The sequence below is a fragment of the Mustela putorius genome, unplaced genomic scaffold, assembly GCF_011764305.1.
Source record: "Mustela putorius furo isolate JIRA1106 unplaced genomic scaffold, ASM1176430v1.1 tig00003863_pilon_pilon_pilon, whole genome shotgun sequence".
NCBI lineage: Eukaryota > Metazoa > Chordata > Mammalia > Carnivora > Mustelidae > Mustela > Mustela putorius.
In genome coordinates this window covers 1,982,040-2,126,218 of record NW_025422015.1, presented here as the reverse complement: position 1 = coordinate 2,126,218, position 144,179 = coordinate 1,982,040, and the positions used below count along the sequence as shown (strand labels likewise).

The 144,179-nt window shown below is 39.9% G+C and overlaps 1 protein-coding gene across 2 annotated transcripts; it reads left to right on the top strand.

Moving 5' to 3' along the window:
* Positions 1–57,677: 57,677 nt before the first annotated feature.
* Positions 57,678–131,976, top strand: SH3BGRL2 (SH3 domain binding glutamate rich protein like 2). Of its 2 annotated transcripts, none has more exons than XM_045066229.1 (4): positions 57,678–57,999; positions 94,868–95,053; positions 126,930–127,002; positions 131,476–131,976. In XM_045066229.1, the coding sequence occupies exons 1-3, from the start codon at positions 57,955–57,957 to the stop codon at positions 126,975–126,977; spliced, it is 279 nt and encodes a 92-aa protein (XP_044922164.1). In that variant the 5' UTR covers positions 57,678–57,954; the 3' UTR covers positions 126,978–127,002; positions 131,476–131,976. The 2 variants fall into 2 exon arrangements, with proteins under 2 accessions (XP_044922164.1, XP_004752860.1); XM_004752803.2 differs by lacking the exons at positions 126,930–127,002; positions 131,476–131,976 and adding exons at positions 109,371–109,451; positions 112,246–115,284 and having other exon boundaries at positions 57,691–57,999.
* Positions 131,977–144,179: the final 12,203 nt, after the last annotated feature.

Here is a 144,179-nt window from a genome sequence, read left to right as displayed (position 1 = left end):
CTGGGATCATGACCTGAGCGGAAGGTAGAGGCTTAAACCCACTGAGCCACCCAGGCGCCCCTTCCTTTCCTATTTTTAAAAAATCCTACTTATTTAGTATGAAATTTATCCCGATTCCCTCAATCCACACTGTTCACTCTTTTCTCTGAACTTACTCCGTTACAGCTCATAGTCAGAACCAAAGTTTGGAATTTTATTTTTTATCTATTGTTTCCACAATAAATTTTAAGTCCTTAGAAGACCTAAATCACATTTTACTCTATTTATATGTTTTCTATAGTATCTAGAACAGGGCTGGGTACATTATAATTGCTTATGAATAAATACTTGTTCACTGATTTTATTAAAAGCTTAGATTCTCCCAAGATAGACCTGATTCAAAAATGAATTAGTTGAAATAGAGTATATATCTCTATTCATTGATCTTGGCTGGTTTCCTATAGGCTATGATGTTCCATGTCTTTTAAACAAAATGAAATCTCGCTAATTAAATGTTTCGGGATTGATGGTACTGAGTTAACGCATTCCTTAGTCTCTCAGCGTTCCTTTGAAATGGTATAACACTAATTTGTGCAGACTCAGCCCATGTTATAGAGACATTATAAGGAAAGAAAGTAAACCTGCAAAAAGTTTATTGAATTGTTTTTGTGAAATCTGATAAGCTAATGGCAAAATTTATACAAAAGAGCAAAACAGCAAGAATAACCAAGTAGGAAGAAGAATAATCAATACACTATTGGAGAAAAAATGTGCATATGGGGAGAGAGAGGATTTGCCCTACCAGATTTCCAGGATTATTTCAAGTTTCACTAATGTGTTACTGGTGCAGAAACAGACAAATATAGCAATAAAACAAAAATTGGAACCTCAGAAGCAGATCTTCACATACATGAAAGAAGTTAGAGCTACAATTTTAGAGTAGTGTTGGAGGAATGGACACCTTATTAATGCCTGGGCAATCTTTTCCTATATGGACTACATCTCACCCAAAGAATAAATACCTGATGGATATAAATATATTTAAATTTTTAACTTCTGAAGAAAATATAGGAGATTATCTTTGCAAACTTGTGTTACAAAAAGGATTTAAGATCATAAAAGGGGCAGAATCTATAACAAGTCTATTAAATGAGAACGACCATTTATTGAAAAAGACAACTTTAAAAATGTGAAAAGACAATACCCAAGTCAGGAGAATATATTTCCAGCACAAATTAGTTAGAACAAAGTATTAGTATTCTCTTTCTCTATATATAAAAACACTCTCCAAAAAAACACATTCAAACTAATAGAAAAATGGGCAAAAAAAGTAGATGCCTATTTTACAGAAGAGGAAAAAACCAATGATTAGTAAACATATAAAGATGCCCGATTCCACTCATCATCAAGAAAAGTCTGAAATACCTTTCTGTACCCAAAATGTTGGCAAAAATGTTAAAGGCCTGAGCAATCAACATGTTTGTGAAGATGAGGGGCAACAGGAACTGCTAATGAGAGAGTGAATTTGTTAAACACCCTTTGAGAACAATTTGGCATTATCCAGTAAAGTTGAAGCTGCTTCTGCCTCACACCCAACAAATTAACCCTAGATATCTACCCTAATCCAAAGAAACCTTCATGTTTGTACAAGAGGGTGCAGGTATTAAAATATTCATCACAGCACTGTTTTTACCAGTAAAAAACTGGAACCAACCCAAAGGACCAATGACAAGAGACTGGATAAGTAAGTCATAGTAGATACACATAATGGAATACTTAATATACAGCCTTGAAGACAAATGGGCTACAGTTTCATGTACCTGATGAAAGAAACATAATGGGGATGAAAAAGAAAGTGACAGGAATACATAGATTGCAGTTCCATTCATATAAAATTCAACCACATGCAAAACTGAACAAACATGCTATTTAGGGATACATATTTTTCAAACTATGAAGAAAAATAAGGAAATAATAACCCACAATTCAAGATATTGGTTACCTAGAAAGCAAAGAATAGAGTAAGTTGAGAAGAATGGTGATGCTAGGCGGGGTTACAGTTTTCATTGTTACACTGAGTGGTGGGCATATTTATTAAATTTCTCTTTGTCATACCCTATGTATGTATATCATATATTCTTTGCATATATGAAAATAATTCAGAATGAATCTTTGGTTACCATGTAACAGGTGTTCAGGTAAATAACTGGACTTCCGGTTGTGTTATGATTCTAATGTGGATTTGTTTAAGTAGTCTGGATGTATACCTACAATGGTCATTTTCAGCATGCTTCCTATGCATGGTTCTAATGACTGTATATAGATAGAACTTCTTCTTTATAGCTCTATATTCCTTCATAGGGAATTTACACCCGAACTCTACAGAGTGATACTATCAGTGGAAACATGCAGAAAATAGGGGTAATTTGGCTGAAATTGAGGGCGGTATTTATATTAGCTCTGCATATGAATAAATTGGGAGATTTCTACTTTGCCCTGTCTTGGGTGGTAATAGTCTATATGTCTACAATTTTAAAATAACATTTTCAAAAATAATTCCCTGTCCCCCTCCATTTTTACAACTCAGGAACATATGGTAGTTCCCAGAAAAAGCCAAATGAATATCTGAAACATTAATGCGCTATGCTGCTATCATCACAAGAATAAAGAAAACTGGGAATCCAGCGATCTCTTAACACAACCACTGTTGCCTGCCAGTTCTTCTATCAAATAGAAATCATCACTTGGGGGAGGGATGGTTGCACAGTGACTAAGCAGACAGATGGCAGGTGTGAGTCGAAACACTCTGGGGTGTTAGCTCAAATCACTCTCTATTACTCACTGCTGGAGAGAGACGGAATCAAAAACCAAATCGCCCATTGGACTAGGAGGAAAATGCTGAAAACCCAACTAATGAAAATGTAAAAGATGGGGGAGACGGGTTTAGGTGTTGTTTTGTAACTTCAAAAACCAGATTCATTGATCTTTCTCTGCCTTCTCTGACTTAAGCCTTTCCCACCTTTCCTAGCTGGCCTGCCCTGTGATGCACAAGGAGTTTATTGTTTCTCGGCTTCAAGGTCCCCGCTTGGCCTGGGATCATCCATTACAAAGGTTAGCCGGCTGCATTCCTGGAGGGCAGCGGTCCAAGGCCAGAGAGGAGATGTTAACCACGTCCTGGCCTGGCCAGTAGCCGCGAAGGTTCGCTGCCTCAGTGAGCGGTTCCTAGGAGTGACCGAATATAATCTGTACATGTTAGACACATGCCCAGAATAAAACAAAGACTCAACCGCACTTTCTTATTTGCATAACTGTTTTCCATATTGCCGTCATAAGAGAGATTAGTTTTAATGACTGTGAATGTAATTATAGAAAAGGGCCCTAGGTGGAGCCTCAGTACTGGTGGCGGCAAATGGATGAGCAAATGGGAAATATAATAAACCAAAGCCCTCCAGAAATACCAGGGAGGATTATAGCATTTTATAATGTATGTTGCTATTGTTGTTCTTCTAGCGTAAGAAACAGCTGAATATAGAAACGTGTGTTCTGTTTAAGAATAACTCTCAAAAGAGCGTGTTCCCTAATAAAGACCGAAAGCACATCAGCCAGTGTTCTCTCTCTGTTGGGGTTGTGATCAGGGAGACATGCCCTTAACCTGTTAGCACACCCTCCTGACCATTTCTCATTGCCCTCCTTATAAAGACACTAACACTGACTTATTGATTTTTATAGTAGAAAATCTCACATTATAAGAAATAATCTTAAATGATTTGCCTTTATTAGATTAAAAACAGGAACCATAAGATGTCAAAATTACTTTTCCTGTTGTTTTTTTATTTTTAATCTTTGCCACCATTGCCAAAAAATCAAGAGAGACTTTTTTAGATTTTGAAACTTAATTTTATTATAAGGAATTTAAGCAGCACATAAACAGAAAAAACCAATTGGTATCTATTATCACATGTAAAGATTATTGATGCCAAAGTGAAATTTGGAAGATTTTGATAGATCTACCCAAACAATATCAAAAAGTGGTAGAAAAGTGGAAAAAGAGCGTAGGGATTTCTTGGGTAGAATCTTTTGGGTCTGTGGATACAATTCAGAGCATCTCTAACTGACCTCTCTTTATTTAACAAGCTTGGTATTTTTGTTCATCATGATTTTTTTGCCTTAATTTGAATTTTTAAAATATTGCTTTAAAATATCTTGATAGCTGGGATTTGGTGCTTGTTAAGTTCTCCACTAAATGTGATTGGTTCACTCACCTCATCATAGTCTTGACCTTGATCTGTAGACTAACATCTAACTGAAATTTAGCATTTCCTTTAACTGTGAACTTGGACAGCAAACCATAATAGTATAAACATTATTTGTGACTTTGATGCCACTTGCAAATTATGAGTTATTTTATCTGTGGTACATATATCTTATTATTCACTGCTTTAATAAAGACACAGGTACTAATATGCCACAAATTCATTTACTTTAATAATTTGTAACTATAGGGGCGCCTGGGGGGCTCAGTGGGTTAAAGCCTCTGCCTTCGGCTCAGGTCATGATCCCAGAGTCCTGGGATCGAGCCCCACATTGGGCTCTCTGCTCAGCGGGGAGACTGCTTCCTTCCTCTCTCTGCCTGCCTCTCTGTCTACTTGTAATCTCTGTCAAATAAATAAATAAAATCTTAAAAAAAAAATTTGTAACTACATTTCAATATAATGGGGTTTCTTTTATAATCTTTTTTTTTTAAGACTTTATTTATTTATTTGACAGGCAGAGATTACAAATAGGCAGAGAGGGAGGGAGGAAGCAGGTTCCCTGCTAAGCAGAGAGCCTGATGCGGGGCTCGATCCCAGGACCTGGGATCATGACCCGAGCCGAAGGCAGAGGCTTTAACCCACTGAGCCACCCAGGCACCTCTCTTATATAATCGTACACAATTTATTTTATTCATTCCAATGCACTATTCTGGAAGGGACCCACAACTTAAACAGACTGTCATAGCACAAAAATGGTTAAAAATGTTTATGGGTTATCTACCAAGCCAGCTAATCTCTTGGTCAAATTATCTCTGAGCTGAGACCATTCATTAATTTAGGCAACATATAAATCATATATACATATATTCATACTCACATAAAATACACACACACACACACACACACACAAACAGGAAATGTTTAAAATCAATGCATGGCTGAAATAAACTAAATCAGTTTACCCATACAGATGTACTTTAAATGGTGTAAAAAACAGAGTTTGATGAAATTTCAAGTTCCTAGTCCTACTTGAACTCAAATCTCTTGGGATCTTGGGCCTAGGAATTAAACTTTTATGCCAGCTACCTTGAGATTCTGATTCAGATGGCTGTTGTCTTAAATGTGCTTCAAACTCCAACCCTTGAAGATTACTACAAGAGGTTGCTAAAACCTGTTCACAGTGAGACTTTCAAATCATTTAGAAAGCAGTATTTTTAAAACCTTATATTTAATACAGCCTTCCCCTTTCATCTTTTTTTTTCCCTCCTGCCTTCCCTTCTTTCTACCTTCTTTCTTTCCCTTCCTTTCTTCCTTTTAGAAAAACACAGAAATTGGCTTCTTTTTCTTTTAATCAAATATTTTAGATAATTTAAAGGAGAATTTTATAACCAAATCTGCATATGTGCACATCACCCAACTTAAGAAACCAAACACTACAAATAAAATTTAAATCCGGTCAACCTTCCTGATCATTTGCCAGTCCTTCACCCCCAAGAAGTAATTAATATTCAGAATTGGTGTTTATCATTCACAGATGTATGTTGAAAATGATACTACATATATTTGTATCACTAAATAAAATAATATTATATTGAATGCTTCTAAATTTATATAGTTGGTTATATACTTCATGTGTCTTCTCCCACTTGCTATTTTCTCAACATTGTGCTTGAGAGATTTATTGGTAATGATACTAGTAGCTCTATTTTTTAAACAAACTTTTCATTTTAAAACAGTTTTAAACTTACAGAGAAGTTGCATAGTACAGAGAGGTCCTGCATACCATTCTCCCAACTTTTCCTGGTCTTAATATCCCACACAGCAATGGTACTTTTGTCCAAACTAAGAAATTAACATTGATACATTACAAACAACTAAATTCAGACTTTATTTGGGTATCACTGGTTTTTCCATGAATATCCTTTTTTTTTTCTATTCCAGAGCGTAATCTGAAATACCACATTGCATTTAGTATTTGTTCACTTTTTTCCTACTGTATGATTATACTAAAATTTATTTCTCTATCCTTATATTAACAGATGTTTAGGTTGTTTTCAGTTTTCATTAGTACACCTGATGATTGTACATACATATGATATCCTTGTGCACACATATGTAAATGTATGTTATACCCACATACAATTTCACAAATAAATGAAAGTTCCCATTGCTTCAAATTCTTTGCAGTTTTTTTTCTATTGTCAAACTATTTTTACCAATTTATTTACATTTAACTAATTTAATTTACATTCCTTTATTACTAACAAAATTGAGCATTTGTCATGTGTTTTTATTTTGTAAAGTGCTTGTTCATATCCATTGCTTTTCTTATTTTTTGTATTGATTTGTAGACATTTACATATAAATAGTACACATACTCTATTAAATCTTGGTGATGATATATATTGCAAATATCTCCTCTAGATAGAGGCTTATCTTCTCTCACTTTTTAAAACACTGTCTTCAGGTGCGTGGACATTTAAAATGTTAATGTAGTCTAATTGTTTCATAGTCTTTTCCCTAAAGGCTTGAATTTCTTTTTCTTGATAACACAATCTTCCCCAACCCCGAAAGCACAAAAGCATTCACCTATATATTCTTCTAGAAGTTTGAAAGTTTTGCTTTGTACATTTGGTCTTTCCTCTACTTGATGCAGATTCTTGGGTATGGTGTGAGGTAGGAGTCCAGTTTCATTTTCCGCAGATAGATATCCATTATCACTTCAGCCTTTACTGAATGGCTTAACTTTCCCCACTGAGCTGCAATGCCACCAATGTTAAATATCAGGTTACTATACGTGCATGGCTGTTTCTGGACTCAGTTCTTTCCATTGTTCTCTTTTTTCTCTGTTGTTTTGCTAAATGCCATCCCATCTAAATTATATCTTCTTAAATCTTTGTACACGGAAGGGGATCCATTCATAGGTTTTCTTCATAAATGACTTGGCTATTCTTTGCCTTTTACTCTTCCATTTCATTGGAAGCATTCTAATTAAACCTTCATTTTGGGATAATCTGGTTAAGGTCCATAAAACAAAACAACATAAAACTTGGTAGAATTGGGAATTGTGTTGAATTTGGAGAAAACTTTATCTTTATCTTTATGATCTCTTTGTATCCACACACATGGTGTATTACTATGTTTCTTTTAAAGTATATCAATATAGGTTAATAATTTTCCTTCAAGAATGAGAGTGAAATAAAGACATTAGTTATGCAATTGTGAACCTGAGAGCACCAATCGTTTCTCATTATAAGAAATGCTAAAAGATCAATCCAGACAGAAAGTGATCCTAAATGGATTGTATCAGAGATAAGAAGGAATGGTAAGTGAAGTGTGTAAACCTGGCAATTCACAGACCTGTACCCCTGGGGACAAAAATACATTATATGTTTATTTAAAAAAATAAATAAATTTAATAAAAAATTTAAAAATACATTATATGTTTATTAAAAATAAACAAATTTTAAAAAAAGAAGGAATGGTGAACAAAGACATTAGTGTAAATGTAGGTTAATAATAATAATATCTAATTTGTGAAAGGTAACCAGAATAAAGCCAAAATACTAAACATACAGCATATGATAAGTGGGTGAGGGCAGATCATTCTAATATCCTTAAATTATTAGGAAGAATAATAAACATACAGATTATTTTAGACTTTGAATATGCACATTAAATGGCAAGAGTAATAATTTAAAATATAGATATTTAGGAAGGAATTAGAATAAGAAAAAGGAAGAAAAAAGAAGAGAAAGAGGAAACAAAAGATAAAAACAAGAATAGTAAACATGAAATAAAATAGTAAAAAAATGAATAATCAAACAAAAGTATTTTTTAAAGATTTTATTTATTTATTTGTCAGAGAGAGAGAGAGAGAGACAGAGCACAAGTAGGGGGAGTAGCAGACCGGGAGGAACAGTTTCCCTGCTGAGCAAGAAGCCCATTGTGGGACTCAATCCCAGGACTTGGGATCACGACAACCTGAGCCAAAGGCAGAAACTTAAACCACTGAGTCACCCAGGTGTTCCAAACAAAAGTATTTTTAAAAGTTCTCACATCTCTAGTTAGAAGGCAAAGATTGTCAGACTGGATTTTAATTCAGCTAGGTTTTTGTTTATAAAATGCATATTTAGAACATCAGGATATAGAAAAGTTGAAAGTCAAATTGGAAAAGAATACAGCAGGAAAACAGTAACCAAATAAAAATGGTCTAACTATAGCAATAGCACACAAAATATGCTTTAAAGCAAAAATCACTGTTAGAGGAAGTAAGATTCATTACATGAAGATAAGTCTTACTTTACCAGGATGATATGATATTCTAAACTTATAACACAGAAAGCAAGCAAAAATGAATGAAAATATGGGAAATTTGAACAAAATTTGCACGCCTGAGCTAATAAACATGCAACTGTTTGTTGCAATGTTCTCCATATGTTCATTGGCCCAAGGCTGTACAGTCTTTTTAAACACATGAGGTATATTTATGAAAATAGACTATGTGTTAAGCCCTAAAACTAGCCTTAATGAGTTTCAAAGGCTTGATATCATAAAATAACAATCTCTGATGCAACTGAATTATATTTTAATAAAAAATATAAATACATATATAAAGAAGTACTGCTTAACTGAATATTTTAATAGAAATTAGAAAAATTTGGATTTAAATAATAAGAATATAATCAAAATTGTGAGGAGGAGCAAAGGTATTTCTTAAAGGGAAATCAAAAGCATTACAAGATTGCAAATGAGAAAGAATAAAATTTCTCAATAATGAGCTAAGACTCAAACTTAAGAGGTTTAAAATATAAATTGCAGAATAAACTCAAAAACCTCAACTAAAAAAAGAATCAAGAAAATAATTATAAGATATTAATAAAATAAATAATAAATAGCAGTGAGAAGGTCAAAATTTGGTTCTTTGAAAATGGTAATGAAATTGACAAGTTTTTTTCAAGTTTAATCAAGGAAAAAAGAGAAGATTCAAAGTAAGCACAATTAAGGGTGAAAAAGAAAACAATACCAAATTCTGTAGATACTGAAGAGAAAAATGAAACGAAGTTGTGAACTTTTTATCAATAAACTTGAAAAATACAGTTATTGAACCTGAAAAATACAACTTACCAAAAATGGCTCGAGTATAAGCATATTATAAATAATCTCTAACCATTAAAGAAATTGAAACAGTAATTGAGAAATTTTCCCAGAAAAAAATCCCAAGCCCCATAAAGTTTTCAGGCAAATTCTAGCAAACACCTGAAAAAAATGTCATTCCAACTTTACACAAACTCTTCTGCTCATGATGACCTGAATCCAGGTAAGTATTAAATTTACAAAATATTATGATCCCAAATCACCTGAAGACGAATAAGTTTTGAGGATATATGATAAACTATAATCATAATTTTTTAAAATGGTTGGCAAAGCTACACAAACAGATCAGTGGAACAAAATACACGATTTTGAAATAGACACATTAAGGGAAACTTCATTTATGCTATAATATATTCCAGATATATAACTGTAATATATTGCAGATATGTGAGTAAAGGAAAAACTAAGATAATTATCTTACTCTCTTTTTTTTTAAAAAACTAGAATCTGGAACAAAGCTTAAAGGCTATTTCTTTACGGGGAGATCTAATCGCAGGGCAGAAAAAATGAAGGACAGTGAGGCTGGGAAGAAAGGCAAAGCAAATACATTTCTGAGCTTCACAAAGAGACATAGCCGGTTGCTCAATGCTCAGTCATGCTGAACATGCTGAACATGCAGAAGCAACCCGCTTCACAACAGTCTCTCAGAAGAAGGATAAGAGGAGAATTGATATGCTTGTTTTCACTTCTATTCCTCACTGGTTGAAGTTTGTCTTAGAAAACATTAACCCTACCACAATTCCAGGCTGTATCACTTGGTCCCTTGGGGTTACCTCTAGGATACTCATGCCAAGATCTCACAAGACATTGGATTTTATCTAAAGGGGGGCAGTGTCAGGAGAAGCCAGAGACTCTATGAGTCCATTTGGGTTGGGCCTGGGTACCAGATCCCCTGGTACTCCCAGTACCAGATCACCTGGTACTCCCACAGCAACAGACATGATGGGGGCAGTGCTGCCACTGGCACTCTCTATGGAGAAAAATGTCAGTGTGGTAGACAGGGCAACAGCTCCAGCAGCTAGAGAGCCATCAGGAGCTCACCAAGAGTGAGCTGAGGACTCTGGGCAAGGGAATCAGAGTGAATTGAAGAGCTGCATTAATTGTGTCCAAAACAACTGGATATTCATATGGGGAAATAAGATATCTGATCCTACCTCACACCTTAAAAAAAGTCAATTCCATGTGGAATAGAGATCCAACTGTGAATAGCAAGACATTAAGAAGAATATACTTTCTATAAGAGAAAGATTTCTTCGGTCTCCAAAAGTACAATCTATAAAGATTTAAAATTTTTATAACATTGAGGTTAAGGATTAGTGTTCATGAAAAGACCTCATAATAAGAGATTTTTATGAAAAAATCCCACAAATATAGAGAAAACACTTGTTATGTATATAACTAATAAAGGTATGTAGGCTATATAAAAATTATTATAAATCAGTGAGAAAAAGATGAGCAATCCAGTAGAAAAGGCCAAATGATATGAACAGTGTTTAACAGAAGAATACAAATGGCCTGTAAACATATATTAAAATAATCAAACTTAACATCCACAATCAATTAATGTCATGTATCATAAGTAGGATAAAGAACAAAAAGCATATGATCATCTCAATAGATGAAGAAAAAGCATTTAACAAGATTCAACAACCTTCATGATAAAAGCACTCAGTAAACTAGAACTGGAAGGGCAATTCCTCAATCTGATTAAGGCTGTATATGAAAAACTCACAACTTCCAACATACTTAATGACAAAACACTGCATGCATTCCCCTTAAGATCAGGAATGAGATAAAGATGGCACTCCTGCCATTTCTACTCAATGTTGCACTGGCTGTTTCAGCCAGGGCATTTGGGCAAGAAAAATAAATAAATAAAAGGCATTGTGATTGGAAAAGAAGAAGTAGAATTATCTCTACTTGCAGATAACATTGTCTTTCTTATATATAGAAAATCCTGAGGATTCTATTAAAAAACTATTCAAACTAATAAATGAGTTCAGCTAAGTTGCAGGACACAATACCTATATATGAAAATCAATTGTGTTTCCATACAGTAGCAGTGAACAAATCATAAGTGAAATTAAGAAAACAATCTCATTTACAATAGCATCAAAAAGCATAAAATACTTAAGAATAACTTAACACAAGATGGTAGAGGAGTAGGAGACTGAAATTTCATTAGGTACCAGGAATTCAGCTAAATAGTTATCAAACCATTCTAAACACCTACAAACTCAATAGGAGATAGAAGAGTAGAAGAGTAACAATTCTAGGAACAGAAAATTGACCACTTTCTGGAAGGTAGGATGAGAGGAGAAGTAAATCCAAAGCCACGGGAAGATAGACCGTGGGGGTAGGGGCTGGTTCCCAGCAAGCTGTGGAGCAGCAGAGCACAAAATCAGAAATTTTAGAAGTCTGCTCCACTGAGGGACATTGCTCCAGAGGCTAAGCAGGGGTGGAGCCCTCATGGGTACTGTGAGGTCTCAGAACCCACGGGATCACAGAAAGACCAGGGGTGTCTGAGGGTGGTAAAGCTCCCAGGTATTAGAGCAGGGAAGCTAGCTACAGAGATGAAGCCAAACAGTGAGCTCTCAGCTTGAGCTTACCTTAACCCATGATCCAAGGCACTGTCAGACCACTGCTCTTCAAGCAGGGACCCCACAAGTGGCAAATCCAGAGAACCCCCCTTCCTCCTCTGGCAGGAGCAGCATGGGAGTGTGTGGCAAGAATCAGCTGGGTTTGGAGACTCCAAATGGGGCTGTGCACCAGAGATAGAAATGCTCAGTCACAGACTGGATGAGCACAGAGTGTGTCCAGAAACCAGGGAGATAGGAGGGATTGACTGCTTTTCTCTGAGAGCACACTGAGGAATAAGGCCCTGAGCTCTCTGCTCCTCTGGGCCTGAGATTGGGAGGCCACCATTTTCATTCCTGTTCTCCAAAGCTCTACAGAAAGCATTCAGGGAACAAAAGCTCCTGAAAACAAACCTGAACAGATTACTTAGCTTGACCCTTGGCAAGGGTGGTACAATTCTGCCTTGGACAAAGACATTTGAGAATCACTGCAACAGGCCCCTCCTCCAGAAGATCAAGGAGAACTTTCAGCCAAGACCAATTCACCAATCAGTGAGAACTATGGAACTCCAGAGCTAGGGGAAAGAAACACATAGAATTTGTGGCTTTTTTCCCATGATCCTTTAGTCTTGCAAAGTTAAATTTTTTTTTTAAAGATTTTATTTATTAATTTGACAGACAGAGATCACAAGTAGACAGAGAGGCAGGCAGAGCGAGAGGAAGGGCAGGCTCCCTGCTGAGCAGAGAGCCCAATGCGGGGCTCAATCCCAGGACCCTGGGACCATGACCTGAGCCGAAGGCAGAGGCTTTAACCCACTGAAGCCACCCAGGTGCCCCGCAAAGTTAAATTTTTTTAATTTATTTTTTCTTATTCTTTTTTTAAACTTTTCCTCTTTCCTCTTTTAATTTTTAACTATTTTATCTTATCAATACCTTTTTAAAAAAATCCTTTAAAACTTTCACTATTATACTCATATTTTATCCCTTTATTATATTTAACCTTATTTTTTATATACATATACTTTGGTTTCCTTTAAAATTTTGGGAAACGATTTCTGCTAATAGATCAAAATATACCCTAAATCTAGTGCATGGCTTTGTTATAGTCTCCAGCCTGATTACATTCTCTTCTCTTCTTTTTTATTTTCCCAACCAATTTATCTTATCAACTCTTGTTTTTTAAAATATTTTATTTATTTGTCAGAGAGAGCACAAGCAGGGAGAGCGGCAGGCAGAGGGAGAAGCAGGCTCCCTGGTGAGCAAGGAGTCTGATGCGGGACTCAATCCCAGGACCCTGAGATCATGACCTGAGCTGAATGTAGACACTTAACCAACTGAGCCACCTAGGCATCCTTTATCAACTCCTTTTTTAGAATCTTTTAAAATTTTCATCGTTAGAGTTGTATTCCATCCCTTCATTGTTTTCACCCATATATATATACACATATATATATGTTTTTCTTCCTTTAAATTTTTGGGAGGTAGTTTCTTCTAAGAGACCAGAATACACCCAAAACCAAGTGGGTGGCTCTGTTTTATTCACCAGTCTAATATATATATTTTTTCATTTTTTATTTTTTTATTCTTTTCCCCTTGGTTTTTGGGTCTTTTCTGATTTGGATAACATATATTCAGTACTGAGGGCTATGGACCTAATCAATATAGACATTGGTAATATGTCAGAACTAGAGTTCAGAATGATGATTATCAAGGTGCTAGCTGGGCTTGAAAAAGGCATGGAGATATTAGAAAAATAATTTCTGGAGAAATAAAATCCCTTTCTGGAGAAATAAAAGAACTAAAATCTAACCAAGCTGAAATCAAAAACATCTTAATAAGGTGCAATCAAGAGTGGAGGATCTTACTGCTAGGATAAATAAGGCAGAAGAGAGAATTAGTGACATAGAAGAGTAAATGACAGAGAATAAAGATGCTGAGCAAAAGAGAGACAAAGAACTACTCGACCATGAGGGGGAGAATTCAAGAGATAAGTGATACCAGAAGATGAAACAATATTAGAATAACTGGGATCCCAGAAGAAAAAGAAAAAGAGAAGGGGGCAGAAGGTATACTGGAGCAAATTGCAGTAGAGAATTTCCCTAATATGGCAAAGGGAACAAGCATCAAAATCTAGGAGGCACAGAGAGCCCCCCTCAAAATCAATACAAATAGGTCCACACCCCATCATCTAATAGTAAAACTTAGAAGTCTTAGTGACAAAGAGAAAATCCTGAAAGCAGCTCGGGAAAAGAAGTCTGTAACATACAATGATAGAAATATTAGATTTGCAGCAGACTTATCCACAGAGACCTGGAAGGCCAGAAAGGACTGGCATGATATGTTCAGAGCACTAAATGAGAAAAATATGCAGGCAAGAATACTATATCCAGCTAGGCTATCATTGAAAATAGAAGGAGAGATAAAAAGCTTCTAGGACAAACAAAAATTAAAAGAATTTGCAAACACCAAACCCGCCCTACAGGAAATATTGAAAGTGGTCCTCTAAGCAAAGAGAGAACCTAAAAGTAATAGACCAGAAAGGAACAGAGACAATATACAGTAACTGTCACCTCACAGGCAATACAATGGTACTAAATTCATATCTTTCCATAGTTACCCTGAATGTAAATGGGCTAAATTCCCAATCAAAGGACATGAGGTATCAAAATTGATAAAAAAAAATAAGACCCATTGATATGCTGTCTATAAAGACACCTCCAGATTTAAAGTGAAGGGGTGGAAAACAATTTACCATGCTAATGGACATCAAAAGAAAGCTGGGGTGGCAAATCCTTTTATCAGACAAATTAGATTTTAAGCCAAAGACTATAATAAGAGATGAGGAAGGACACTATATCATACTCAAAGGGTCTGTCCAACAAGAAGATCCAACAATCTTAAATATCTATGATTCTAACATGGGAGCAGCCAATTATATAAACCAATTAATAACAAAATCAAAGAAACACATTGACAATAGTACAATAATAGTAGGGGACTTTAAAACCCCCCTCACTGAAATGAACTGATCATCCAGGCAAAGGATCAACAAGGAAAGAAACGCTTTAAATGACACACTGTACCAGATGGACATCACAGATATATTCAGAACATCCCATCCCAAAGCAACAGAATACATATTCTTCTCCAGTGCACATGAAACATTCTCCAGAATAAATCACATCCTGGATCACAAATCAGGTCTCAGCCAGTACCAAAAAATTGTGATCATTCCCTGCATATTTTCAGACCAGAATTCTCTGAAGCTAGAACTCAATCACAAGAGGAATGTTGGAAGGAACTCAAATACATGGAGGGTAAAGAACATCCTACTAAAGAATGAATGGGTCAACCAGGAAATTAAAGAAGAATTGAAAAAATTAATGAAAACACAACTGTTCAAAATCTGTGGGGCACAGCAAAGGCAGTCCTGAGAGGAAAGTATACAGCAATACAGGATTTTCTCAAGGAACAAGAAAGGTCTCAAGTATACAACGTAGCCCTACACCTAAAGGAGCTGGAGAAAGAAAAGCAAAGAAAGCCTAAACCCAGCAGAAGAAGAGAAATTGTTAATAAAGATCAAAGAAGAGAAATTATTAATAAAGACCAGAGCAGAAATCAATGAAATAGAAACCAAAAGAACAGTAGAACAAATCAATGAAACTAGGAGCTGGTTCTTTGAAAGAATTTATAAGATTGATAAGTCCCTGACCAGACTTATCCAAAGAAAGGAGACAGAACCCAAATTAATAAAATTGTGACTGAAAGAGGAGAAATCACAACCAACACCAAAGAAATACAAATAATTATAAGAACATATTATGAGCAACTGTACACCAGCAAATTTGAAAATCTGGAAGAAATGGATGCATTCCTAGAGACATAGAAACTACCAAAGCTGAACTAGGAAGAAATAGAAAACCTGAACAGACCCATAACCAGTAAGGAAATTGATGCAGTCATCAAAAATCTCTCAAAACAGGAGCCCAAGGCCAGGTGGCTTCCCAGGGGAATTTTACCAAACATTTAAAGAAGAATTAATACCTACTCTCCTGAAACTGTTCCAAAAAATAGAAATGGAAGGAAAACTTCTAAACTCTTTTTTTTTTTAAGATTTTATTTATTTATTTGACAGACAGAGATCACAAGGAGGCAGAGGGGCAGGGCGGGGTAGGGGGAAGCAGGCTTCCTGCTGAGCAGAGAGCCTGATCCTGATGCGGGACTCAATCCCAGGACTCTGAGATCATGACCTGAGCTGAAGGCAGAGGCTTAACCCACTAAGCCACCCAGGTGCCCTTCCAAACTCATTTTAAGAGGCCAGCATCACTTTGATTCCAAAGCCAGAAAAACACCCTATCAAAAAGGAGAATTACAAACGAATATCCTTGATGAACATGGATGCAAAAATTCTCACCAAAATACTAGCAATAGTACATTAAAAGGATTATTCACCATGACTAAGTGGGAGTTATTCCTGGGCTGCAAGTTTAGCTCAACATCCACAAATCAATCAATGTGATACAATACATTAATAAAAGAAAGAACAAGTACTATATGAGTCTCTCAATAGATGCTGAAAAAGCATTTGACAAATACAGCATCCTTTCTTGATCAAAACTCTTCAAAGTATAGGGATCAAGGGTATATACCTCAATACCATCAAAGCCATCTATGAAAAACCCACAGCGAATATCATTCTCAAGGAGGAAAAACTGAGTGCTTTTCCCTTAAGGTCAGGAACATGGCAGGAATGTCCACTATCACCACTGCTATTCAACATAGTACTAAAAGTCCTAGCCTCGGCAATCAGACAACAAAAAGAAATAAAAAGCATCCAAAATGGCAAAGAAGAAGTCATACTATCACTCTTCGTAGATGATATGATACTTTATGTGGAAAACCCAAAAGACTCTACTCCAAAAACTGCTAGAACTAAAGTGTCAGGATATAAAATCAATGCACAGGAATCGGTTGCACTTCTATACACCAAGAGCAAGATAGAAGAAAGAGAAATTAAGGAGTTGATCCTATTTACAATTGCTCCCAAAACCATAAGATACCTAGAAATAAACCTAACCAAAGAGGCAAAGAATCTGTACTCAGAAAACTATAAAGTACTCTTTTCTTCATATATATATTTTTTATTTTTTATAAACATATAATATATTATTAGCTCCAGGGGCAGAGGTCTGTGAATTGCCAGGTTTACACACTTTACAGCACTCACCATAGCACATGCCCTCCCCAATGTCCAAATAAAGTACTCTTGAAAGAAATTGAGGAAGACACAAAGAAATGGAAAAATGTTCCATGCTCATGGATTGGAAGAACAAATATTGTGAAAATGTCTATGCTACCTAAAGCAATCTACACATTTAATGCAATCCCTATCAAAATTGCATCCATTTTTTTCAAAGAAATAGGAACAAATAAACCTAAAATTTATATGGTACTAGAAAAGACCTGAAAAGTCAGAGGAATGTTGAAAAAGAAAGCCAAAGTTGGTGATATCACAATTTCAGACTTCAAGCTCTATTACAAAGCTGTAATCATCAAGACAGTACAGTAATGGCACAAAAACAGACACATAGATCAATGGAACAGAATAGAGAGTCCAGAAATAGACCTTCAACTCTATGGTCAACTAATCTTCGGCAAAGCAGGAAAGAATGTCCAATGGAAAAAAGACAGTCTCTTCAACAAATGGTGTTGGGAAAATTGGATAGCCACATGCAGAAGAATGAAACTGGACCATTTCCTTACACCACACACAAAAATAGATTCAAAATGGATGAAAGACCTCAATGTGAGAAAAGAATGCATGCATCAAAATCCTTGAGGAAAACACAGGCAACAACCTCTTCAATCTCAGCCGCAGCAACTTCTTCCTAGAAACATCACCAAAGGCAAGGGAAGCAAGGGCAAAAATGAACTATTGGGACTTCATCAAGTCCCGAAGCTTCTGCACAGCAAAGGAAACAGTCAACAAAACCAGAAGAAAACTGACGGAATGGGAGAAGATATTCACAAATGACATATCAGATAAATGGCTAGTATCCAATATCAGATAAATGGCTAGTATCTATAAAGAACTTACCAAACTCAATACCCAAAGAACAAATAATTCAATCAAGAAAGGGGCAGAAGAGATGAACAGACATTTCTGCAAAGAAGACATCCAGATGGCCAACAGACACATGAAAAAGTGCTCCAACTGCACTATTAGGTATTTACCCAAAGGATATAAAAATAGTGATTCAGTGGGGCACATGGAACCCAATGTTTATAGCAACATTAAGTATGAAAGACTAACTATTGAAAGAGCCCCAACATCCATCAGGTAATGAATGTATAAGGAAGATGTGGTATACTAGTACAATGGGATATTATCCTGCCATCTAAAAGAATAAATGAAATCTTGCTGTTTGCAAGATAGAACTAGAAAGTACTATGCTAACTGAAATAAGTCAGTCAATGAAAAATACCATATGATTTCACTCATATGTGGAATTAAGAAACAAAACAGATGAACTAGGGGAAGGGAAAAAAAGAGGGAGGCAAACCATGAGGGACTCAACTGTAGAGAACACACCGAAGATTTCTGGAGAGGAGGTAGGCAGAGGATGGGCTAAATGGGTGATGAATATTACGGAGGGACTGTTGTGATGAGCATTGAGTGTTCTATGTAAGGGATGAATTATGTCCTGAAACCAATATTACACTACATGTCAACCACCTAGAAATTAAATAAAAACTTTTATTTAAAAAAAAAAAAGTGCTCCACATCACTTGGCATCAGGGAAATACAAATCAAAACCACAATGAGATACCACCTCACACCAGTCAGAATGGCTAAAATTAACAAATCAGGAAATGATAGATGTTGGAGAGGATGCGGAGAAAGGGGAACCCTCCTACACTGTTGGTGGGAATGCAAGCTGCACTCTGAAAAGCAGCATGGAGTTTCCTCAGAAAACTGAAAATAGAACTACCCTACGACCCAGCAATTGCACTACTGGGTATTTACCCTAAAGATACAAATGTAGTGATCCGAAGGGGCACATGCACCCAAATGTTTATAGCAGCAATGTCCCCAATAGCCAAACTATGGAAAGAACCTAGATGTCCATCAACAGATGAATGGATTATGAAGATGTTGTATATATATATACAATGGAATACTATGCAGCCATCAAAAGAAAAGAAATCTTGCTATTAGCAATAACGTGGATGGAACTAGAGGGTATTATGCTGAGCAAAATAAGTCAAGCAGAGAAAGACAATTATCACATGACCTCTCTGATATAAGGAATTTGAGAGGCAGGGTGGAGGATTGTGGGCAGTAGGGAAGGAAAAAATGAAACAAAATGGAATCAGGAGGGAGACAAACCTTAAGAGACTCAATCTCACAAAACAAACAGAGGATTGCTGAGGATATGGCGGGGTAGGGATAGGGTGGTTGGGTTTGGACACTGGGGAGGGTATGTGCTATGGTGAGTGCTATGAAATGTACAAACCTGATGATTCACAGACCTGTACCCCTGGGGCAAATAATACATTATATGTCAATAAAAATTTTTAAAAAAGAATAACTTAACAGAAGTACAAAACTTATACTCTGAAAATTATAAAATATTGTTGAAAGAAAATTAAAGAAGACCTAAAATAAATGGAAAGACATTCAGTGTTCACAGATCGAATGACTTAGTACTGTAAAGATGGCAATAGTTTCCAAACTGATCTACACAAATAATGCAATCCCTATTAAAATTAAAGCTAGCTTCCTTGCAAAAATCAACAAGATGAACCTAAAATTCACCTGGAAACCCCAGGAATCCAGAATAGCCAAAACAATCTTAAAAAAGAACAGACTTGAAAGGCTCATATTTCTCAAATACAGAATTTACTATGGTACTGCAGTAATCAAGAAAATGTGGTACTGGCATAAGAAAAGACATAGAGATCATTAGAATAGAATCGAATTTATTTCTAACCCTCACATTTAGGGTCATCTGATTTTCAACAAGACAATTAAGTGGGGGAAAGAAAAGTCTTTTCAAGAAATGGTGCCAGGACAAGTGGATAGTCAAATGCAAAAACAATGAAGTTAGACCCATACCTTCCACCATTTACAAAAATTTAACTCAAAGTGGATCAATCTAAATGTGAGATCTAAATTCTAAAAGTATACACAGAAATTGAAATCTTTATGACCTTGAACTAGTCAATCAAATGGTTTTAGATATGATACCAAAAGCAAAAGAAACAATTAGAAAAACATGATAAAATGGACATCATTAAAATTGAAAAGTTTTGTGTTTCAAGAGACACCATGAAGAAAGTGAAAAGACAAAGGTCGTTGTTGAAAAGACAGCAACTAAAATTGGTTGAAGATTTTTGCTATTTCTCTATCTGATAATGGACTTATTTATGAAACATGTAATGACCTCTTACTACTCGATAATAAAAAGACTGCTAAACCAATTTTTAAAATAGGCAAATGGTCTGAATAAACATTTCTCCAAAGAAGATGCATACACAAATGGTCTGAGAGCAAATAAATAGATGTTCAAGATCCCTAGTTGTCAGGGAAATGTCGATCAACACCAAACTGAGATACCACTTGGCATCCACTGGGATGACTATAATCAAAAGATAGATAATATATTGGTGAAGATATGGGGCAATTGGAACCCTCATACACTACTGGTGGGAATACAAAATGGTGCAGCTAGTATGGAACTGCAGCCACTAGCATTTATTCAAAGGGTTAGACATAAAGTTAACCATATGATCCATCAATTCCACTCCTGGGTGTATGTGCCAAGAGAAATGCAAATATATATCCACATAAAATGTGTAAACAATGTTCAAAAATGGAAACAACTCATATGTTGTATTTCTATACAACATTCAATGAGTGAATGGATAAATAAAATGTATATGGCTACAACAGACTGATAATATTTGGCAATAAAAAGGAATGAAATACTGATAATGGTACACACTACAATGTGGACGAAAGTAAAATCTTAACGCTAAGTGGAGGAAGTTACTCACAAAGAATCAGATGCTATATTATTTCACTTAATGGGAAATGTCCAAAGTAGGTAAATCAATAAAGGCAAAACACTGCCTCTATTGATGGGTTTGGGTGGGGGAAATAGGAAATGGCTGGTAGTGGACACAGAATTTCTTTAGGCCATGATGAAAATGTTCTAAAATTGCTTGCAGTGATGGTTGTACAACTCTGTATATGAACTGAAAAGTTTTGAATGTACACTTTAAGTGAGTGAATTGTAAGGTATGTGAATTACCTGTCAATGATGTTGTTAAGAAGATTAAAAAGTGCTCGATCTCATTCAGTATCAGATAGATCCAAATTAAAACCACAGTGATCCATTATTCTATTTAAAACAAGTGGGGAAATTTTAAAGTTTGGAACGTGTCAAGTGTTAGCATGGCCAGAGAACAGTGGGGACTGCCATTTGCTGCTTACAAGGGTGCGAACTAGAAGCACCACTTTGGAAAATGCTTTGGCAATGACATGTACACACCCTATGACTTAGCAAATCCATTCTTTTCACACAAACATTGGGAGACCTGAGCAATAATGTTCCTAGCAGCTTCTGTTGTGAGAACAAAAGACTGGAACAACCCAGACACACAACTCTGGGTTGGATTCAGTTGGCCAGGACCGAGCAGGCTCTTGATCAGTGGGCCCACAGAAATCACTAACAATGGGGAGAAGATACTCTGTAAATGTCATTTGGGTGCTATTACAAAGGGGGAATAGCCAAAAACAACAATCACCCTCACAAAATAAATACTCTTTACATACCAGGATTTGTTTGTTTGTTTGTTTTCCTTTTACAATTGGTTCCGAACCCACAGGGGATATGGGTGCGATTACCACACTCCCTGAAACTCCTGAAAAGCAATGCACCTTATTGTTAGCCCAGCGTGAGTGTGGAATCTTAGAAAGAAACAAAATGAGGGTCGAGAAAATGGGGGGTGGGCAACTAAATGTTTTCCAAGGTCCATGATGGGACTTTGGGGTGACAGACCCCGTCTCTAGTTCTGAATAGAGGAAAAGTAACAGGCAGAAGGCAAATTACTCTCCATGTGTCCTCTGGCCTAGAGAATCAGGAACAGGGACAAAGGAATCCAGTGACCCTCCATTCCTGAGCTGATTCAAAAGCTGCGTTACCCACATTAACCATTCCTCCACTCTCCACCCACTCACGGGGGGCCAGGGAGAAAATCAAACTGATGCTCCTTGTTTCCCTTCCCACCCCTCAGGCACAGAGGTAGATACTTATTGCTGGGCAGAAGTACTTCTTTCTTTCATCTGAAGTGGGTTCTCCGCTTCTCTTGCCACTAATCATTTCCTTTCTGAGTGTGACATTTTCCCATACTTGTCCTTTCTGTTAATAAATCCTCACTAATCATTTATTTTCTAAGCATGACATTTTCCCACATTGTCCTTTCTATTAATAAATCCTCACTTGTCGTACCATCTTCCCAGGTGACACTGATGTCATTGATTTGCTCCCTCACCACAGCTTCCTTTTCTGGCTACAGATTCTTCAAAGCATCTCAGGAGTCCCTCCTCAGGTTCCCTCTCCTCCCCCTCCACCATCGGTAAACTAATCTCAGTGTCAGCTGAAGGATTTCATGCCCTGAATCTGCAAACCAGGGTCATCTGTCAACACCATTTACTGAAGGTGATAAAACGTGTGCATTATGATTTTTAGACAGGTTTTGTTTCTGTAGAAAAAGGCAGCAGGGAATCTTACAGGCCCCAGAGGGAGAGTGTTAAGTGGATCTGCGAGGACATATACGTATCTGCACATTTTTTATGTCTATACATACAATATATATAAATATAACGTATATAAATAATGCAGCAATGTTTCAGCAATTCAAGTGGATTTTACCTTTTAAAAGTTCAGCTATTTGCTGATAAATATGACAAGATTCACATATAATGTTTGCTTGTTTTCACCTAATACCTAATAACATAACTAAAGAATAAAAAGGCCTTTTCAATTTTTTATTTAAAATTTCTTTAGTTAGGAGCACCTGGGTGGCTCAGTTGGTTAAGCCTTCGACTGTTGATTTTTTTTTTTAAGATTTTATTTATTTATTTGACAGATAGGATCACAAGTAGGCAGAGAGGCAGGCAAAGAGAGAGAGAAGGGGAAGTAGGCTCCCCGCTGAGCAGAGAGCCCAATGCGGGGCTGGATCCTAGGACTCTGGGATCATGACCTGAACTGAAGGCAAAGGCTTTAACCCACTGAGCCACCCAGGTGCCCCTCGACTGTTGATTTTGACTCACTGTCATTAGATTGAGCCCTACGTTGGGCTCTGTGCTCCACAGAGTCTGCTTGAAATTCTCTTTCTACCTATCCCTCTGCCTCTTCTCCCCTCTAAAATAAACAAATCTTTAAAAAAATATATAAAGTTTTGTTGGTTATTGTCCATGTCATTATTTAACAGAGTTAACCATTCATAGTACACATCATTCTCTCTAGGAGATTCTATGAAGTACTATGAAGTATATTACATTTACTGTATCTATTATTATTATATGATTCTTGCTTTCAAGAAGTATTTGAGGGGATGCCTGGGTGTCTCAGTTGGTTGAGTGTCTGCCTTCGGCTTGGCTCATGGTCCCAGGGCCCTGGGATTGAGCCCTGCATGGGGTTCCTTGCCGAGCAGGGAGTCTGCTTCTCCCTCCGCCTTTCCCCCCTGGTTTGTGCTCTCTCTCTCTCTCTCAAATAAATAAAATCTTTTTTTTTTCTTTTTTTGGAAGGAAGTATTTGAGGTGACTCATAATTTAAAAAAACTTTAAAATAATAAATCTATAATAGTAGAAAATAAATGCCATGCAAAAGAAACAAAATATGCTTAGCTCATTAGCAAATAAAACTATGATTGAACATTAATCTGAACTTTCTAGCAGCCAAAGTAAAGGGGAAAACAGAAAATATACCAGCTCTTCAAATTTGACAAACGGGTTTGGATTTGTTCTGCAACCAGATCTAAAAGGTGTATCCAAAAGGAAGCACTGATTCCTTCATTCATTTGGAAATGATTTACTTAATACTTCCAAGGAACCAAATCCTAAATAACATACTGGGAATACAAAGTTAAACATTTCAAAAGTGGTCTCTGATCTATAGAGTTTAGAGTCTATTGTGAAGGACAATAAACAACTAATCCAGAAAATAAATATAAATCAGAATTGAAGTGTACAGGGACTAGGAAAATAACCAAAGTTCAGGAAAGCCTTCCTGAGGGGGGGGGGGTGTTTAAAAAACAAAAAGAGAGGAGATGTAATTTCTGCCCAGAGATGTTTCAGGGAAGTTCAGAACCCTGAAATAATCCTACAGATTTAATTTTTGAGGTGTAGTATTTGCCTAAACTCCAAGGATTAAAAACACCCTTATTTTGCTAACTTGTGGCCATATCATTGCGTTCCCTTCCCTTTTTTTTAAAGCAGATTTTTAAAAAGATTTTATTTATTTATTTGACAGAGAGAGAGACAGTGAGAGAGGAAACACAAGGAGGGAGAGAGGAAGAGGGAGAAGCAGGCTTCTTACCAAGCAGGGAGCCACGTGGAGTGGGACCCGGCTCAGGACCTGAGCTGAAGAAGGCAGTCGCTTAAAGACTGAACCACCCAGGGGCCCCTGCATTCCCCTCCCTATCTCCTATTCAAGTAAAAGAGAGACAAATAAGAAATGTAGTTTATGATAGAAACATTTTAATTCAAACTCATATCTGAGGTTGAATAATTTAGTGATTGAATAAACAGGAGGAAGTTCTATGAAACTGTTTTGTTCTTTTTCAGTTTGCCAAGAGTGAGTGGTCAGAGGAGAGTGCAAGGAAAGAGGGGGAAAAGAGGAAGGAATGTGGAGAGGGGGAGGGAAGGAGAAAGCGTAGAGGAAGTGAGCGTAAATGTAAGAGAGAGCCTCTGCTTTAAAAGGAATATGATGTTGAAAAAGGCTGACAGGCAGAAAACAAGCCAAAGTGTTGTTGCTATGGTTACTGGACCATCTGTGTTCTTGCCTACCACACACCAAAGGGTTATATAACCTTGTAGCCAGCTAAATATTAAAATGGACCTGACAGTGACATGAGTTATTTTTGTCATTTTTTAAGAGGGTGATTCTAAATCAAATTGCAACATTACACAACTGCTCTTCATGTCTACTCCCATGTGAAGCGCTCTAGAATGCTAGTAAAATTCCCCTTGAGGGCATCAAGAAATATCTGAAGTATTGCAATGGCTCTGATTTTCAACCCTTCAGAGACCATTGTTCCTATTAATTTTTTCGTTTAAAGTAGGCTCCGCGTGCAGCCCAGTGCCCAGCTTGAACGCACAACCCTGCGGTCAAGACCTGAGCTGAGATCAGGAATCGGACAGAGCCACCCAGGTGCCCCTTATTATATAATTAGGCAATGGTCTCAGCAACTGATACATTCATATGTTGTCAATTGCAATTGATTTAAAATTAGACCGGAAGTAGACTAAAACACAAGAACTATCCTCTACAAGGAAACGAGACTCTCCATTGACCAAAGCTCGAATTTTCCTCAAATGTGGGCCATGCGAAGAATATATTCTCCCCAGGAGAGAGAGAAATGAATATTCTAAATCCATCTCTCACTAGAAATAGAGCTTTCTTGTGCAAGTTCAAAGGAACTGTGGTGAAAATTCTATCACAACTGGCAGAAAAACCAGCTGTGAGCCATCCCACCTACCCATGCCCCACAGCATGATTTGTAAGAAATGCCAGCCACACAGAAGCTACTTTTAGCCCTTACAAGCTTGCATTGAGCAGGTGTTGGATTTTACCACTGTCATCACCAGCTATATCCCCAAATTGCTTTCCCCTCCATACCTCTCATTTAAGTAAAGGAGAGACAAGTAAGAAATGCAGATTTATGCTGGAAACACCGTAACTCAGACTTGTATTGAAGGTTTTAATAAGTTTGAATAAGAGGTGGAGACATCTCTAAAGAAGGCCAGTCACTGCTAAGCGTGTATTTCCGGCCCTTAGTTCTTCCCCGCGGGTATCTTGCAGGCTCCTCAAAATCCACATGTCCAAAGATTAATTTAACTTTTCCACTTGCCTATCCCCGTTAATATCCAAGCTAGAACGTTCAAAGCTACCTTCAGTCTTCCCACCTCCAACCACATTAGCCACGGGGATTAGGTGACTTAGTTCACTAACCGTGTCCGAGCCCGGGTTTTCCTCAACTGCTAGATGGATTCCTTTCTTCTCAAATTAGTGATGAATGTTAAATGAGAAAGTGTGTGGAGAATGCTCAGAACAGTGTCTGGTATAGTAAATATTCAGGAAATGATGGTGACTCCATGATTCTCTCTCACCAGAGGACTGCGAGGGCTCCTCATCCATCTTTCCGAGGGCGGTCAGCAACTTCCCACTTTTTCCATGCTCACCTCTGCCTCCTTTAGGTTCCCCCTGGTGCACTACATATAATCATTTGTCTGGGGCAGTTTTCCTGTCCTTGTGTCATCATTGGGTGCTGGGTGTGTGGGGAGCAGAAACTTGCCTTTTGGTTCACAAGTTTTCAGTTGGAGAGAAGCACGTCTGACAGCTGCCCATGAGGGAGCTCACCCTTCTGCATTTGAACCTGATGGAGATGACTAAATCCCAAACTTGAAGCAGGAGCCATCATGGTTTGAGCCATGGGGGTGGTGGTGATTAGCGCATTGATTTAGTCAGGTGGGGTATAGTAAAGGGTTTTGCAGAAATGGCTTGCCTCCATATGTCCCATCCCACAAGCTTGTTGTAACGTGGCTTTTCCACTTGAATCGGGGCTGGTTTTATGACTGGTTTTGACCAATGAAATGTGGCAGAGTTGACACAAGTCTTATAGCTTCTATTTAAAAGATTTTCTAACTCTCTCCTCACACTCTGGAGATGCTCCCTCTGAGAACTCTGCCGTGACACCACTATGCTGTTAAGAAAGCTCAGGGTGGTTCTATGGGAAGCCTACATGATGTAAGACCAATGTGCCGTGGGCCAACAGCCCCTCTCTGAGTCCCCCCCACTGCCATCCCCGAGCCCAACTGCCACATGGGTTCAGCCCCAGAAAGGATGCCAGGAGAGATCAGCCGAACAGTCAGGCAAGTGACCCACAGAATTTTGAGAAAAAATAAGTTGTTGAACTATACTAATCATACAATGAATACCTTCATAATCTTGTTCCAATCTCCCATTACAGTTTAATTTCCCATTCTCTGCCCTTAAAGTAGCATGAGGAATTCTTCAGACAAGTATGACGATCCTAACTTTCTTCACAAACCACCTTGAATGTTCGATGTTGTGGTATAAAGCTACAATATTCAGTCAATTTTAAGATGCGGGAAATTAGTTCAATGAGTACCTCAGTTCAAATGTTAGTACGAATATGAAATGTGTGGCACAGGAATTCGAGCAGCTGAACAAGCATTGTTATTATCTAGCAACTGCCGGTGCAGCCAAAATGCAAGTTTTGTGAAGAAAACTTGGAAGATGTGTGGTTATTACAGTCAGTTTGTTTAAACACATTCAAAAGAGAAATCATTCCTGCTGAGCAAATCAGGAAATGAAAACAGTGTCTGAAAGCATTATAGTAGAGTTGGTCACTTGGAAGTAAATTTCATCTGGAAATAGAACCGTGGTGGAAAATTTTTGCTATGGTTGATTCTCCTGGATATTAGATTACCGCCTTAATCATATTAATCCCCAAAAGAACAAGCCAGAGGCTGCTTATTTAAAAGAAGCAGTAAGGTAATGAAACTTTAGAGTGCCATTGGATTAGTCTTCCAAACCTAACTTTGCAAATTGGGAAACTGAGGCTGAGGGCTAGAAAGGGCCTTTCCAGCGGTAAGAGATGGTTGGGTAGAGCAGCTGGCTGCGGGAAGCTCACAAACCCACCTGGCATCCTGTTGATCCCAGGTGGGGATTGCAAAGCGTCCTTTCTCCTGAAGGAAACGTCACGGGGTCAACTTGAAGTCTCAGGAGGATCTATACACAGAATGTTTCAGTGTTAGGTGGTGGGGCTTCTATTTTGTTTTTTCCAACTCCTTCTAGTCATATACACATCTACAGCTATATTTGTATTCATAGGTCTCTGAAAACTTTTGTTCATGCCCGGCATTAACTACCCTTGCTGGAAGAGTTCAGAAGTTTCCGCTCTCATGATTCTGGTTACACCGCATTATACATGCATACAACTACACAGCGTAGTTATAACAAACCGACACTGGCGGGTCACAGAAAAACCGTCTGACCCTAAGTACCTGGCTGGCTGGCAGACCCTTCAGAAGCCATTTGCTTTTTTTTTTAAGATTTTATTTATTTATTTGACAGAGAGAAATCACAAGTACACTGAGAGGCAGGCAGAGAGAGAGAGAAGGAAGCAGGCTCCCTGCTGAGCAGAGAGCCCAATGCGGGACTCGATCCCAGGACCCTGAGATCATGACCTGAGCTGAAGGCAGAGGCTTTAACCCACTGAGCCACCCAGGCGCCCAACCATTTGCTTTTTGTTTAAAATGTCACAGGTTACCTTGTCAAGGAAATTGGATAATTTGGCTTTTTAGAAATCAGAAAGCCACCTTCCTCCTTCTTTTTACTAAATACTGTAATTTTTTGGTTGTTGTTTAGAACTAGAATAATTTCCTTATTCAGATGAGTTTATATAAATTAACAATTTTTGTCATTTATTTGTGCAATTAAATCTGAAAGTTCTGCCAGTTGTACACATCGTATGAGTAACGCCGCTGTTACCTACAACCACATTTTTCTTTTTCTTTCTTTTTTTCTTTTAAAGAAAACTATTTTGGTTTTGGATGTTCATTATTTTCAGAACTCCACTTCGGGCTCCAGTTTTGAGATAGACAAGTATTTTTTTTTTCTAGTTGTTTAAAAGGAAAACACACTTGGCTTCTTTATCAGAGTAGAGGAGATACCCCTCTACGGTACATTTTTAGAATACTTGAGACATTTAAAAGGGACTTCATGGCTGGCTTTACTACCAGAACATCCATCTTTTCCCCTAGCACTCTTTTTTTTTAGAACGTAAATAACGTCATTTCACAACATACTCATACACACACAGGCCTTGATTGCTCCCAGTCTCAGTGTGATCTCTGTTGATGTTGTTTGGTTTAGCTGGTCTTAAAATTTTCCGCAGTGTGGAGCTTCCTACCCCAGCTGGTTCCCTGTAGCTTCCAAACCACAACAGGGGAACTCTAGCCTTGCAAGAGAGCATGCATAAGTGAGAAAGCCCGCAGTCTGGCAGACAAATCCAGAGATGGAGAGCAGAGCACTGGAATATGAGGCTCAGAATGCACAGCTGGGAAAAAAAAAAAAAAGCACCTGCTGGCCTCCCAGTGTACCTGGCAGAAGGAAGAATTCCTGGCTCTTCTTATCTCTTGTTATCTTCATTATCATCATTTCCCTCCCTTCTTTAAATCCACAGTCCCGTTGAGTACTTACCCCACAGATCTACAGCCTTCCTGGATATTCCAGCCTTTCCTGAGTTCTTCCCTTAGAGGCTGGGAGGTGCTTCTCTACTGCTTGGTCCTCCCCTACTCAGGGTAGGTCCAGTCGGATTCAGCCTAGATGCACAGCAACCGTGGGTGTTTCATCAATCACAAGAGAAGTAACGTGGGACTGGATGAGGGCTCCCATGGCCTCCTAGGAGGACAGTTACCAACATCACCCGGATCAAGGTGTATCAGACTCATCCCTTCAGTACTTCCTAATCTTTTAGTCTCCAGGTTCTCATCTGATTTTTCATGTATGACAGGCTTATTCTCCCTAGTCTAGACTCAGTGTTAGCTTCCAGTAGACAGGAAACATGTTTAACCTATTTTGTTGCCCGAAGGTCTTGGCACATAGTAACTGCTTGAGAGGCTCTGACTTAAGAGGATTCAGAACCTCCTCTAAAAAGATTACAATTCAAGCCGAGGACACTAATGTAGTAACACGGGGGCACTATGTAAAGATTCCAAGAGTGTCTCAGCATATCTGAGCATATACAGTGGGAAAATTCTGTCCATGACCTACAAAATCTCCCCCAAATTCAATCTCAGAATCTGGCTTCCTATCTCAGATCAGTGATCTGTAGATCAGAGCTCCCTGGAGTCCTTCCGGAAACCCACGCCCACTTGCCTTACCATCAATTTTGATTCGTTGGATATGAGGAACAATTGAAAAACATCTATTTATTTTAAGTTGCCTAGGTGATTGTCTGATGCCTAGCAAGGGTGGGGTACCCTGCCCCCGGGGAAGGTTGAAATGCAGAGTCCTGTGCTAAGAGACTAATCTTCCATACCCCGCAAAATTTCTGGGGAAACTGAGGGTGTAGCACTCCATGGACCTAACAATCTGCTTCTTATCAGGGTTAGAACAGGGAGCAGTGGAGAGTCAAGTTGATCATTTACACCAAAACATACATTCATGGTTGGTAGGAGAGGTGCCTCCTCATTGGCAAGCAATAGGATTTCCCCTTGTGTGATAAGCTCCTTTTCATTCATGACATTGGACTTCGGGATATGAATTTGAGGTCGGTGTGCTGATAGTAAGGAGGTAGCATTGTTTTATAAGGGGAAAATGTATATAGAGGGCAGAGAGCATGTACTGTTTGAAAAATCTATTTGCCTACCAAGGACATTGCTTAGACACATCCAGACGAGTTTGACTAGTTGAGAAGGAATGGCCATACCTGATACTGGCTTTGATTCAAGAATGTGCCCTGCCCCTCCAGGTTCAGGGTTCCACCCACACCGCCCCTGTTCTCCTCCCTCTGACAGCTTTCCCAAGGGGAGAATTCTCTTTCATCCTCATGTTTCTGTCCAGGCTTATCCATTCCCAGGCCTACCATGTGGTTAAGTCAACAGAGCCAAATGAGTTGGCACAATCCTTTTTTTCTATGGCAATTATTAAAAATTCATTCTTACACAGTTGATCTAATAGCCACATTGATCCAAGCAGTCAGTCACATAGCTATATTTCCATTAGTTTTCAGGATTCCAAAACACTGAATCAGCCATGTTTCAGCCTGGCTGCCTTTATTATAAAGACGGTCTTAATATCCACTAATGGAGTAAATATGCCTGTGGACACAAAATTAAGAGAGACTGGCTAGAATCTTCTCATCCATTTATCTGACCAACGAAGGCAAGTTATTCAAGTCTCATTTCTTGTGTAACCCAGCAAATGGAATTATTATTACATTTATGCACACAGAAGGCACATTTCCAGTGTCAAATTAGAGAATTTTAGAAATGTCATTATGCAGCTTGTTACAGGTTTTAGAGATATGCTGCCTGAGATAATGTCTGCCTTTCCATACATTAACTTTACACTTGCTTGTTCAAAGATTGCAAGACATTTTGCTGACATTCTTACTCTGGAGCAAAGGAAGGCACAATATTACCATTCTTCTTTTTTTTTTGATAGTGTTGAAAGATTCCAAAGAAGCAAATTGGAAGAGTGAAATACAAATTAGATGGAGGCTTCAAGTCCAAGATTGATGTTAATTAGTTACATAACCTTGGATTGTCACTTAACTCATGGAGCTCACTTTTTATTTATTTTAATTTAATTTTATTTATTTATTATTTATATAAGTTTTTATATATTACATATAATATATATTCACTTTATATTTATAAATAAATATTTATTTGTTTATTTTATTTTTCAGTCACACATTTTTATCATTCAACATACATTTCTTAAATTATATGTAAATATTTAGAGTAAAAAGAGTCTCATAAACAAAGTGCTTCAGGAGTTCATGTTTTCAGCTTAGAGAGACAGAGACAGAGTCATGCCCTTGAAGCCAATGGGGAAGCTGCGCCCTATGTTGCCTGTGCACAGTAGAGCCACTCTTATCTTCATAAATGCCCTCACAGTTCACAAGTTGTGAACTTGATGAATATGGCCTTTGTTACCAAAACAGATTTTTTTTTTGTTTTTTCGAAACAGATGTTTTCCGTAATTCTTATTAACTGTATTAAAAGAAATCATCCGATGAGGATCTAATCAAAAGCCTTGACTTTTATTTCATACTAGACAAGTTATTTCAAAAGTAACTCAGAGCAGTATTTTTTTGACATTCACATTTAGGATCACGTTGTGACTGATGCTCCAGCTCTGATCCTTCCCCTCTGCCTTTAGGGAAGGTTGAAAGTTTTTCTCACTAATTGTTGTCAATCCCATGACTAAGATCTCAGGTCCCAGACACATGACCTTCTACACAAGGTCTGACACATCCTGACTTCTACATGAGGTCCAACAGCGTCCAGGAATTTCATGCGTATCTGTCATATTTCACAGCGGTGCCTGGCACACAAGTAGACCCTTGCTAGAGGTGTATCATATGAATGGTCAGTAAGCAAAGGAACGGATACAGCTCCCTCATCAAGCCCTGTCACACCTGTTTTCTTTACTCTTCAGGCCCCAGTCTCATCCCCTACAGAACTAGGGGTGAGCTGCATGATCTCAGGCCTTATTCTGCCTTCTAAATGAAGTCTGAAGAAAAAAGTCTCTTGATCCTGGAGATAGGAGACCTGGTCATGTGAGGCACAGAGGAGGCACTCAAATAAAAATTAATTAATTAAATTGAATATCCTAGTCTTGGATTTACAACTAGATGATGTGGATTTTTTTTTTTTTGGTAAGTTTCTAAACTTAGCTTTTCTTACATGCAAAATAAAGGAATTAGACTAGGCCTCCTTGACTATCTCTCTCAGCTCCAAGTTTCTGTGATTTTATAATTTTATATCCTAGCTTTACTCACAACTTGGGTCTATAGCCTAATCCTCCTGCATGGAGCCTGAGAGACCCTGAACTGATCCTTAAAAGGTTGCTAGGTAACCAGGTAGCCTCTCTATCTTTATCTTCACCTACAAAGGTGGGTAACAATCCTAGGGCTATTTTGTGGCTTAAATAAAATAAGGGATATGAGCTACAGGGAAACATTCCTGACACACAGAAGGTACCAACATCGATTTTGCATTTATTTTTGTGTATGGTGTAAGTAGGTGGTCTGGTTTCATCCTTCTGGATGTGGCTGTCCAGTTTTCCCAGTACAGTTGTTAAAGACACTGTCTTTTTTCCATTGAATATTCTTTCTTTCTTTGTCAAAGATTAGCTGACCATAGGGTTTGAGGGTCCATTTCTGAGTTTTCTGTGATGAACAGATAAAGAAGATATGGAAGATAGATGTTTGATATATATATATAATAATAATCTATAAGCATTATAAAATATACAAATGGAATATGACTTAGCCTTCAAAAAGAATGAAATCTTTCCATTTACAATGACATGGACAGAAATAATAGAGGGTATTATGCTAAGCGAAGTAAGTCAGTCAGAGAAAGACAAATATCATATGATTTCACTCATATAAGGAATTTAAGAAACAAAGTAAATGAACATAGGGGAAGGGAAGGAAAAATAAAATAAGATGAAAATTGAGAGAGAGGCAAACCATAAGAGATGCTGAACTCTAGGAAACAAACTGAAGGTTGTGGAGGGGAGGCAGGTGGGGAGAAGGGATAACTGGGTGATGGGCATTAAGGAGAGCCTTCGATGTAATGAGCACTGGTAGTTGCATGCAACTGATGAAACACTAAATTCTACCTCTGAAACTAACAAAAAATAAATCGAATAAATAAATAAGAAGGTGTCCAACAAATGATAGTGGTAGCTGCTTTTATTATCAAATAACAGCTTTTTCTTTTTTTAGCTAATAGAGCTTTGCTAAATCAATTGGCCTTAATTAACTACAGTGTATAACTCAAGTCTCTAGTTTGAAAATATTCAGTCATGGACTCCAGTGTTGGGCAAATCCAGATTCTAATTATAGCTGAGCCAGTTAATAGCTGTGTAACCTCAGACAAGTGATTCAACCACTCACAGCTTCAATCTCTTCATCTATAAAATATGAATCATTATGCTTCTTTTGCTGATTTTCTGGGAGGATTCATTGCTTGTAAAGAATCTGGCATGGGGGGTGCACCTGGGTAGCTCAATGGGTTAAGCATCTGTCTTTGGCTCAGGTCATGAACCCAGGGTTCTGGGATCCAGCCTGAGAGGGTCTCCCTACTCAGTGGAGAGTCTGCTTATCCCTCTCCCTGTGCCCCTCCCCCTGCTCATGCTCGTTCACTTGCTCTCTTTCTCAAATAAATAAATAAAATCTTAAAAAAAAAAAAAAAAGAGAGAGAGAGAATCTGGCATGGGAATTGTTCCCAAAATATCAGCTATAAGCAAGTCCATGTTGTTAAGCAAGGTTGGGCTCTGGATTTTTTTTTTTTTAAGATTTTATTTATTTATTTGACACAGAGAGATCATAAGTAGGAAGAGAGGCAAGCAGAGAGAGAAGAGGAAGCAGGCTCCCTGCCGAGCAGAGAGCCTGATGCAGGGCTAGATCCCAGGACCCTGAGATCATGACCTGAGCTGAAGGCAGAGGCTTTAACCCACTGAGCCACCCAGGTGCCCCAAGCTCTGGGTTTTTTTTTTATAACTTCTCCATCCATGCAAGAGAACAGGTATATGCAGTGTGTTACAAATTCCACTGCCCAGTTGCAGCCTATAATAATTTCTGGCAGCATTCCCCATGATTGTTTTGTTCCCCTAACCCTATCTTGTCTAGGAATTTCCAGATGATTATCAAGGATTTTTTTTTTAAGATTTTATTTATTTATTTGACAGACAGAGATCACAAGTAGGTAGAGAGAGAGAAGGTGGGGACACAGGCTCCCTGCTGAGCAAAGAGCCCATACCGGGCTCCATCCCAGGGTCCTGGGATCATGACCTGAGCTGAAAGCAGAGGCTTTAACCCACTGAGCCACCCAGGCACTCCAATTATCAAGGATTTGCTATTAAGTGAGTGAAAAAAATTTAACTGATTTCACATTGCAACCTGCTGTCTGTTACAGTGCTGCTGAAATACATGCTTGGAATATCTAAGTAATCTGAACCACGGAATAATACAAAAATAATTTTGATTTGACTTTGAAATGAAGCTTGGGGTGTTGCAGAAACAAAATGTCCTCTCTCATTATGTTCTACCTAGGATAAAATCAATTCCCATTTCCTGAGCTCTCCTCAACTAAAAGCAGGAAGAGACATCTCAAAGCCTACCTGGTTTCAGAGAAGCCCAACTTGCTCAATGTTAAATATTTGCGACAGAAGTCCTCTAGCAATCCACAAAATCCATAGAACCAAATTTGTGTACTCATCAAGTTGGAAACGTCCATTGATTCTATGAATTCAGCTGGCACAGGCCAGTCCTTCTCTCATCCATCTGTGTCCTTCCTGGCCATGTAAGGACCTGGGACGGCCAGCAAGGACATTCCGCCACTGATCCTGCTGTCAGTGGCTATGTCCAGGGGACCTCAGGCTCTCCCTGAGGAGGGCCAGTCTTACTGGAACTATTATCACCTGAGTCCTACTGGAACTTTCATTACCCGAGGGTCAGGCGTGGAGATACCTCTGGGAGGCCCTGTTAACCTCAAAGGCAAACAGTACTCTATTTATACCATGGCTAATAAAGCAATCCACCAGCCTGTCCTTTTCAGAATCAGAAATGAAAACAATCTGTAACCTAGGGAAGGAAAGCGCAACATACACTCCAGTAAAATAGACTAATTTTTGAACATTTTATTTCAGTTTACAGTATACTGTACTATAATCTGTAGTTTCTGGGGTCTTTGGGGGAAAATAAAGTAGAGAAGGAGTTATAGTCTTCCTCGACACCTGAGAGCATTTGTACTTAGAGATAAGGCTCTGTGTAAATGTTACCAACAGTGAATGAACTTTGGAATTCCTACCTTCCGATAATTCACTGATCAGAAGTAATAATAGATGGGACTCTTCTCTATTTTTTGTATTTTATTAGAAAAAATAAAAAGCCACATTCATCTGGAGCCAGTGCCCTTGGAAGAAAGGGATTGCTTTCCTGCTTTCTGCTCTGCCTCTTGAGGTCAGGGAGTTTATTCGACCTCCTTCACCTGCAGTTTTCATCTGCAATATGGAGAAGGCACTCACGGAGTTGACAAGAGCTATGCACAAAACAAGGTACTGATAGTCTCTGACTGGTCCACTTTTGGTCTCCATGGTTGTGCTACCCACGAATTAGGGTTTTTACCCATGTCTAAGCAATGCTGGGTGAACTTGGCAAACTAATGATGATGAAGAAACTGCATGTGGATAATAATGTCCCTGGACATAGGTCAATTGTTGGTGGTTCACAAGGCAGGGCCAAATATTTAATATCATTTGTTACTTTTAGCAATTCCATCAATATGTATTGCAGATAAAGAAACCCAGAGAGGTCAAGGTGAAGGCATCCAGCTCATTATCTGTGATGGCAGGAGCTCCGTCAGAGTCTGGGCTGTTCCCAGGTTGACACAGACTCTAGCCCCTATCTTCACACTCTAAGTCCTGCCTCTTTCCTTAATGACAAAGCCACACTTTTAAATAAGAAATGGAAGATGTGTCATTTTCCTCATTTTGCTTCATAGTAGACACTACGTAATGTGTCTGATTTCTCCACTCTCTCACTAAGGCTAATGATGGAAAACACTAAAATACAGAATATTTGTATTCAGCATCTCCAGGCTTCCTCCTCAGTTCATTTCCTGCTCTCTGTCCAGTCTTCCCACTTCCCTCTTCTCTTGTGCTGCTTCAGTTTCTTTTATTGACCTGAGAGACTGGTTGGTGCACTTGTCCCAGGTGGGGAGAGTGGAACCATGTTGCCTCGTCTATGGCTCTGCCACTCACTAACTTCATAACCTGGTCAAGCTCCTCAACTCAGACATCTCCCTTTTAAGCATGGATAGCACTCGATTTGTAATGTAACTGACATTCAATGCGAGTTCACAGAAGGAAGCTCATACAGTGCTTGGCCGCTAGAAAGTGGGCTGTGAATATGAGGTGCTGCTGTGGTCATTCAGGAAAGTCATCTCATCAACTCATCCTGAATCAAGTGTGGGGAGTAGTGGGGGAGGTGGGGGAGTCCTAAGCTCTTTTACATCTTTGTTTATTGCTGTGGTCCTCAAGCTTTGGGACTCACCAGAATCATCTGAGAGGCTATCCACCTTACTGTGATTCAGTGATTCACTGCCCCCAAACAGGCGTGAGAGGACCAATGTTTAAAAACCTCTAGTATATAAAAGGCTTCAGAGGCAGAGACCATAGTTGGCTTCTAGTCACATGACCTGGGACCTGTCACTTAACCCTCCACACCACATCCAAAAACTGGGAATAAAAATAGCTGTCACAAGGTTATTGGGAGAAAAAAGTAAAAAGTTTATAAAGGCATCACAGTGAGATCCACTCACTTGAGTCCTGGATATGAAAGGAAACTCAGAAAAGTTCTAATTAATTGCCTTTGCATTAGAAAAGGGAAAAAAACGGGACTTAACAAGATTACATTTATAGGTGCTCAAAAAACATTCGTTGAAAGCTGACCTAGACCTTGAACTTCAGAGCTGGGACTTGAACTTGTGTTTCCTGTGACTCAAACTCAGGATCTCAACAGAATTCCAGGCTCTAACACTTCCCTGTAGAGCTCACTCTCATATGTTACCTTATTAGGGTGGAGTCCTCTCAGAATCTTTAGGAGGAATCGTGCTTACCACACAGCACTAGATGGGTAATGGTGGCATTTTATGCATCAGGGAGAGAAACACTACATCATTGTCCTGTGATTTGGGAGAAGGAAGTATTAACTTCTCCTCTTCCTCTTCCTCCTCCTTTTGGCTCTTCCTACTTCTCCCTCTCATCCTTTGGCAGATACACTGTGTTCATTCTGTAACTACCGCCAAAGAAAAAGCCTGATTCTGAAGGCCCCAGAGGATTTCCTCCCACTCCCCCCCCTCAGTGAGAAACTTTGAGCTAGATACTCTGTCACTGCAGAAATCTGGTCCCTGTCACTGCACTACCATGAATAATTTCTTGAATTAAAGAAACATAGGATAACTGCCTCATCAGCACAACCTGAAGTTGTTGGTTGTTGGCATGAGTAATTTTTCCTTAAAAACACATATTTCCCCCTGCTCATTTCCACCTTCAAAGTTGCAAAGAAAAGTTGGAACTATTCTATACATCTTGAATTTTAAAGCCAGAAGGATCTAAAGAGGAGTGTTTTCAATCTTTTTTTACCATCATTCATAGTAAGAAATGTATTTACATAGGGCCCAGCATATACATACACACATGCACACATTCTATCTAATACATATTCTATTTTATTTCATATTACTGTCTGTTTTTTGTTCTATTTCCTATTTTAATGTTTGGCTCATTAAATCAGTCTCTTGATCCATTAATGAGTTTTGACTTGAAGTTTTAAACATACTGCTGTAGAGATTACAGTTCTACTTTTCTATGTTATATCAGAAAATGCAAAAGCCCAGAAAATAAAGGTGACTTGTCCAAGGTCACATAGCAAATACTGATACAGATCAGCCTTCCAAAGCAAGGAGGATGGAAATATGATATAGTGGAGACGGGCAGAGATGAGGGAGTAGAAGGTAGTGAGATCAGTAGGGCCAAAACATGAAGCTCTCTGTGTGCTAACATACCCATACACTCATGTTCACACATACAAACTACAGGCTAGGAAAGCCAGGGAAGGATGTTGAATAAGCAATTAACCAACAAAGTTTATGCTTTCAACATAAAGACTATAATGGGAATGGAGAACAGGAGAGAGGCAATCTCTCCTCTTCTCAATGCCATGCTTCCTCTCCTCCATTGCAACAACATCTTCCAACTCTTGCAAGCATCACATCCCATCTGACGCAAGCATCACATCCCTGGATTTCCTGTTTTCCCAGGATATCCCTGTACTTCCTTTATCAGCCTTGTTGATCAAAAAACCCATCTGAATAATCCCTCTGACATCAGGATGCATCAGTCCATGCTTCCTCACCTCTGATGACCTCCATTCTACCTTCATCACATGACACCAGGTTATGCCTTAGACCATGCCAAGTGCTATTCTCTGGTCTTATCCTGTGGACCTGCCCACATTCATTTCACTTTTCTACCCACCCACCCCCAATTCCAGCAAGTATGTATTAAATGCTATTATCTGCTGGGAAATGTATGAAGCGTAGAAGATACCAAGTTGTATAACACACAGTCCTTGTGCTCAAGAAGATCTTGTCATAGTATCAAACAGACAAAGAATTGCAATCCAGAATGACATATGCTATGCCGCTGCTGGTGGCACTAATAGTAGTAGAATGTTTTTGGTGATTTCTATAACTGGACACTATTCTAAGTACTTTGTGGGGATGAATTCAGTCCTCTTAACAAGTAAAGGTAATTTAGCTGATAGATGTCAGAGCCACGATTCACAGTCAGACATTCTGGCTCTAGAAACCTTGCTAATAATCACCCCATACTACCAAGGACAGAGAGACACATGTTGCTATGAAAGTCCATTAGGGGTTCCCACATAGAAAGCATTCTGGAGAAGGTGACCCGTGCCATGAGTCTTGGGGGAGGTGATTTAGATTTAGCCAATTGGAGACCGTGGGTTAAAAGGAAGTGATTCAGGGAGAAAGAGCCAGGTTGAAGGTAAAAAGTGGTAGAGAACATTACAGATAGAACAAATTATTTAGCCTGGGTGGAATCTAGAATGCTTACGTAGGATGGCAAGAGCTAAGATGGGCAGGAGAGGAATTTTATTTGTCTTTTCCCCCTGACATATAACACTTAGGGCTCAAAAATGCTGTAAAATCCATGGCCTCCTTGAAATCTTTCTTTATCCCTGATGACCAGAGATTCTCCTTCTTTTTAAAATTTTATTATTTTTTAATTAATTTTTTAAAATTTAAATTCTAGTTAGCATACAGTGTAGTATTGGTTTCTGGAGTAGAATTCAGTGATTCATCACTTACATGCATTACCCAGTGCTCATCCTAACCAGTGCCCTCTCTAATACCTATCACCCATCCAGCCCACCCACCACCTTTTCCCCCTCCATCAACCCTCAATTTGTTCTCTATCCTTAATAGTCTTTTGTGGCTTGTTTCCCTCTCTCCTCTTCTTCTTCACCCTCTCCTCCTCCTCTTTATCCTTCTTCTTTTATTCTTTTTTTGTTCATTTTTAATTTTTTTTTTTGGTGGGCAACAAAACATTTATTGAGCCGTGGTAGTAAAGTGATAGTACAGTGCTCCCAAAGAGGACGGGGACCCAAGAAGGTTGCCCTATTCTTCTTCTTTTTAAAACCCAAATAACATTTTGGGTGTTTGCTCTTTCTTTCTTTCTTTCTTTCTTTCTTTCTTTTTTCTTTCTTTCTTTCTTTCTTTCTGCTATTGTTCTTATCATTTGCTTTGGACCTCATACCACAACCACCTCTGCCTTTGTCTTACCCTAGGCTGGAATTTAGGCATCCCTCTCTCAACCTAGAGCAAAGCTTTGCACATAGTAGACACACATTTATTTGCTTACCCAACTAGCTCCAGGAAGTATTCAAGGGAGCTTATGAGTACGGATTTGGCACATTGTAGAAACTGCTCTTATTCAGACTATTCCTGAAACAGGTCTTTTGGAGGAAACAAAGTATGCATTTTGTGGGTCATGGAGGTCAGTGGCCACAGGAGAGAAAAAGGGTAGTTTTTTGTTTGCTTGTTTTTTAAGATTTTATTTATTTACTTGAGAGAGAGAGAAAGCATGAGAGAGTGAGCGAGAGCACAGTCAGGGGGAGGGGCAGAGGGAGAAGCAGGCTCCCCACTGAGCAAGGAGCCTGATCCCTCCACGCTGGGGTCATGACCAGACCAGAAAGCAGATGTTTAACTGACTGAGCCACCCAGGTGACCCATGGAAAAGGGTAGTTTTATGAAGGACTGGGACAGTAACCCAGGACAGACAACAGCACAGAAGACGAAAAGGGCTGAAAACCACTTTCTGATTTGGTATACCGGTTTCTGGGAGCAGAAACAGAAAGAACCATAGATGTGAAAGAAGGTAGCTTGGTAGGAGATTCTTCTCCAAGTAAGCCACTTCTGGCTCCCCTCCAGGGCTCAACCCAGAGGCTACTTCCATTAAGGACTGATGTAGGTAGACACTGCCAGAGACAGCCCAGAGGACTCACTGTTAACCTCTGCAGTGGACAGTGGCCTAAAGCACCAGCACTCAGACCCTCTTGCACTGGTTAGGGACCATCCTTCTACTTGGGAGCCCATAAGATCCCCTGATTGTTTGAAGTTTGGAAACCCCACGGCAGGGACCACACGCTGTTGAAATAAAAGCCAGGGGTTCAAATAGAGCTTGGGTCTCAGTCAGTCAGCAGGCGATATCATGAGTTTACACCTTGACTCTAATTTCTGGTTGATGTCCAGCTGAATGGACATTCCCAAGTGACCTCTGTGAGGCCACGTCTGTGCAGGTAACTCTACAGCCTGGTATACCTTATAGGGTCATAAAAATTTGGAACGGGACCCAGTTGTAAACGTGGCTCTGCTGCTTCATAGACAAGTGGCTTTGTCTCCCTGAAGCTTGGCTCCCTCATCTGTAAGGGGAAGAATATCTCCTCCAAAGAGCTGCTCTGAGGACTGAGAGTGACGGCACCTGTTGAGTACCTAAGGCAACACCTGATCGTACTGAACACTCCATGGTCATACTTCTTTATCTTTCAGGTGCTGCTAGCCCCTTCTGTGTGTGACTTGTAGCACACAGTGAACTGTACCAATCTCAATGTCAAATGATTTCTGAATTTAAAACTCTATTAATATTTTGTATTTCTTCTTTAAAAAAAAAAAAAAGTCTTCTTTTTTTAAACCACCCCTGATTTCTTCCAGGTTTCATTCTGAAAGAACAGGGGCTGAAGCCACCTTCTTTTGTCATGCTGGGGAGGCAGAGGGCCCTGAACTGCTCTGAAGGACTTCCCTCAGCACGAAGACACAGCACAGCTCACATCAGATGGCTGGGCTGCAACACCCCGAAGGAGAAGCAGGAGCCCCTTCGAATTATGATCCTGCAGCCAGCCTTCCCCTGAAAGCCCAAGTGACATGGCCACTCAGTGGGGCAACTGTAGGAAAAGCTGGGGGCAGCAGAAAACTGGAGGGTGGGGAGGAGCTGTAGGCAGAAGTAATAAATACCAGCATTGACTGGGATTCCGAGCTATGTAGCACTTTTGTTCTAGGCTCTTCTTGCCTATTTTTCTGCTACATCCTCTTAGTGACTATCCTGTTAGGAGGATATAGGGAGAAGATACATTGCAGCTATGTTAAGTGACTTACCTGAGATCACACAGGTACTTTGAGTGCATGTCTTCCTGATTCCAGAGCACATTCTCTTACAGGGAAAAACCACAGAGCCTCAAGGAGGCTAGTCCTGAATCTGCACCAGCCACTGTGTTCAGAGACCAGACCTCCTCTTCCTAATGATTACATAAGGGGTGGGGGTGGTGTTGCACAGATGACCTCCAGGGTCCTGTCTACCTCTCTCATGCTGTTCCTGTCATGTTGGGAAGCTCTGCTCACTGCAAATGCACAGAGTACCTATTTACTAAGTGCCAGATATTATGTCTTACTCTATTTAATTCATATTTGAATTCTCAGCCAATTTTTTAAAAAGATGTTATTTTTAAGTAATCTCTATACCCAACGTATGGCTCAAACTTCTAATCCCAAGATCAAGAATCACACTCTCTACCAACTGTGCCAGCTGAGCACCCCTCAGCCAACTTTCAATTCTGAAAAACATCAAAAACCTTGATTCAACAACTGTTAAAGCTTCACCATATTTAATACTTCCATGTCATTCTCTGTATCTATCTGTTTTATGCCATCTATTTGAATTTTTGAGATTAAGTCATGGACATCTTGAGATTTCACCCCTAACTATTTAGTCCTGCATCTCCTAAGAATAAGGACATTTTCTTGCATAACCACAAATCATGTTCATACCTAAACAAATTAATAATAGTTGCCCATTTATATCCTAGAGTTTAACAGCCAATCCAGATAAAAATTTCCTTCCCTCCAAAAGCTGTTATAGTTTTTTTTTGTTTTTTTGCATTATGATCCTGCACTCAGCCTTTGTCCTGAAAGCCCAAGCGATATGGCTGCTCATTGGGGCAACCGGTGTTTTGGAACCAAGAGCCAATCAAGCTTTACTCATTATATTTGGTTAAGCAAGGTAAACAAAGAGTCCCTTGAGCTTTGGTATGTTTGTTTTGTTTCATGACATTGACTTTAAGAGGAGCCCAGACCAAAGTTTGGTAGAATAACCCATACTCTGATCTGTCTGTTTTCCTTGTGGTATTCATGTAAACACCCTCCCCCACTTTTCCTGTAAACTAGAAGATGGTCTAAAGGTTGGATTGGAATTAGGTTAAGCATTTTTGGCCCGAGTACTTCATAGGTGATTTGTACTTCATATTGATTCAATCAGGAGACAGAACACCAGGTTGTCCAACAACAGTGATACCATACACTATCGCTTGGCTAAAGTGACAATCCACATGTCGTTCTGGTGTGGGAAACAAAGGCAAAAGAAAAATTAAATTTCCTACTACTTACAGCTCATTCATAAGTCCTTAAAACAGCCAGAGTGACATTCCTCTAGGAACTCAGCTGCCTCGATGTTAATACTTTGCTGAGGGCAAAAGGCGATCTAAGCCTGAATCCCCAGGATGCTGTGAGTCTGCTATAACATATAATAATTCCTTTGGAAACTTTCTTATCTGTAACCCTCAGGATACATGCTGGCAATTCATCCCTTAAGCATATGACCCACTGATATACATCTGAAGGGTCTCATGACTGAGGCTTTATTAGACAGTAATAAATGACTTTTCCCAACAATAGTAGCTCCCTCAAGGTCCTGGAAACCTTGCTTCCAAAATTCCTTAGGGACCTATGCTATCTCTAATCTCCTCTCAGCTTGAAAGTATATAATCAGCCATTCCTCATGACCACAGGGCAGCTCTTTCTGTCCACCGACCCTGAACCCATGCTTTAATAAAACCACCTTTATGCACCAAAGACTTCTCAAGAATTCTCTCTTGGCCATGGGGTTCAAACCCTAACATCTTTGCTACATCACTACAATTGCAAAGGTGTGGGAATTCCTTGAAAATCTGTTTTACAAGGTATGGATAATCTGTTCCACAACATCCTTGTACTTAAGGCATGAACATCATTTATTTTTTTTATTTTATTCATTTATTTGAGAGAGAGGACAAACATGAGTGGGGGGTAGGGGCAGAGGGAGTATTACATATTTTTTGTTATTTTCCTTTTATTTTATACTTGTACCTCTTTTCTTTTACATAGAAAATCTCAGTTCCTAATACCCTAACTTATTTACTTACTTGCCATAGTCTACAATATATATAAAGTAGATTTAAAGTAGAAATACCAAAAAATTACGTGGCAAATTTTAGATTTTTCTTGGAGGGAGTTTCTTATTTGTCCTTAGAATACATTCAGTTAAAGACGGACAGCAAGTGTTGTGTTCCAAAGTCACTTGGATGAATTTTCTGTGTATGTCACCCATATGATATATAGTTACTTTGTTTCAGTTTGATTTCAAATTTGGTTTGCTTTTATTTTTCTTTGTTGTTAAATTTTATTTTTGAATTGGTAAAAACATGTTTGAGCATTTATGTGGCTCAAATTAAAAATGATATAAAAGCATAGAGAGATCAGCTATGTTCATCCAAATATCCCCTCTACCCTGACTCCTTTCCTCCCCACTTCTTGGCCTCTTTCAGTAACCAATTATTTTATTTTTGTTGGTTTGACATTTTATGTCCGTGTCTGTAATTTCCTCTACTTCTTTATTTTTTTAATCTTTTTTAAAAAAGATTATTTATTTATTTATTTATTTGATAGAGAGAGACTGAGAGAGGAACACAAGCAGGGGGATTGGGGATTAGCAGAGGGAGAAGCTGACTCCCCGAAGAGCAGGGAGCCAGATGAGGGGCTCGATCCCAGAGCCTGGGACCATGACTTGAGCCAAAGGCAGACGCCCAATGACTTTGGGCCACACGGGAGCCCCAAAGTAAATGATATTCCCTGCTCTGTACTTTGGTTTTTTTCCTTTCCTCACGATATTAACATACATCCTGGAGAATCCATATAAGTACATACATATCTTCCTCATTCTTTTTATACTACTGCATACCTTATTCAACAATCCTACACTATTGTTGTTGCTATGTAATCCAAAACAAGCAGTTCAGCTTATATTATCTTAAATGTGGCTCTTTTTGCCTTTGTTTATACCCTTCTGGTTCTCATTGGCATCTGAGGTTTTGACCTCTGCTATGGTTTTCCGGCTGGGTGGAGGCAGGGAACACCAGGTACAGCAGACTCCCGAAGATTCCTCCCCTCAGTCCACTTGCCTTTGCTGGAGAAGAAGGTAAATAGGAACTAAAACTAAAACTAAATCTTTTCCCACAGATCCTGCCACAGGCTTCTTCCTGTTTGGATGGAGAGCTAGGGAGCGATGAGTGAGGAAAGGGAGTGGCTTTAGAGCAGTTTGGTTTTAACTTCTGCATCTATTCCCTCTCCTTTCTCTAGAAGGCACAAACGGGAACCATCACCCTCTTGTGCTAATTTAAAGGCAATTTAAAAAATCAAGAAACACAGGATTTTACTAAGATTCAGAAGTCCTATTAATCAGTTGAAGAAAGATTGTATTGCACACTGAAGCTGGAACTTCCATTTTCAAAAATGGATGTTTTGGATTTCTCAGAATAGTTTAATTTTATTTTTTCAGTGTTCCAAGATTCATTGTTTATACCCCACACCCAGTGCTCCCTGCAATAAGTGTCCTCCTTTAATACCCACCACCAGGCTCACCTAACTCCCACCCTCCCCTCCAAAACCCTGTTTGCTTCTCAGAGTCCACAGTCTTTCATGGTTCTTCTCCCCCTCTGATTTTTCCCAATTCACTTTTCCTTTCTTTCTCTTAATGTCCTCCACGTTATTCCTTATGCTCCAGAAATAAGTGAAACCATATGATAATTGACTCTGCTTAACTTACTTCACTCAGCATAATCTCTTCCAGTCCCATCATGTTGATACAAAAGTTGGGTATTCATCCTTTTGAATAGAGGCATAATACTCCATAGTGTATATGGACCATATCTTTATCTTTGGGGTAAAGAGCCATGAAAAGGTGTTCAACATTATTAGCCATCAGGGAAATTCAAATCAAAACGATGCTGAGATACCACCTTACACCAGTTAGAATGGCCAAAGTCAACAAGACAGTAAGCAACAAGTGTTGGAGAGGATGTGGAGAAAGGGGAACCCTCTTACACCGTTGGTGGGAATGCAAGTTGGCGCAGCCGCTTTGGAAAACAGTGTGGAGATTCCTTAAAAAGTTAAATATAGAGCTACCCTGTGACCCAACAATTGCTTTCAGAGTAGTTTTAAATAGATAGATAGCTTCAAGCTGGCTTCCCCCATACCCCCGCTCGTCTCAAAAGCTCACAACACCCACGTTTATTTAGTTTTCTTTTATTCCTGCGGTATCACACTCATCAATCTCATAGAATCAGGTTCTGTTTTTTGTTTTTGTTTTGTTTTTGAAATGAGAAACATTTTATTTTTTCTTGTTGGGTAATTCTTTTTGCAAGTTCTTTCTTTCTCAAAGTTCACCTCTTAAGTTATTTGTCCTATTTCTGCCCTACTCTTTTAGAAAAAGGTGAGTAGACCAATTTGGTTAAATTAAAAAGGTCTTGCCTCTTCCTAAGGTGATTTTTCTTCTGGCCTTTAGGAGTGTGATACGGCAAAAAGAAACTCATGCAGCGAAGTGTGGTTTGCATGAGTCCCCCACACCAGATGCATGACTGTCACCCGGCCTGTGAGTTACTTATGCTTTACGTATGCAGAATAAATTAACCCAGCTCCAAATATATCACCTGTTCGAGGATAACAGTGTCAGGACTCAGAAGAGCCCTGCATGAGGGTCAGCATTTTTTTTTTTAGCCTTGAAGTCAGGAGCAGGGTGAAGCCCCGATCATTTCCTGGTCTGAAAGATGGCGGGGGGGGGGGGGGGTGGGGGGGGTCGTGAGAGAGAAAAGGAGCATGTGTGGGAAGAGGAGATGGAAGAGCAGATGTGAGAAAAAGAGCAGAAAGGGAGAGAAGGGAAGGAAAGAAAGAAGAATGAGGGACATTATAGGGAAAGCAGAGAAAGGGTCTAAACTATATGCCACAGACATAGGTGTTATGGGAAGAGCTCTCCCTGGAGGGTTGAAATGTTCATGTTCTCCAGATCTATATCTTCTGCACACGGTGCTCTGCAGGAAATTTGAGGAATTTGGTTGTAAATCAAGCACCTTGGAAAATACAGTGCCTCTTTTTGTTAGGAACCAATATTTACGAGTGCTTACCATGTTCTAGCACTTATTTAAGCATTTGGCATGGATTATGTCTTTTAACCCTCACCCCAAGGCTAGAAATTAGGTCTTACTATTATCTCCATCTTAGTGATGTGGAAACTGAGGCACGGATGCTCAATAATTTCCTCAAGGTCCCACTAAGCAAATATCTGTAGCAGGCACTGTTGCGCTCAGCCCCCACTGTCTTCCTTGCCAGCAGAATCTCAGTAGAGTGGCGTTTAGTATGCCCTGCATCTTACCCCGCTGGATGAATGATAACAGACATAAGCCCATCTTGGCTCTCGCATTCTCCTTACTCGCACACATTTTCCTAGCTTCCTTTGCATGTGACTCTGTGACCGGACTTCTGGGAAAGTTTTTCGTCTGTGAGAAGAGGAAAGCGTATTTTCTGCTTGCCTTCTTTCTTTTTTTTTTTTTATAAGAATTTTTTTTTTAAAGATTTTATTTATTTATCAGAGAGAGGGTGGGGAGAGAGCGAGCACAGGCAGAAAGAATGGCAGGCAGAGGCAGAGGGAGAGGGAGAAGCAGGCTCCCCGCTGAGCAAGGAGCCCGATGCGGGACTCGATCCCAGGACGCTGGGATCATGACCTGAGCCGAAGGCAGCTGCTTAACAACTGAGCCAGCCAGGCGTCCCATGCTTGCCTTCTTTCTTACTACTTGATGATGGTGTGAAGATTCTCTACTTGCGGCTGTGGCAGCCACCGGCAACGCGAAGCCCCAAGTCCAAGGAAGGATGTCATTGTGCTAAGGATGGCGAAATGAAAAGGGGAAAGGCTCCTGGATTTTGAGGACATTGTTACAAGAAATCTAGGTTCACCTCTCAGTACTCTTAAGTTTTGTTAAGTGAAATAATTAAATGTCACTCCGGTTCCCTAAAATTTGTCAGGTTTAGCCAAGCATACAGTTGCATGTATGTCAATTGAAATGGGAACAGAAGTAGATTTTGGACATGGGAAGCCCATCTCTGTTTTAGGCTCCTAGTCTTCTATTCAGGACAGCAGAGTTGTTTTCACCAGCATCTCCCCCCTTCAACCTTGATTCCCAGTATACAGTTGTTACTCTTCCCCCAGGAACAAAGATAAAATGTAGCAAATCACAGGAAAATAGACATGGATGAGATTTTAACTACCTAAGATGTCACTGTACTATCTAAAACAGGAACAATAGTGATACACATGGCAAATAAACTTCAGATCACCCTACAAAGATTCCATTCAAAGGACCCATATTCCATGTGTCTGCATTGTTTTCACACAACCACTCACTGACCTTTGTTTGTGCTTCTACCCAGGACTTCAGTTTGGGCAAAAACATTTCACCCTACCCCCAACACACACTCTCTGTTTTATGAATCTTCATATTCCCAGCATCCAGTAGTGCCTAATGCCCCGTGCCTAGTGCCTAGTGCCTAGTAGGACCTTGATAAATGGTCATGGTATGGATAGAATTAGAATTGCTTAGTTCCCCTCCTAGCTATAAGCTAGCTACCAGTTATAAGCTTCTCAGGAATTATGAGACATTTTAATAATTTTCTGGTTTTGAGAGATAATTTATCAATAATTACTAAATTTTAAAGAATAGCAAATTGCTGAAGAGATGAAGTTTAGTAAGTTACTCAGAGAGCAGGTATTCAACAAGTAAGTTGAACTGAATGGATTGGGCTTTTAAAAAGCTGTATGCTTGGGGCAAATGTAAACTGTGGTTAAAGTAAAATAAGACTTTCCATTACATTGTTCTCAGAGCAAGAAAAATTTAATGAATTTTTCAAATAAGTCTGGTTTACAACCAGGAAGCAAGGAAGGAGCAGAATTCCATTATTAAGTACTTCGTTTTGTCACAAACTTAGTAGTATCTGGCCAGATCATGGCTTCTGAGTTACAGTGAGTTGAATTCATAGGGAAGTCTCGCTCCCTGACGTCAGTGTTAAAAGGAATTCTGCTTAATGCAAAAATGCCTTCCCTTTGGAAAAATGGTATTGAGACAGGTTCTTACAGTAGTCGAGACCAAAGTAGAGTGATATCCACAATGGAATTAGGAACAACTTCATTTTACTGCTTCATTTCACCATCCCTATCCGAGATAGGGATGGCTGCAAAAAAATGAGGAAACAAAGTGGCAACCTGACATTAAAGTGCTCTATATATTTTATACTCATCCTTTGGTTTTACTTTTAAGGAAAGAGTCAAGAAATTTAAAGGTAAAGTCCTCATTGTTCTTTTTGAAATCATTATGCCTCAAGGTATTAAAATGTACTAAAAGCGAATGTTCATAATTTCCATTCAGCAAGCCCTTCAAAAATCACAGGAAACAAATACTAAAAATAATTGCTACAACAATAATACACTTTATGTTTGTTTAACTTGACTTTTCCATTTTCTTTAATTGTAGCTATATATAAACATTTTCTTATACTTCCTCCATTGCAATTATTCTAAACGGCCTTTATGCCTAGCATAATAAGAAATTATAATGAACTGAAATCTCATTAGCAATATATTCATGAGGAATCAGAGTAATTTCAGAATTCAACAATAACCGAAATGTAAATTTTTGTTTATTATAATATGGTAATCATTTATAAAGGCAATGAACTAACAACCAAAATATTGTAGAGTATTGGAAGTTCTCCTACCTTGCGTGGCCTACAACTATCTAAGTAATATCAACTTTTAATCTTTATTTTGTTATGGTGATATCATCTTCTGACCTGCAATGTAATCTTGGAGTGGTGGAGAGAATTTTATAGATATCTCTCACCAAAAATAGTTGATTAGGAAAGGCCTTCAAGATGAAGGAAACAACAACAAAAAGCAACACAACTGTTGTGTTGTCATGTCCTTCAAGTAGATACATTCTTGTTCATCTTTCGTCCTCTGGATTAGCCATAATCTCCATGAGGGTAGGGACTGGGCTAGCACCTAGCACAGCATCTGGCACAGACTGAAGGAATATAGCTGAAAGAAATCAACTGCACACAAGGTTTTTAGTTCTTCCTCTGGTGACCAGCAGATCTCAAATCCTCCTTGTTACAGTTCCAAGATGGTGGCTTATGCCCTTTGCTTTTCTTCCCATACGTTTTTCCAATTTCTAGGGGAATCAAGGCATTGAAGAGATGAACGTGTTTTCTCCTGTAAGACAAGATAGTGAACCCTCTGAGGAATATGCACAGATTCAAGAATATGTTGGTTTCAAGGCTTATTCCTTACTTTATGATTTTCCTTCATTCCTTAAACATGAGCATGGAAAATTCCATCCAATTCAGGGACTGGTTAGTGTATTCCTAAGATTTTATTTTATTGAAAATAGAATGAGCCTGATGAAGCAACATAAAAGCAGAGGGTGAATTCTCTTCTGGAATTCAAGCTCCTGTTCTTTGACTTTATTACTGCTTCATTTCACCAATATCCCTTTTATCTTAAGTACAGCTTCCTCTAAACTTCATTAACATCAAAAAGATTTTGTTAAGTACTTTAACTGAACATGGCACTGTACAAAGAGGCTCATACAAACCATAACTTGTTATTTAGATAGTTAAACTCACAGACATAAAACAGAAATATTTATGAAATCTAGGGGCACCTGGGTGGCTCAGTCAGTTGACAATCAGACTCTTGATTTACTGGCTCAGGTCATGATCTTGGGTTGTGAGATCAAGTCCCTTATCAAGTTCGTGCTCAGCACAGAGGCTGCTTGTCCCTCGCTCTGGACTCCTGCCCGCCAACACCCAAACCCTCCAGCCCCGCTGGCACTTTCTCTAAGATAAATAAAATCTTAAGAAAAGGAAATATTTATGAAATTTATATTCTTTATGCAAATGAAGGCCATTCTCTGATTTACTTTACACGATTAGGAATAGCTAATACTTACTGAGTCCTAACTACGTCCAAGGCGTTATAAAATAAAGCACTTAACATGTGTCTTCTCCGTTAAGCCCCCAACAACGAGGAAGGTAAGGTGTCCCAAGTTAAGTAAATTGCCTAAAGACGGTGCATACAGCTGTGACAGGTCTGGCCCTGAGACCAGTTCCTTTACCACTCTGATCTACCCCTGCCCTCTGGCTTCTAACCTCCTCTCCCACAGATCTGTCACCCACTAACAGCCAAATGTACCAACTCAGCTTTCAGAGGAGCAACTGCCTGGAGCAGGCAGGGATTTGTGATGGGCATGGTGTGGTGACTGACGTGCCTTGACTGAACTCCTTGGGGAGTTAGGTAGTGTTGGATTAAGTGCTGTTAAAAAGAAGGCAGCCCTGACAGTGAAGAATTATCAATCAGATCCAATTCCATTCTAAAAATAAAATATGGACAGTTGAGTCACCTGACTGTTTAAAAGAGCTCTTTAGGGGTGCCTGGGTGGCTCAGTGGGTTAAAGCCTCTGCCTTCGGCTCGGGTCATGATCTCGAGATCCTAGGATGGAGCCCCGCATCAGGCTCTCTGCTCATCGGGAAGCCTGATCTCCCCAGCTCCCCTCCCCACCTGCTTGTGATCTTTCTCTCTCTGTCAAATAAGTAAATAAAATCTTAAAGAAAAATAAAATAAAAGAGCTCTTTATTTAGTCGTTAGATAAACCTTCCTGAAGAATGTTTATGCTCCCTGATGCCCCTTTAAGTTTCTGTCATCATTCCCCAACTTTCAATCAGAAAAGACTAAAACAGTTGTTTCTAGGGCCCCATCCATCCTCAAGCCACTGCTGTCAGGGGAATGCCTCCATCCTCTGCTGGCAGTGCCCTCGCAAAGGCCAGCAATGATAACAGACCATCATTAAAATAACACCTGGTGCTACTTGTGGGTTTAGTGGGCGCCAAGCCTGGCCTCAGAGTTCTACTTACACTGGAGGGAGAAACTTGGAGAACCACAGGATTGCACAGGACTTGCAAGCAGAAGTTTTGGCTTAGTTGACTCAGTTTTTAAAAAAATTGAGTCGACATTGAAATATCAGAATATTTCGGACAAAAACCCAAAGTTTTTGAGCAGGATGGTCCCATTTGCTACATAGTCTGCGTAGTGAAGCCTGTGTGTCCCTGGACCTTCCTCATGACTGCCGTGGGCACGTGATTCACTACCCACATGTCACGTGGAGGTTCTGGTCAGGATTTTAGAGGTGTCAGGAAAAGACCCCGACTTACACAAGCCCAAGATAAAAGATGGAGGCGGGTTTTTTTTTGTTTTGTTTTGTTTTTTAAAAGATTTATTTATTTGACAGACAGAGATCACAAGTAGGCAGAGAGGCAGGCAGAGAGAGAGGAGGAAGCAGGCTCCCCGCTTGAGCAAAGAGCCCAATGCGGGGCTCAATCCCAGGACCCTGAGATCATGACCTGAGCCAAAGGCAGAGGCTTTAACCCACTGAGCCACCCAGGCGCCCCATAAAGTTGGAGGTGTTTAAACAGCAACCCAAGGCAGGAATTGTGGCACGCTTGGATTTGTGGAAACTGAGTCTGGATGTAGGACAGCTGCCAGCCTCTTCCTTAGTGTTTCTGTTTTTCAGGCCACAGGGGCTCCATTCTCCTGTCACAGACAGACTTTCTCTTAGTCTTTGTTTCTGTTTCCTCATTCCTTCACTTGCTCAAAGCGTCTCAACCCCACTCCACCCTCCCTTGCAGCATCCTCCTTTATGCTCCTACTGCTAATTGCCTTAGTCTTTCGATTTTCCAACTGTGAATTCCGGAGAGAGGACTGGCATGTATTTTCAAGCCTGGTCATAATTGTCATAAATTGCTTTCAAGCTGCAATGGGTCCCACTGAGGGAAATACACAGATTTGGTCCAAACATCTGTAGCCAGGTGGAGCAAACAGATACCCTCAGGCATAATTTGGAGAATATCCTGAGCATAATTAACTCTCATAACAATTGTGAATGAGAGCCATTATTTATACTTACTTTATCGATGTGAAAACGGAGGCTTAGAGAGGTGGCAAAATTTGTCCATGAAATTAACTGGCAAAGCTGGAATGTGAACACAGCCTACCCAACTAACAGACTTCAAGCCTCCTTTTTTATTATCTTTCCCGACTTCCAGGCTGAGCAATGTTCGTGCTATTCTCTACTTCTTAAAGCTTAGAACACCTCTCGTGGCTTCTGTGACACTGTAGTCTTTTTGTTTTGTATTTTTCTGATAGTTCCTCCATTCCTTTTAATTCTTTGTTCTCTTTCCAACTTTTGAATGGAAGAGTTCTCCAAGGGATTCTTCATGGCTCCTTCTTGTTTCTTTCTGTACTTTCTTTTTAGGTAAATTCCTAGGCTTTTACACAGTTGGATACTGTCAGACTATGGTTTCTTAAACGGGGGTTCTTGGACACAACTGCCCCCCCACTCTAACCAAGGGACTTGTGGATAGAAGTTACGGAGTTCATGAACTTGAATTGAGAAAAAAATTAATATATTTATACTTTCATTAAACTGTAACAGAAATTTACTTTACTAATCCCAAGGCGCCTAGCTGGCTCAGTCAGTTAGGCATCCGACTCTTGATTTTGGCTCATGTCATGATCTCAGGGTCGTGACATCCAGCCCAGTATTGGGCTCTGGACTCAATGGGGAGTCTACTTGAGATTCTTTCTCCCTCTCCCTCTGTCTCCTCCACCCTCACGTGCCCAAGTGCCTTGTCTCTCTCTCTCTCTCTCTCTCTAAAATGAACAGATAAATCTTTTCAAAAAATTTACTAATTCCTTCAATTATGAATGCAGGCAACAAGCCACTGTAATAGCAGTAAACATCTATGACTTTGTTACCAATAGAAATCATAGGTATTTTAATATTTTCCAACAGTTGCAAATATTTTAAAATTTTATTTTTTTCCCTTTATACTTCAAAATCATAGTGGCTCACTCACACCTGTCAGGATGGCTAAAATCCAAAACACAAGAAATAACAAGTGTTGGCAAGAATGTGGAGGAAAAGGAACCATCTTGCTCTGTTGGCGAGAATGAAAACTGGTGCAGCCACTGTGGAAAACAGTCTGGAGGTTACTCAGAATCTTAAAAGTAGAACTACCATATGATCTAGTAATTGAGTTATTGGATATTTACCCCTAAAATATAAAAACACTAATTCAAAGACATGTGTACCCCTATGTTTATAACAGTATTAGTTACATTAACCCAAATTATGGAAACAGCCCAAGTGTCCACTGATAGATGAATAGATAAAGAAGATGTGGTGTATACATACAATGGATTATTATTCAGCCATAAAAGAGTGAAATCTTGTCACTTGTAACAGCATAGATGGAGCTAGAGAGTATAACGCCAAGTGAAATAAGTCAGTCAGAGAAAGACAAATACCGTATGATTCCACTCATATGTGGGAGTTAAGAAACAAAACAAATGAGCAAGGGAAGAAAAAAGAGAGAGCTAAGCCAAAAAACAGTCCCTTAACTACTGTGAACTAATTAATGATAACCAGAAAGGAGGTGGGTTGGGAAATGGGTGAAATAGGTAATTTATACAATTATATCTCAATAAAGCTAAGAAAAAACCCATGCTAGCCAGATGGTCTATCGTGACTTACGAAGGGGCTTAAGTCTTAGGTAATACAAGAGCAGCTTTCCTAAAGCCTATTGACCTACTCAATTTTCAGAGTTCTGTCTTTCAGTTTTGGCTGCCTGCCTTATCTGCAGACTTTACTTGTCAGATGGGTGTGGTATGATACCCTGTGGTGTTGATCTTGGACCTCTAGTTTATATTCCAGATTGCTTTCTACTCTCACTCACTCTTCCATGTTGTTTATTAACGCTGGGTCTCAACTCGACACGTGCTATTGTGGGTTCCTGGCCTTCTAACACTGTCCTGCATACAAGTTCTAGAGCTAAACTTTTTCACCAGCAGAGAATAAAAATTACCCCATGCCAGAATGATCTTAATGTATAGCTCCGATCATAACCTTTTCTTCCTTGGAAAGCTTAACAAATTCACTGTAAATTTCTTAGTGATTGTGTGAAACAGAAAACCATTTCAGGTTGCTTAAGTAAAATGAGGTATTTATGATACGGATACACTGATGTTACGTAGGCCTTAAAAGTAGGGATGTAGGAACATTTTGAGCCATAAACAAGGACTGGCAAACTTTCTATAAAGGGCCAAATAATAAATGTATTAGGTTCTGCAAGCGATATGGTTTCTGTCACTCTGCCGTAGACAACATGAAAATTAATGTGTTCCAATAAAACTTTATTTATAAAACACACAATTTGCTACACAGGTCATAGCTTTAGGACCCCCAGACAAAAACATTATCAGGATTCTCTGAAATTAATTTCCTTTTGTGTGCTTCGTTGTTCTCTTCCTACCGACTAGGTTCTTCAGCTTCTCTGGTTCTCATGTTGAAACATGGCTTCTGAAAAGCTCCCAGTTTCCATGACACAAGTTAAAGCTTATGCTCTCTATTTCTTTCCCAGTACTAATTCCAAATCTTTAGGGAACGGGTGTTGCTTGGCCAAGCTTGGGTCAGGTGTTCACCCCTAGACAAATTAGTTGTGGCTAACTGAGCTCTGGGTCTTGCTGTACAAACAGGGATTTGGTATGCCACCCCTACAACCTCTTAGATCAAAGCTGAGGAACAGATTTCACAAAAGAGCGAGGAGCTAGGCAGACAACCAGGGAGAGTGTCCTGCTGCATTCATTCAAACCTACATTTTCCACATTGTTCCTATTAGGCCCCTCATAACCCTTTCTTGAAGCACAACCAACTGCTTGTTGATCTCATAAACTCTGCATAGTCTCACCCAGCATTCCCCCCCATCTGCCAGCAGATATTCTACTCATCTTCAAAACCTCTTCTAAAAAGCCACTTTTTCCTTTTATACCCACACAACAATCTATTGGTACAGTGTGTCTTGTTCTGTTGCTATTTCTATACCTGTCTTTTTGTTTTGCAGACAATAGGTGCTCCGCTGAGTGAGGAAATTATTTACTCAACTTTTCATCCACTTTGGTACCTTTCAGAGAATAGGCTCTAAGTTTCTATTGGTTGAGTTTAGCCATATCTTCACAGCTCAATAATTCCAAACTGAAAAAAATGTTGACTTTTAACAGTGGCAGTTATATAGGAAACGTAGTATCTACTGTTAAGAAATTATTTTAAATTTATATTCATTTCCACATGTATGGTAGGCAAATTAACGTGCCTATGCAGAGAGATATTAATTACAGCAAAGGTTATATTTAGCTATTGTTTATAAGAAGAAATAAAGTCATAAAGTCATAAAAAGATTGAATCTTCTGTTAACGTGCTACAGAAATGACATAAGATAATAGGACAGGTTATAAACTTGAAATATTAAAAATTGCTCTAAAAAGCAAATGCTCAAAGATGGTTAGTATCTGTGCAAGAAATTAACCAAAGAGCTAGAGGCTTCATTATCTAATTTCTTTATTTCTAGAACTATTAATTAACATTGTTCCCAGAACTCTGTTAAACTCCCCTGCTGAAACGCAGAAAGTAAATACAGTAACTGCAGAGAAAACTGGTTCATTTCCACCAACCTGTGAGAGGCTTGGGCTTTTGTGAAACATAAAACTCTTGCTAAATAACTATTCCTAAACTATTAGCAACTACATAAAAGCTTTTTATTTAACAGCATCCTCCTGGGAGATTGCTTGGAATGTGCATCGGTTCTGAAAAAAGCCCAGATCTGGCTCCGTTGTAAATATAAGGGGCACAGAGGCGAAGCCATTGTGTAGAGCAGCGGGTGGGGCGGGTGGGGTCCTGATGCCCAATGTTGATAGGAGGATTCTAATTTCGCTAGGTATTTATTTTTTCTACTACAATTACAGTTTTGCAAAGAAAAATAAAATATCGGTTGTGCTCTCAGCTGGCTTCTAATCTGCAGTGTTTACAGAAGAAGGAAACGTCTCATTTAACTAGAAGAATCACCTTTCTGCAATCTCCAGAGCCGCAGGGAGCACACAGGAGCGCCCAGCCCCACAGTACGTACCACCGCCCCCTGCTGAGAGGCCCACCCCGCCCCACCCGCCCGCCGCTGGTTCGGGCTTGCCCCGCACGCTAGCCGCCTCGAGACCGCGGGTCTCGGAGGCTCGATCCCTCCTGTCGGCGTTTCTGGGGGGGGGGGGGATGCTCCAAATCAGTAAACCACAACATACAACCCAAGGTTGGACTCTGAACCAAACCCTCTCGCCTAGTTTTCTTTTTCTCGGTCTCACCGGGATCCTCGCTACCCCTTGTCACAGCGTCTGCCTAGCCTCTCGCCTCCAACCACCTGCGCGGGTAAGCGATTATCACGCAGTAAGGAGGGGCTGGAAAGAGCTCAGTCCACTAGGCACTCCAGGCAGAGAACGAAACTACAACTCCCATCACGCCCCGCAGCCTGTTCCCTCCTCCTCCTCCTCCGCCCCTCCCCCTCCTCCCTCGGCCAGCGGCCGGGAGGCTCTGGGCTTTTATCTGCTGACCCGCGGGAGGGAGTCAGGTCCCTGCGATCTTCCCCCACCCGAGCGCTCTGCCCGGCGGCGGCGGCGGCGGCGGCGGCGGCGGTGGCGGCTCTTAGCCGAGTTTTGCCTCCGCGTCCCCGCCAGCCCTGAGCCCGCGGGAGCCGACTGCCCGTCCCGGCGTGCGAGAGGATGGTGATCCGCGTGTTCATCGCCTCCTCCTCGGGTTTCGTGGCGGTGAGCACTGCGGGGGCTGGCAGCGGGCCGGGATCGGGTCTCCGGGGGTCGCGGGCACCAGGCGCGGGTCCTGCGGGAGGCGCGCCCCGCTCGCCCCTGCGCGTCTCGGAGCGCAGCGCGTCCGGACGCGGGAACCCGCACCGGGCAGGTGATCCATCACACTTGCACAACAATGAAAAGGGCGGGGAGCAAAGGTGGGTGGGGGACCCCAGCTCACCCACAGGCCGTGCGAGGGAGACAGCGTTGCGGGAAAATGGAGTCCTCGGGCAGCCCCCAGCTCCAGGAGTGTGGCTCGGGAATTTGGGGAAGGGGGAGTCAGAGCCCCGGGGGTCCCGTTTCCCTTAGTGTTAGTTCTTCCCGATTTGGGACATTCAGCCTGGTTATATTTTGTATAAACCGCTTTTATCTAGGCTGCTTAGCTACCTAGCTCCTGAATGAAACAAGTTTAAGTAGCAATTGCTCTCCCCCCTCCCTTCCTCGCCACCCAGTACGTTTCTTTAGTCTTATACCTGCGCAAATAGAACTGTGGACTGGGTTTGTCCTGTCGTGCTCGGATTTTGTTTTGTCTTTTTTTTTTTTTTTCCCTGCCTTGGATGCTAAGAATATTTTTACATCTTTATATAAATGTGTGTGTTTGATTTCTTTACCCTTGTAGTGCCATGGTCAATTTCATCTTGAGGATGAATAAATTGTTGTCTCTCTAATTATTTTAAGCTATTTTGCTTAGTTTGATTTTTTTTTTTTTTGAAGAAGTGAAGTTAAATAGCGAGGTGTCCAACTGTAAGGAAAAAATCAGTAATAAACTTGATAGCCCACAGAGGAAGACATGTTTTACATGATTATTAAGACTTGGTTTCCTTAGTAAGAGTTAAACTATAGATTTAAGGGGTTCCTTGGTGAGATACATAATCAGATACATCAAAAGTGCTATATTGATTGTTTACATTTGATCTGGTCAGTTGTCTGCCCAGCAACAACCAGATTGTCACCAAATTTGTTTCTGAAGCAGGTGGGATGGAAGATGGAATAAAATATTATTTATAAATCCTTAAAAACCACTTTTTATTTAAAAAGAAGAGACTTTTTATTTAAAAAGAAGTCAACACTGTAGTACAAAAAAGACCTCTTTTTCATTAGGAACAATAGATGGGAAACTCCACCTTATCGTTATGTGCAGGCGTGTGGTGTCCCCATACTCCTGATAGTTTTGGTATTTCTGGTTATTTGTGGTTGCTTAGTCATACCTGTCCTTTACAGATTTCCCCATTGAGCTACACTTCATGTGTCAGGAAACCCATATTATTTTGTGGATAGATTTTTTTCAAATGCACTTCTTCATAGGAATGCTCCAAAGCTTTTGGTTTCACCACCAACTTGTATGCTTCAATAATTGTTGTAAGAGCATTTTATTGATTATGGAAGGGCTGATCTGTAGTATTAAGAAGCCTAGGTTATGATGGACAAGTCAGAGTCAAAACTTTAGGTAATTACTTGGCTTATCCTGTGAGCAGGTAATATACCAAGATAGTTCTGGAATTGTGGATCTCTATGTCCTCAAATCCATTAACAAGTGTTTCTTGTCTGCCTATGACCTTTTTTAATTTTTAAATTTATGGTTACGTGTTTTGCACATGAATCTGGACTTCAGAGACCAAAGTTTGGAGAAGGGGCTCCATCCCTGCCTGAGTTTCTCTTCTGTAGAATGAAGGGTTATGATGTAAGACTCAGCATTACATTCTAGCTTTAACCTGTTCTGATTTCATCAGTTGTGTAAATGTGGATAAATCCTTGTAACAGCGTTTCCCCCCCCCCCCACTTTAGATGTATTCATATTAGCCTCAAAATGAGTTTATTCTTGTCCTTTGGTGTTTTATTGTGATGTCTCAGCTTCTCTCACTACCCTGCCTGGTAGTATGTGTTCTGACAGGGTTTGATTTGAGCTGGAAGACATAATTTGTTCTGTCCATAAAAAGTAATTGTCTATTTTAATGGACCTCACTTTTTTAGTTCTCAATCCTCAGTCAGTAAGTCCCTCCAATTACAATTATCTCTTACCTTAATACGTAGTTTTTCTGTAATAGTGTAATGTTGATACTTTCGGTGATGATAAGAATATGGTGGTATGCAAGAGTAATGCTTTCTAAGAGATAATGAAGTTGTTTAGGTTAAGTGTTGGCCTGGGGACGTTAATGGGGCTTATAGAATTAAGCTACATTAAGCTTTGATGGCATAGCCGTAATGTTTTCCCTCTAGCAGAGTTGTGTTGACCATTGGTGCTGTTTTATTTGGTGACCAACTGTGACTAGCAAGTGCGTGGGAGAACAAATAATTTGATTTCCAAATCAGTTTGGTTCTAGCTGAAGTTTATTAAACCACAAGGAAGGAACATAACTAGAAATTGACTTTGCTAAGTGAGTCGATGGTATTTCCAAAAAGGTGTTCTGCCCCATTCAGCCGGAGATTTAAACAATGTATTTAGAGAAAAATCCTCCTATCTTGTCTGACTTCCCTGAATTTTCCAGCTTCAACACATAACAGTGATATTTGGAATAATTAACACCAAGGGGCTATCCGCCCCAGCTCCAGGTAAAATCTGCTTTTACTAGGAAGTAAAATGCCACATTATTATGCTGTGGATACCTAAAAAGCAGATTTCTTACACAGCTGATAATGTTGCTCTCGTTCATATTGTAGTGAAGGACATTTATTTCAGTCCTCAGAAAATAGTGTATTTCTAAAGTGCCATTTTAAAATTTTATTTACTCTGGTTGTATACCCGGAAAGGGGTGTCCTGGTAACTTTATTCAGGAAGTATATTAATACGACTTTAAATTTGAGAAATTGAAGTCCGCCAATTATTTCATTCATTCGTTATTTTATTCATGCAACAAGTATTTTCTAGGGATCTGCTGCTTGCGCAGCTTGGTCCTTGTTCTTGTGGGGAACTGGAGCAGAATAGAGGATGTGGCCTCTGCCCTCAAGAAATTTAGGTGAGGACTGAGTGGGGAGATAAGATAGGAAAGCCAAAACCACCAGTAATAAAGTATACCTCAAGGACACTTGCCTCTTTCAGAACACATTATCAGAAATAGAAATAATGTAGGGGCAGAGGGATACATTGCAGGATGTTAGATAAGGAGGAAATGTGCCAGAAATCATCAAATATGCATGTGGGAGCCTTAGGCAGATGGCAGAGAAAGGACTTGAGTTAGATTTGGAGCCCAGAAGAGAGTGCAGGGCCCACCTTGTTCAGGCTGGAAAGGGAGGAGTTTTGGGTAGAAGAGGGCAAGCCACCAGTGTCCCTGTGGACCTCTTTGAAGACGGGGTAGACTTTCAGTTCCTGCAAGAAGCCCATGATAACAAACTCTGCAGTGCTCAGCATCTCAGAGATGTCTTCAGTATCTGCAGCTTGTATGCTGTTCTGGAGCCTTTTGTCCCCAAGTAACAAGGGACTCTCTGGCAGGGAGGGATCCCTGGTATGTGATTTTAGAAAATTCCTTACCCCTGTGCTTGCCTTGACTAAAATGTCTCAGAAAAAGAAATACAATCTTTCACTCTTTGTTAAAGTTTCTGGGCTCAGTTGAGCTGGAAAAAAACCTAAAGTGGTTTTCTCGAGACATCCAACCACCTAAAATTCACAGAGATGGAAATCTGGGCATAGAGATCAAGTGGCTTACCCTGGGGTCATTTATATCAGTCACTGTAGAGCTAAGGAAGGCTTAAATGGACACTAGATCTCCTGACTCCTGAATGTATTCATTCCTCTGTTCATTCAGCAATGCATTCATTCATCCCCTAATTGACTCTTGTGCTCATCAGTCACTGAAAGCCTGTTAAGTACCAGGCTCTGTGTTAGGTGCTATTAGGTGGTAGGTGTATGTGAGGGCTGGGGAAAGACTTAAACGCCGGCCTTATGGAACACATCAGTGCTAACTACGGGTCAAAGACCTGGGACACAAACCATTTAAAAAGGAGAATGGAGGGCTGATGTGAGCTTGGGCAGTGTTCACATGGAGCATGGTGAAATGAGTGGTATATCCTTGGTTATTAGAGAGGGACCATCACTGGGAGGAAAAGATGCAAAGAAATTGGAAGCAAAGTTGGAGAACATAGAGCTTTGCCCAGGGCTGCTGCTCTGTTTTCAAGTAGGGATGAGAGTAGCCGGTGGAACTCATAGAGACTATGCCCAAAGTTGTCTGGATCTTTGCAGCTGTAGAAGGCATACCCTACTAGTTGGCATGACGTAGCTATTTTGAACATGTAATAACCAGTGAAGCTGTTGCAGCTCCACAGAATGTACTCAGTGAAGCTTTGCTGTGTGAGGAGGCCCTGGCAAGGAGTTCCACGGCAGCTAAAGTCAGGATATGACCATGTAGAATGGACTAATAGGCAGTAATTCCCTATGCGATTCTAATGCCAGAAGAAGCTGGTGAGGGTAAGCCTGCGTCATCAGCCTGTTTATTTATTTATTAAGATTTTATTTTTTTGAGAGAGTGCACAGGCATGCGCATGAGTCAGCAAGCATGAACCAAGGAGAGGGGCAGAGGGCAAGGGAGCCGGACAAGCAGATTCGCTACTGAGCACAACCTGGGCTCTATCCCAGGACACCAAGATCATGACCTAAGCCAGCATTTATTTATTTATTTATTTATTTATTTTTAAAAGATTTTATTTATTTATTTGACAGAGATCACAAGTAGGCAGAGAGGCAGGCAGAGAGAGAGAGAAAGAGAGGGAAGCAGGCTTCCTGCGGAGCAGAGAGCCCGATGTGGGGCTCGATCCCAGGACCCTGAGATCATGACCCGAGCCAAAGGCAGCAGCCCAAACCACTGAGCCACCCAGACGCCCCCCCAAGCCAGCATTTAATGAGCCACCTAGGCACACCTGCTTAGCCTCTTTAAGTGAAGAGGCTTCAGTGAAGCTTCAGAGTCACAGGGCAAGGTGGTTATTTGTTCCCATTTTACAGATGGAGAAGCTGAAGTTAACTGCCCTGAAGAGATCAGACACAGTAGATGGTGGGAGACTAAGTCAGACTCCAGCTGGCAGGTTCCAGAGCAGTTCTCCTCTGTGGGCACCGTGATACCCTGGGGGAATGAGAATACCAGGGATGCTTGACATCCTGTAGTGTGCTGGACAGTCCCCCATGAGAATGGCGGAGGTACCCTTCATGAGAAACGATGCTGAAGAGCATTGGCTAGTGAGGGTGTGGAGTGATGTTAGGGAGGTGAGAGCATGTAAGAAATCACCAGGAGAAGCAAGAGTAAGTGGGGGGTGTAGGAACAAGGATGTGATTGTAAGGGAAGGCAAGTGCATTAATTTCCTAAGGCTGCCATTAACAAAGGTCCAAAATTGGGGGGTTAACTGGAATTTGTCTCACAGTTCTGGAAGCTAGATCAGGGTGTTGGCAGGGTTGCTTCCTCCTTAGGGCTGGGAGGGAGACTGTTCCGTTCCTCCTACCTTCTGATGGTTTGGTGACAAGCTTTGACATTCCTTGCCATGTAGATACATCATTTTTGACATCTACCTTTATGTTCACATGGTGTTCTCCTTGGGTCTGTGTCTCTCACAGTGCACAGATTTCTCCTTTTTTATAAGGACAGAGCCCTGTTGAAAAGAGCCTACCCTAATGACTTCATCTTGATTGATCATCTGCAAAGATCCTATTTCCAAATAAAGTCACATCATGTTCATAGGTACTGGGGATTAGGATTTCAACATTTTGGGGGGCGCATTCAACTCATAACAATACAGAAGGGTTGAAATAGAAACACTAATTAATGGAATTTCCCCCTTTAATTGGGAAGACTACAGGCACATTTTCTGAATCTCAAAGTTAGCTTTTGGTTATAGAATTGTATGGAATTGCAGTTAATGTATAAGTTCTATTGTTAGGAAGAGAGATTAGCACTATCCCAACTGAAGACCTGACCTCAGTTTTTCTAGTTCATTTTATTATTTCCCAAATTTGATATTTTCTCATTCTATCTTAATATTTTAAACTTAAAAATATTAATCAAGGACATGGATTCTTAAAAAACTAGGGGCTTTTTATCCATTTGTATTGGGATACTTTTAGTAAAGATTTCTGTTTATTTGAGAAAATGAAATTTTGATAAGTATTTATAATATGGAATATAATGTGGTTTCCACATTGCAGGAATTTAAGACTAGTTGAATCTCTTTTTGTGTGTTTTTTCAATTTTTTTTTGTCAAAACAAAAGGAAAACAACTATAGTGGAAAAAAAACCAGTTTAATACGCAGCAGTATGAGATACCAAATTAAATAATACTTCTTTAGATTTTTTTCATGATTTATTTAAGATTTTAATTTATTTGAGAGAGATTGCGCAGGAGTCGGGGAGGGAAAAAAGGAGAGGGAGCAGTAGATTCCTTGCTCAGCAGGGAGCCACATGGGGCTTTATTCCAGGACAAGAGCCAGAGGCAGGCACCTAACCCTAACCAACTGAGCCACCTAGGTGCCCTTTTGTGTTTAATTTATAAAAAATGGTTGGTTGTTTTTTCAGTGAAGTTAGAAGTAGATGACAGAAGAGAAAGAGTCTAGCTTCTTAGTGAGTGTTTCACTTTTAAAATGTTTCATTTTTAATGTTTTACGTTAAAATGTTTCACTTTTAAAAATAAAAATTAGTGTGAATTATGGTCAGTATACATGAAAGTTTAAAATACTTTATTTTGAAATGCAGATTTTAAAAATGGGATCAAGAAGTTATTACTTTAATTGCTAATTCAGTTTTTTTTAAAGTCACCCTCTAAACTCTAACTTCAAAAGGAGATCCTTTCGGGTTTCAGCAAATTTTCAGTAGGAATTGCTTTAATGGGGGCTACAGTAGCTGCATAGTTAGCTAGCAGCAGGTTATTCTGATTCAAATTACATTCCCATATACTTTCTTTTTCTGTGATTAGCTTTCGTTACACTGTCTAATTCAGTATGTGAAAAAGGACCTTAGCTTTACAAATTAGAAATTTAGTGAAAAGGCCTTTTTTTCCTATGAAATAGGGACATGGTAAATGCTTATTACTATTTCATGGAAAAGATCCACTTCTGATTATATACAATTGTTTTTTGGTGGTCCTTTTTCTAGTTGTTTAAAACCATGTCTCTGAGGAGCACGTGAATGGCTCAGCTGGTTAAATGTGGGACCGATTTCCTCTCAGTGTTCAGCAGGGTCTACTTGAGATTCTCTCACTCTCTGTCAAATAAATAAAATCTTAAAAAAAAAAAAAAAAAAAGAAAGTAAGTAAGTAAGTCATTGAGCCTTTCTGTTGAGTGATTGTTGAGCCTAGTAGTGATCAGTATTGCTTGGAATGGGGGGTGTTTGTGGGGCCGGGAGAGGTAGGTTTGGAGATCAGAAGTCAACAAGCAGCCGCAGCCCAGCAATGTCGTTTGAGGCCCTGTAGCCTCCCTTTTATCTGTCCTCTTTTAAAAATAGGCTTATCTGAGTTTATCTGCCAGCACTGACTAATTACTGAGGAACTGAACTTTGGTAACTCAAAGTGTTGTTATTTGTTTTACATTTGATTATTTTTTTTCTGAACTCTAAAAAGAAATCAACCTAGGAAAGTGCCTTCTGGGCTCTTGACGCAGCTTTGTAGTAGGAGAAAGATAGCTGAACTAGAAGTGGCAAGTAGGCGGCCCCCTACCAACAAGCACAGGTCCTTTCAGGCTGGGGCAGCCCCTGGAGACTAGAATAATGTGTTTGGTCCCCTGGGTCTGGTTCCTTCTGTTACCACTGACAGTTTATTTATTCCTGAAGGGATTGAACTCTTCTGGGCTGTTCAGTACCTGGAAACACCCCAAAGGGTGTTTCCTGGAACTGACCCCCGAAAGTGGAAGGGCAGGGTGTGGTGTGCATCAGGGTGTGTCTGCCTCCTTGCCGGACCTTCGTGGGCTCTCTGCCAACATGGCTTCAGAGCTCCTGAAGCCGGAAATGAAATGCTGGCTGTGAGTGCAGGCAAAGGGTTTTCGGTACTTCAAGATGTGTTTTCTATTCCCTACCAGCGATGGCTCGGATCTGGAATTGGCATTTTGTCAGCTTGGGCCTAGTGGATTTGGGAGTAGAAGGTTGAGAAGAAGAGAGACCCAATTAAGTGACTTGCTTGACAGGTCAGTGGGTGGTATTCGGTAAATGCAAGTATAGTTAAAGTCAGCAACTATTACTGCATACCAATCCTATGTTGAAAACAAATCCAAACAAAACAGAAAACCCAAAGCAACACAACCAACGTAAGCTTTTGAGTTCTTTTGCTTTCCTTTTGGTGCTACAAAAGGAGTGGGAGTATGGTCTTCTTCATTCATGACATTCCCATGTGATTTGAAGCTTACTGGTTCTCTGCTTTAGAAATTACATTCATTAGGATGGTTCTTTGAATGGGAATTGGCCACTTCCACAAGCCTGGATCCCCTATTGACGGGAGTTTTGGATTGTGCTGACCTTTTATGATAAATAAACTACTTAGAAGCCAAAGTATTTGGGTTGAACATTTGCTGGTTTATTTAATTCTGGAGTTAGCTTATATTGAAGCCAAGCACCTACTTTTGCCCCATCCGTGGATTATCTCTCATTGGAAGGCAGTATAGTCTCACATTTAAGGCTGGGGCTGTCCAGATTCTAGCTCTGCCGCTGCTAAAGGACATGGCCTTAGACAAGTAACCTGAGACTTTTCATTTGTAAAAATGGGATGGGAACTGTACCTTCTGTATGTGACTGCTTTAAGAACTGAATGAATAGGTCTTCCATAGGAGGTATTAAGCAGAGTGCCAGGTACATAGTAAGAACTCAGTGCATATTACCTGTTGTTTCTGATATATCCTTATCAATAGCAGCAAGTAGTAATAACAGTTAAAAAAAAATGTATAGTATATAGTACTTCCTAAGCCAAATTTTCAAATTTTTAGTAAATTTAAGGATAAAGATTTTTTTAACTGAAGTTTGAATTAAATAAATAATAAGAGTATTACAATTTGAGGTCATTCCCCCAAATAAATCACTTAGAGCTCTGTAACTCTAATTAATTAATTAATTATAATTAATTTATGAACCTTTTATAGGTACACAGCATGTCATGCATGAGGCCCTAAGCCATATTTATTCATACGTACAGAATGCTTACTACTGTGCAGTTAATTGGTCACTATTCTTTGCTGTCCTAGTACATGAATTTAGAGTCCTGGTTTGATGTCAGGCTTCCTGTGCTTAGCAAGTAGATTTCATCCCGGATGACAATTTTGACTGATGGATGGTGAAGCTGGGAGAGGGGTTTTGGAGCTCTGGCTGGGATGAGCTGGGAAACAAACAGTGTGATTGACTGTTGATGTCTGACCTGGCTCCAGAGCAGGGAGGACCAGGGTTTATGCCATGTATTTGCCAGCCCTGTCATAGGCTCTTTCAGATTTGCATAACTGAACGTAGGGTATTTTGAGTCTGGGAGCAAAAGGGGAAAGAAATGGGAGACATCAAGTTGAACTGATGGGCAGACAGTATCCTCTGCAAACATCTCACCCCAGATCTAGGGGGAGGGCGGTAGAGAAGGGCCAGGATCTCTGTGTTTAATGAAGGTGAGTGAAGAAACTGATTATCGTGACTGTGAAGCTGAACACTGAACTTTGATGCTTGCTGAACATTTGTGGGAAGCTTTCCTAGGTGGCAGCTGGGCAGGCGGATGGTGGCAAAAGAGGTTGGGGCTTTGTGGGAGAAGGGGAGAAAGATACTGGGATAGGCGGACTGTCAGGTATGACTGTCTACCTTGCTGAGCCTTGAGCCTGTCTACCTTGAGCCTTGCTCAGCCTTGCTGAGCCTAGAGCCCTGGAAGGTCAGGTGAACAGTTAGTGTTTTGCTGTGCCCAGAATGTGGTAGGTTTTTTCCTACAAGATATTTAATCATAAGGATGCCTCTACAAACTGTTTATTATATCCATTTTTCAGATGAGAATATTGAGGTACAGGGTGATTAAGTACCATGCCTAGGATCATTCAATTCAAAGACTCCAGATTTGAACTCCTCCCTGTCTTAAGATTTTGTGTCCAGTACTTTTATCTCACGTTACTCACAAGAAAAGCCCCTGCTCAGAGGCCAGCTAGAAGCTGGGTCTTGCGGACTCAGAAATAGGCTTGGATAACAGGGTGTGAGTTCAAGTGAAGGAGAGAGGAGCAGTTCCAGGGGTCCCCACTCAGCTGTGGAGCAGGTGACTGTAGCTGCAGTGTCCTTGGCATGTGAAATGACTTTGTGCAATGACTTTGCTGCTGCAGAGACTGGTAAGAGATATAAGAAATACGGGTTGAAATGGAAAGCTAATATTTCATAAAGATTATGATAGTAATGGAAACGACAACTCTCATTCACACCGTGTGCGGGACGTACTCAAGGCTTTATGTTTGTTTTTTGTATTCCTCAAAGGAACTTGGCTTGGAAGCCATTCATATTCATTCCCACCCTCCTTTACTCTCTCTAGCAAAATAGGAAAATGAAACTCAGAAATTTCAAATACCTTGCCTTGTCATAGAATCCAGAAGGTACAGACACTACGTCTGTGTCATCCATTTTCCCAATGGCCATGTCCCAGAAGAAGGAGTCAGAGGTTAGAGAGAAATGGAGATGGTCTTTGAAGACACTGTTGAATGTTTTGTTGGATGTCCTGAAACCAAATGTATGATTTACCTTAAATGCAGTTGTCTTCGTTTGTGTGATAGAGTAGAGCTGAGTAGTTGTGTTGAGCTAGAGGGAGCAAGATGGGATGGGAAATTCATGGGGTAATACAGGAGAAGAAAAGGTTGGTGGGGATGAGGTCCAGGACAGAGACAATTAATCCCTTGAGATCTTTGGGTCACCATGAGATCTACTGGGACAAATGGTGGTTGTGGTAGAAGTGTGTTCTCTCATTCTTTCCATCCGGGATCCTCTGTTCTTGGGAGACATTTTCTCCACAGACTCATCATTCCCTGTTTTCTACCCTGTAAAGAATGTGTCCTTTTGGGTGGAAAGAGTTTATTAGTATATTGCAGCCTACTGTGGGAGTTCAGTGCCAGAGTGGGTAGAAAGTGGGGGACCAGAGGCAGGGCTGTTAGTGGTTGTAGGGGAGGGACAGAGGGCCTGTAGGAGTGCAGACTTCCACTGTGTGTAGAGGGAAAGATGCAGTCAACGTGCACAGGAAGGCAGGAAGGACCCATAGAAGTAGGAGGGTATTCATTCACCTCATCTGACCCATTTAATAATTTTGTAATTTTTGTGCTTTCCATATTGTCAGCCATCTCTCTAAGATCAGATTCTTGACATGTAATTTACTGAGAGAGCCTTGTAGCTATGCTTTGTAGAAGACATTTATGTGATATAAATAAGATGGTAAGTGGAAAGAAGGTGAACTTTAGGAGTATAATGACCTGGGTTCAAATTATGGCTCTGGTGTTGTCAGTGGCAAGATGGCATAGCAGGTCTTTGAACTTCTCTGGATCTCAGTATCCCCATTTGTAAAGTTGTTGGAACTTAATGACGAGGCAGCCATTAATAGTATTATAAATTTCATTTATATTTAAGTCTATACTAGTTCTCTGGTCTTTGTGAATTTTCAACTCTAAATAAGCTATTCAGATTTAATTAAGGGAAAAAAATTATTGTTCTAGCCAGAGAATGGGTCCCGAGTTAAATGGAACACATCTGTATTTATTAGGGTCTGTGTAGGCTAGAGGTCATAGTTGAGTTGCAGAGGCTAGAACCCCTTCTCTTTTGAGGTAACACAGTGTTTTAAAATGTTTTTGAGCAAAGATTTTAAATCCTGGGGAATGATTTTCTCACACACATACAATCTAGAATTCCTGCCTTCTTGAGACATCTGTAGATCTCTTTGACCCCAGTGCCTTACTCCATCATGGCCTGGCTGCATCAGAGTCGATTAGTGGTGGTCCCTTCATCAGGTCATGCGCTCTTGGGGGTCTCCATACCCCCTACCATTCCCGCTGTCTTCCCAACTCTGAGCTTCTTGTTACTGAGCTTGTGCCATTCTTTTTCCTATAGTACAAAGTATTTGTCGCATGTATGTTTATCAAAAGTGGGAAACTACAAGATTATATTAAGAGGGTTCTATGTGTTTCATGAAGACTGGAAGCCAGTGAAAGTTTCTTTGTGGAAAGGTGGAAATAATAGTCCTAAATAGTTATTCGGTGATTTTTGGCTTCATTAATTTATGTTAACTATCTGACTCCTATGGGCATTTGAATCTGACTTCTATGGGCATTTCCACTCCTGTGGAAACTAATAGTTATGGGAAGTAAAAAGTGTCTATTTCCTGTCTGTGCTTGGTGTTGGCCTCTCAGTCACTCTGATCTCTGACCTGCTGCTTGGAGTCATTATACTCCAGGACAGAACTTCCTGGAAAACCTTAAAAATGAACTTGATCATACCCTAAGTGAGGTTGCATCAGCGGCATCACTGTTGTCATTTTGGTGTGGGTAAATCTTTATTGTGGGCTTGTCCTGTGCATTGCAGATGCTGAGCACCGTGCCTGGTCTCTACTCACTGGGTGTTTGTAGTATGCCCTGCCCGCAGCTGTGGCAATGAAAAATGTCTCCAGATATTCCCAGATGTCTCTTAGGGGCCAAAATCGCACCTGGTTGGGAACCCCTGCTCTAATCTATAGTAGCAGAGAGGAAAATGCTCACAAAGATTGCCTTAAAACCGGAAGGAACTAAAGAGATCATTTGATTCATCTTTCCCTTCTGATGAGGTGTGAGCTGTTAAATTCAGGTCTGCACTGACTGCCCTTGTATTTCTAGAACAGTGCATTGGGAGTTGGGAGACAGTCTGGTTCTGGTGATGACTTTTTTTTTTTTTCTTTTTTGTTAATTCTGTGCCTGACATGGGGTTTGAACTCATAACCCAGAGATGAAGGGTCACGTGTTCTACCGACTGAGCCAGCCAGGTGCTCTCCCCCCACCCTTTTTGCTGCCGTTTAATCAGCTTTCTGTTTTTAGACAAGAAACTAAGCTTTTCTGGGCTCCAGGTTTCTCCTCAGGCTATTGTTGTTTTTAGTTGAGATATAATTCACGTACCATAAAATTCATCCTTTCCGGTTGTACCTTTCATTGGGTTTCGATATACTTCCTCTTATCGCCATATCTAATTCCAGAACCTTACCTCTTTATGTCCATTAGCAGTCACCTCCATTCCCTCCTGCCCCCAGCCCCTGGCAACCACTGATCTCCTTTCTCTATGGATTTGCCTGTTCTGGACTTCTCACATAAATGGAATCCCATAATATATAGCTTTTTGTGTCTGGCTTCTTTTATTTAGCATAATGTTTTCAGAGTCCGTGTATGTTATTGTATGTATCAGTACTTCATTTCTTTTTATGGTTGAATGATATTCCATTGCATCAGTATACCACATTTTGTTCATTCATCAGTTGATGGACTTTGGGATTGTGCTGATTTTGGGGCTATTATGAATAATGCTACTGGGAACATTAGTGTGATCATGTTTTCAATTCCCTGGGATATAGACCAGGAGAAGAATTGGTGGTTCATATGGTAACTGTATGTCTAACTTTGTAAAGAATTGCTAAGCTGTCTTCCTGAGTGGTTGTTCCATTTTATATTCCTGTTAGCAAGGTTTGAGGGTTCCAGTTCCTCTACATCCCCACCAACACTTGTTATTGTTTGTCTTCTCATTTCTAGGCATTTTAGTAGGTGTGAGGTGGTATTTCCGTGTGGCTTTGCTTTGCATCTCTCTAACGACTAATAATGTTGATGCTTTTTAAGAACCAGTTGAGAGCCATCCTTTGAAGAACTCTTCTAGCTTTGAGTTTTTAAGTTTTTTCTTCTAGTCTACATATGAACCAATATGATTAACACAGAATTGGGTTATCTATTTAGGGATATCTATTTTGGAAATTGATCGGGTTAATCTGTTTTCCTATGTTTATGAATACTTTTTATTTCAGTGTTTAGTCGTATTCAGAATGCAGATTGGGTACATGGCATGATCCTTTCCCCTCCCATACAACTCCTATTCTGAGGAGAAAAGGTAAACATGGAAAACAGAGGGTAATACAGAGTCCCATGGAATGTAATGCGAAAATGATCTATCTCGTAGGTAAGTCTCAGGGGCAGACGTGTTTATTTGGATGAGGACAAAGAAAAATAGCTAGATGGAAAAATAGCATCCTCTTGGGAAGGTGGCTGTTCTAGAAAATTTCACTAAAATACAAGTGGCCAGTGGAAGAGAGTTTATTTTTTTCCACAAAATATTTTATATGAGCTTGTGGCCTGGAATAGATGTCACCCTTCCTGTTATTTTTCATCAAAAGAATGAATTTGCTTTGTATGTCTGTGCTGCCCTTTGTTTTAGACTAGATGACTCCTTTTCTACAGATAAGTAGTTCCCATAGTGTGAGAGCTAGACAAATGGAGGCTGTCTAGTTAGTTCCATGGGGCCCTTTTAATAGCGAGCTTGGTTTTTAAGAGATAATTAACAGGGAGGAGATGATTAATAATTGACTTTTTGAATTCCTTTTCCATTAAAGGGGAGAAAAGGGCTTCATCCTTTTAACAAGATTAAGTCTGTGTGTTCGGTTCAGAGAGCTTAGAAGAACTTCATTGGCTCCCAACGCTTACAGCTTCAAGGCCTAACTTTTTGGCCTGGCATTTAGGGCCCTCTGTGATCTGAATCTGACCTACCTTTGCAGCGTTTTCTCTTTCTGTTCCTTTGACTACTATATAAATACACCAGGCTTTTTTTACCTTCTGCCTTCTATGCCTTTTCTCCTAACATCCCCTCTGCCTGTGCTCACCCTGCATTGTGACCAGATTCCTCTCCTTTCTTTGAAGCCTGTACGATTTGCCAGTGAAGTCTTCCCCACGGCCCTCCCTTTCTCCTCCTCCCTCCAAACTGGGAGGACTCTGCTTCTCCAGGCCAACATGGTGCAGCCAATGGAACTGCTATCCTGGGGCCTCCACACGTTCCACCCTTGGTTTTAATTATTTTGTACCCAGGTTGTCTGAACTGCAAGTTCCAAGTTCTTTGAGGTCACAGCTGTTGCATTCATCTTTCTATACCTCCACATTTCCTTTAAAGAACTTGGCATGTAGCACTTGCTGAATGAATGAAAAAGAGATATTGTTTCTACAGCTTCCACATCACAAATATTGAGCTTATCAAGAGTTCAGGACCATGCCAGAGTGGGACCAGCATGGAGCCCATACACGGAAGTCTGCCCTGGAAAACATAAAAGGCTGCGAGGGACATGATTTATAGGTTTCCCCTGCAACCCAGAAGTAGAACATTCCTGTGAAACTTTTCATAAGCCAAAATGCCATCAAGCAAAGAAGCAGTTATCGTTCATTTATATGAAAACAATGTTGAGTGTTCCCAAACCCAAGAAGATAACCTCTCTTAGGCTTTTTTGATACCTGAAGACTCATCTTGCTAACAGATGCGTACAATGAATAGAGATAAAGCACAGATGCTCTGAAACACAGTTCAAAGCTGTGGAGGCTTGAAGCTGAGCTGCTGAGTGTAGTTCCAGGGAAGGAGCTTGGGGGCTCCACTCCCGCTGCTGGGGAGCACTCTACTTCTATAAAGGCTTGCTGCCAAACAAATGCTGAATGCTATTTTTTGCCTTTTACATCAAGGTGAAAATCCTCTTTGGATTTTTTTCAGTTAGTGAAAATAGGTACTAATGTAGGCCTTTTATATAAAAGTGAAGTGGCATACTGTGAACTTTGAAAAAGCAACAATACCTGTATTTTCCTGCTTCTTAAATAAGTGGCATGAAGAATGCATATTATGAGAGATGATTGTATTATACTATTCCTTCTCTTGCTCAGATATAAGAATTCTAGAACGCCTGTGTGGAATGACGCTGGAGACCTGGAAGGAAGCAGAGGGGCCTCTGAGGGGCAGTTGGCTCTTCCATATACTGGGGGGCTGGGCAGGGGGCTGGCCTTCAGAGCCTTACCTCAGACAGCTGAGTGAAACCGGCCACAGCTGTCTTCCGCTCCACTGAGGGCAAAGGGAAGCTCTGAGAAGTACCAGCTTTCTCCTGGAGGCAGAACGAGAGACTTCCAGAAGCCAGTTTCAGGCTGTAGTTGGTATAGGGTAAAACAGCAGATTTTTACACATAAGTGACTCTGAGAATGCCAGTGCACCACATCAAAGTACAAAAATGGATTATAATGATGATTCTTCATCCAGAACAGATTGAATCAGGTTGGGCATGTTTTGCTCTGACGTGCTCTGCTGAACAATGCAGGAACACATGGAGTGCATTTTAGAAAGATTTCTGAACTAAAATTAGTTTAAAATGAGGTAAAAATAAATTTGTGTTTGAAGGGATGTGCTTCAGTTATACAGAAAACCATAATCTCCAGTTCCAGGAGAAGATTAAGCTGAGGATGTGGCCAGTCCAAGGCAGAATGGGTCCATAGAATGCTGGTAAGGGCATCCAGACTTTCAGGGGCACCTGGGTGGCTCAGTCAGTTAGGTGTTGCCTTCGGCTCAGGTCATGACCCTTAGGTCATGACCCCCTGGGATTGAGCCCCCATATCAGGCTCCTTGTAGGTAGTCTGCTTTCCCTCTGCCTGCCGCGCCCCCTACTTGTGCTCTCTCTCTCTCTTTCTCTCTGACAGAAATAAATGAATGAATGAATGAAATCTTAAAAAAGAAAATAAAAGAGCATCCAGACTTTCTCTTAGAGGTATCCGTTTGTGCCTACAAAGGAAATGTGAGCTAATTATATGATGCCTCATAAAATGTAATTGTGAAAATGATCTGCTGTCCCTCAAATTACTTTTCAAATGTAAGTAGAAGTAGTTTCCAGATCATCTCTTAGGATCACTTTCCACACAATTGAGGATTAACTGATGCAGAAATGGGAACAACATATTCAAAAACACACTATGTACAGAGTAGCATCTCCAGCCATTGATAAAGCCATTACTGGCCTTTGGATGAAGGCCAGTAACAGTAATTCTTGCCTGTGGAAAATACTGTCCTCAGCAGGATTTCCTCCTTACTGCAGAGGATTTTGACTATTAGAGCAAGTTTTGCTAGACCAGCTTTTCTGCAAAGTATTATCTCATTAACAGGCGGCACGTGTGTGAGCCATTGTGTAAAACTTTCAATTCTAGTCTTGTAAAATCGTGGCATCCTAAATTCATATTTTATACTTGACTGACTTTTTTCTTTAAGGAAGTAAACATGTAGTCTTGACAAAAAATGTAAAAACAATCAAATCAAATCAACCATATCTTTCATTCCATTTGCTAAGGTTTTATTATGGCCTCACATTGATAAGTAATACAAGTTGTTGTTGTTTTTTAAATTAAATTAATTAATAGTTAATTAATTTTTAAAGTAAGCTCTATGCCCAATGTGGGGCTTGAACTCATGACCCTGAGATTAAGAGTCACATGTGTATTAGCTGAAGCAATCAGGTGCTCCTGTTCTTTTTTTGTTGTTGTTTTTAATGCAAACAAGTTTTTTTTTAAATGCAGACGAAAGTAGTTTTATACTTGTGTTGGTGGTGAAATTAGTTAGAGCTGTTTACATCACATCTAGCAGGTGGGGAAGGAGACAGATTAGCTGACAGTTATGTGATAAGCAGCTCCTCCGAAGAGACCCTCCTGAATCCCACTGGTGATGCAGATGTGATGCTCTCTCACGGTCCTCAGTCTTCAGAGGAATTATGGCTGAGTTGGGGAACATCGCAGATACGTGCAGCTGTTACAAAACCGTGCCAGGCTGTGTGTCATTCTTTGCTGGGTTGGCAGTGACTAGGAGTATGATGGGACTCTGATGAAGGAGATGCTCTGGGAAGGCAGTGGTTGGTGCAAGTCAGGCTTGCTCAGCCTTGATACTGTTGACTGTTGTGGACGGCTTTCTGTGTGTTGTAGGATGTTTCACATCATCTCTGGCCACTGCCTACTAAATGCCAGTAATACCACCCGGTTGTGAGAACCAAAAATATCTATAGATATTAACGAATGTCTCTGATGGGAGACAAAGTTATTCCCCATTGAGAACCACTGGGTAGGCATGGTTGAGCACAGTGTGGATTTGGGGCTAGGCTGTGAAGAATAAATAGAACTTGTATAGGAAGTGTGGATAGTATGGGAATGGAGGAAGCATTTACATAAAGACCCAGTCAGTTTCCACAAATGCCAGTCTTGGAGTAGAGCTACTCGGAGTATGACTTATGGACCAAACTTTGTTGCTGATATTAGCGCTGCAATTGAAGGTAAACATTTAGGACCTTTTATAGTAAGTTTACACAGTAATTTATGAGTTTGGGGTTTTTTTATGTTATAGTAATAAAAACTTTAGGCTTCTCTCTCTTTTTTCTTTTTTTAAAGTAAACTCTGCACCCAGTCTGGGCCTTGAACTCATGACCCCTAGATCAAGGGTCCCACATTCTACTGAGTGAGGCAGCCAGGCACCCCTAATCTTCTCTTTCTATGTTTTTGTTAATTTGTTTCTCTAGAAATTTATTTTCTGCAAGTATCAGTCTGTGACAGATTGGAACATTAACATGAGAACAACAGCAAACTGATCCTTTACCACTGATGCTTAAAGAAGCACCAAGGCTGTGATCAGACTGAATTTAGTGTGTGTGGTGGGGAAGTAGATGGACTAGCCATAGTTCAGATGGAACGTGAAGGCAGACTGGTTTGTGAGATCTTTCAGGGAGTCTGACACATCTTGGACCTCATTCTCAATCTTTTTTCACAATGCATGAATGAAAGTCTCCAGGTAGAGCAGAATGGACTGGGAAGTCAGGAGAGGCGGTCCAGTGGATATTTTTGAGATGGGAGTAACTTTCAGAAGGAGGTGTTAATGTCATTTAGCTTGTTTCTATACTTTTTGTCTTTCAGTTGCCTGTTTATCTCTAGTTAGATACCTTTTCTATTCACTTGCCCTTGAGCCATGATTTTGAACTGGGTAATTGCCCCTTTGAAACTTTAATTTAATGTATACATTCTAAACCTTGTGTGCAAAGTCCTTGAACGTCAAAGAGGTGTAGCGTATGTTCCCTGCCCTCCAGAATTTAAAATTATGTCTAAAATTCTTGTCTACTTGACTAGGCAAAATCCACTAGTTCAAAAGGACTTTGAGTAGCATGTTCTCTGCAAGTTCAGAGGAAGTGGAAGATACTCCGGACTTGGGAGCGGACTGTGAGTGGTGGGCTCGAAGTTGGGCCTTGTAGGAAGAGTAGGACTTACATGTTTTTTGTTGTTGTTGAGTATTTTGTTTGTTTGTTTGTTTAGGACTTAAATATTGAGAAGGCAAGACCACATTCCTGGTGAGGGAAACAGGTTCGGTGGCTGTGGGGAGGAAGTAAATGTAGGCAAAGGAGAGGTGGGAGACGGCAGGAGGAAGTTGGGACCTCAGAGGCCAATCCCACATGCCTTAGCCCTTCCCCCCCCCCCCCCGTGCCTCCCACCCACCTCAGTCCCCAGGAGGCACCCACTGGTACTTTCTGTCTATAGAATGGCCCATTCTAGACATTTTCTATAAAGGGAATCATGTAGTATATATGCTCCTTTACGACTAGCTTCTTTCACTGAGCATGTTTCAAGGTTGGGCCCTGTTGTGGCCTGTATCAGTACTTCATTCATATTTATGGCCGGAAAATGCTCAATTCTATGGATATATAATGCAAATTCTTGAGCCCCACCCAAGCCTTACTGAGTGAGAAACTTTGAGGTTCACCTCCTTTCTACAAGTCTGTTTTGAGTAGCCCTCAGGTGATCTGGCTGTACTGTGGGTGGAGAGCCATTGCTTCAGGGTGAGTGGGGGAGGGGCAGGAGGCTGGGCAAGGATTTTTTTTCTTTCATCTCAAGGATAATGGGAAGTTACTGAGAGGTTTGTTTGTTTGTTTTTTGAAGAGAGGTTTTTAAACAGACAGATGAAGCCATTAGATTTATGCTTTAATAAGAATATTTTAGCTGCTCAGTGAAAAGCGGTGAATCTGGTTAGAAGAAGACACATAAAAACTGTAGACGAGAGACGATGGCTTGGCAAAGGCTAATGGGAGTGAAAATGGAGAAACGTGGATGGGTTCAAGAAAAATTTGAAAAGCAGAAAGGCCATGACTTGATTAATTGTACCATCTGGTAGAGTCAAAAAGATGAAGCCCAGGTTTCTGGGTTGGGCAAATAAGTAGGTGGTAGTACCATTTTGAAGATCTTCTGAATTTTCTGGTTTTTTTATATGTGACTAAAATTTTTTAAAAAAGATTTTATTTATCAGAGAGGGAGAAAGACTGCATGTGCATGTGCACAAGGGGGTGAGGCGTAGGGGGAGGGAGAAGCCGACTCACTGCTGAGCAGGGAATACATATGAGGCTGGATCTCAGGATCTTGGGACCATTACCTGAGCAGGGCAGACACTTAACCTACTAAGCCACCCAAGTGATGAAGTCTTAGAATATAAGTGAGGTTCGGTGGGGTGAGGTCTGAAGCCGATGACCAAGAAAGAATTCTTGAGACGTCTTTGGTGCAAAATGGTGGTTTATTAAAGCAGGGGGACAGGAACCGTAGGCAGAAAGAGCTGTTGCCCGGGGCTGTGAGGTGTGGTCATTATATACTTGCAGGTTGCAGAGGGGTTTAGGGATGGCTTAAGTCTCTAAGGAATTTTGGTAGCAAGGTTTCCAGGACCTTGAGGGGCTATGTGTTGTTGGGAAAAAGATTATTCATTACCAGTAATAAGACCTTTTCTTGAGACCTTTAGGATCCTGGTTGGGGGTAGGGGGTCAGTCAGGCTAGGATTGCCCTTTGCCCTTACCAAAGCCTCCAGGTGGAGGTAATTGAGTCCCTAGAGGAATGTCACTCTGCCTGTTTTAAGGGCTTGTCAGTGGGTAAGGAAATTAGTAATTTTTTTCTGCTTCTGTTTCCCACATCACAAAGGCCTCCTGTGTGAAAAAAAAAAAATCTTTTTTTTTTTTTTAATTTATTTGATAGACAGAGATCACAAGTAGGCAGAGAGGCAGGCAGAGAGAGAGAGGAGAAGGAAGCAGGCTCCCTGCTGAGCAGAGATCGAGCCCGAGATCATGACCCGAGCCGAAGGCAGAGGCTTAACCCTCTGAGCCACCCAGGCACCCCTGTGTGAGTAAATCTTAAGCACTCATTCCTCTTCCTAGAATCTGTACTTCTCTGACAAACTCCAGAGACAACAATGTGAGTATATACTATCTGGAAAATTCTCTTGGGATATGTGCCACATACATCTAGAACCCTAAGTGATATTAATATGTACTAATACTGTGTAAGCTCTACAAAAAATATAAAATGTCAGAGAATATAAGTAAATAAAGATGTAACCAAGGTGTTTGGACTCCGGTGTGTCTAGAAGTCTAGCCAAACAAGATAACTTTGCATAATTTAGAGAAAAGAGATGATGGGGTGTTCTGTTGAGAGGCAAGATGAGATTTTAAGCCTCACTCAGGCTGTTGAGAAACAGGCCTAGGGTGTGAGCTGAGGTGCTCCGGCTGGATGGCGATATGTGTGACGGTGTACATCAGGATTCCACAATTCCGGAAATCTAAGAACGTGAGACCGTGTAGCTGTCTTTCTACGATGTTTATGAAGAGTCAACGAGGAGTTGTAAAATTCTGAAAAGATAGTGATGTGTGCTTGAGAAGAACATTCTTGTCTGCCTTTAGAAGGGAGTGGGTAGGACAGTAAATTCCTGAGAGGTATGGCCAGCAGCACAATAAGGACTTTAGAAATGGGGAGAAATGGACAAGAGAGGAGGGGTAGCAGTTTCAGGACTTGGCAGCTGAAGGAAGGAAAGGAGGAGGTGACCTCATGGTTACTAGGAAATTGGAGGAAGCTCTGGCTGTTGGAACCCCTGATGGTGCAGTTGGGAGAGAGGGGGCTGTTGGGAGAGATGCTGGCCTTAGGTTTTCACATGAACGAGGAATCATGTGGGATCAAACATGTAAGTGTGGTTTTGAAAAATACAGTTACTAAGCTCGAGGGGGCAGATTTTAGAGATTCCTCTATCTTTTAAATTTTAATTCAGTTCTGGTACTGTCCTACTTGGTTATCTTTTAAAATTATGCCAAGAATTAGAAACAAATAATGTCTCACTAACCTATGATCTGGAATGTGAAAAGGAGTTGACTAAGCTGCTCTGAAAATACTTGTTCCCAGTCAGGAAGTACATACAGGTAGCATTTTCATTAATGGTAGTTAGATCTGAGTTCATTGGAAGAATTGTTGGGCCAGTGGTGGGGCAGTAGCACCCTCTCTCTGATTGGTTCTGAATTATTTCTTTAAGCCTAAGAGCAATAGACCATAAACTCAGACACCTGCCCGAGTTTCAGTTAGGGAGCTAAATGAACTGACTGGACCTAATTACATATAAACCATCTTGGTCTTAAGCTGTATTTCCAAAAGAGAGACCGCTGTGACTCACAATAACAAAGGTGTTTAAATCGACATTGACTCTGGGTGTTCAAATAAATACACCAGTAGTGACGTTAAGTCCGAGGGCATAGCATGGGGACATTTGTTAATTCCTCTTTTCCTTGACTGAAATCCCGTGTTCTCCCTGTTCCACTTTCTAGTTTTAACTTTTGCATTCCTTTTCTCAGTTCCTGTATGCGGCAGAGAATGGAGAGTCGAAAGGTTATTCTTGTGAACACACAGCAAGGACTAGTGTCTGTTTGCCCAACCCCGTTCTGCTCTGGACAAGCCTCGGTTCAGAGGTCAGCTCTGCTCGCTCTCCAGCTGCTTCAGCCCGATGCCCGGGGAGGACAGGAGCGTGTGTGGGAGCACGAGCCTGGGTGCAGAGTAATCCCTCAGGGAACATGTGCTGCCAGTGAGAAAGGGTTATGGTAGTATTTAAAGGGAAACTCAGTCTTACTAAAATGTACAGTCCCAAAAAGAGTGGGTCCTACGTTTAAGTCAAGTAGTAAAGTCTGGGCGCTGTCGGTGCTTGAATATTGGCTCCCCGTAACTCACTGCTCACTTGGGAAGTGAGCTGAAGTAAGGCAGAGGTGAGCGTTTACCCCTCTGCTGGGTCCGGTGCCTGACACCTGCGAGACCTTCAGAATGTCCTGGCGGAATGAACGAATGAGTGAATCAAGGAGTGAATGGAGAAGGAGGAGCCGGGTGACTGGAATTGTACTGGGTCCGGGTATCCCCAGTGGCCAGCAGAACACGCTTGCTAAGGAAAAGAACAGAGGATGAGGTTAGTGGCCTTAGAATAAAACTTATAAGGCGGTTCCTGGGTGGCTTAGTCGGTTAAGCATCTGCTTTCAGCTCAGGTCATGTTTCCGGGGTCCTGGGATCGAGCCCCACATTGGGCTCCCTGCTCATTGGGGAGCCTGCTTCTCCCTCTGCCTTGCCTGCCACTCCCCTTGTGCTCTCGTGCTCTCTTTCTCTCTCTCTGTCAAATAAATAAATAAAATCTTTTAAAAAAAACAATAAAATCAAAATTATAATAATAGTAAACGTGTATTGAGTTCTTTCATTGGGCCAGGTACAAGTCTAGGAGCATTATGTCATTTAATTTTCATCGCTGCCCTCTGAGCTGAATTATGATCTATAGATTCTCACAGATGGAGACACAGAGGCTTCGATGGAATAAGGAACTTGTCCAGGGTGATCCTTTCCTTTCTGCCTGGCCAGGACTAGAACATGACTCAAGAGTTATGTGGCCCATATGAGGATCAGGCCATTGCCCTTGGCATCATTATCACAGTGTTCCAGCCAGCATGAGCAAAGTGCCACATGAACCAGAGCCCTGCAGAGACCTCAAGGCCAGGCTTGCTGTGGTCAGGTTTACCTCCCCACCGTCTTTATTCTTTATTCTGCCCCTGTTTCTAGTGCTACCAAACTGAGTATGAGAGTCGCCCTTCATCTAGTTGAATCACAAGTGCGTGGTTTTCATTTACGTAGGTTATCTTTGTGAAATGTTAAGTTTTGGACTTGTAGGTGGTTCTCTTGTCATACTGGGTCATCAACAAAGTTGTATTTTGTTAATAAAAATAGGAAAGTTGGGGGAAGGAAATGGATTGGTGGATTGACTTTGTGACAGCATTGTTTTTGTTGTTTTGTTTTTAGCCGCCAAATTTGAGGTGATATTGGGACATTCAAGCATAAATTTCCAGAAAGGCTTTGGAACCGTGTGATTGACCCTGTGCAAAAGGCCAGTTTTGAAATGCAGATTTTTAGATATCTTTTCATAGAGGTGATAGTTGAAGCTGTGGAAGTGTGTTATGTCTTCAAGGGCTAAAGTACTAATAAGAAAACAGATTATAAAGAATGTTGCCCAGACCTTAAGATGTCTCTATTTTGCCAGATTCAGGTGCTGTAAGGGTATGCTAATATTCCTGTCTTTTCTGACTCTAGTTTTAGTACTATGTCTCATTTATGTTAACCCATAGAAAATATATTAGCAGTATAACATGCTGCTATATTTACAGTGAAGCAAGATTAGATTTTTAGTATCTCTTTATCAGTCTAGTGGTAACTTTTCCACTCCCAGGCATGCTAGAATGTTTCTAGGTAAAGGATGTCAATATTTAAGCCATAGTTTTAGAAAATATGGTGGATTTTGTTCCCTCCATTTTTGCTGGTTTTGAAGGATAGGAATTTGCAAACTTAACTTTTAAAACCTAGTATAAGAAAAAAGGCACTGAAAAATTAGATTATAGAATTTAATGTTTCTCATGTTTAGAGTAGAGATCTGCCTTCTGACTTGAAAGTTATTTAGACTCAAGCATTATAAAGACTTAAAATCTTGTGTGCATGCACACGCGTGTTTCCTCTGGTCCCCATGGCTTTTTTAGTGCAATCATCTCTGGAATTTTTTGATCACATACCCTAATCCTAATAATAATTTAAAAATTCCTTGAGCACATATCTCCAATATGTGTATGCTTTAAATAAGTGCAGTCTATATACTACCCTACTAATAAAAGGTATGCATCATAAAATGTCCACAGAATAGCAGTAAAAGTCATGGGATGCAGTTCAAACAATATTGTTGATTGTATTTGTTAATGATCAAAATTTTCTCTCATGAAAAACAGTTTTTCTTAGCGAGAATAGTGTGAGCTAACAATCAATACTACAATCTGAAGGTTGGTTTTAACAGCTGTCATTGTTGAAAAGGTAATTCCCCAAGAATCCGTAGATTTAGATGGAAGATGAACATCATTATAATTAAAGAACAGCGGTAATCATTTTTCTGATCCCATTCATTAGTCATGCAAAAGCTGTTAAATTTTGATAGCTGAAATTATACTGTCTTCCAGGATGTCAGTAAGTTCCTGAAAACCAGTTGAAGAATTTTACATTTTTACACTGAGAAATTTAAAAATTCTTGTGAAATTTTCCATTTGAAACACTTTAAATTAGAAAGTTATACTTAGAGGTTTTCATACTGACAGTTTTTATAGATGACAAGCATCGTTTTCAGTAACAAAATAATAATATCAAAATAATACTATCGGGCGCCTGGGTGGCTCAGTGGGTTAAGCCACTGCCTTCGACTCAGGTCATGATCTCAGGGTCCTGGGATCAAGTCCCGCATTGGGCTCTCTGCTCAGCAGGGAGCCTGCTTCCTTCTCTCTCTCTCTCTGCCTGCCTCTCCGTCTACTTGTGATTTCTCTCTGTCAAATAAATAAATAAAATCTTTAAAAAAAAATAATACTATCAAACATCTCCTCAAATCCATTCTGTAAACTAGTTACTTGATAAAGTATATTTACCTTGAATGGATGGAGTCAAGAAAGAAGAGGGTGTGTGTCTATGTGTGAGAAAGGGTCTGATATATGTTAGTATGTTAGGTAGCTTACTGCTGATAATACTCGTCATCATGAAAAAGTCAGATAACTCTGAAGATTATAAAAACAAAATAATTTTTGATACAACCAAAATATCCTATCTTAAATGCGTATGTTATGACAACTATTAAATATGTTTCTAAATCTTGTATCCTTGGAAGATAGTATAAAAAAAACTTGTTTCAGGCTGAAATCATGGGAGTTATTTAAAATAAAAAATTACTAAATTGCGAAGATGACTTACAAAAATGGAAAAAAGAAACCAATGCAAATTGTTTAAGAAAAGAGGACCAAAAATGTGGACTGATTCAAAAGAAAACATTAAAAGTATTTATTCAAACTGAGTAATATTTATATAGTTAACATAAACATATTGAGTGCCTGTTAAATAGCAGAGACTGTGCTAATAAAACACAGATGAAAAAGCACAATTTTTTCCATTATTAAAAGTTTATTGCTTTAATTTATACCATATAATACTGGCTATTTCAGAAATCGTCATGTATTTCATAATCCATCTCTATCTGACACTGTTTCCTTAAAACTCAAGTTTCAATCTCTTGCTAGACAGCTTCTCTCATTTTCTCAATCTTTGACTTGGTAACCTGGTATTTGCTTTCTAGTAAGATAACGTGCAACAGACACCAGACACATTGAACTTGTGTGTGACCTCATGTTTAGTTAAACAGTGTGAGAACGGTGACAGCCGATGGCTTCTTGGGGTTTAGTCTCCAGCCTGCCCTACTCCCCAGCAATGAAGCTTATTGGTGAGTGTCCGAGTGAGGAGTGTGTTCTCCTGGCGCTAAGGGAGAACCTGGCTAACGGGAGCTTAAAAGAACCGAAGTGTTGGTCTCTCTGTAAGTCTGCAGGCTGATTTGTTCAGGACCTGTGTTTCTAGGATTCTCTTGGTCTTTTCCTGATGTTTACCGGCTTAGGGTGGAAAAGTTGCCTCCATACCTCTCGCCCTCACATTGAGGTTCCAAGCAGGAGGGGGGAGGAAGGGCGGGGATGAAGGGCCTGGCATCTGAATCCCTCTGCTTGATCGGGAGAGCAAAGCCTCTTTCAGAAGCTCAGCAGACACGGGCTCACACCTCAGGGGCCAGAGCTGGGTCACAGGGCTATCCAGGTGCCAGGGTGCCTGGGCAAACTGGAACTTTGATTTTCCAGTCTTCACAGACTGAAAGAGAGGCAACTAGTCTAGTGTCTGCCACAACTTCCTGCCATCTGCATCCTCTTTTTGACAGTATAGTGCCTAGTGAGTCCACCAGAGAGGTATTAGTTAAAGAAGTTGCCATGTGGGGTGCCTGGGTGGCTCCGTCAGTTAAGCATCTGACTTCGGCTCTGGCCATGATTCCCCAGTCCTGGGATCAAGTCCCATGTTGCTCTCTGCTCAGCGGGGAGTCTGCTTCCCTTTGGCCAGAAGCTTTTGCTTGCTTGTTCTCTCTCTGTCAAATAAACAAAATCTTCAGAAAAAAATAATTTGCCGTGAAATTATGTTTCTTCGAGATACTTTGCTCAATTGCTGGGAAGTTCCTAGGGCCTTTGACAAGGGAAAGATCATGGGTCCTTTCCTCCCTTTGTGGTGGAAAGGAGTTGTCTTAGGGCCCTCTCCTTCTCCTTAGTTCAGTCCAGCCCCTCCATGGTAAGTTTTGTCAAGTTACTAGAAAATTCATACTTTCTGTTTTCTTTCCTCTGCCTTTCACTTTTTCCATGGGAGGTATATAAAAGGTCTTAATCAGTCCTACATCTACCTCAAGTCAGAAAAAAGAAAACTGTATTTGAAATGTGAAAGTAAGTGAAATAAAGAACTGTTACGTCAAATACCTAAAGTCTTTGAAAGTACCCAGAAGGCACTTTGTATATATTTTTGCAGAGGGTCCCATCTACAGCAAAGAAAGGAAAACTCATGCGTTTGAAGGAATGAGACAGTTGAGCAAGACCCTGGAATTGCTCAGCTCTTTCTGTATTTAATACTCTCAGTGAATCTATGGAAAAAAAAAGGGGGGGGGGGTTCCATTTCACACCAAAGTGGCAACCAGTGCTGAGAGAGAAGCTTTGTAATTGCCCCAAGGCTACCCAGGTGACAGGGTCAGGATTCCAGTCAGGAGAGTCTAACTCAGAAATACACTCCCTATTCTCCCTGCGGTTTTCCTTGTTGTCTTCCATCTGTACTTCATTTCTCTTTAAACTTGCTCTGCCACAATTATGCACATTAAATCTCTATTAAAAAAACAACAGCAACTATCTTCTTCAAATTGATTATTTCTCTTTATTTGCTAGTGGCTCCCAAGATCCAGAGGTGCAGCATCAGCTGTGTATATCCCGGAGTTGACACATGACTAGACATGTCTGGAAGCCTATGGAAGGATTCTAGCAGGGGCTCCTTAATTACCTAACGTAACCATCAGCCTTCTGGGAAAGAACTAATCCGAGGAGAAGAGAGAGTGGAGGAGTGCAAGTTTACTTAAAAGTGCCTCCCGAGTAGGGGTTAATCTGACTCAAGTGCAGTGTAATTTATTTAGCTGGTCCTCTCGTCCAATCCCGAGGGACTCCTGGAGCCAGGAGGTTGCCCAGTGAAAGAGCTACAGACATCTTCACTGCGATTTTCACGGGTCGTCGAGTGTTCATGCCAGGTCAGCCCATTCAGCAGCACCCCCCCAGACAGTTTATCGCACCGGCGCCGGTGGGGGTGGGTCACCAGGGCTTGGGTAGGTCTTGCTTGCCAGGGTATGGGGTTGAAAGGGTAAACATTCTTTGTCTTTGTTTGGGCTGGGATAACTAAATTGACTGGGTATCTTAGGAACAGTATAAATTTATTTCATACAGTTCTGAAGGCTGGACGTTTCAAGATCACGGTTCCAGCGTGGTTGGGTTCTGGGAAAAGCCCTTTGCTGCTTGCAGACAGCAGACTCCTGGCTGTGTCCTCACATGGTGGAAGGGGGCAGGGATGCTCTTAGGTCTCTTACCTAAGGACACTAATCCTGTTCATGAGGGTTCTGTCCTCAAAAAATGATCACCTTCCATAGGCCCCCAACTTCTAAGATCACCACCTTGGGGGTTAGGTTTCAACATACGAATTTTGAGAGGAATACAGATCATTTATTGATACAGGGCCTCTTAAAAAGCTTGCTTCAGAGCTTTGGAAATATTGGGGGAAGTGGATGGGAGTGAGAGAACCCCATGGTAGCTGTTGGAAGCGGAGACAGGGAAAGATGGGTATCTTTATTTGCTTCTTTCTCAATTTCCATCAGTTTGCAGATATATCAACATTTAAAACATTTGGGCCAAACAAAATACGACATTATACACTTGCAGTTTTTAAAATTAACTGACAATAGCATTTATTCAAATATACAGTCACCTACAACTTTCTTCTTCAGTATCCTTGTCAATGTTAAAAGCAAAGCCTTTTTCACATTCAGGGTCTACAGATCGTTCTGAATTATTTAGGTAATTTACAGTTACATGTAGTGTCCTAGACATACTGCTTTTAAAAATCATACAGCTTTGGCATTAATTGAGAAATATTGACATTTGATCTACATTCCTTTTTTGGCTAGACTTCAGTTACATTTGTTCCTAAATTAAATTACCAACTCCGTTTGATCTCTAGAACATCACCTGGAAATCTTTGATGTTCAGGGCCAGAGTGATAATTCTTTAGTCATCCGTTCAGTTAATATTTACTGAGGGCCTCCTGCTTTTATTTGTCAGCACAGTGTCTGTGCTGACAGAACTGATGTTGTGGAGAGAGGTGAGCCTAAAGTCAAGTACAGAGGCTAATAAATAAAATTTTAATAAATTTAGACAATAGAACTTGAGCAAAGGTGGTTAGGGAGGACTCTCTGTGGTAGAGCATCCTAAAGGACGGGAGAACCAACACTGCTGAGAGTCAGGATGAAGCCTTTCTGTCACCCTGGCCCTTCCATGTGTGAAAATCCTGTCTATTCATTAACAACCATGTAGTGAGTGTTTGCCACATGCCAGACACACTTTGAGGCCCTGGGGAAACAGCAGTGAACAAAACAGGAGACTAAAATCCCTGGCCTGGTAGAATTTATATTCTATTAGGCGAGATAGGGAAATAAATATGGAAAACGTACAGTATGTCAGATGCTAAGTGCTGTGGTAACAAATGGAGCCTTGAAGGAAGTAGGGAGTTGGGGGTTGGGGTGCTGGAAAAATGTAAAACCTGGTTGTCAGGGAAGGCCTCATTAAGAAATTAAACTTTGAGCCAGAAGTGGGATCTTTTGTCTATCAGGGCTGGCAAACTTTATAAAGGACAGACTACTTCTTCAGGTTTTGGGAGCCCTGTGCCTCTGTTGCAGCCCTCAGCTTTACCACAGACAGTGTGGAAATGAGTGGTTGGAGTCATCTTCCAACACAACTTTATTTATGGACACTGAAATTTGTATCTCATATGATTTTTATGTGTTATCGAGTACTATTTTTTTTGACCCCATTAAAAATTATCCCATTTTTGACCGTGGGCTATCCAAAAACTGTTATGAGCTAAATTTAGCCTGTGGGCCATAGTTTGCCTTCCATAATCTAGCCTAAGAGATTTTGGATTATCCATGCCTTTTAATTGCTGTGGATGATGTGTAATGGTGTATATTTGAATAATAAAATCCAACTCTCATGCTTTCCTTTCTTTCTTTTTCTGTTTGGGGGTCCCTCACCTTTTTTTTCTTTTTTGGCAGTCATTTTGTGATAATAATGAAAATTCATCTGTTCATTCAGTGACATATTCATTTCATTTAAATTTATGTCTTACGGCTTTTATTTCTAGGCTCTGCTATGCAGTAATAGCTTTTATTTTCAATCCATCACCCTCGTATTTCTGAAGACGTTTTAAGAAGCAGTTAAGAATTTCCTTCAGATAAAGCTATAGAAAAACTGGGCAGAGTGGCTTAAGCAATTTAGGGTTAATTTGTCTAGTACATAAAGGTTTAGAGCTGGCTGCACAGCATCAAGGACCCAAGCTCCTGTCTTTCTGCTTGGCCATTCTTAGCATCTGGTGTTTGTTTCCACAGTTGCAGAATGGTTTCTGCACCTCCAGGCACCACTTCTGTATTCCTTCAAGAGAGGAGGGAGAAGGACATGATGGACTAAGTGTTTTCATTCATAAAGTGGAGCCCTTCGGAGAATGTCCGCCTTCTCTCTCACTGGCCAGAACTGTGTCATGTGATGACCCTCTGGTTCCGGAGGAGTCTGGGTAAAACAGGACTTTGTAGTGGAGCACACTGCTTTTCCAAAGAAAACCAGGCTTCTGGTACTAAGAGAGGAAGGGAGATGGGCTACTGGGTAAAAACTAGCATTATCTGCCGAGGCTTCTTAGTGTGTTAAAAAACAAAACAACAACAACAACAAAACCCCGAGTTACATAGGTCCTTGATCACAGCTGAATTGTCACACGTGACAGCGACGGTAGTCCCACTGTTGCCCCACAGTTTACTTCTCTTCCACAATCACTTCATGTGTCTTTTGATATTGATTGTTACATCAATATCATTTACATTTTGTACACTTTGTTTCAGGATAGTTGAAACGGGAGGATAAAGCTCCTTGGGTCAAGGAGGTACCAAGGGGGTATATGTTGGTGTTATTTGAATTCTGGGCTTATGCCAGCACGTGCAGCGCCGTGGGCAGCTTCCTGTTGCCACGTGGGAATCCTTTCTATTACCTGGGGCCCTACCCAACAAGCCGTCTCTTCTCCCAAGTCCCCGCTGCCCAAGCTGGCCGGTCCCCTTTCCTTGCCACATAAGCCTGGGCTTCTGCAGTTCCAGGCCCCATTCACCTCAGCAGGTCTTAAAAATAGCCAGTAGTGGCAGCTTGTGACTCCTCTTCCTTCCTGATGCTAATGCCACAGATATCCACTCCAAAACTTCCTGCTCTGGGTTAAATTTCTGCCCTTTGTTTATTTGAATGGTTTGCTGTAGTATTAGTTTTCTGTGGCCTTAGCTCTTTCTTAAGAAAAATTTATTTTTATTTTATTATTTTTTGAAGATTTTATTTATTTATTTGACAGAGACAGACACAGTAAGAGAGGGAACATAAGTAGGGGGAGTGGAAGTGGGTGAAGCAGGACCCTGGGATCATGACCCCAACCGAAGGCAGACACTTAACGACTGAGTCACCCAGGCGCACCCAAGAAAAATTTCTTTTTAATCATCTGGCTTTTCTTACAAGTTTGAGTAAACATGGAGGCCAGTGAGAACAATATGCTCTGACTCCTGGGGCTTCATGTCCGGTTGGAAAACCTGATTTATATAAAACACTGCATCTTGGGACGCCTGGATGGCTCAGTTGGTTAAGCCACTGCCTTCGGCTCAGGTCATGATCCTGGAGGCCCTGGATATAGTGCTGCATTGGCTCCCAGCTCTGCTGGGGAGTCTGTTTCTCCCTCTGACCTTCTCCCGTCTCATGCTCTCTCATTCTCTCTCTCTCAAATAAATAAATAAAATCTTTAAAAAAGAAAAACTCAAAAAAAAACCCCTAACCCCACACAAAAACACCACCACATCTATATGGCTATGTACTACTGTTCCCTTCTATATGAAGCTCTCTTTCTCAACATAACTTTCTTCTATTTTATCTTTTGGATATTGACATATTCACACTGTTCAAAAACATTTCAAGTTCTCACTCCTACTTTGTTCTGTCACCCAGTTCCCACTCCCCTAGCCTCTAGACATCAATTTCTGTTAGTTTTTTATATTCTCTCAAGAATTCATTTTTTAATTTATTTTTTATTTTTTTTTTAATTTCTTTTCAGTGTACAAGAATTAATTGTTTATGCACCACATCCTGTGGGTGCTCCATGCAATACGTGCCCTCCATAATACCCACTACCAGGCTCACCCAACCTTCCACCCCCCCGCCCTTTCAAAACCCTGGGATTGTTTTTCAGAGTTCATAGTCTCTCATGTTTGTCTCCCCCTCTAATTTCCCCCAACTTTCCCTCTCCCCATGTCCTCCGTATTATTTCTTATGCTCCACAAATAAGTGAAACCATATGATAATTGATTCTCTCTGCTTGACTTATTTCACTCAGCATAATCTCTTCCAGTCCCATCCATGTTGATACAAAAGTTGGGTATTCATCCTTTCTGATGGAGGCATAAATACTCAGTAGTGTATAAGGATCACATCTTCCTTATCCATTTGTCCATTGAAAGGCACCTTGGTTCTTTCCACAGTTTGGCAACCGTGGCCATTGCTGCTATGAACATTGAGGTACAGATGGCCCTTCTTTTGACTACATCTGTATCTTTGGGGTAAATACCCAGTAGTGCAATTGCAGGGTCATAAGGAAGCTCTATTTTTAATTTCTTAAGGAATCTCCACACTGTTTTCCAAAGTGGCTGTACCAACTTGCATTCCCACCAACAGTGTAAGAGGGTTCCCCTTTCTCCACATCCTCTCCATCCCATGTTGTTTACTGTCTTGTTAATTTTGGCCATTCTAACTGGTATAAGGTGGTATCTCGATGTGGTTTTGATTTGAATCTCCCTGATGGCTAGTGATGATGAACATTTTTTCATGTGTCTGATAGCCATTTTGTATGTCTTTGTTGGAGAAGTGTCTGTTCATGTCATCCACCCATTTTTTTGACATGATTATCTGTTTTGTGTGTGTTGAGTTTGAGGAGTTCTTTATAGATCTGGATATCAGCCTTTTGTCTGTACTGTCATTTGTGAATATCTTCTCCCATTCAGTGGGTTGCCTCTTTGTTTTGTTGACTGTTTCCTTTGCTGTGCAGAAGCTTTTGATCTTGATGAAGTCCATTTTCACTTTTGTTTCCTTTGCCTTTGGAGACAGATCTTGAAAGAAGTTGCTGTGGCTGATATCGAAGAGGTTACTGCCTATGTTCTCCTCTAGGATTCTGATGGATTCCTGCCTCACCATACACAAAGATAAACTCAAGAGTTCATTTTTAACATAAATAAAAGCAAATAGAAATGTGTTCCTTTATTTTTTCTATTTTTAAAAAGTGTTCCTAGCCTATGCACAGTTCTCTTCCTTGTTTTTTCTAGCCGCCCTCCCCCCCACACTTACTAATGTACTCTGGAGATCTTTCATGGCAGTGTTAATGGTACCTACAGAGCTTCTCCTTTTTTATTTTTCAGTTGTGCAGTATTAAGTGATCTCTTTGAAACACAAACCTACTCCTGCCTTCTCTGCTTTCCTCTTTTAAACCAGAGATATAATTATTTACATTTTACTCCCTGTACTACTGTCAGTTATCACCTTTGTTAGTAACTATCCTTTGCTTCATGAGCATTGTTAGTGTGTAGTGATGTGTTTGAATTTCTTTTTTAAACAGCAGCCAGTTTGTTCCTTTCCCTCAGTTTTATTGCAATATGACTGACATATAATATTGCATAAGTGTTAGGTATACAACACAATGATTTGATATATGTATATATTGTGAAATGATTACCATAGTTAACACATCCATCACTCACATCATTTGAACTTTAATATTGTGTGATACATCTTTCAAATATCGGCTGTAAGGACGGAGGGGTGTTGAGCCGTGAACCCTTTTATACATTACTAATGGGAACGTATATTGACACGGACTTCTTGAAAAGCAGTTTATTTAGCATGTGTTCCTCAGGAGCCTAAAAAATGTCTCTACCCTTTGATTTGAGTTTCATTCATCGGGCTTTGTCACTAAAATAGTGTTGAGAGTTACAGTCAAAGATTTCTAAATAAACATGTTCACGACATGGTACTTCCAGTGGTGGAAGTTACAAGTATTCTAAATACCAATAATTGAATATAAGTTAACAAAAAACATGTACATGATGGATTGCTAAGCACATATTTCATGCTTTTGAAAAATTTTTAATGACAGGACAGTACACAGGGTGTATTTTTGAGTTAAAGGGGCAAGATGCAGCTGTTTTTATTGAGGGTGATCCTGTGAAAGGAATGGCCAGTTGCGGTATAGGGGATTTTATAGTCCACTAATAAATGTGTGTATGTGGTGGGGGGAGCTAGGGAACTGGGGATTAAAGAAGCTATGTATGTATCTTTGATATATCCTAGTATTGAGAGTATATGAGTTTTTAGGCACTCACATTTTGGGGAAGATGTAGAGGTGGGATGGATATTATGTGTATAGACATTATATGGAAAACTCAAGTGTGACTGTGTGTCAGTTACGTTTTTGATCACTCTCATGAACATTTGAAATGTGTTGCATATGTAAAGCTCTACATATGGACGTTAAATCCAAACCCCTTCCTCCAATTAGATTTTGAGAGGATTGCAAGTAACTTCTTGTTAGGTTGTTTTACAGTTTCTAGACTTATAAAAATGCAAATACATTGCTTTCATTGTCAAAGGAACTGGATCATGAAGGACATTGTGCTATGCTTAAGAAATGCGTGTGTTCTTCCAAGGGCAATGGGGACCCACTAAATAAACAGGAGAATGACATAATTGTCTTAACAAGAACACATACTAAGACCTTGATCAAAATAGGTGACCACGGGGCGCCTAGGTGGCTCAGTGGGTTAAATCCTCTGCCTTCGGCTCAGGTCATGATTCTAGAGTCCTGGGATTGAGCTCCGCATCAGGCTCTATGCTCAGTGGGGGGCCTGCTTCTCTCTCTCTCTGCCTGTCTCTCTGCCTACTTGTGATCGCTGTCAAATAAATAAATAAAAATCTTAAAAAAAAAAAATAAGTGACCACTTTGACCTCAGCATCAGCCTTGTTTATCTTAAGCCTTTAGGGCTATATAGGGAAATCAAGCAGGATGAAAAATACTTTCTTTTGCAAGCCAAAGTTTCAGAATAATATAACTACATTTCTGAAGTTGTGTACCAGTGAGGGAAAAAAAGCTAACTTTTTCAGAAATTAGAAAGAGCTTAATTCAAGAAACTAAGATAATACATCAAACTACCATACAGTAGTTCCCTTGTTTTCTGATATCACCGATTGTAAAGATTCCTATTTGGCTAGCTTTGTATTTCTGTCCATACTAACTGTGCAATCTTGTTAGTCATTCATAGGCTTCAACTCAATGATCAAAAACTGTGTGCTCATGGCATACAGCGGATTTCCATCTTAGCAGCACATGTCATTGAGGCTTTTGGGGGGAAGGTGGAGGAAATTGGTAGGGGCAATCTGTATATGAATGTTTGTTCTTCAGACATTCTGTTTTTTGGATGAGAGGTCTTTCTGGTGACTTGATCTCTCAAAAAGATTTTTTTCTATGGCCATTATAAAATTACTTCACCATTTCAGTTTTTTCTCCATGTCCATTTCCCAGATTCACTTTAGAAAAAGCAAGCCCCTTGAATCATGTTCTACATGCTGTGTTTAAGATACTGACTGCTGTCACTATGTCTGAATTATTTAATATGTGCCCTTAAATAAGAAGATTGATAAGATTTTGAAAACCTACAGATGTGTTTGCTGCTCTTCAAGAGCATACCTGACTCCTGGTGACTGAAGATGAGAGGAACAAAAAGGGTTAAGTTCAAAGTAAGATGATGCTTGTTTACTTTCACCTTAGAAGCAGAGAACATTTTTCTCTTGTGAACTGATGAAAAGATGCTTTTATGACAGTGGCTACAGCTGTGGAATATCTGAAAGAGACTGCTGAGGGGAATAAAAATGTTGCTGCTCCTGGGAATCGGTGAAATGTTGACATCTCAGATGGGCTATACATGGTTTTCAAATGGTTCTGGCAGAGGGAGCTTTCATGATTGTAAATGTCAACTTCTGTAAGTGGGAGGGAGAATGGTTATGGCCTACTGAGAACTGAGTCCCTCACCTCATACATAATCTGATCCTTCCAGGTTGTGCCCCAGAGTTCTGGGGAGTCTAGGTGAAGAAATCATCATGTCAGGATTTGCCTAGACTTCTGGATATCCAGTGAGAGGATGGTGCTTGGTGCCTATGGATATTGCCTCTCTTTTTTTTTTTTTTTTTTTTTGCATCAGTGATCTCTGACAATAAGAAATCAAATCTACTTCAACTTGGAAATCTTTACACATTGTTTCAGATGAGCCTGTCTCCTTATTTGTTTGTCTTCCCTCTTTAGATAAAGAAGAAGCAGCAGGATGTGGTTAGATTTCTGGAAGCCAACAAGATAGAGTTTGAGGAGGTGGATATCACGATGTCAGAAGAACAAAGACAATGGATGTACAAAAACATCCCCCCAGAAAAGAAGCCTGCTCAGGGCAACCCTCTGCCACCTCAGATATTTAATGGTGACCGATACTGTGGAGTAAGTAGCAGATTGTTACCACACTGTTATTTGGGTGATTTGAAACAAGTTACCTAGAGTGAAAAGTTGGATTTTTTCAGGGAAGACTGTGACCTCTTCACCCTGTGCCATTCAGGTTCACAGTGTAAAAGAGGGTATATGAATCCAAGGACACAGATGATGTGTGAATGTGAGTGCATACCTGTCTGTCAGTCCTCCTGTCTCTCTGCTTGAGGAAAGTGGTGGGAAGGGAAGGGGAGTGTTTGTGTTTAATGTGTTCTAAATTTTAAAGCAGATTTTTTGATTAATACGTTTTGGGGGCAGAATGGAAGGGATAGTTGTTCTTGAATCTTTACTCCTCTATGTTATAAAAATCTGCTAATAGCCAATTATAAACCAGAATTGTTTTTTATAAATTTTTTTTTTATGGTAGTGAGTCAGATGGATCATTATGAACACCTGAGATACATTAGGTGCCTTCTTTCTGTATGTAGCATATGAGAAGATGAAGTCACATATGTCTAATTATCTGTTTTACTTTTCCCTGGGTTAAGGAAAAAAAAAAAAAAAACAAGAAACTTCTTCCTAATGAGTAGTTAGGATTTGCCCTTGTCACACTGTAGTGTATAATTAAGTGTTTATTTTAGGACCTGTACTACAGTTCTTTAAGGGTGTCTTGGAGAAGGAGAAGGGGCTCCAGTACTGAGGTGCTCAAGGTGAAATAAGTAGCTGGTTTATATTGGAGTGGAGAAAATGGATAACAATGCTTTAGATACCTTGAAAGGAAACAGTTTTCCTGTGCGTAAGAGAGAAAGAGATGTTGAAATGTAAAGCCATAAAGATTGTGCACAGACTTCTTGAATTCATGTCAGGTTAAAATCCTGAACATGGTGCTAGATTTAGATAGTTCTCGTATGACTTTATGTTTGTGTTGACACCTTTGGGAAGTCATTTCCCTTACAGTATCAGTTTTCTCATCTTTAAGCAAAGGATAATAATAATCTGTCTTACTTCCCAGGATATTTTGTGACTATAAAGTACTTTTTAAGAATAAAGCTTATTGTTTTAATTGTGGAATTTTTTACATTGTGATCTCATATTTTATTAGGGGAGTATGTGGTAACTGAAGGTATAGCCCATTCATGATTACAAACCCTAGAAAATGGACTCTCATGTCTGCAAACTGAAATGAGGTATAGCTGAAACTGTATATAAATTGTACAGTTCAAAACAAAGCAAAACTCTTAGTCAAATAGTTCTGTAAGACTTAAAAATCTAGCAGTTTTCTGTTCCTCCTAGTTCTCAGGTATGCAAATTCCTGTGTTCTGGTTTTGTAGTTGAGTCATAATTCTGCTGGGTATAGAATTCTAGGTTGGGAAGAGTGTTGGTGGTTTTGCTTCATTACCATCTGCTGCCTAGTGCTGCAATGGAGAAGTTTAATGCCCTTTTCCTTGATCTTTTGTATGTTTTTGCCAGTTTCTTCTTTCCAGGTTTTTAATGTCTCTTACTCATAAGTGTATCCTGAAATTTTTTGGTGAATTACCATAATGTAATCTGTGTTATATGTATACCATGTTATATACCATGTTACACAGTTCACATGCTGTGTGTTGGTTAGGTCCCTATTATCCAAGAATTACATGATTATTAAATATGTTTTTATATTATTTTCTTTGAAAAATTTCTTGCTGCTTTTTCCCCCTGTTCTTTTTATCTAGAATACGTATTAATTTACATGTGAACATCATACACTGATTTTCTAATATTCTTATCCTTTTCTTTTGTACTGTCCTCTTTTTGTTCTACTTTGTGGAAGATTTCTTTAACTTAATCTCTGAATTTTTTCATTGAACTTTTATGTCATCCTTTTTTTTTCCTTTCTTACATCTTGATTTTTTCTTTTTAATAATGTGCATTTGTAAGATGAGTATAAGATCTTAGCTCAGTGTAGATGTTAAATATGATTTCTTTAGGTTTTCTTTTCTTAGTAGTATTGTTCTTGTTCTACTAATTCCCCTTTTTTTCACGTGCTTATTTTGGTCTTTTCTCTCCTCAGATATCTGGTGATCCTTGTCTTTTGTTTAAGAGTTGAGGCACTAGGGCGCCTGGGTGGCTCAGTGTGTTAAGCCGCTGCCTTCGGCTCAGGTCATGATCTCAGGGTCCTGGGATCGAGTCCCACATCAGGCTCTCTGCTCAGCAGGGGGCCTGCTTCTCTCTCTCTCTCTCTCTCTGCCTGCCTCTCCGTCTACTTGTGATCTCTCTCTGTCAAATAAATAAATAAAATCTTTTAAAAAAAAAAGAGTTGAGGCACTAGAAAGCTAATTAGAAGCTGTGTATGTGCTCATATATATGTTGGGGGGGGGCTTGTTTCCTACCAGACTTCTCTGTAGTTTGATTGGGTAGCCTGTTATATTCTTGTGGTAGATATGGATAATAAAATATGCAAGTCTCTTCTCAGATGATGATTTAATTTTTCTGGAGAATGGCTCTTCGGTCTCTTGCTTTGGGGATATCAGCCAGGCTACTGGAGGTCTGGACCTACAGGCTGCGAGAGCTGGAGGGTTTTGCTCATTGCTGTTCACCTTCACATTGCTGTTTTCACCCCCCTGCCCTTCCATGCTGCTGTTTGTAAGTTTATTGCTTCCCAGAAGCCATATTTATTAATAGTATACCTTCTGGTTCCTTTGGAGAGAGTGAGGTACCCTGGAAATCTAACTGCTGTGTAGGTAGATTTTGAGTCTTGCTGTTTTCTGCCTTTGCCCACTCACCACACCGTCACAATAGCTAATGCCTCCATTCCTGACGTCTCGGGGGCCGCCCCCACAGCTTGTTCAGACAGCGAGGTTCGATCTCCTCTGCTCTCTCATGCCCCTCACCATTTCTCTCCTCACTGCCTGCATAGGTGGTGGTTCAGAGCTATAGCAGTCTCCTAGTTTTATTTTTTTTAAATGGTGTTTCTGGTTTATTTTTTTTTTTAATTCTTATTTGGTTTATTTTTCAAGATAAAGGAGGAAGAGACATCTTGGTCTGTCATCATGAAAATAGAAGTCTATTTTTCAGAGCCCTTTTAATACAGGAATGTATTGAATGAATAAAAGAATGTAATGTGAAAGAAAGTTAATTCCTTACCTTTGCTTTCACTTCTTTATGACTTTCTAAATTTCTGTGTATCTTTGGCTTACAGAGTCTATGGACATTCTTTTCAGATGGACTGGGAGCTGGCTAGAGGCTTACCCATTGATTAAACTGTGCTGGATAAATGGCCTCCTCTCTGATGGAGCAGTGTTAGTCCCGTGAGACTGGTGACAGCAGCACTGGTACACACTCTGTCTTTATAGTTTGTGCTGGCAGAGTTTGGAAGACAGTGTCTGCTCTTATCACCATCAAGTCAATTCAACTTTGACAGAAGCAAAAGCATTAGAGGGCAACTAGCCATGATCTCATTTATCCTGCCTGCTCCTGTGTGCCTTGCTTTACCTAGTGACCGTTTAGGAGTGGTCTTACCTGGTTGGGTAGCTTGTGGAAACCTGCTGCGTTGCAAGGGACAGAATCCAGTGAGCGTGAAGATTCTCCTGTTCCCCAGAATTGGCCGGAAACTAACTACTTTATTTTAAACTGGGTGAGCTAGCCATGGGAGACATAAACAGCTGCTAAGCTACTTGGTAATCGGTGTAAACCATTTCCTTCTCTCTGCCCTTTAGTATTTGAATAATCTGCCTGTAGGGAAGAATTCTGCCACTGAATGGGAGCTCATTGGCATGTTTAGTCACTTCTCTCACCCCCGATTTTGAACATTGAGGAGATAGGGCAGCAACACAGGAGCAGTTGGACGGGGGTCTTGGGGTCAGGAATAGCCATGGCAGGTGTCCTAATGGGGCAAACCCCTGGTGTGGCCGGGGTGTGTTCTTGGCCACCCAGACATAGAAGTTCGTCTTATAAATTGGTTCTCCAGCTTTAATGTGGATTCACAACTTCCCGCTCTACTGCCACAACTTCCTGTCCTGTTAAGTTGCTAATGTCCATTTTAGTTGTTTGTAGTCAAGAACCCAAATTGCACAGACTGGTTGTTCTTGCTATTTCCTGGGAGTATCCCTACCATGAGCAAGATTCTTCTCTGGAAATGGGTGACCTAAAGGTAAACCATTTCTAGACTTTTCTGATGGCTTTTACAGTGTCTGATTTGGATTTTGGAAAGCCCATGGTCCTCATGTTGAAAGTTTAACCTTTGTCCTCTCTGTGTGTGGAACTGGCACGTGTGGAGTGTACTGGAAGTGAAAATGCACACATCTGCACTAAAGGAAAGTATTTTCTCCCTTTTCATTTCTTTTCTCCTTCCCTATTCGGTGGAGGGTGGGGAAAATTTGGATTCTTAAAAATACATTTAAATTAAATTAAATAAATATAAAAAATATTTGATTAAAATCATACATTGTAAAAGTTACTATCTTACTTTTAATTGTACAGGTTAGTAGTGTTAAGTATATTCATTGCTGTAATACAGATACCTGGAGCTTTTCATCTTGCAGAACTGAAACTCTGTACCCATTAAACAACTCCCCTTTGTCCTCTCCCCCCAGACCTTGATAATAGTTGTTCTGCTTTCTACCTATGAATTTGACTATGTTAGATATCTCATAGAAGTGAAATCATACAATCATACAATGTTTGTCCTTTTGTGACTAGTTTCACTTAGCGTAATGTCCTCAAGGATCATCCATGTTGTTATATATCTTAGTCCATCAAGACGCTGTAACAAAATGCCACAGACTGGGTATCTTGCAAGAAATTTATTTCTTACAGTTCTGGAAGCTGGAAGTCTAAGATCAGGGTGACAGCATAGTTGGGTTCTGATGAAGATGCTGTTCTGGATTGTAGATTTCCAACTTCTGGAAATGTCCTTACATGGTGGAAGGGGACGGAGGACCTCTTTTATAAGGGTTTTAATCCTATCCTTGAAGGCTCTACCCTCATGGCCTGATCACCTCCTAAAGGTGTTTAAGCATCAGGATTTCAGCATGAATTTCGGGGGATACAGACATTTAGCCTATAGCATTGAAGCAGGTGACAAGATTTCAATTTTTTTTAAGGCTTCTGTTTTGTGTATATATCCATTTTTTAAATCCATTCATTCACTGACAGATTGGGCTGCTTCCACCTCCTTGCTGTTGTGAATGGTACTGCTTGAGCATGGGTTTGGAAATATCTCTTTGAGATTCCACTTTGAGTTGTTTTAGATACATACATAGAAGTGGGATTGTTGCATCACATGGTAATTCTATTTTTAATTTTATGAAGAACCATCATACGGTTTTCCATAATGGTTGTGCCATTTTACAGTCCCATCAGCAGTACCCAAGAATTCCAATTTCTCCACATCCCCATGAATACTTGTTGTTTTCTTTTTTCAGTTTCATCTTGTTTTGAGAGCAGCCATCCTAATAGGTGTGAGGTGGTATCTCATTGTAATTTTGATTTGCATTTCTCTGATGATTAGTGACATTGAGCATTCCATACACTTAATGGTACAATTGTATATCATTTTTGAAGCAATGTCTATTCAAGTCCATTGCCCATTTTTAAATCAGGTTATTGGATTTTTTGTTGTTGAGTCTTAAGAGTTCTTGGTATATTCTGGATATTAACCCTTTACCACATACCTGATTTGCAAATATCTTCTCCCATTCTTAGGTTGTCTTTTATACTGTTGATTGTATTCTTTGATGAACAAAGTTTTAAAATTTGATGTATTCCCCATTTGTCTGTTTTTGCTTTCATTGACTGTGCTTTTGGAGTCATACCTAAGATCATTACTTGCCAAATAGTTTTGGGTTTTATATTTAGTCTTCAATTCATTTTTTAGTTAATTTTTATATATGGTTTAAAATAAGAGTTCAACTTCATTCATTTGCATGTGCATTTGTTTTCCTAGCACTGTGTGTTGAAGAAACTGCCCTATCCCCATTGAGAGTGGTCTTGGGGCACCTTTGTTGAAGATCATTTGATCATATAAATGTGGGTTTATTTTTTGGACTCTGTTCAGTAACAGTGGTCCATGTGTCTGTCTTTATGCCAGTACCACACTGTTTTGATTACTGTAGCTTTGTAATATGTTTTGAAATCAGGAAATGCAAGTCCTCCAACTTTGTCCATTTAATTGGAGCCTAGAAGTAGACTAGAGATGGGTTAGAATAATCTCAAGGAGGTGCAGAAAGGCTGAATGACCCGCAGTGGTTCCTCGTGGCCTCTCCTCTCCTATTCTTTCTTTCCCATCAAGGGAGATGAGGAGATATGTTAGTGTCTTCTAACCATTGGTGGAGGCTCAGAAGCACACCACAGAACACCTAAATGTATGTAGTTTTATTGTTTCTACATTTTAAGTGTGTTTGGGCATCTTTTTGAAGCATGCAGAACCAACTCCCTTAATGATCAATTTTAAAATCCCTGATTCATGCATATGATTTTTTTTTTAAATCATATATTTTAATTTGAATATATTGAATTTGAACATGTAAATATATATCTCCACACATAAATGTAAGAAATGATTTTCAGCCTGAAATCTTATAAGAAGTTGTTGGAAAGAGATATTTTAAAGAGATTTTCGTATTGAATTGGTTATCCAACATTATTATTGTTGCTACTTTTTTCTCCCAACACTAAAATGACTATGGAAGTAGAGAATATTTGAAAAACGAGAATAAGAAAGGGGGAACAATAAATACTACCTTTCAAATACAACTGCAAACATTTGGCCTATACATGTTCTCTTTTTTTATCAGTTGATTTAAATTTTTAAAGTCACATTTTTTTATCATACTGTATATACCGTTTTGTGCCCTGCTTTGTTCTCTAACAGAAGTAGTTTTCATGTCATTATAAGCTTGGTTTTTAGAGGTTGCATCTTACTCCCTTGGGTGGATTATTATAATTAACTTAATCATTCCCTCCCTATGGGCTATTTAGTTTGTTTCCAGTCACTTGAAATAATAGTTTGCAACTGGCAAGCTCTTTTGAAGAATGCATTAAATTGAATGTTATTTTGTAAAGTACATTCTCATTCAAGCTATTCTACTGTTTTTCTTTTCCTTAGAGTCATTTCTCCTTCTTTCTTCAAGAGTCTTCTGTCAAATAACAAAAATATTTTGGGATTTATTAAGAAATGAAGGGTTATTGTTGAGTGGCCCTAGAATCTGGGTTCGAGGTGAAGAAGAAATCACTTGGCAAAATGAAAACTAGTAAAAGTTAAAACAAGTTCAGTCTCTGAGGGCTCAGGGGTGCCCAAAGTCATAGGATAAAGACTGCCTGTCTGCCCAAAACAGCATTTTGCTTGAAGATTTTGAGTACATTGCAAAACATATTTTTTAATGGCAAAAGAAACACAGATACATTATGGGGCAGGATGCCTGATTTCCATGGATTTTTAAGATTGAACAAGGCTTCAAAAGAAATTTCACTTTTATAGGGGCTGCCTCAAAATATATCCTGCAATGTTCTAGATCAAGGGTTGGGCCAACTGATAAATTAGTCTTTTCAGGCCACCAATTCTCTGCTACATCTTCTTTTTCATTTGGTTTTCTTCATCTTATTTTCTAGTCATTTAAAAATGTCAAACCATGCTTAGCTCCGAGGAGGGGACATCTAGAAGGTCTGTTGTTTCTTCTGCCTCCGCGGGTTCTTTAGAGGCCACATTTGAAAAACACAAGATTAGCTGTTTCCGAGTCTCCTCTGAAAATGAAGTCCATCGTCTGGCAGAATGGAGTAGAACATAGTGATAGAATTTTGACCCAGGCTGAATTACTGACAGTAATTTTGTGTTACTGTAACTCTGATTGTTGGAGTCAATAAGGAAAAGTAAAAAAAGGAAAGCTGAAGTAAAATTTCCGTTATTCACAGGAGATTGTGCTCTGTCTCTAAAATATGGATGTTATTTACGTAGGCTTAATGACTACATCATCTCCATGGTGTGTAAGGTAAAGCCCTGGAAGTTATCCCAGACTCATTTTCCTCCCCTCAATCCCCCTTCATTACCAAATCCTGTAATTTTTATCTCCTAAGGAATTCCACCCTCTTTCTTTCTCTCAGAACTCAATTCAAACGGGCCTTGTTACTGAGCTTTGTCTCACTAGGGCTCTGCTTTTCACTGCCCCTCCCCTAGGCCCAGCAAACCTGTGCCTCATTCCCATTAGGATCTTTATCTCAGAATTTTTTTTCATGTAGTTCCCTTCAGCCAGTCCGTGAGGTTCCTTGTGTTCCCTTCAGCAGGCTCTGTGGCATATTTACCTTAGTATCTGCATGATGCTAGGAACCCAGAACATACTTAACCAAACACTGGTTGTGTGAATGGGTGAATAGCTACACAGATGTTTTCATCTGAGCAGGTAGCTAACCTATTCTGTTGGGTCCCACCTTGTCGAAGTTCTGAGCATTCGCATTCCCATTTTATTAATAACAGTCAAGTCTTAAGAGGAAGCTCACTGAGGCATCTTCTAAATTTTACAATGAAATCTATTTAGAAAATCACCTCTGTTGGAAACTCGCCTCTCCTACAGGTAGAATTTTCTTAAGAAACTTAATTTGAATTAAATTCAAATTAAAGATAACTTATCGAATCAAGAACAATCTTCAGATGTTTTACTGTAAATAATCTTATTTGACATCCTCACAGATACTAGGAAAGGAAAAAGTCAGGCGGTGGGGAAGGGGTGATAGGAATTCCTCTCTATCTCTTGCTGATCAGCTGTATGCCTAGAAGCATAACAATTTAATTAGATATTCTTTGCGGTTTTATCTCTCTTATATAACCGTAGTTTGTATTCTTCTATGTATAAATGTTTAATCTCCCACTTTCAGCACAGTGAGATGTTTGCTGCAGTATTCTGCAGTGATGAATCCCTGGGACGTGTCTTTCATGAAGACGATGGCTTATGCCGTGAATATTGAAAACCTTCATTCAGACAGGTTCTGGCTGCCCCAGCTGCATGTTTAACGGTGTATCTTAAATAGGATCACATTGGAGGTTTTCTTTTGGTTAAAATGTTTCTCTTTTTGAGCCTCATGCAGTTAGAGTTAATGAAAAGAAAACAAAACTGTTAAAGACACTAAGGCCGTGTTAATACTATCAACGTGAAGACAATAAAGGAGGGTCAGAAGTGAAAAGTCCGTTTTCCTCTGCCCTGCTTCTTAGGTGCCCCCCACTCCGAACTCCCAAGAGATCGCCTCTCCTGTGAGGTTCGGCTTTGCAGTTTTCTTGGTTATCACCATTCTGTGCCTGTATTCCTTGATATAAAACTTTAGAGGGCACGTTTTTCTTTGAAAGATGAAGAGAAATCTGCATTCTTAATAGCTTCTCTCATGTCTCCCCCACGTTGATTCTCCCCCACACACGCGCACAGCATTGCTAAAGCTTATACGTCACATTCTCCTCTCTGACTGTAATAACTATTCTAAAATATAATATGTAAACATATTTAATATTTATTTTGGTATGAACCTATAAGTGCTAATCTCTCTAGAGCTGTTGTGTCCACAGTCATAGAGGAGGGTATGTTATTCTATTTTACGAAATCCCTGTGGCTTAAAGGAGAATGACATGAATGTCAATATCCAAGAGATTCTCTTAATTAATTTTTGCCTCTTCACTTAACTCCTCTGGGTATTTCTTAAAATGTTATTGCTGGTTCCTTTTCCTATGTTTAACACACAATTTTTTTTTTTTTCCATTCAGTTTCCATTGGTGCTTGGGTCGCTCTGTTTGCTCATTCTGCCATCTTGTACCAGCATGGTCAGAAATGTTAAACATGAATTAGGAATTTAAAATTCTCAGCTTTGGGCTTACCCATATTTTTGGTGTTTGGCATAGAAATTGCTGAATGAAGCTGTTTCAGACAAATACATCTTACATACCCTACCAGGATTGGAACTGTCAACTATTTTTTCTTTCTATATCAAGATTTTATAAAATACAACATAGCATTCATAGTCCTTAACCACTAAATAAGATATTCTGCTCAGAGGCTATACCCTCAGGCTTGAAAAATATTAAGAAGGAGCCTCTGCCCATTTTCAGCTGCAGCAGCAATAACGTTGGTTGTCTTAGCATTTATTTATTTATTTTTCTTTTGGGTAAACCAAATTTGCTTTGGTTCAGTTAGAACCGACTGCTGCCACCATTTCCTTACAAGTCATGTAGTTTTTATTCCGCACAGCCTCCTGTTTGGATGTGCCCTTGGCATTTGGAAATAATATGGGTCTGTCACTTAACTGTCACTGAGTTAGTGTGGGAAGTGATACAGCCTAGCAGTGTGGCTGCTGTGGGTTTTCCTCACTGTTCTCCTAGGGAACACTAAAAGGGCAAAGAACTTTAAGGTCTTTGTCTCAAATTCTTGTCTAGTCCTTAACAGTCTAATCATGGTGTACAGGTAATGTACTTAAGTGAGCTCTGTGGAAGCAGGAGGCTATTGTGCACTCTACCTGTTGTAGATTTTATCATGAGCTTATAAACCTTCTGACATTGGTTTTCACTTGAATGCGAACAGAAGTTTAGGTGACAGAAGCTTCCCCCGCCCTTCTTAACAGCTGTTTAGCCTTCTTTATTTTTCTTAAAATTGCAGCATTTAGATAGATGTTCCATTAGTAATAGTGCTCAGTTATGTTGATACCTGTATAGTCCAGAAATTTCTCTTTTCTTGCACTAGAAACAAAGTGAGTTTTATTCTTTTGTCTTATGTGTAATGAAAATGTACTAGCTTCTGAAACTGGGCAATTTTATCTTGAATATGCTTCATATATTTGTACCCTTCTCCAAAGGTAATGTTAACTGATCATTATATTGTACAGTTCCAGAAGGTTGGTTTTGCTGAAATAGATAACTTGTAGATGTGTATTTATAGACATTCCAGAAAGTGTCTTTGACTATATTGAATTCAGCAAGTCTACTTTGAGGCTTTATAGTGAGTTTTTAAAATACAGTGCTTTTAACTTTTGCAGTAAAAACCTTAATACATTTTTAAAAATAGAAGCCTGATAAATGAGATGAATTTGATAAGAAAGCAGCACTTTCTCTTTTATTGGGGAATGCCTAAGGCCATAAAAACTTACGTCTTAATAGGAGGTGATTTAAAATTTTCTAATACTACTTTATTCTTAAATTATTTCAGTCATACTGTTTAATTTATTATCTCTAAAAGGAGGTATTAACTAGTAAGAAATCCTAGATTTTAAATTATCAACCTCCTATCTGCCTAAATATGACAAAAAAAAAAAAAGCTGAAAACCTTTTACACTTTGAGATTCATCAGACTTTTAAATATCAGAAAATAAATTTTTTACATAATTTTTAAGAACCCATAGTAGGATAGGAGTCACTCCAATTATGTTACTAGCATGTTACTAGCATAAGATTTCCTAAAGCATGACCCATCAGTCATTAATTAGCAAACATAACTCATTCATCCACTTGACAAATATTGGTAACCTGGTGTGTATCTGGTACTGTTGTAACGCAGGCTTTTAAAAATTACTGCCCTTAAATTATTCTGCTTTTAAAAAGTTAATTACCAGATCTTATATTTGTCGCTTTGAAAGGAGTTAATTACCTAAAGTGACAATATCTAAGCTATTGGGAGGATCCAATTCAATATTCAGGTAAGAAGCCCCCTAGCCATAGTGATGTTAAAGCCAGAGAAAGTATGCATTGAACAGGATCTGAACCCAGATCAGTAAAATGGTATTCAACTATTTGGAAATACCTTTGTTACAAAGAATATTTGTCAGTATTTTCAGTTCATGGGATTTTGCCTAAGTTCTGTTAGACCTGTATTATTTGTGACATCCTTTTTCTTATAAAAAATTATTAAATTTTATAAACTACGAAATCTGTAAATCCTAGATAGTCACTAGAAACCTCCAGCTGCCTCGCTGATACCTTCTTCACTTGGATGTCCCTTACAGTTGCTCAAACTGAACATTTTGAAACCACTTCAGCCTTACTCTCACATCTGCTTTTTCTCTGGTCTTTTCTGTCAAATCACAAAGGTCAGAGCTGCTTTAAGTCTTAATTCTCTCTAACCTCCTCCCCCACAGTTCTACAGGTGAGTATGGTCAGTTCTTCCTCCAAAATCTCTCCAGTCTGTCCACTTTTCTCTCTCTCCATTATCGTGGGTTGGGTTCAGGCTGCCACCTTCTTACCTGATTACAACACTACTCCCTTGACTTTTCTCCCTGCTTTCCTTCTTGTAGGCCTGTCTCTGAGCCATTCTCCACACAGTGGACTTAAAGATTTCATCTCCATTTATTTAGAGTATCCACGTGAGTGGGGAGAGGCACAGAGGGCAAGAGAGAGAATGTCCAGCAGACTCCCCACTGGGTACGGAGCAGTGTGGGGCTGATCCCAGGACCCTGAGATCATGACCTGAGCTGACATCAAGAGTTGGGTGCTCAATGGACTGAGCCACCCAGGGGTCCCTAACTTAGCTGCTTTCTTAAAGGAAAGTAAATCATTCTGCTCTTTGCCCAGAACCCATACATGATTTCCTTTTGTACTTAAGATAAAATTCAAAATCTTTTTCTTGGTGTTGCACAGTCTGGCATATGTTCCTCCCTGTCAGACTTGCCAGCTTCACTCTTCACCAGGGCTGTTCCCTGTCCCAGCCCTTCACTTGGTCAGCTCTTCTCCTCCTCCATCTTTCAGCTTAAAATGCCACTTATTTATTTATTTATGCATTTGACAGAGAGATCGCAAGTAGGCAGAGAGGCAGTAAGAGAGAGAGGGGAAAGCAGGCTCCACACCGAGGAGAGGGCACATCGGGCTCGATCCCAGGACCCTGGGATCACGACCTGAGCCAAAGGCAGAAGCTTAACCCACTGAGCCACCCAGGCGCCCCTTAAAATGCCACTTTTGACGTAGGGTTTTTTGCTGAGCCTCGCTTTTTAGATATATTGCTCCTTCTTGTCAGGTCAAGGAAGGCTCTCTTCGGCGGTGCACTGTATTATGCCTGTTCCTAACTCGCAGGGCGAGCTACCACCTGAACATCTATGGAAGAAGAGCAAGTGGAAGGCCTGAGGCTTAGAGGATCGTGAATTCAAATCAAGCTGCCTTCAAAACCCCATGACACCCGACTTGCTAAAGCATTTGAACAAGGGAGTCTCTATACAGAGTGAAATAATTCAAAGATTTTTTTCATCATTGAGGCATCCTTTGCAGGAAGCAAATCTCCATTCTTCAAGTGATGGACTGTCATCCAGATTCCTAGACGGGTTTCAGAAATACTTGTGATGCCATTGGCTCGGCTCAGCAGCGAATTCATTAGGACTCAGTGACTGAAATACAGGGTGCCCCATACCTGGTTTCCTTCTGGCCAGAAAGCATCAGAGTCCAAAAAGCACTGATTTTAATGTCAGTGAGAATTGGCCCCAAATCTCAGCTCTTTCACGGACTGCCTGTCAACCTTGGGCAGACTTTCTTGACTCGGAGCCAGTCTCCAACCTGGTGGTCTGTGGTGGGGAATGAATGAAGTACTGATTTTAAAGTCCCTTGCACAGAGCAAATGGCTCCAGTGATTCTGATCACTGTCTCCTTACATTGATCCTTTGGAAAAAGTTATCCAAGGAACTACCGAATTTTGAGACTGCTTTACCTGAACTTAGAAACCATATAGTTAACATCTATGCAAAGTTTGAAAAGAAACAATTGATGAACACCTTGACCAGAATTCCTTCTTAGTTTCTCTTGTGAAAGTAGGAAGAAAAAAATGATTCTGTGTTTGAGGCAAAGATAAATGTTACAGAGGATATAGTTTCCTCTAGGTTTTATTTGATCTTTATATTCTCTCTGAAGACACAGTCTGAAAGAATGTGGAAAACTTCAAAAGCAGAATAGAAGCACTTGCACTGACACATGGAGACCTTTATGGCTTTCTGTTTACCCAGTGATTTTTTTCTTTTAAAGCCCTAGATAACAAAATATAAAAATGGAATTGGGAGTCAGCCTTTCGTATGGAAGCATCCGAAGTAGAATCTTTTATCAGAGTGATTTCACACAAATAAATGTTAGTTTGGCACAAGAGGGAGAGGGAACATGTTCTGATTTCACTTGTCTTGTCAGTGTTTTACATTTTAATCCTGTCACAGGCCTTGTATTAAAAACATGGTACACCCATCGTCATACTCAGAGAAATTTTTATGCTCCAGCAGAGCCAATCCAGTAGATTTATATAGGCCTTCCCTGGCCTGCATGAAGCAATGGCGCATTTTTTCGTTTCCATAAAGAATTTTTTAGAAGCACCAAATACTGATAATTGTTTGTTTTTTTGTTTTTCTTTTCTCTTCCTCTTTTTTCTAGGATTATGACAGTTTTTTTGAAGCAAAGGAAAGCAACACGGTCTATTCATTTTTAGGCCTGAAACCACGGTTGGCATCAAAGGTAGGGAAATCCTTTTTTGTTTTAAAATTATCTTTTTTGAATTGTCTCTAGGGGTTGACATTGAAGGTGTTGGAGGAATGCGTATGTAGTCTCCTAAATTTTTAAATTTTGCTTGTTCAAGTGCACGGTCAGGGACTACCTGGTGTAAAAACACACAAAGAAGTCCAGCTTTTTTCCCTCCAATTTTCAATTGTTGTATATTAGAGTTTAATTTTATCTATCATTTATTTTATTTATAATCTATATCCCCTTCTTCCAAGAAGAATTTAGGTAGTAAGTGCTTTCTATTTTAAAGTGCAAGTTTACATTATTTTATATTTTTTCAAAATAGCAGAATCAAAGCCATATTTTAACATTTTTTGCACATTTAACTCCTGTACTTTGGAAGGGAGATGGTCTGTAATAATAAATGGTCAACTTTGAAAAAAACACTAAAATTCCTAAACTAAATCAGAAAGCTTTTTGAAGCTACTTTATTATATCATATGTCTTTGAAGAAACATAAAAGACTCAAGCTTTTCTAGTATTAAGACCAGAAGTTATATATATTATTACAAGTTTGTGAAATATATAGATTCACTTCCAAAGTAAAAAATAGGGTTTCTTTATTAAATAAGGTAATATTTTATTTCCCCCTTTAAAAAATACCATTTTCTTCTGATTATGAAAGTAGCCTCATTTAGGAAAGGTTCATTTAAGAAAATACAAAAGTGTAGAGTAGAGTAGAAAATAAAAATCACCTATTATCCCACCACCCAGAGATAAGCATGTTAACTTTTTTGGGTATATTTCCTTGCAGTCTTTTTATACAAACCAGTTGAGGTTTTGACTCTATTTCAAATTGAGACTGAATTCTAAAGTATCTGTTTTTAACACTAAATTGAAATGAAAGTGCAGTACTGGGTACTTTGATGTCTGTAAGCAATAGGTCTCTTGAGGCTTCCCAGGATCTGTCCATTTCTGGAACACCTATGGGAGGAAAGCAGAAATTATTAATAATATAAATTTTATACCAACACCCGCAGTTCATAGCCGATGTGAAATCTTGCTTTGTTTTTATATTACTAAGTCCACAGATGGTTGTGGGTGGTTTCCATGCATATGTTTTAAACAGTGGCAAAACCCACACATATAATATTTAAAGGTTCTTAAAACTATTTTTATAAAGATGGAACATTGGAATACTTGTTAGGAAAATTATAGTGTTTTTACAACATATTTCATCCAAAAATATTAAACAATCCAGATTTATCTTCAAAGACCTGGAAAAAACACGGGTAGGAGTAATCTAAAGGATGTATAAATCTAGTGGACATCATTATCTCTGCAAAAAAAAAAAAAACCTTAAAAAAAAAAATACTGTGTGCCTGCCATCTTTGTTCTCATTTTTCCCTGAAGAGGCAGATTCCTTAGAGACTTTGAAGGCTGACTTTTCTACTCTTTAAAAATATTTATTTTTATAAATTTCCCAGGAAGTCTATAATCTATAAGTATGCATTTTCATATGACATGTGGTCACAGTGTTAAAGTTGGTCTTCCAAGGCCATTGACAGCTGCTTGATTTCAGTCGACCATTCCAAAGGCATTAAAGGCCCTGGGCATTAAACCCCACCCATTCAGCCCACCAAATTCCAGCCCCTCAGTCGGTCACGTGAGCAGGAGCACATGGAACCAAAGTGCAAGTCCATGGAGCAGTGTTTGTGCAGTCTTCTCTCGTGAATCATTCAGGGCCTTAAGGGTTAATGGCAACTCACACTTGGCATAGGAGAGAGGTGAAAATATGTTGAACAGCAATTCAGCTTTTACCCCTTCCTACTCAACATATTTTTTTTTACTGTGGTAGTAAAACACGCTCAATCCACAATCCACACTCAAAGGCCTAGACAGAGCACTCATGGGTATAAGGTACTAAAAGATGGATGCCCCCTTTTCTCCTTTCCTTTCTCTCCCTCCCTCTCTACAGTATATGTTCATAAACAATAGGGCTATCTATGTACTATATACATATATGTCGGGGAACATATAAATCACCACTAGCATCTGTAATTGCTCTTACACAGTGAGGAGAGAATAGAGAGATGGTAGGAAGAGAACGTTCACAAGCCCAACAGGCCCAGGTGTAAGGTAGACTCTGGGCAGTTCTTAGACATGGACAGGCAGAGAAAGGTGAGAGGTCAAAATGGTGGCCTGTAGGACATACTGGGTCTGGATGCATCTGTCCTACACAGAACTTTGAAAAGAATTTAATGTGTTGCTCATATTAAAAATACAGGTTTCTCACTTCTCTTCTTTCAAAAAATTGAAAGGACAGAAACCCTAGGAGAGCCCACTTCCTCTTTGGCTGGTTGGAGCCAGTAGAAGCCAACCCATCCTGGGTACCTACCTAAGAGAAAAGGAGGCCTTTTCACCAATAATTTTCAGATAGAAAACCATCAGGTTTGTTGCTTAATTAGACCTAAAGCAGAGTTTGGAGTAGAAGTTTCTGCTTTGGGACCCCTGCCATTCAGAGGTGATATTCAAAATATATAACAGCTAGTAAATCATGGTCAGTCAGTGCAGTCATTAGAAACAGGTGGGTTCCTTTCTCCTTTCATACTTGGCAGGTCAGGTGGGTATGATTGCAATCTATGCTGATCCTGAAACCTAGGATTTGCTCTCATCAATCACATGGCGGTGATTTCTTATGATTTCCAACATCTCCATTCCTGACATCATTAAAAATCATTGCCGGGATGAATTTTCTTATCAACCCAATGCAACAAGTGACCTTTTTTTCTTTTTTTTAAATAAATAGGCAGAACCTTAGAGAAGACAAGTGGAAGATAACGGAGATGCATTTTGGAGTGCCCCTTGGTACTCAGCACACACCTGCTTACCTAATGCATCACTGTGACTAAAGCCACGTGCATCATCAGTAACTTTGCTTGCCACGGAAAAGGTGTTTTTAGAAGACATGGGTAAAATGGGGTTGCATGATTGCTTAGAACCAAATCAGGACTGTGGTGGGTTTTCCCTTATTTTCAAAATTGCCTGCAGTTGCCTCATTCACCTGGAGGTACTCTAACCTGTTACAGGTGTGCTTCCTTAATGATTGAAAGATAAAGTGGGTGGCACCATTGGAGAGAAGATGTTGGATCTGCCCTAGGTTGTAGTTGATGCCAGTATTGCTCAGACCCGCCTCTCTTTAAGCAGCCTGGATCATATCCTTGAACTTAGTTTGCCAAGCTAGTAGAATCTTTTGATCATAGAGGAACAAAGCAATGCTGGCTGACAAAGGGCTGCAGATTTTTGCTGCAAAAGTCACAACTGTCACTAGTCCTGGGCTTCGTGATAGCACCTTTAGATAAAGATGTTCTAGCCTCCTTTGGTAATGGACACTCTTACTTCCATAAATCCTCCAAACTCCTACAGATGTTTCCAGAAATCACTGTCGCAACAATGTGTGATCAGGACCAAGTTACAGGGATAAAAATAGTTGGTATTTTGGAAAATAGAGGCTTCTTCATCTCCTGCAAGGGAAAAGTTTTATTTAAATGTAAAAGAGAGCTTAGAAAAGATGTATTTTAGGAGGTGTCCTAATTAGATAGTAAATTTATAGGGAAATGATCTGACTCCTATCTGAAGGGATTTTCAGCTCTAGCAACTTCTTTATGCACAAGTAACATATTTTTAAATGCAGCTTCCCTAACTAACAGCTGCTTATTCTATTTTGTGAATGGATTATATTTTTTTTGAGAAAGGAAGATCTTGGCTAGATATATTTTGTGAGCCCTTAATGAGGCATACTAAAAGATACTAATATTGGGGTACAATTTCATTTTTTTCCCCTTGGTTGCTTTTCACCAGACCTTTAACTGCCTGCTACTATTTCTGGCCAATGTATAGTCCCAGATTTTTCAGGGTAATGTAGATACGTATTCTCATTCCATGTGTGGATACCAGTGAGCTTTCAGAGAAAGGAACTGTCAGAGAATAGCTCTGAATTGTACTGGGCATGTAGAATCTCTCTACGGCCTTCGGAATGGATGCTGAGCATGTCTGCTTCCTTCAGGCAAAGGTTCCTTTTCTCCATCCTTGTCCCTGTTTATGGTCTTTGGATTTTTTGGTTGCCAAACATAAACAGTCTCGAATAGGATAAATTCTTAGAGGGTTGCCTAAAATACTCTGCTTTCCTCAGCATCGTGATGCTGGACCGGTCATTCAGATTCTGAGCAGAATGTAAGAAATTCAAAGTACATAAGAACGAAAGCCCTGTCACCTGTGTTCTCTCACCCTCCAACTAACTAAATGTGGACCACTCTAAAGGACTTGAATGCTGACGCGGAAACTCCAGCCTGAGATCTGCAGCCCAGGACTGGGAACCGAAGAAGAGCAAGCATGACCATAGATTTCGACTTGACTGGAACAGATACATGATCCACAATTTTCTCTCCAAGAAAAGCTGCTGTGAAATCATGGGTATTACTGCTTAGGTGGCATTAAAGAAGATCCAGGTCACATTCCATCTGATAAATCCCAGGGACTATCCAGAAATCTTTTATTTTGAACTGGATATTGTGTTTGAGTCCGTGCGTCTTCTGACTAGGCTCAGAATTTCGTTTGCAGATAACAACAGTTTTAAAAAGCTTAATGCCACAGTGGTCTAACTTCATTTAGTCTGTTCTTGCCAATGAGCACCAAGAACCAACTTGGTAAGATCCAGGCCTTGCAAGTTAGATTCTGGGGTTGTGGGATCAACAAGAGACTTGCTAGACAAAGACAGCTCCTCAGATCTATTTATCTTAAAACTTTTGCTTTACTGTGGTTATGGCAGGACCCGAATGGGTCTCCTAAACCGACTAGTTGGATGGCATTGCTAAATTGCGACCGGTCGCACATCGTCTTCTCCTCACCTCATTATTTTAATAATAATAATAATAATGATTATTTTTAAATCAGCATAGAAATAAGAGAGCCCAGCCCTGGCTGGTGCTGTACTTGTTCTGAGGGAGGTGGAAGCACCCTGTGTGGCCTTTGCCGCAATACCCAGGCTCCACCGGGCACTGCCCTCTGGGACCAGGTTGTTTTCAGAGGAGCTTGTCTCTTTCCTTGTACTGTTTTACCAGCTAAATTCCAAACATGTAATGGTTTCCTGTTCCCTTCTTTAACTAGCTGCCTTTAGATTTGAATATTCACACTCTTAAAAACCTAGGAAAGAACTAGGTGGGAGTTGCAGACGTAGATGTAATATCAAAGGCATTTCAGAATTTTTATTTCCTGGAGTAGGCTCATTGGGACAAAGGAAATGTGCTGCTAAAAATAAAATTATGCCAGTTTAAAATTAGATAAAATACAGAGTGCCATCCTGCTAGGTATATGCAGACCAAAAGAAAATTTAGTTGGGGAAATACTGATTTTTTCCAAATTCCAGTGTTTTGTTAAAATCAAAGAGAAGAAAAGGAAAATTTTTTTTTCTCTGTCAAATTCTGATATATTTTAGATGTGTTTCTGTTTTATAGATTCCTTTAAATACCTAGCTGTTTTTGTGTTACATGAATTTAAAAATGAACTAAACTTGTTTTTGTCTTCTGTTATTGAAAGGTACCAAAGCCTCTTTCTGTTTTGTTTTGTTTTTTTTTAATTTGATTTTGCTATATAGGGTTTTGCTTTATCTAGAAATACTTTTCATTTAACAGCATTTCTTAAGTGTCAGGGCCCTCTTTGATCTGCATGATTATTATTTTTAGATTTCAGTGTATATGCATTTGTCTTTAAGGGCCCTGGTAAAACCTCAGATTTTATATTCAGCATTAAAGAGAAATAAATTCCAGAAAACACATATTCTGAAAATGGAGTGTTTGTCCCCTGCCATTTCTTATACCTTTTCTAATGTCAGTTCTGTGTTTGCTTGAAACCTTCCTATTCAATTGGGATGTTATACTCCTGTTCCTGAATCTCATACCTGAATGCTGCAGATTTGTTGTAAAAATGTGGACAGAGCATTTGACCATTCGAGGAGACCAACATGATGTGGTCCTATGTGTATGTGTGATGGGAAGTGATCACAGAATCCTCTCAGTGACCAGGACCAAAGGACACATTAGATCTCTTGTTCCCTTGGTTGTTCCAGTAGATATAGTGCTTTCCTGAGTACACTGAAGCCACAGGCTGGTGGATTTGTTCCCTTAATTGGGTGCAAAAAACCAAGTACAGTGTAGCCGCCACCCTTAAACAGCCAGGCCTCCCTTGAAGCAGCCCTCTCCGAAAGCGGGAGAAAACATTTCTGAAGGCCGAGTTTGAAGCTGATCTCATCACTGAACTATCTCAGACCTTAAGCACCGAGACAGAAGGAGGGTGAAGGAGGAGAGAAAAGAGAACAGACTAAGTTTGAAGGAAATGTGCCAAATCGTGAGGCCAAAGAAGCCAGGTCATTACTGCCCACTTATACTCCAGATTTTCAGTGTTCCTAGTTCTTCTAGAAGTGCAGGTTATCCTTTCAGTCAGCATGTGTTGAGCCCCTGGACTGGAGTGGGTACTGTCTGAGCAGGGCAGGAGTCTCCACCGTGAAGGAGAACTCAGTCAGGGGCGGCCATTACCGCCGAGTGATGAACCATAGGGTCGAGGTCAGCTCCTGGCACTCCGTTCGTCATGAAATGTTATGTGTAATCTCCTTTGCTTGTTACAGCCCTTCCAGGTTTTAAGATTATTTCTTGCAATGGAATATATACACGTACATACACACACACTAAAATATAAAGAGAACAAGCGCCTGTGTGCCTGCCACCAGCTCAGTGCCTTTCCTTTGAGGCGCTGTGTGCTCTTCTCGGGCCCTCTCCCATCCCCGTTTGAGAGTGGGAGCCCCTCTCCTGAAGTCTGCAGATCATAGCCTTTCTCCCCTTTACCGTTTTACCTCCTTTATCCTCTGTACCTTTAAGTAATAATGAATGGCATTGAACTGTATTCTTCTGTCACTTTACGTTCTTTGCAATTGGGCGCTATCGTTTTGGAACAGGTATCCTGGTTTCTTTTCACTGCTAGGTACTACTTCATTGTATGACTGTATCACAGTTTTTCCCTTCTTCTGTTGCTGGATATTGAACTGCATCTTTCTTTGAAATAGAAAAAGGCAGTGTTGCTATGAACATTCTTTTATATGACTTCTGGTGCACATAGCCAAGACTGGATGTATACCTTGAATAGAATTGCTGTGTGGTACAGTAAAGCACATTATCAATAGATATGTTCTCCAAAGTCATGGTACCAGCTCACACTTCCACTGGTATCCTAGAATTTTCAGTACTCTAGATCCTGCCCACATTCAGGATCATTGGAATCAAGTTTTTGTCAAGCCAAAAAATATAACATGGTATCTCATTGCGGTTTCATTTTGCACATATTTGATTACTAATAGGTTGAATGTGTTTTATTATGGTAATTCCTAAGTAGGAATTTGGCAGTTCTTCTTTGCGTCTCCTACCTTTTTTCCTATGGTATTCTGTTTTTTAATTATCAATTTGTAAAAGTTCTTTATAACTTACCTTTTATCAGTTAATGCTTATTTAACTATTTAAAGAGAAATTATATTTAGAGTAGAAAAATCTTCTGAAGCAATTACCAGAAATATGAAAAGCATGTGAAGCTTTCTTCTATTTGGAGAAAATAAAGTTAAGTGCATATATTGTGTGTTTTTATTGTGTGCTAATTTTCAGCTTGTCCGCATATTCACCCAGAGAAGCCCCTCTGTGCTCTAGCAGGGTTCTTTCTTTGAAGCTTATCCTAAGGCTCATCAATTCTAGTTATTTGGCAGGAAATTAATATCATTTGGTTTTCTGCTACAAAATTTTATTGAAAGGAAATCTTTATATATGCACATTTCCTTAGTTTACCAAAATGTAAGATTACGCTAGGCCAAAATGATACTATACTTAAAAGGACATCAAAAAAGTTACTTTAAGTTATAAATTGTTTTGAACCTATACTCACAGTTAAGTAATCCTTAAGCTGAATGAGTTAGATCTGTAGCCTATGAATATAACCCAGTGTGATGTGCTCATAGCATGTTTTCATGTGTGTGAACTGACTGGTGGGTATAAGAATGAGAAATTACCATGCAGCCTTATCTTCTGAGGCTCTTGCTGCCCAGGGACAGCATTTTTAATAGCTTTTTAATAGGATCCTGGCATACTAGAAGATGTAGTATGAAGGAAAGAATGTAAAATAACTTACTGATTCTTCTTATATTGACTGCATTTTTAAAAGATCATATTTGGGGCATATTGGGTTAAATTAAATATTAAAATGAATTTACTTTTTTTAAGGTAGCCACTATAAAATGTTAAATTACATGTATAGCTTGTGTTAGAGTCCTCTTGGATGGTACTATTTCCATACCAACCTTTGCCTGAATTTACAATAGAATTTACAAAACCTTTAAAAGGTTTTTGGGGTTTTTGGCATAATGCTCCTTCTTTCATTTGTAAAATGAAAGTGTGAACATCTTTTGGAATATAATTTTCTAATACTGCCAAGAAAGATGTTTTTCTCATTTTGCTTTTTTGTCCTTCTAGCTTGAAGCACTTTTGTAGTGAAGAGGGAGGTTCTTTTTTTCCCTGGGATAAAAAGAGTAATCTCTCTGTGTATGGTAATATGGGGCATCTCTCTGTATCTAACCTCTTGTTCCTTTATTGCCTTACAAAGTGGTATCTCCTCTCTAATTGGTCCACATCTGTAAACAGTCATGGTGGTCTGTGTGTGTGTGTGTTTTCTTTTTTTTTTTTTTTCTTCTTTAAGATTTTATTTATTTATTTGACAGAGATCACAAGTAGGCAGAGAGGCAAGCAGAGAGAGAGGGGGGGAAGCAGGCTCCCTGCCGAGCAGAGAGCTCCATGTGGGACTCGATCCCAGGACCCTGGGATCATGACCTGAGCCACCCAGTCGCCCCTCTTTTTAAAGAGGAAATTTAATGAACCATACAGATGCATCTATAATCTGCCAAACAGTGATAAATATCAATAGGATTTTATCCTAGATTTCCTAAAATGTTAATTGTCTGTATCTGTAAAACTCATTTGAGCTCATAGGAATATACGGATAATCTACTTTTTGCATATTTCTCTCTGGTCTCATTGCCAAAGATTAAAACAGAATGTGAGTATTAAGGGAAAATATCTTCCCTTTTTTGCTCAGGGTTTTAAGCCATTTTCTTGTTGCTACTCTCAGCGAAACGGTTTTGGGGGAAAACCTACATTTTGTCATTAAAAAAGTGGACGGCGACAGTAGCTGTTAAGTAGGAGAATGGGTTTTGTTTTGTTTCTTAAAAGTTTTATTTATTTACTTGTCAGAGAGAGCAGCAGCAGGCAGAAGGAGAAGCAGGCTCCCCACTGAGCAAGGAGCCCAATTGGGACTGAATCTCAGGACCCTGGGATCATGACTTGAGCCGAAGGCAGATGTGTAACTGACTGAGCCACCCAGGTGCCCTGGGTTTTGTTGTTGTTGTTGTTGTTTGACGCTATTGTTGTTGTTGTTTAATTATTTTGCTTGGGACCCTTCCCTGAAATGAGAGTGATTGTATTATAGTCCTTGTATGCCAAGAGACGCCAACTATCTGTGTTTCACATAGCTGTTTTGTATGTTGCTTTGGGGCTCATTATTTGTCATTCTCATGAACTACCATAGTATGTAGGCTTTATCCTTTCAGGATGGATGGAATAACCCCACAGAATCTGTCTGAGATAAATTATAGATGAACATTTCTCATGTTCATTTGATGTAGCTTATTGATATTATTATCCCAAAGTATTAAATTGGGGTAGTATTTTTCTTCATATCAATCCATTTCATGCCACATATTAATAACATCCCTAGACTGAAATACAGATTCTGGGCTCTGGATTCAAAGCCAGATTCAAAGATGACTCTGAGATCAATAGTCGGGGCAAAAAGACCCATAATTTTAAATAAATAAATAAATCTTTAAAAAAAAAAAAAAAGACCTGTAATTTGGCATTGACTCTGTTATCCTAGACCGGATTTACCTTCTTCTCTCTCCCTGCCTGTCTTTAGTGGTAAACCACTCCTAAACAATCTGCTCCTAGCCACATCCTACTCAACTAGTACAGGTAGCAGAAGTGATGACAGCAGTAATATTTTTACTCTCCAGATTGGCAGGCAGAAGGAATGCCTCCAGCTGCAGCTTCCCTGCCTCGTAAGTATTTATTATTACACCGTCAGAATCAAAATGAGAAACTGAATCCTGACAAGTTTCCCATTCTAGTCATAAAGTGACCGGACAAACAGAATTTTAGCAGTTACATATCTGGCAGGTGAAATGACTACAGCATTCAGACTTGTGGGTGGCTTCTGAATGACTGCAGGAAACCTGTTCCCTATCATTGACTCATTTAGAGACCAGGCTAACTCTGAGACAATTCCAGAGGGGCTCTGTCCTCTAGAACCCCAGCACATAACCGGTACATCTGCAGTAAGGGTGGACAGACCTACTGCTGGAATCACGGATATGCAGGCAAAATGACAGGTTGTGATAGGGGAATTTGGGTGGGAGTGGTGTCTACCTCAAGAGATGGCCATCTTCCTGAAAATGGGTAATTTCAGGAGAGAATAGATTTTAGATGATGGGGAAGATCTGTTTCTCCTGTGTTTTCACCACTACTGAAAACATTACTGCATTTTCATTGCAAATAGCTCTTTATTGAATAGTATTTTCAATAGAGTTAAAATTTACCTTCTAATTTTTTGCTGATTGGAAGAGCATCCTTCTCATAATTTGTGGTAGAACTAAGAGTCACCAAATAAGCTGTCCAGCCAAAGCCCAAGAACTCTGTGCTAGTAAGTCATATTTTCTTTTCTTTGTATCTCAGCTTATATATATTTTTTAACCTGGTAAACATCTGAGAAAGAAAATAGCATTTTCCCATTTTAGGGAGGGTGTAACCACCAGTCCCCAGTGAAACCCAAATTTGTTGTTATAAAAACCAGAACCATTATCTCTTCTGTATTAAGACCATTATGTGAGTTTGTTGACACCCAGTATTGATATTCTGTTTGTGTGATGTTTGTGAAAGTGTAGTACTCTTTGTAATTTACTTGTGAGCATAAATGTTCACTGCTTAGTATCTCAGAAGCTAACTTCTTGGTGTGTGTGTGTGTGTGTGTGTGTGTGTGTGTTTATATACCGTTTGGTTTGGGTCAGCTTTATATTAAGAGAGATGAATTACGGGTACATCCTTTTTTAACTTGCATACAATAAATTTCTTACATAAAAGCTGACCCTACAGTCAAATAAAATACATGGGTTATTAGTATGTGTTCAACAGTCTAATTGATCATCGAAAGTAGGGCCCTGAGCTGAGAAGTCTAGTTCTCTTACTGTATCCCTGTCACGCCTATCCCTTGCGTTCTTTCTGCTGACAATTACCAGTCGCTAAGGGAAGTGTGTTTTTATCAGTCTGTAACCAAGCGAGAGGTAAACACCACATGGTTATTTGCACAGGAAATTAAATACAAAGAATTCCCAAGCACTGAGAAAGAAGTGACTATCAGATATAAGAACACTTATGTTTTACTGCAGGGCTAAGGGAGAATACCCAAGGAGGGACAAACTTGGGAGGGAAGTGGGGCTTCAGAGCTCCTGGTGGGGGTGGGGGTCAAGGTTGCAGCTAACTGGTTGATGGCATCGAGGTTTGCTGGCTGGTCTCCAGTCATGTGCAACAGCAAGCAAACTCCAGTGCGGTCAGGGGCCCGGGAGCTCTGGCCAGGCATGGAGGCTTGCAGAGGGAGTCAAGATGCAGGACAGACAGAGGAGACTAGAAGCGTGTGTCCATGTCAAGGGGGCTGAGGGAGGTTATGGCTGGGCCAGAGCTCCAGGTCTCTGTGGGACCCTATGGTCTGCGACAACCCCCCACCACCGCCGCAAGAGAAGGCAGCACCATCAGACCCATACAACTGACCCACCGTGCTCTCACACAGGAGAGCCTACAACTGAGAAAGCTTAACATTGGACTCACGTGAGGGAGACCTGCTTAAAGGGATTCCGTCCATGATTACAGAATGTTTGAGGGTGAAATTTGGAGCTAAGACGTGATTGATCAATAGCTGGCATGTATCATAAATGAATTTCCTTTGTGACTTCTCTTAGGGAATTAGGCATGTTTATTAAGAGCAAAAGGATTATCAGTGTTTTGTGAAGTTTAGGCAGTTTAAGTGAAAATTTGCATTACAAGCAACACTGATGCCTTGCTGTCAAGTATCCAAAACTTCATTGTAGGAAGTTGGCAACTCAGTCATTACCTAAGCTGGTGAGCTTCATGTCACAAACACAAACATTACAGAAAGATGCAAATCTTAGGATGTGACATGACTTCATGACTTCTAGTCTTCCTTGCTTTGTGGTTCTCAGTTTCACATTGAAAACAAAGTACTATTTAAATGAAAAAGCATGATGCTAAAGTATATGTTTAAAGCTTCTAGAAAGGACTCTTCATTAATCAGTTATCAGAGGATACACACCAACCTATTTTTAGAACATTGGTCTTAGCCTTGCACTAGAATCTCTAATTCCTCAACAATAAATACCAAGAACCCAGTACTTCCATAAAGGACATAGCTATTGGCTCTTAAATCTTCTTGTTTTTAATTTAGTCCTATGGCAAACAGAAAATTGAAAAACTTCTCTGTAAAGTCTGACCTATCTTCTCACCCTAAAAGATTTTACCTCTAATGGAAGACAAGGCAGAAGGTTATTAGGAAATAGAATGTGCCAGATCCAATTAAATCCAATGATTATGTGCATTCCCAGACTCTCAGTTCATGGTGGCTAGAGATTAAGCGAGTGGGTAGATGGAGAGATAGATGATCCTGCCAGATATTCTTCCTTTTATTAACTTTTAAGTGAACCTGAAGTGAAAGAGAAATTAATTTTGCTGAGAAAGTAATTGGCTTCCAAGGATGACCACTCCAGAACAGTCCATTCCTTAGCTGTGGCTCTCTCTAGCCTTGCTACTGGAATGCTTGCTGTGCCCGTTTTCTGTTTTGATTTTTCTCACCGGTACTTGAGGCTTTTGTGTGATACTGAGACACATTTACTAAATCAAGAGTAACAAGTAGATATTAAGAGTACCAACACCATTCTGGACTTGATTGGGAATATAAAAATAGCTTCTAGGGGTACCTGGATGGCTCAGTGGGTTAAAGCCTTTGCCTTCAGCTCAGGTCATGACCCCAGGGTCCTGGAATCGAGTCCTGCATCAGGCTCTCTGCTCAGCAGGGAGCCTACTTCCCTTCCTCTCTCTCTGTCTGCCTCTCTGCCTACTTGTGATCTCTGTCAAATAAATAAATAAAAATTTTAAAGAAACTTAAAAAAGAAAATAGCTTCTAGTGTTACCTCCGTCATAGTAGGATCTCTCATTGTTGAGGTGATGGTGGTGCCCCAAGCCCACCCGTAAAAAGGATTTCTGCAGTGGTGGGTGAGGAGCCTCACTAGAGATGCTCTGTGCCATTTTAATTCTTGGGCTCTATGATACGGATTTTACAGGTGTCTATAAATCAGTAGTAACATTAGTCTTGGTTCCAGAAATGAATTACTCTTACTCCACAAACCCAGAGTTTGCCATCTAATAACACACAGGCCAGGGAGGTATTATTTTACAGAATGATTAGCTCACAAAACATTCTACTTTCTCTAATAGGCAAATGGAAGGGTCACTGCTGGCTTACAATAAAAAGAGACCAAAATCTGATATTAACTTTTATTATATAACTGCCCATTTTTCAATGTGATTGATAGTCTTTAATATAGGTACTCTCTCTCTCTCTCTTTCTTTCTTTCTTTTTTTTTTTTTTTTAACCCTTAACTAGTGCAGAAAATTCAGTCACTAACATAACCTTTGGGTTTTTTCTCTGTTCAAGGAAAAACCCTGGCCTTCCTGGGCTCCTTATTAATTTTAGCCCTAAAGTCAGAAATCAATACGAATTGCTTTTAGAAGCCCGACAGAAGTCTGCCAGTTTAGCAGCAACTAGATATAGCCCTTAAAATGAGCTAACTGCTGTTCAGTATTTTTCTTGGGGAGAGCAAGTGGGTGGATGATAAAAACAGCATGTTCTCTTGTCTTACAATAACCTTCATTATAGTCAAAGTTCTTTGCCTAACAGTAGCTTTGGTTATATTCAAAGCTTTCAGAAAATGACTGTATAAGTATTAAATGCAAGATTTGGAAAGTTCTCATTTTCTTTCTATGTGTGTGTGCGTGTGTGTGTGTGGTTTGTGTGTGTACACATAGGTCTGCTAAATCTTAGTTTAAAGAAAAACGAGGCAAGAAGTATCTTTCAACAGAAAATTCTTTCCATTTACTCAATGTCAATCTTGCCGTAGCCGACGAAATGTGACCTCTCACAGCCATCAGAAGCAAGCTGCAGTGATTCCAAGGTCAGGGACAAGAATCGCGGGGAGAGGATGAAAGCAGAATAGCAGAAGGTAGGGGCAGAGCCACAGCACAAACAAGGACTTGTGAACAGAGGAGGCCATGCTAGTGTAAGGAGAGAAAGGAAAGCAACGGAACTGATTTTTGTAAAAGTCCGTCACATGTTTTGAAGTCAAAGCAGACAACTCTTCTGGATGTGGCAAGGTGGAGACAAATGATGAAATCAGAAAGGAGCAGTCCTGGAGGGCAGGGTTGTCATCCTTCTGAGCCCTTCAGAATTCTCCCACTCAGATTTTGAAATACCATGTATTTCCATTATTTATTTATTTTTAAAGATTTTATTTCTTTTTGAGAGACAGAGAAAGAGCAGGGGGAGTGGCAGAGGGAGAAGCAGACTCCCCACTGAGCAGGGAGCCTGATGTGGGGCTGGATCCCAGGACCTTGAGATCATGACCTGAGCCGAAGGCAGACGTTCAACTGACTGAGCCACCCAGGAGCCCCATATATTTACATTTATAAGTTGTAAAATTTCAGAATGGGGAAGAACGGAGTCTTAGTGACTAGTGAACTTTCAGAGTATTTCCAGAACTCTAAATGTATCCACTCTTCAATGTTTGCTGCTTTCTACCTGGTTTGAAAATCAAATCAACTCTGTAGCCTCCAAAACTGTATGCAGATCTAAAGGAAGGGAAAATATTAAAATGGTATTATACAAGAAAAACAATTTTTTGTGAATTTATGGAACTGAGTGCCTCTTTGATGAATATTCTGAGAGCCCAACAAAATCCCTCATACTCCAGTGCTGATGTGGAAAATAAAATAATGAAATTAAAAAGTCACTACGCCTATCATTTATTCTCTTAGTTTGAATTTTGCACAGCAAACTAGAGCTAGAAGGGAATATATAAATGTATATATGTAACAGAGGAAAACCATATTTTTTTTTCCTGGATAATTTGAAAAAAACCACATGCTCTGCTAGTATGTTTGGGGCCAGACACCCTTCAACAGGACTTGGCTGGTGGCGACACCTAGAGGCCTGGCAGCTTAGCACAGTCACAGAGCTATCGGCATTTCACTTGTCACCGTAGTGATTAAAAAGCCCTGTGAGGATAATGGTGAAAAGGAAATTTACCTTTTAAAAAAGTCTTTTTCAGTACACATTTATGTACGTTAAACTGGAAATGAAGGTCTGAGGAAGGGAAAACTGCACTATTTCAGAAAATTACCTAAGTGGGTCAGGAAACACGTGTTCTCAAAGGAGGTGGGCATTCTAGCACCTCTGGGGCAGGCAGGGAACTAGGGGGTTGGGGGGAGGGGGAGGCTGGGGGCAGGGCGCAGGGGCTGATCGCCAGGTGTGAATTTACTGTAATGTAGTGCTTATTCTCAAAGAGTTCTAGGGAATTCAAAAGTAAACTATAGACCAAATAAGATTTCCCACAGCACCAACCACAGGGTCTTGCACCAAGAGGTGATAGAAAATATTTAATGAAGTGTGACTTCCTGTTTTGGTGGAGTGATGTAGTGGGAAGCCCCCCACCTTCCTGCCCAGCCCTGACCCCGCTGGACCAAGCAGCTCTCCTAGGGCCATTGCCTGCAGCTTTCCTCACATCTCAGGGAGAAAGAGCAGATAGAACAGGAGGACAGAGAAGATGACCCTGAGGCATTTTTTTAATTCAGACGTTCTGTAAAAGAACATTAATTGAGCACCACATTAGTTTCCTACTGCTGCTGTTGCTGCAGATTACCCAAATTTAGTGTCTTGAAACAATGTATCTTGGGGTTCAGGAGGTCAGAAGTCCAAAATGGGTTCTTACAGGCTCAAACCAAGTTGGCAGGGATGCATTCTTTTCTGCTGGTTCTAGGAGAAAACCCATTTCCTTGCCTTTTCCAGCTTCTGGAAGCTACCTGCCTGCCTTAGCTCAGGACTGCATCCCTCGGCCTCTGTTTTCACTTGACATCTCCTTTGATTCTGGCTCTTCTTCCATCTCAATAGGATCCACGTGATGAGATTGGGCCCACTCACGATAATCCAGGATAAACTCTCCATTTCAAGATCATTAATTCCATCTGCAAATTCCCTTTGGCCAATGTAAAGTAACACATTCACAGGTTCAGGGGTTTAAGACGTGGACATCTTCAGGAGGGGGACAGCATTATTCCACCTACCACAAGCACCTTATAGGTGAACACTGTGCCAGCCAGGCACAGGAGCTGGAAGGTCCCTGCCTCTAACGGGGTGGGGATAGGGGTTGTGCAAAAAATCAGATCTTCCAGCAGGACCAGCTGTGTTTACGTAGGGAACTCAGTAAGAAGCTAGCTCTGCTGAGGCAATCCATTTGGGCTTCCTAATTCAAGATGCCATTCAACCTAACTCTGAAACATCAAGGAGAGTTAGCTACGGGGGTGAGGAAGGGAGTTTTAAGCAAAGCAAACAGCATATGCAAAAGTACAGAAAGGTGTAAAATAGCGCAGCAGCTCCCATGATTAATAAGATGTTGGCTTGTGCTGCCAGAAGTGGCAGGAGATGGGGGCGAACCTAATGGCTCAGCTTCCTTAGGAGAGACTGTTCTTCCTATGATGAGATCTGTTCTGGGCTCAGAGAAAGGGGAGGTCAGTCTTCTCTCACATAAACATTACTTTCCCGTGTCTGTGTTGTAGGAAATTATGTTCAACCCTGATCAAACAGCCAAATGTATTTTAATCTACCCTTTTATTAGCCACTTCTAATGATAAAATAAAAAGGAGTCATAAAGCTGGAATGAAGATAAGCAATTGATAATCCAATGAAAATATTAAAAGACAATATCTAGAGAAAGATGTATAATATATTTTTCATAAGACTCTTAATATAGTTCTGTTCCCTCACTGCTGGCCTCATGAAAATTTTAGTGAGATTTTCATTAAGAAAAAAAGATTGCCATGGTAAAGACCCAAAGGTGAATTGTTAAGAAATGTGAAACAAATGTGATATTATTGAACCATTTCACACTTAAGAGCTTGTAAAACATGTATTCCTCTGTTATTATGGAAATTTTATTTGATTTTTCTCTTTTGAATATAGACTAATCCCCAGCTGGTACTTCCTGAAATTGGCCTACAAATGAAATGAGAAATGTGGCTAGAAAACCGTGAAGGTCAGTGGATCCAGGTGGAATGAAGGGTTGGAATGACTGAGGCATCACAGGTGTTTTCCCAACAATGTCAAGAACTGCAGCTATCACAATAAGCAGGGAGCAGACTATCAGGGGCTTCCTGAAATTGGCCTACAAATGAAATGAGAAATGGGCTAGAAAACCGTGAAGGTCAGTGGATCAAGGTGGAATGAAGGGTTGGAATGACTGAGGCATCACAGGTGTTTTCCCAACAATGTCAAGAACTGCAGCTATCACAATAAGCAGGGAGCAGACTATAAGGGGCTATGGGATTCGGACATGAATCTAGAACACTTGCTACTCAAAATGTGGTCCAAGGAGCAGCAGCAGCAGCACAGGGAGACTGCCACACCCCAGCCCCAGTCAAAATCATGTTTTAGCAAGCGACTACTGATTCAGAGTCAGGCTGAGGTTCAGAAGCACTGCAGGAGATGGTAGAATGTATTGGAAGATTTCAAGCAAGCGTGCCCAAGAATCATGTTTGCATTTGTAGAAAACCACAGAGTGGGCAGTGAGAGAAGATGGGCTGTGGGGAAGGGTGATCTGTCGAAGAATAAAGATGAAGATCCATTAGAAAGTGAATTCAGGGTTGACAGGGTTGGAACTAGAGTCATGGCCATGGAGATGCCTCATTAGCTGTTAAGGAGAGGGAGGAGTGAAGGGTGATCCCGTATTTCTGGTTTCATTGATGGATACAATTAACTAAGATAGAGGAAATAGTGAGGGTGCTTTCAGACAGAGTTTGAGACGCAGGTGAAACACCCAGATGGTGCAATTCTCCGTTGGACAGCACAGTGGCTGGGCTGAGTTAATTCAGGAAAGGAAAATGAATGACCACCCTGAGAAGTAGAAAAAAACAAAACAAAACAAAACAAAAAAACAGTGAAAATACTGTATGGAAAGCTGAGAGAGAGAAGAGTTTCAAAGAAAGGTCAAACAAGCACTAAAACACATCCTTTGGATATGACATTCTGGAACTTTGGGGTGAGCTCCTTAGTGTATGCCAAAAAAATGTGAGAAAGAATTGCTGAAATTGAGAGACAGTCAGTAGAAACGGAATAGGACCAGTGAATACATAAAGAAAGTTACTAAGAAAAAAAAAATCTAAGTTGGGGCAAGTGGACATATAATAGCAGGTGTGATTTTAAGGACTCTTACGGCAGCAAGCAAGCCACTTGAAAAGGAGAATCCTTCAGCCAAAATCTTATAAAAGTCAACTAAAGCACAGGGAGCCCAGAAAAAAAGAAATAAAAGTGATAAAATGGAGATCAGTGGTGTTAGAGGCTCTATGGAGATTTTTACAGAAGGAAAACAGAGAAGGAAGTTGGAAATAAGTGATCAAGATAGGGGTGACTCTAAACTGTGGCTGTTGAGAGTGTCTTTAGTTTTGTGCTGTCTCATTCAGTGTATGAAGTGAAGCCTGCCTATTGTCCTGCAGCACTAGTAACTTCTCAGCTGGCTGTATATGCTACACAGTGTGTTGGAAACTCTCCATCCACTAGGCCCCCTATTAATCTTGCTGTGTTTTCAGTCTCAGTGTAATTCTTTAGTGCATTAAAAACTGGGTGGGCTTCAAGTTATTGTACTTTCTTAATGTTTGACAGTCCATGAGCTACAGGGATGTTTTTTATCATGGCAATTAATTTAGTGTCTTCCAAAAATGTACACTTTGGGGATCTATTCGACTCAGGAAACAAAACCCACAGCAAGGCTTCTATAGAGGTCAAAGGCAGAGCCTCACAGACACCTGGGTGACTAGACAGAGATACACAGATTTTGCCTTCTGGTCTAGTCTAACTCACTAAAACCTGATTTTGAAGCTATACCTTTGTTTCCCTAATTTTTATGGTGTTTTTTTTTTTTTTTAAGTAAAACTAAAAATGGACGGGGTAATTACTATCTTTGTAGGAGTCTCTCTTTTTACTCAGTCATGACATACAATAATTTACTCCTCTAAACAAAACATCATAAATCTGAAAGGTTTAAAACTGCTGGCTAATTGGTTTAGTTCTGTTGTTGGCCATACAGGCGGACCTCTTGTACATGATCTTCATTCATTTAACACTCTTTGTTTACAGTCATCTTTCCTAGTTAACACATCTCCTCTCCACTTGCATAGTGTAAATAATTGATTTCACTCAGTACCTAAACCAGATTCTATCATCTTTCCTTAAATCCACCTTTATCAACACACCAGTACTTCTCATTGGGTAGCCTGGTGTTTATTATCAGCCCACATAACCAGCACTTATAGCCAACTCTAACCCAACGGTAACACGGATGTGAAGCAAATAGAACCCATCCGTCTTGTTAAATTCAAGCAGTGACAAGAGAATACTGATTTGAGGGCTGAAGTTAAGCTGTTAGACACGGCTGGGTCATGGGCCTCCAGCCATGTTGCCAGAGTTCTTTCTCTCAACTCTCTGCTCGAGTCTGGGTCTGGCCTCATTCCACAGTGCGTACACCATGCTAAAGGAAAAACATCTCTGGGTTCCCATAGTCCTTAAAACTAAGAACCATATATCAAATATCAGGGAAGACCTTGACCAGTTTGGGTCACATACCCACCGAACAGAACAGCTTTCCAGAACCACATGGAGTATGGATAGGTTCCCCAAAAGAGAAGTTGGAAGGATATTGCCATTTGTCAGTATCCATGCTGGTCGTATAAAAATGACAGATATCTGCTACATCCCAAAAAAATTAAGGAAATTAGCTGTTTGGAGATGTTTTGAAAATGATCAGAAGCCACACAAATCAAGAAGCAGTTAAGACCCTGTGAATAGCAGAATTGGATTTAAGGTAGAATTAGGGACATGACAGTATAAAAGAAGATCATACCCTAAGTGATCACAACATGATACCAGAAGTAATGTAAAGAGGAAGAGAGAGGTCCTTACAGGGAAAGACAGTTAAGAGCAGAAATGTCATTGAGCCCCAGATGGGGCCCTGACACAATGATGCAAGTTATTATTTAGCAAACACATTGAGCGCCTACTATATTCTAAGTCAGTAGCTCTCAAACTTTTTGACCATGAGCCATGTTGAGAAATACATCATGGATATCAATTCCCCAACACATACATACCATATACTTATAATAATAAAACCATATTAAACAATATTTATTCTTTTACTATACAGGGCTCCCTGACATTTTCCATTCAGTCTATTGCATATTTCTAAAATTCCTGTGTGTTAGTTTGCCAAGGCCACCATAACAAAGGATAACACACAGAGTGGTTTGAACAACAGAAATGTGTTTTGTCACAGTTCTGAGGCTGAAAGTCTCAAATCGAGGTGTCAACAAGGTTGGTTTCTTCTGACACCTTTGCCCCTGGCTTATAGACAGCTGTCTTCTCCCTGTGTCTTCCCATGGTCTTTCCTCAGTATGTGTCTGTATCCAAATTTCCTCTTCTTATAGGACACCAACCATATTGAATTGGGACCCACCATCATAGCCTCATATTAACTTAATTATCTCTTTGAAAGTCCCGTCTCCAAATACAATCACATTCTGACATACTGGGGATTAGGACTTTAACAAATGCATTTTAGAGGACACAACTGGGCCTCTAACATACTGATTTCTACCCAGTAACTTAGTTTCAAAGCCCTCTATTGGGTGTGACATGCAGTTTGTAAACACTGTTCTAGGAGAAACAGAGAATACCTTCTGTCAAGTAGCTTGCCGTCTAGCTCAGGGCTCAGTATGCTTTCTTCTGTAAAAGTCCAGATAGTAAATACCTTAAGCTTTCCTAGTCACCTATGGTCTCTGTTGTATATTTCTTTGTTCTTCTTTATAACACTGTCATTCTTAGCTTGAAGGCTGTACACAAACAGACTACAGATTTGATTTAGCCAGGGGACCAGTAGTCTAACTGACTGCCCACTTGGCAGGCACTTCCTTTAAACCTCGTAGAAGAGGACACCACATTAAGATAATCTAATTCCTCCATTCTGATTCTAATTTTCCTTAAGTGACCTCCAGAAATAATTTGGCTTTCCAAGTAGATTGTCCAAATTCTACGAAAAGATATACAGATCAGAAAACAATATTCTGGATTACTTAGCTATTTTTCCAGTTTCAAATTAATAAATTGACAATCCGATTGTCATGTGTGTGTGCATATCTGTGTGTAATGTGTTTGCTTCAGTGAATCAGCTCAGCTCAGCATACGCTGAAAAACTAGTGTGGGGACTTGTACTCCGAAAGCTCAATCTTAGAACATGGTCACCACAGACTGTGCCATTCTAGGTGGCCACGTCTACGAAAACATGCATCATCCCTTTTCCCAGCAGTATCAACTTTCTATAGGGTCAAGTGATTAAATAGTGACTGACTAGAAAGAAAGGCCGAGATCTGACTGAGACAATGTGTTTTATGTGCCAGAAGAGTGAACATCTGGGTTCTACTCCATCTTACTTTTTTTTTTTTTTTTTTTGTCCTTTTAGGAACATCCATCTCTTTGCATATAGACTATCTACAAAAATGGCTGCCAACACATTTTCCATCCTTCTACCTGCAGTAGACCACTTACTGCATCAAGAGATAGAGTCTGTTTCCCCTGCCTTTAAATCTGGCTGGCTTAGTGACTGGCTTTGTCCTGCACAGCGTGATGGAGGGTGAGGGGCGAGGCTGCACTAACTCCAGGCCTGGGCTCTACCAGGCCTGGCAGTTTCTGCTTTGCTGTGGTGGGCGCTAGCTACTGTGCAAAGAAACTTGGGCTACATTACTGAATAATGGCAGACCACATGGAGAGACTTCGTCAGCACCTGGCTGAGGTGTGGGACATGGGAGTTGGCTGTTCTTCAGTGTTCCTCAGCCCCAGCTGAGTACCTGGGTCATGCAGCTACCCATGTAAGCCATATGACGCCATGTGGACGGAACCTCCCAGCCAAGCGGATCCATCCCACAGAATTATGGGAAATAATAAATTGTTTATTATTAAATTATTTTTTTAAAAAGATTTCATTTATTTATTTAACAGATAGAGATCACAAGTAGACAGAGAGGCAAACAGAAAGAGAGAGAGAAGGAAGCAGGTTCCCCGCTGAGCAGAGAGCCCAATGTGGGGCTCTATCCCAGGACCCTGGGATCATGACCCAAGCCAAAGGCAGAGGCTTTAACCCACTGAGCCACCCAGGTACCCCTTATTATTAAATTATTAAACAATTGTCTTGCATTGGAAAATAGCAGAATGGAGGAAGAAATAACTCAGGAACTTTCTCTTGGTAATCTGATGCTACCTTGTCTCTGTCAAGAATAGTTTGGGCTGCAACTACTGATTACAGGGGCTTAAACAACATGCAGGTTTACTTCTCCATCCTGTGAAAGCCTAGAGACACTGAAATAACTAGTCGGAAAACACATCGCATGTTACAAATTTTTCTACTTTGGTCAAGAACATGCCTTTTCCAACAGTAGTTCTACCACCTCCCCTGCCCTTCCCTGCATTGGTGTTCTCAATGTTAAGTTACTAAGCCAATGTTCACCCTTTCAGAGTTGCCCCCACACTAACTCTGAATAGAAGCACACACGGATTTTAGCGTAGAACACCTGAGGGGGAAGCTCCCCAGATCTAGTCTCAACTTCACTGCTTCAGGCTTGAAGAGAGACTGACTAATGGTAAGTATCTTTCTGGAGAACCACGAAGCCTCTGGTTGGATGGCCCAACAATCACTAAGGTTAATTTTGTCACAAATGTTTAGCTTCAGGGCCTTTCATGACACAACTTTCTTTCAAGGCTGCGGGTAGAGGCCTAGCAATGTGCTCCCCCATATCATCATATATTTGTATAAAAATAACCATAAGGCTGGCCATGACTGCCGTCTTTTTCTCTTCTAACATACTCTCTGCCATCCTTTCTCTAGTGTCAAGTATATCAGATTGGCGAGGGGCTAAAATACGGCTCAGCGGAGGCGGGACTGGTGAAGCACTTAGTTTGAAAAATATTTGTGTGGTTGGCAGTCGCTTCTTTGTGCAGGGATATTCCTGCTAGCTGGCTCGGTGTGGGATGAGCTCCAAGAATACTCCCACTTCCCACTGCGCTGACTCACAGCACTGCAGTACAACGACAGGGCCAGAGGTGGAATCAGGCTATAAACACGTCCTACTACAGTTGCCACTGAAGCATATGGGCACAGAGGAAAAAAGGTTTGTGATGTACCAAGCCATCAGCTGGTCTGTGGAAAATTTTTCCTATCATCGGTGTGGAACATTACAGAGGATTCGGTGCTCACTGATACCATACCAAGAGAGTTCTTTCTGGTCAGGAATGTAGGCAATAAATGAGACATATAATTATGAAAGCACGACACACTTTTTTTTTCACTTTTTGATGGGAATTATGCAAAAACAAATGGAATGGAATTCCTGTGTTTGAAAATACAAACCTGGAGTGGATTAGTAAAGACATCTGTACATGAATTACACATTTTATGTGTCATAACATATCGGATATAGTCTTAGCAATTTTGATACAGACTGTCCTGCCATTGTCCAGTGGCTCCAGAGAAAATGACCCAAATAATAGACTGGTATCAATTCAAATAATCGTTAAGATTAGTCACTCACTCCAGAAAAAAATCTGAGATGCCCTAAAATCCTACAACACATGTCTTCCATTTAACTTTAAATTTCTTTAATTTGCTAGAAATTTTCTAATTTTAGTATATGTGCTGCTGAAGCAAGCACTATTAGAAATTTTCTAAAAATATATAGGCCATTAGCAATGAGTTGTGTAGTTAGAAAGAAACTTCTAAATTACAAGTTTTTTTTAAAGATCAATCATCTCTGCCAGAAGAAAGAGTGAATTATTTCTAAGTTTTGTACAGAAAGTTGAATTAATAAAAAATACTTTTCATATAAAGAAGTCATCAAAAAACATACAACCAAAAATGTAGGAAAAGGCATTATAGATATGTTAGACATTTAATTATCAGATATATGCTAGCTTTTGGATTGGGGAATGTTGGTATTAATCCGTTTTTAAAAACGTGTATTTTATGTGATAGTCTTTCTTATTTTAACCAGTTTACTTTCATACCTAATTTTCTTTTTTTTTTTTTTTTTTAAATATTTTATTTATTTGACAGAGAGAGATCACAAGTAGACAGAGAGGCAGGCAGAGAGAGAGGAGGAAGCAGGCTCCCCGCTGAGCAGAGAGCCCGACGTGGGACTCGATCCCAGGACCCTGAGATCATGACCTGAGCCGAAGGCAGAGGCCTTAGCCCACTGAGCCACCCAGGTGCCCCATTCATACCTAATTTTCAATGAGCTCTAGGCTCTATAATGTTTGACTCAACCCCTGAACAGGAGAAGAAAATCTCCAAAGTTCAGCTAAGTAAGAATAACCTGTCCTCCCAAAGAACAAAGTTTTACATTACGGTGTATAAATGTGATGCTGACTTTCAAAGTTGGTGCTTTCTGGGCCAAAGACACAGCCCTCCTAGAGCTATAGCCAGGGAGGCTCCCAGGCTGTGTGGAAGGTCATCACAATGGCTGGCCAGTCTGCTGCCCTGGCCTGTGCTGGTATGCATGTGTTTGGCACTTGTGCCATGCGTTCAACACATTTGTTACTTGAAAAGAAAATGGTGCTCCTTTTTGCTTTTTGCTTTTTCCTAGCCAGAGAGTGTTAAATAAACTTTAAGTTAAAATTCCATCTACATGCATATATTTACCCCATAAAGAGTGAACTTTGCTGTCTATACCTTCATTTTCCTGGTTACCAGCTTGAAAATAAACATTTGTTTCGGAGCAATTCAAATTTAAGCAGAGAGTTGAGAAGCATTTAATTATCAAAAATAATTATTACCCAAAATAAGTTCTTTTCATTTGAAAGTATATTCCCTGGACAGTATCTTGACTCCAAATATGTTAGGTTAGCAAAAAATGTTTTATGCATCACCCTCTAATTAAGGCTCAGGAAGTGGTGCTCCCAGCAGACAAGGAAAATATTCCTTTATTTTGACATCACACCATTGTTGAATTTATGGAGTTGGAGTAAGCACCAGAATAACTATTCACCACTTATTAGTATTCACTGAGGGAACTTGCCCTGAACTTCATGATTTTAAAATAACCTATTAAATAAACTAGACATTCAAATGTGTTTTATTTTCATCTGAAAGATGCACAGATAATTTTTTCTGAGCTAGTAATTTGTGGTTTCTTTTGAAGTTTTGTTTCTTATTTACTTTTGGAAGGGTTTCCTAGAGTTTTAATAATCTAATTCTAATTGCCTAAGAATGACATCAAAATGTAATGAGAAGAATTTAATCCAAAAGTTATTTTTTTTGATGGAAAAATGGAAGAGCTCTGACAATAAACCAGTTGCATAGTAACATTTTATTTTGAAGTTTAACCATCTATCTTCCCTCTCTGTTGGTAGAAATAAATTATGGGAAATTAGATCATTAAATCCTCTATTCCTTATAGAATTTAGCTTACTTGTAGTACAACCACTCTATTCTATAGAAATTAGTCCAGAAACATATTTCAATTTCAGTGCCCATGATTCTCATTCATTCTAGTCACTGATGTAGTTGTGGCATCATCACCAAAAGGTTTTGATGTTTCGGACAACTTCATAAACATAAAACTCTATACCATCCACACAAAATTTACTTATACAAAGAAACAATTAATTCTGTTTACCAAGAAATGATTCAAACTTTTTGTTAACATTCTGTTGTTTTTTTTTTTAAGATTTTATTTATTTATTTGACAGAGAGAGATCACAAGTAGACGGAGAGGCAGGCAGAGAGAGAGAGAGAGAGAGAGAAGCAGGCCCCCTGCTGAGCAGAGAGCCCGATGCGGGACTCGATCCCAGGACCCTGAGATCATGACCTGAGCTGAAGGCAGCGGAGCCACCCAGGCGCCCCAACATTCTGTTTTTTAATAAGCCCCTTTCCTCAAGTGTGCCAGGTCAGTCTGGTAATTGGGTATTTTCAATTTCATACCTACAAGAAGCCATCTTAATCATGGGATAATTTTTATTTATTTATTTTTTTCTAGTCAGTTTGTTCTCACACAAACACTAAGTATGTTTATGGTCAGTGTTGACAAGAACCTCCATGTGGGGTGTACCTGACCTTGCAGCTATTCATTCCAAGCCCATCTGATCTGCTCAAATCAGGGCTCACTGATGTGGCAGTGCAACTCTTCTTTAGAGCATCCCCATGGGGAAGCAGTGACTCTTCGTAAAAATCATACACGATGTTCCATCTGCTGGTAAAACTAACAAAATGATTACTCTTCAGTTTATAAAAAATAATTTTGTCTTATTGGAGGAGTCAGGATTTTTAGGGATGGTCACCAACCTAAATGGTAAAAAGCTTGGTTCTTAAGGGCAGTATAAAAACAGTAGCATCTACTATTAGCCATTTTTAGTTCAGTCTCTGCAATGGAAGTCTTTTGGTTCCTTTTATCATCTTCACAGACAATATGGCCTTTCCTATGTGTACTGATCATATCTTAGGATGGTATTCTCCAAGCATCATGGCTCTGATCACCGCTGGTCAGCATTACTAAGGGGGATGTGGTCATCTGTTAGCTGCAGAGGTCAGTGGTATGGCCGTTCATTCACACTGAACTGGTCAAGAGAGAAGGCGGGGGAAAAAAGATGGTGACTGTGCTATGTTTTTTCGGCAGTGTCTCTGAGACCGTAGATAGGTAGATAGATATAGATATCTATATCTATCTATCTATCTATCTATATAAAATTCACTGAGAATCATTACACTCTCTTCACTGCCTTCTTCCCAGGAATCTGGAGAGAAGCTCTGGAAAGGCTGTGTCAGGAGCCAATAATATTACTCAGGACTCCACTCAGAATGTCCCACTCCCCCCATTCCGGCTTAGTAGTGTTAGCGTAGTGTTCTATGAACCTCTCCCCTCTTGAAAAACTGCCTTTTTAATTCTAATCCTTTGTTCAGAAGAGTAAGGGACATCTGTGATTCCTCAGTCATGTAGGATACTTTTTAAGGAGCCAGTTGTCTGGGCCAATGCTTCTACTCATTATCTTTTCGAAGATGTTCACCAGATCATTGTGTAAATAAAGCCATTGACTGTGTTGCCAGCAGTTGGCTATTCCATGATGTGCCTAGATTCATAGAGCTGGCTGCACAATTCCCACCTTTATTCTTAGACTCATGTTATATTTTATCCTTGGAAGCTCTAGAAGATGTGTCTGTTAACACAATTTCTTTCCTATCTTGTAAGGTCTAAGGTGTGCACTATTTCTTACTGTTCATCTCTCTCTTACTAGAATATCAACAGACTTGTCTGATTTCTTCATGCTCACGTAACTTTTCCCTGAGCTATTGCTTTGAAGAATACGAATTTCTTAACCTTTCTCTTTACACAAACACACTGTGTTTCTCCTTATCAATCTGGGAAACCCTTTATCCTGGCTTTCAAAAATTTCCCCAAACTCCTGTCTCTGTCCTATTTTTCTTTATTTCCAGCCTCTCCCCATCATATCCACCTGCTTCAGCCTAGCTGACCTCTCCTCTTTTAGAGAGATCAAAAGAGGAGAGCTCTCTCCACCTAATGCCAAGCCATTGCTTGTCCGTTTCCCCATCTGGAATGCCTTTCTTCCCACCCCTCCCCCCAGTCAGCCTTCAAGCTGCAACCCAATTCCTTCCTTCTTTCTTTAGGATATCTTTCTTGACTACTCCTGCTGATTCTATAACTTATTTCCAGAATTTCTCATTTGCCACATTTATCACCAATAATCCAGTATGGTTCCTTATCTCCTCAAGGGATTATGTGTGGTTTCTTTTGGAGAATAAGGGCCCAACTTAGGCTTCCCATCCTTCCTTCACATTGACTTTAGCACAGGGCCCTCCCTTAGGAGGCACTAAATAGGCCTTTGTTGAACCCATCTGGTGCTGGGCTATTCTGAATCACAGATGGACACTTGCCTGAACTAATCCTCAGAAAGGCTGCATGATTTTTGTCTTAGGTCGCAGTTTTCTTTTCATCTCTCCCATTTTTCCTGCTATCATCAGCAATAAAAATGCAGACATTTACATTTGATGTAGAGGTTTCCTTCCTTTTAAGTAATTCTCTACTCCTCGCATCATCCCTAATCTTCTAAAACCTCCTCTTTTTTAAGGGTTCCCCATGAGGAAGCCTTGTTTTAGTGCAACCCATTCCTGGCCTGAATATTTTGTGATAATCTGGTATGTAAAACCCTTCTCTCCCTATACTGATGCAGGAGTTGGGAATTTCTCCTATAAAGAGACAGGGCACAAAGTTTAAGCTTTGCAGGCCATTTGGTATCTGCCTCAAACACTCAACTCTGCCATTGTCACGCAAAATCAGCAATAGGCAATTGTAAACAAACGAGGTGGCTGTGTTCCAACAAAACTTTTTATGAACACTGAAATGTGAATTACATACAATTGTCACGTGTTTATATTATTCTTTTGATTTTTTTTTTTTCACAATCATTGAAAAGTATAAAAATCATTCCTAGCTGGTAGGCTTTACAAATACAGATGGGGGCCAGATTTGGCTTGATGACTCCTGATACGGTATATTAAAGTGTAGTCAGGATACTTTAATTATAGGTAAAGTTGGCTTGAGCCTGGTTCTCTGGTCTATGGAATTTCAAATCTGTCCCTAAGGTTCCTGTCTTCTTGGTGACATATGACCTCCTCCACTTCTTGTTCCCTCTTCCTTATGTCTGGCCTCTGTTCTACACCATGCTGATCCTCCATATGAAATAAAGCCCCTTTAACGAGCTCCTCAAAAAACTCCCCACCCACACAGGTCATCATGAACAAAATAGATTTTTGTGACAAACTTCTCTGAAACTTTTAGTGAAGTCTAAGACATGTCAATGAAATAGGACATTATACTTCTTAAAAGGTCATTCTATCCCTTTACCCATCCCCCTTCCCTCCCCCAAAATATTATGTCTTCTTTTTTTTTTTAAAGGATTTATTTATTTGATAGACAGAGATCACAAGTAGGCAGAGAGGCAGGCAGAGAGAGAAGAGGAAGCAGGATCCCCGCTGAACAGAGAGCACGATGTGGGGCTCGATTCCAGGACCCTGAGATCATGACCCGAGCCGAAGGCAGAGACTTTAATCCACTAAGCCACCCAGGCGCCCCTATTATGTCTTCTTTTAAGAGGACTGGTTCAACTTTTTACAAGAGCAATATCTTTTCTCCCCTTTTAAATTTTAGGCATCCCATTGGGGAGGGTATGTGCTTTGGTGAGTGCTGTGAAGTGTGTAAACCTAGTGATTCACAGACCTGTACCCCTGGGGATAAAAATATATGTTTATAAAAAATTAAAAAAAAAAAGAATGTAAACCCAGAAAAAAAAAGTTTTTAGGCATCCATCCATTCATTCATTAATTCACGATGTATTTATTGAATGTTTACTGCAGTGCTGTCTAAAGAAACTTTCTGTAATGATGGAAATGTTCGATACCTGCACTAGTCAATAGAGTAGCCACTAGTCACATGTGACTACTGAGTATTTGCAATGTGCCTAGTGAGACCAGGAACTGAATTTTAAAATGTATTTATTGAATGAATGGCTAGTGCTACCATCTTGGATAGCCCAGATCCAATATGTGCAGGCCACTTAGATACCCGAAGAGTTCTATTCATACTCAGTTCCTAAAATTTAGCACAAAGTTGGGACTGGGCTTTCCCTGCCAGTGTGCAGGATTTAATTAAAATGCTGTTTTATTTTGGCTGTCTTGAAATCAGTAACGTTCAAAGCAGTCATTCTTCACTCATCTCATGTAATTGAAGATATTCCCTGGCTTTTAAGGTTCTCCCCTATTTTCCACTTCAGTAGTATACAAATGCAAAGGTTCATTTCCCTCAAGGGCACATTCCTCACAAAAAGCACATCTTCAACCATGTGTCCAAATGCTATATTGATTCCAGCTGGTTTTTTTGTTTTTGTTTTTGTTTTTGTTTTTTTTACCAAGTACATAGATACAACAGCTGGTCTTTGTTTTTAATGCCTCTCCATTTAGGCTAAATATTTCATCTTAAATACTGTTTTAGTATGTTAACATGGGAATGATCCATAAGAAAACTATCCTATGGAAATATTGATGGTCTGCACACTAAAGGATTAATCTAGGTGGATTAGAAAGACTACAAAATAGTGGTAGAGTATTTCTCAGAAATGTCAATGGATGTTTAATTTAATCACTATAGATAAACACAATCCCTTGGGTAATGAAGCCATACTTTGGCATTGTCACAAGGATATAATTAACCTGTGCATTATAGCAAAGCTGGAATCATTGTTACCAGGCCACTTGGGACATTCTGCCAGAGATTATAATATTCAAATATATTTAGATCTTGAAGAACCTTGAGTCCACAACCCCAAAGATTAAGCTAGTATTGGAATCCACTACAAAATTATGGCTCACAATAAGATAGTATCTAAGAAGGCCAACATATTCAGGAGACCAGTCATGTTTAGCCTTCCCTAGTTGTTTGAGTTATGTAGCAAGTGATAGGGTTCAAGATACAAGATACTGATAAGTACTTTCCAGATTAAAGAATAGATTACACATAAAACACCAAGTTAATAACTTGTTATACAATAAGCAACTGACAAATCTTAGTTCCCCTTTCCCTGACGTTGCTCCCTGGCCTGTTAGACTTCAGTTCCTAGGGAGGTGCATATCTAAAGGAGCCCTCTCCCAAGGATACTACAGCCAGACAACCCACATCTCTGGAGTAGAGGTGCCCTGGAGGGATTATGAGATAGGAAAGAAGTGAGAAGTGGCTCTGACCAAGTGGTTCCAAACAAGGCCACCAGCAATAGGAAAAGGGTATTCCTCTCTACTGTCAGTTTTATAAACCCAGAACACAAAAAAATTCTTACAGGAAATGTTCCAGGAAACATGAGCTCAAATTAAAAACCAAGCTCAAATAAAGCCTTCAAGAGCAATGGATAGTATGGTGGAAAGAATACTGCCCAGTAATCAGGAGAACGGGGTTCTAGCTCTTACTCTTTATGGATCCAAGCTGAACACGTTGACACTGAGTCTTAATTTTTTATCTATGAACAATGGGTGTTAAACTAGGTGGTCTCAAGGTGGTATGACTCTTTATCATTCTATAATATTTTACTACAAAAATGATTTTGGTAATATTAACCCTATTAACAAAACAGCTGTAGTAGTATCTTTAGCTGCATTTGAGGAAATAGTATCACTAGGGCTCCCTGACTCTCACTGTGGTCTGAGTCCCATTAAATCAGGCCTGACTTATTCTTTCACACAGTAGACACTAGGGTCTATAATAGGGACCATGAAAATGTTGTAGTTTTAATTTCTTTTAAAATCAGAAAAAACAATGAACGTAATAATGATGAATATGTAATAATAAATGCAGCCTTGAGTATATTGTTTTTATACCGATCCTGTCATCAAGTATAATTTAAAATTATTTTGTTTAAAGGAGAAAAGGGTCCATAGTCTTTTTTTTAAATTTTTTATTTTTTTATTTTTTTTCGTTTATTAATTTTTTATTTTTTATAAACATATATTTTTATCCCCAGGGGTACAGGTCTGTGAATCACCAGGTTTACACACTTCACACCACTCACCAAAGCACATACCCTCCTCAATGTCCATAATCCCAGCCCCTTCTCCCAAACCCCCTCCCCCCAGCAACCCTCAGTTTGTTTTGTGAGATTAAGAGTCACTTATGGTTTGTCTCCCTCCCAATCCCATCTTGTTTCATTTATTCTTCTCGTACCCACTTAAGCCCCCATGTTGCATCACCACTTCCTCATATCAGGGAGATCATATGATAGTTGTCTTTCTCTGCTTGACTTATTTCACTAAGCATGATACGCTCTAGTTCCATCCATGTTGTCGCAAATGGCAAGATTTCATTTCTTTTGATGGCTGCATAGTATTCCATTGTGTATATATACCACATCTTCTTGATCCATTCATCTGTTGATGGACATCTAGGTTCTTTCCATAGTTTGGCTATTGTGGACATTGCTGCTATAAACATTTGGGTGCACGTGCCCCTTTGGATCACTATGTTTGTATCTTTAGGGTAAATACCCAATAGTGCAATTGCTGGGTCATAGGGCAGTTCTATTTTCAACATTTTGAAGAACCTCCATGCTGTTTTCCAGAGTGGCTGCACCAGCTTGCATTCCCACCAACAGTGTAGGAGGGTTCCCCTTTCTCCGCATCCTCGCCAGCATCTGTCATTTCCTGACTTGTTTATTTTAGCCATTCTGACTGGGGTGAGGTGATATCTCATTGTGGTTTTGATTTCTATTTCCCTGATGCCGAGTGATATGGAGCACTTTTTCATGTGTCTGTTGGCCATCTAGATGTCTTCTTTGCAGAAATGTCTGTCCATGTCCTCTGCCCATTTCTTGATTGGATTATTTGTTCTTTGGGTGTTGAGTTTGCTAAGTTCTTTATAGATTCTGGACACTAGTCCTTTATCTGATATGTCGTTTGCAAATATCTTCTCCCATTCTGTCAGTTGTCTTTTGATTTTGTTAACTGTTTCCTTTGCTGTGCAAAAGCTTTTGATCTTGATGAAATCCCAATAGTTCATTTTTGCCCTTGCTTCCCTTGCCTTTGGCGTTGTTCCTAGGAAGATGTTGCTGCGGCTGAGGTCGAGGAGGTTGCTGCCTGTGTTCTCCTCAAGGATTTTGATGGATTCCTTTCGCACATTGAGATCCTTCATCCATTTTGAGTCTATTTTTGTGTGTGGTGTAAGGAAATGGTCCAATTTCATTTTTCTGCATGTGGCTGTCCAATTTTCCCAGCACCATTTATTGAAGAGGCTGTCTTTTTTCCATTGGACATTCTTTCCTGCTTTGTCGAAGATTAGTTGACTGTAGAGTTGAGGGTCTATTTCTGGGCTCTCTATTCTGTTCCATTGATCTATGGGTCTGTTTTTGTGCCAGTACCATGCTGTCTTGATGATGACAGCTTTGTAATAGAGCTTGAAGTCCGGAATTGTGATGCCACCAATGTTGGCTTTCTTTTTCAATATTCCTTTGGCTATTCGAGGTCTTTTCTGGTTCCATATAAATTTTAGAATTATTTGTTCCATTTCTTTGAAAAAGATGGATGGTACTTTGATAGGAATTGCATTAAATGTGTAGATTGCTTTAGGTAGCATAGACATTTTCACAATATTTATTCTTCCAATCCAGGAGCATGGAACATTTTTCCATTTCTTTGTGTCTTCCTCAATTTCTTTCATGAGTACTTTATAGTTTTCTGAGTATAGATTCTGTGCCTCTTTGGTTAGGTTTATTCCTAGGTATCTTATGGTTTTGGGTGCAATTGTAAAAAGGATTGACTCCTTAATTTCTCTTTCTTCTGTCTTGCTGTTGGTGTAGAGAAATGCAACTGATTTCTGTGCATTGATTTTATATCCTGACACTTTACTGAATTCCTGTATAAGTTCTAGCAGTTTTGGAGTGGAGTCTTTTGGGTTTTCCACATATAGTATCATATCATCTGCGAAGAGTGATAATTTGACTTCTTCTTTGCCGATTTGGATGCCTTTAATTTCCTTTTGTTGTCTGATTGCTGAGGCTAGGACCTCTAGTACTACGTTGAATAGCAGTGGTGATAATGGACATCCCTGCCGTGTTCCTGACCTTAGCAGAAAAGCTGTCAGTTTTTCTCCATTGAGAATGATATTTGCAGTGGGTTTTTCATAGATGGCTTTGATGATAATGAGGTATGTGCCCTCTATCCCAACACTTTGAAGAGTTTTGATAAGGAAGGGATGCTGTACTTTGTCAAATGCTTTTTCAGCATCTATTGAGAGTATCATATGGTTCTTGTTCTTTCTTTTATTGATGTGTTGTATCACATTGACTGATTTGCGGATGTTGAACCAACCTTGCAGCCCTGGAATAAATCCCACTTGGTCGTGGTGAATAATCCTTTTAATGTACTGTTGAATCCTATTGGCTAGTATTTTGTTGAGTATTTTCGCATCTGTGTTCATCAAGGATATTGGTTTATAGCTCTCTTTTTTGATGGGATCCTTGTCTGGTTTTGGGATCAAGGTGATGCTGGCCTCATAAAATGAGTTTGGAAGTTTTCCTTCCATTTCTATTTTTTGGAAGAGTTTCAGGAGAATAGGAATTAGTTCTTCTTTA

Bases quoted from the DNA above. Each gene is read 5' to 3' on its own strand.
- SH3BGRL2 (XM_004752803.2), top strand. From the start codon at position 57,955: ATGGTGATCCGCGTGTTCATCGCCTCCTCCTCGGGTTTCGTGGCG. The intron at 58,000-94,867 runs GTGAGCACTGCG...TTCCCTCTTTAG, and splicing joins CCTCCTCGGGTTTCGTGGCG to ATAAAGAAGAAGCAGCAGGA. The intron at 95,054-109,370 runs GTAAGTAGCAGA...TCTTTTTTCTAG, and splicing joins ATGGTGACCGATACTGTGGA to GATTATGACAGTTTTTTTGA.